Source organism: Pan paniscus, chromosome X (assembly GCF_029289425.2).
Source record: "Pan paniscus chromosome X, NHGRI_mPanPan1-v2.0_pri, whole genome shotgun sequence".
Classification (NCBI taxonomy): Eukaryota; Metazoa; Chordata; class Mammalia; order Primates; family Hominidae; genus Pan; species Pan paniscus.
In genome coordinates this window covers 149,165,389-149,307,664 of record NC_073272.2, presented here as the reverse complement: position 1 = coordinate 149,307,664, position 142,276 = coordinate 149,165,389, and the positions used below count along the sequence as shown (strand labels likewise).

The 142,276-nt window shown below is 49.6% G+C and overlaps 3 protein-coding genes and 1 pseudogene across 15 annotated transcripts; 3 read left to right on the top strand and 1 right to left on the bottom strand.

Annotated features, from left to right (window-relative positions):
* Positions 1 to 26,972: 26,972 nt before the first annotated feature.
* LOC129392977 (protein EOLA1) lies at positions 26,973 to 40,803 on the bottom strand. Of its 8 annotated transcripts, none has more exons than XM_055106156.2 (6): positions 40,457 to 40,801; positions 39,715 to 39,781; positions 36,301 to 36,433; positions 35,918 to 36,033; positions 34,885 to 35,063; positions 26,973 to 32,373 (listed from the first exon to the last, which is right to left on the bottom strand). In XM_055106156.2, the coding sequence occupies exons 1-6, from the start codon at positions 40,493 to 40,495 to the stop codon at positions 32,365 to 32,367; spliced, it is 543 nt and encodes a 180-aa protein (XP_054962131.1). In that variant the 5' UTR covers positions 40,496 to 40,801; the 3' UTR covers positions 26,973 to 32,364. The 8 variants fall into 8 exon arrangements, with proteins under 8 accessions (XP_054962131.1, XP_063457579.1, XP_054962129.1 ...); XM_055106154.2 differs by lacking the exon at positions 26,973 to 32,373 and adding an exon at positions 33,458 to 34,085 and having other exon boundaries at positions 40,457 to 40,803; XM_055106157.2 differs by lacking the exon at positions 26,973 to 32,373 and having other exon boundaries at positions 34,493 to 35,063; positions 35,918 to 36,199; positions 40,457 to 40,797.
* On the top strand, positions 31,542 to 33,577 carry LOC129395211 (heat shock transcription factor, X-linked member 3). The gene is made up of 2 exons (XM_055106148.2): positions 31,542 to 32,419; positions 32,879 to 33,577. Exons 1-2 carry the CDS (start codon positions 31,937 to 31,939, stop codon positions 33,395 to 33,397), a joined length of 1,002 nt encoding a protein of 333 aa, XP_054962123.1. The 5' UTR covers positions 31,542 to 31,936; the 3' UTR covers positions 33,398 to 33,577.
* Positions 40,804 to 40,964: 161 nt separating the features above from the next.
* On the top strand, positions 40,965 to 110,800 carry LOC129395212 (melanoma-associated antigen 9-like). Of its 6 annotated transcripts, XM_063601504.1 has the most exons (10): positions 40,965 to 41,105; positions 43,745 to 43,802; positions 45,621 to 45,732; positions 45,988 to 46,069; positions 46,260 to 46,542; positions 47,392 to 48,074; positions 101,043 to 105,091; positions 108,820 to 108,906; positions 109,065 to 109,133; positions 109,209 to 110,800. In XM_063601504.1, exon 10 carries the CDS (start codon positions 109,274 to 109,276, stop codon positions 110,219 to 110,221), a length of 948 nt encoding a protein of 315 aa, XP_063457574.1. In that variant the 5' UTR covers positions 40,965 to 41,105; positions 43,745 to 43,802; positions 45,621 to 45,732; positions 45,988 to 46,069; positions 46,260 to 46,542; positions 47,392 to 48,074; positions 101,043 to 105,091; positions 108,820 to 108,906; positions 109,065 to 109,133; positions 109,209 to 109,273; the 3' UTR covers positions 110,222 to 110,800. The 6 variants fall into 6 exon arrangements, with proteins under 6 accessions (XP_063457574.1, XP_054962124.1, XP_063457577.1 ...); XM_055106149.2 differs by lacking the exons at positions 46,260 to 46,542; positions 101,043 to 105,091 and having other exon boundaries at positions 47,904 to 48,074; XM_063601505.1 differs by lacking the exons at positions 40,965 to 41,105; positions 46,260 to 46,542; positions 101,043 to 105,091 and adding an exon at positions 41,338 to 41,427 and having other exon boundaries at positions 47,904 to 48,074.
* Positions 110,801 to 131,200: 20,400 nt separating this feature from the next.
* Positions 131,201 to 132,189, top strand: LOC129395306 (melanoma-associated antigen 8-like; annotated as a pseudogene).
* Positions 132,190 to 142,276: the final 10,087 nt, after the last annotated feature.

Here is a 142,276-nt window from a genome sequence, read left to right as displayed (position 1 = left end):
GAAGAAGAGCAGCCATCTCCTGAAGCTGAGTTCTTACAAATCCTGGGCTCCTCCTAGGACATAAGAAACTGTTCCTTGGTGAACATGCCAGCTGGAATTTGAAAAGAACCAGCCTTCCACTGCCTTCTGTCTGGCATCTGCCCCCAGGAACATACTGGCTTTCAGTGTGACTAGTGGCACCTATACAGGTGTTCAGACAAGAACAAATCATGTGGAGGGTAGCAGAAATGATGGGTAAGATTCTGCCCCTGCATCAGATGGAAGGAGGAAATCTTCAGCTTCCCGAGATGATAGATGGTGTTGCAAAGTGAAGTGCAGAAAATGCTATGGAGTGTAGAAGGTGAACTCTCCATGCTGACCTTACAGGATCCTCTTCAAATTTGATGGATTAATGCATTTGATAGCATCTGTCACATAGTAGGCACTTAAAAATTCAGACAATTTTAAGGCAAATCTGGTTTTCTCACAAGTTTCTCTAAAAATGGAGTGCTGTCATCATAAAAAAATAGTTTCCATATAGTGTCCTTTACTTCTAGCTGTGTTGAAAGCCATTACTTCTCCATCACGTTTTAAAAATTTTTCTCAGATTGACATCAGACATTTCAGCTTGTGTGATCTATTTAAAGAAATAATTTTTGGTTCCATCAACATCATTTACTGTTTTTTGGAAACTTCTGAAATTTCTATTTCATTAATTGTTCTCTCCTTATTTATATCATCCACATATTTTTGTTTGCCTTTGGCTTTCTTTTCTTTTTCTAATTATGTAAGATCAAAGTTTAGATTTTTTATTTTAGTCCTTTGTTACTTTCTAATATAAGCTTTTAATGACAATGTTTCTTCTAGCCACTCGCTTAGCTGAATTCCACAAAATTTAAAACATATTTCCATTTTCATTTATTTGAAAATATTTTCTAATTTTCTTCAAGAATTTTTTTAAAACATAGATCAGTAAATATATGTGGTTCATTTACATGGGGACTTTACAGATATCTCCTTTATTATATTTTATTTTTTATTCCATTCTAGATTTTTAAAATACACTTTGTACATTTTCAATTATTTTAAATTCGTTATGGGCTCATTTAGGGTCTACTTTGGTGAAAATTCCGCATACACTTGAAAACCTTGTATATCCTGCTGCTGTGCTGTGGAGTGTGCAATAAAAATCAATCAGCTCAAGTTGGTTCATTTTGTTCTTCCATTCCTTCTACAACTTTGCAGAATTTCTGTCTACTTCTTCCATCATTACTTAGAAAGGAGCATTGCCATCTCCAAATATAACTGCAGATTTAACTACTTATCCTTTAAGTTCTATTAGATGTTGTTTTGTGTATTTTGAAGCTCTGCTTTTAAGTAAATTAACAGGACTATTGTGTCTTCTTTGTTAATTGACTTTTTTATCATTGCATAATGTCTCTATCCATGGTAATTTTCCTTCTTATAAAGTCAAAAAAAAATTATATAATATAGTCACTGCAGCTTACTTTTTAATTTTTTTCTTTAAGTTATCAAACAGTAAATTTTTGGGTTTTTTTTTGGCTTTTGGTGTTCTGTTCTGTGGGCTTTAGCTCATATGTAGATTCATAAAACCACCACCATAATCACGATAGTAACACTTTCATCACCCTCCTCCCCCCAAAATCCCCTCCACCTACTAAAGCTTTATAGTTATACCCACCCCTTCACACCTAACCCTGGCAACCACTCATCTGTACTTTGTCATTTCATTTTTCTCTTTCAAGAATATAAGGTAAATAGAATAATAGAATATGTAACTTGTTGAGACTGGCTCCTTTCATAGAGCAAGACACCTTTGAGTTTGATATACTACACGTTGTTGTGTATCAATAGTTCATTTCTTTCTATTGCTGAGTGGTATTTCATAGTATGGATGCACCAAAATTTCATTTTCCATTTACCCATGGAAATATATTTGAGTAATTTCCAGATTTTGGCAAATATGACCAGAAATGTTATAAACGTTCATGTATGTAAGCTTTTGTGTGAACATAAGCTTTTCTTTTTTCCTTGGGTGGGATTGCTAAGTGTGTTGATATGACATTTGGAAATCATTTTTCATAGTGGTTGTATCATAATTCCCACTAGCAATGTATGAGATTTCAAGTTGTTCTTCATCCTTGTTAGCACTTAGCAATTTTTTTAAAAAAAGTTTCAGTCATTTTCAAATAAGTATTATGGTATTTCATCATGGTTAATTTGCATTTCCCTAACAGAGGTGATGTAGAATGATTTTTCATGTGCTTATTTGTCATGCATATGTTCACTTAAGTGAAGTGTCTATTGATATCTTTTGGCGCCCCCCCCCAAAAAAAAAAAAAATTGGTTGGTTGTGTTAAATGAATTCATGGGAGACAATTGTTTTGGACTAAGCTCCATTGATAGGCAACAGCAGAACAGACGAAACCAGAATGGAATCACTCATCCTAATTGCCATATAATCAAAATGAACTTTGAAATGGTTCAGTTTTCCAAAAATTAAAAAGAAACAGGAGAGTCACAGCATCCAATGACAAAGAGCCCAGTGTGCTCGAGCAGGCATGGAAAGAAAGTTTTCTCCACTTTTATCATATAAGGAAATCAACTTCAAAATGACCAGTCAACTTTTTGTCCCTTGTTTCTACTTTTCTTCAGCCCTTTCCTGCATATAAAGTCAACCTCTTCTGCTTAGCTCATCAGAACACCCACTCTATTTGATAGAATTAGCAGTTGCACATTCTAGAATCACAAATAAAAGCCAATTAGATAATTGAGCTAAATATAGTGTAATTTGTCTTGTGACACGTATTTTCTAATTTTTGAGGTATTAGGACTCTTTATATAATCTTCATAAAAGACCATATGATTTGCAAATATTTGTCCAATCTCTTGGTTGACTTTACATGCTCTCATCAGAGTTTTTCACAGCGCAAAAGTTTTAATTATGAGGAGGCCCAATTTATCATATTTTCCTTTATGAATTATGCTATTAGTGTCATGTTTAAGACCTCTTTGCCTAACTTCAGACCATTAATATTTCCTCCCATGTTTTCCTTAAAGGTTTTAAAGTATTTACACATAACATTTAGATTTATGATCAACTTTGAGTTAATTTTTGTATAATGTGTGAGGTTTTGGTGAAAGTTTTTTTTTTTTAAATAGTTGGATGTTCAATTGTTCCAATACAACTGATTGAAAATGCTAACTTTTTCTTTTTTGAGATGGAGCCTTGCTCTGTCGCTCAGGCTGGAGTTCAGTGGCTCAGTCTCAGCTCACTGTAACCTCCGCCTCCCGGGTTCAAGTAATTATCCTGCCTCAGCCTCCCAAGTAGCTGGGACTATAGGTGTGAGCCAACATGCCTGCATAATTTTTGTATATTTAGTAGAGACAGGGTTTCACCATATTGGCCAGGCTGGTCTCAAACTCCTGACTTCAAGTGATCCACCTGCCTCGGCCTCCCAAAGTGCTGGGATTACAGGCGTGAGCCACCGCACCCAGCCTGAAAACACTAACATTTTTCTAATGAATTGCCTTCACTCCTTTCTAAAAACTCTTTTGGCTAATTTGTGTGGGTCTATTGAAGGACTCTGCATTCTATTCCATATTTATATAAATGCGTCTGTGTGTATCCATTAGCCAATTCCATACTGTCTTGATTACCATAGGCTTACATCAGATTTTAAAATTGGGTAGTATGATTTCCCTATTATTCTGTGTTTTCAAAATTGTTTTACCTATTCCAGCTCCACTGCATTTCCACACACTTGTTAAATCAGCTTGTCTACATCTAGAAAAAAATCCTGCTGCTGCTTTGACCACAGTTTGTCTGAACCTATAGATCACTTTTGTATAGATGATACATCTTCACTGAGTCTTCTAGTCCATGAACACAGTATGTCCATTTATTATTTGGGCCTTCTTTGAAATTTTTTTCATCAGCATTTTGTAGTTTCAACGTCCCGATAATGTACATATTTTGTTAGATATGTAACAAAGCATTTCATTTTTTAATTCTCTTAAAACTGATATTTTTCTAAATGTTTTTTTCCATCTTTATTGTCCATTCTTGTTTTCAGTTGGGCATGTAAGGAGCTTGAAGTCTCTCTGTTATTGACACAAACAAGAGAAAAGCTGAATAAATTGAAAAACAACTTTTCTTTGATCCCTCAGAGAACTGAGACCATAGGGCAAACTGCTGCCCCAAAGTTCAAGAGACATACAGATACAGTCACAACCCTGGAGACCAGGAGCTAAATACCCAGGAACAAGTACTAGGATAGGCAAACCTCCTCTGCACAAGATGAATGGCTGGAGGCTCAGCATAGGTAAATTTGATAGCTAACAACTCCTGGGGGCGTAATCTTAATGGGGCTAACACATTTTTGGGAGTTTTATCTCCAGGAGCCCTATCGGGTTGTCCCAGTAAAGACCAGAGACAAATCCCTACCTACTTCCTGTAGGGGGAGTGGAAAGCAGTCATTTGCAAATATGCCCAGAGGGTTCTGTTCTTCTTAACTAGACCTGATCTCAAGAGAAACTCTTTTTCTACAGTTTAACCTATTGAGTTTTTTCAGACTCGAATCCACCCAGAGTAAGGGAAATATCCAATTACAACACTCTCCAGCCTTCTTGTATCTCTAAGGGGAAAAGAAAACAAAACTGAGAAGCACTAGTGAAAGCTACAGCTCAGGGCATACTGACTCAAGCCTTCTATCATAGAAGGATAGACAGTTTCTCCTCTCTCCACAGCTTACTACCACGTCAACTGGGGGAAAAAAACTGAAAGAACTGTGCATGCTAGACCATACTGAACAGGTTCCCAAAGAAAACCAAACACAACCAAGGAGGAAAAATGAAGGACATCACAGGGAGGTTTAGCCTCTGACACCTACAGCTACAGCAAACAGTAAACACAGCCAGATGAAGGTAAACCTCACACTAAAGGCCTATTTAACTCCATTCTTTTCACCCACTACATCATGTCAAGTTTGTAACAAAAAATTTCAAAGTATAATAATAGACCAAAAAAAAAAAAAAAAAAAAAACCACACACAACCATAGTGTGAAGATACAGAGCAGGCATCAGAAACAGGCTCAGATATGGTAAAGATTTTGGAATGATCTGACCAGGAATTTAAAACCATGAGGAATATGCTGTGTGCTCTAAGGAAACAGTGGATAATATGCAAGAACAAATAAGTAATATTAGCAGAAAGATGGAAACTCATTAAGAAAGAGTCAAAAGGAAATGCTAAAAATAAAAACAAGGTAACAGAAATGAAGAATACCTTTCATGGGTTCATCAGTAGACTGGACAGAGCCAAGGACACAATCAGTGAGCCTGAGGAAACGCAAGAGCAACTTTCCATTTTTAGTGCCATTATATCTATCTTGCGACCTTGCTTGCACTCACTTATTAGTTCTAGGAGTTCTTGTGCAGTTTCCTTGGGATTTTCTTCATAGACAGTCATGTCTTGTGAGGCTACAATGTTATATAATCCATTCCATTCTGAATGCCTCCTATTTTTCTTGATTTATTCCACTGATAAGAATCCCACTGCATTGCTGAATAGGTTCCTTTAAACTTCTAGCTTTCTCAGAGTTTTTATTACGATTATATTGTACTTCCTCAAATGCTGTTTTCTGCTTCAATTAAGATTATCATAAATTTTATAGTCTATTTATATGGTGGATGGCACTGATAAATTATCAAATATTGAACAAAACTTGCATTCCCCAGATAAAACTCACTGTTTAGATATGGCTGAATTCTACTTGCTAATATTTTCTTTGAGATTTTTGCATCGATGTTTATGAAGCATATTGGCCTCGAGTATGTTCATTTCTTTGTATTTCCTAGTTTGTTTGCTTATACTGTCAGCCTGGTGATATTACGATGATGTTAACCTGATGATTCTGGAAACATTCATTTTTCATCTATTTTATGAAAGAGGGTATAAAAATTAGTGTTGCTTTTTCTTTAAATATTTGTAAGAAATCTCCAGTGAACCTATCTGGATCTACAGATTTCTTTCTCAGAAAGATTTTTACTATGAAATCAATTACTTTAATAGCTAGGATACTATTCAGGTTATCCATTTCACCTAAGGTGAGTTCTGATATTTTGAGTTTGGGGGGAATTTCATTTCATCTTAAGTTTCATCTCAGTTCTTGAATTTTTCTGCATAGATTTGTTCTTAGTATTTAATTTTTATCCTCATGTCTGCAGTTTCTGTCATGATATTTCCTGTTTCCATCATAACCTTAATAACTTGTGTCTTCTCTCTTTGTCTGGCTGACTTGAGTTCCATCCATTGTCTTGGTCCTTTCAAAAAACCAGGTTCTGGTTTCCCAGATTTTTTCTATCTCTTTTCTGATTTCAGTGTCAATGATTTCTGTTTCCTGTTTTCTTTCTTTCTGCTTGCTTTGGATAAATCTGTTTACTTCTTTTTCTGTTAAGGTACAAGCCTGGATTATTTATTTGAGATCTTTGTTTATCTTAATATAAGTATTATGTGGTATAGTTTTCTCTTTAAAAACTGTTTTAGCTGCAACCAGCCATAAAAAAGGATGAGTTCATGTCCTTTGCAGGGACATGGATGAAGCTGGAAACCATCATTCTCAGCAAACTACCACAAGGACAGAAAACCAAACACTGCATGTTCTCACTCATAGGTGGGAATTGAACAATGAAATCACTTGGACACAGGGCGGGGAACATCACATACCGGGGCCTTTTGCGGGGTAGGGGGCTAGGGGAGGGATAGCATTAGGAGAAATACCTAATGTAAATGACAAGTTGATAGGTGCAGCAAACCAACATGGCACATGTATACCTATGTATCAAACCTACATGTTGTGCACATGTACCCTAGAACTTAAAGTATAATACAAGAAAAAAAAGTTAGATGTGGAAATGCATGTTTTTAAAAAAGCTACTTAGGCAGTTGTGGTACACAGGCACATGGAAAAGGTGACTCTGAAAATGCTCTGAGAAGCAAAAGAGCCAGTTCTGAGTGTGCTCTGAGGTCATCTATGGAGGGCTCAGGAGGTGTTTTGGTAGTTCTCAAATAATTTAAACATTTTGTTTATTTATACTTCATAAATTTAAATTGTAGTTTATGATTTTTTCAGTTTCTCTACATTTTTCATAAAAATTGCTTTCTTAAAAATGGTTCATGAATCATAAAGTCTATCTGATCATTTAATCTTGACTAATATTTAGTTAACCTGGGGCACTTTGGTCTTCATAAACATGTTTTTATTTTACATTACTATGGGTTTTTGTTTATAATTTATTGATTTCTATTATGTAATTTTATACCATCACCATAAATCAAAGGCTTAAAAAAACTGTTTTAGCTGCAACCTACAAGTTGTGATATGTTACTTTTCCATTTTAATTTAGTTCTATGGATTTTTTAATTTCCTTGAGACTATGTTTGACCCTTGGATTGTTGAAGATTTTGTTGTGTAATTATCCTGCAGTTTGAGAATTTTCTGTTGTACTTATGCTATTGGTTGTTTTCTAATTTGATGCCATAAAGTTCAAAGAATGTACTTTTGGTGATTTGAATTTTTAAAAAGTTGTTGTTTGTTCTATGACTGAGGAAATGATCTACCTTGGTGAGTTTTCCATGTGTGCTTTAAAAAATGCATATTCAGATGTTGTTGGTACCATGATATTTCTATCCATAGTGTTTGTGAGTCACCCTGGGCCAAGGCTGAGAGCTGAATGATGATCTATCCCTAAATCATTTCTCCAGTCCTTGGTAAATATAAAAATTTCTACATGGCACCTTAGGTTGAGACCGGGAAATTCTACTCAATTTAGTGTGTTCCTTTTCTTACATTTGCTATTCTTAGTGATCTCCTCCATGCTCACTTGGTCCCAGGTGACTCCCTCTGATCCTCTAGCTAAAACATGGATCTTTCATCTCCTCACACAGCTGTGCATTTCCCTTGAAAGGGTCTGGCTAGGTAGCCAAGTGGCAGGAGAATAGAGAGAGGAAAATAACAGAAGGGATTCCTCTCACACTAGTTTTTTTCTGACAGCTTCTTTCATGTTTTTTTCCTTTGGTTTTCTACAGTTGGAATATGATATGCATAGATATATACTTTCAGCATTTATCTTGCTTGATGTTTTGAGATTCCTGAATATGTGTTTTCATGTCTGTCATTTATTTGGGGGAAATTATACCCTTTACCACTGCAAGTATTTATTTCGTTCCTTTCTCCTTTTCTTGTTCTTCTGGTATTCCAATTATGCACAGTTACACCATGTGTAGTTGTCCCACATTTCTTGAATATTCTGTTCCATCTTTTTCCTTCCTTTTTTCACTTTGAATTCCAGTTTTGAAAGTTTCTGCTTTCATTTCTTCAGGCTTTTTCCTTGTTTCCTCAGCCATGTCCTATCTACTGAGGAGTTAAATAAGACATTCTTCATTTTTGTTACAATGAATTATTTTATTTTATTTTTCTAATAAAACATTTTTATTGTGGTAAAATACACACAAAATTTATCCTCCTAACAATTTTAAGTATACAGTTCAGTGGTAATAAGTACATTCATAATCACCACCATTCATCTCAGGAACTGTTTTCCTCCGGCAAAACTGAAACACTCTACCTGTTAAGTATTACTTCCCCATTCCCTCTTACCCACAACCTCTGGCAACTACCTTTCTACTTTCTGTCCTTATGAATTTGACCACTCTAAGTACCTCATGTAAGTGGAATCATACAGTACTTTTTTGTGACTGACTTTTTTCATTTAGCCTAATGTCCTCAAGGGTCATGCGTGTTGTATTCTATGCCACAGTTACCTACCCTTTTAAGGCGAAATAATATCACCGTGTGTGTGTGTGTGTGTGTGTATACATATATATACCCTGCAGTTTGAGAATTGTGCATATACATACATATATATCACATTTTTAAATTCATTTTTTAATCAATGGACACATGGGTTGCATCTACATTTTAGCTATTGTGAATATGGCTGCCATAAATATGGATATACAAATATCTCCTTCAGAGTGTTCTTTCAGTAATCCTGGGTATATACTCAGAAGTGAAATTGCTGACTCATATGGTAATTCTATTTTATATTTTGTAAGAAATCACATATTGTTTTTCACAACAGTTATATCATTTTACATTCCAACAACACAAAAGTTCCAGTATCTCTACATCCCTGCCAATACTTGTTATTTCCTGGCTTGTCATTGTTCAATAGTGGCCCCTTCTAGGCCCTAGGTCCTGGATGACATTTCTAGGCACAACCTGTGCCAGAAGGGAATCTGCTGCCTTGAAGGGAAGTATCCAGTTCAGGCAGAATCTATCAGCTGCTAACCAAAGATCCCTTTGGCTCTGAATAACCAGCAGTGATTCCCAGGTAGTATGCCATGGGCCTTACATGAGACTCTGAGACATGCTGGCTTCAGGTGACACCCAGAACATTGCCAACTGTGGGAGTTATGGTAAGAGACTCCTTATGCTTGAGGAAAGCAAAGGGAAAAGGGGACTTTCACTTGCACCTTAGGTACCAGCTCAGCCACAGTGGGGTAGAGTAGCAAGCATGCTCTTTGGGTCCCTAGTTCCAGGTCGTGGCACTTGGATGGCATTTTGGGGCCTGCCCTGGGCCAGAGGTGGAGCCACTGCCCTGAAGGGTACGTTCCAGACATGGCAGAATTCACCACAAGCTGACTAAAGAGCCACTGGGCCTAAGTGAACATCAATGGTAGCCTGTCAGTACTCCCATGGGCCTATAGAAGTGGTGGCCATGAGATGAGGCTCCTCTGCCTATGGAAAAGGGAGAGATCAGGTAGGACTGTATCTCATGGTTTGACGGCCAGTTCATCCACAGCAGAGGAGAATGCAAGGCAGACTTCTGAGGTTTTTTACTCTAGCCCCTAGGTCCTGGACGGCATTAATGGACCAGCCTGGGGCCTGGGGGAGCTCACTACCCTAATGGGAAGGATGCAAGCCTGGTCGGCTTCACCACCTGCTGATTGTAGAGCCCTGGGGCCTTGAGTGAACTTAGGTGGTAGCCAGGTAGTGATTACAGTGGGCCTTGAGCAAGACTCTGTGCTGTGCTAACTTCAGTTCCGGCCTAAAACAGCCACATGGGTGCTTGTGTCACCTCAACCCCAGCCCTAGGCAGCTCAGCAGATAGAGAGAGACTCTGTTTGTTTGACAGAAAGGAAGAGAACAAGTCTCTGCTTGGTAATCCAATGAATTCTTGCAGATCTTATCCAAAACCACCTAGGTGTGGTACCTCTATGAGTCTGCAAGAACCACAGCATTACTGTGCTTGGGGTGGCCCCTAATGCAGAAACAGCTTAGATTACAACACCCAAGTCATTCTAAATACCTGGAAAGCCTTCCCAAGAAGGAGGGGTATAAATAAGCCGAGACTGTGAAGAATACAATACCTAACTCTTCGATGTCTAAACACAGGCAAACATCAATGAGCATCAAGATCATCCAGGAAAATACGACCTCAGCTAATTACCTAAAATGTCTCCCAGTAAAAATAGCCCAGAACCCACTGGCTTCATTGCTGAATTCTACCAAACATTTAAAGGAGACCTAGCAGGAGTTTGAAACTCGCCTGGCCAACATGGCAAAACTCCATCTCTATTAAAATACAAAAATTAGCCAGGTGTGGTGGCGCAGGCCTGTAGTCCCAGCTCCTCAGGAGGCTAAGGCCGGAGAATCGCTTGAAACTGAGAGGCAGAGGTTGCAGTGAGCCAAGATCCCACGACTGCACTCCAGCCTCGGCAACAAAGGGCAAAACTCCGTCTCTAAATACATATATATACATAATATATATATTAATATATATATTAATATATAAATATGTTATAATTATAATATACAAATATATTTATAAATATATATCTATATATTATAAATATATATATTTATATCTATTTAAATATATATATTTATAAATATATATCTATATATAATGTATATTTATAAATATATATTATATATAAATATATATTTATATATTTATATATTTATTTATATATATTTTTATATATTTATATATTTATACATATTTATATATTTATAAATATAAAAATATATATATTATATATAAATATATATATTTATAAATATATATTATATATCATATATATTTATATATTTATAAATATATATTATATATCATATATATTTATATATTTATAAATATATATATAATATATATAAATATATATATATAAATATATATTATATATAATATATATATAAATATATATAAATATATATTTATATATATTATATATAAATGTATTTATATATAATATATATTTATAAATATATATATTTATAAATATGTATTATATATAAATATATTTATATATTTTTATATATTTATAAATATATATTTATATATAATATATATTTATAAATATATATTTAGATATATTATATATATTTATATATATTTATAAATACATATTTATATATTTATATATATATTTATATTTATATATATTTATATATTCATATATATTTATAAATATATATTTATATATATTTATATATTCATATATATTTATAAATATATATTTATATATATTTATATATTCATATATATTTATAAATATATATTTATATATTCATATATATTTATAAATATATATTTATATATTTATATGTTTATAAATATATATTTATGTATTTATATATATTTATAAATATACATTTCTATATTTATATATTTATAAATATATATTTCCATATTTATATATATTTATAAATATATATTTCTATATTTATATATATTTATAAATATATGTATATATTTATATATATTTATAAATATATGTATATATTTATATATATTTATAAATATATGTATATATTTATATATATTTATAAATATATATTTATATATTTATATATATTTATAAATATATATTTATATATTTATATATATTTATAAATATATATTTATATATTTATATATATTTATATATATAAATATATATTTATATATTTATATATATTTATATATTTATATATATTTATAAATATATATTGATATATTTATATATATTTATAAATATATATTGATATATTTATATATATTTATAAATATATATTGATATATTTATATATTTATATATTTATAAATATATATTGATATATTGATATATTTATATATATTTATAAATATATGTTTATATATTGATATATTTATATATATTTATAAATATATATTTATATATTGATATATTTATATATATTTATAAATATATATTTATATATTGATATATTTATATACATTTATAAATATATATTTATATATTGATATATTTATATACATTTATGAATATATATTTATATATTGATATATTTATATACATTTATAAATATATATTTATATATTGATATATTTATATACATTTATAAATATATATTTATATATTGATATATTTATGTATTTATAAATATATATTGATATATTTATGTATTTATAAATATATATTGATATATTTATGTATTTATAAATATATATTGATATATTTATGTATTTATAAATATATATTGATATATTTATATATATTTATAAATATATATTTATATATATTTATAAATATATATTTATATATATTTATAAATATATATTTATATATATTTATAAATATATATTTATATATTTATATATATTTATAAATATATATTTATATATTTATATATTTATATATATTTATATATTTATAAATATATATTTATATATTTATATATTTATAAATATATATTTATATATTTATATATTTATATATTTATATATTTATATATATTTATAAATATATATTTATATATTTATATATATTTATAAATATATATTTATACATTTATATTTATAAATATATATTTATATATTTATATATATTTATAAATATATATTTATATATATATATAAATATATAAATATATATATATAAATATATATTTATATATAAATAAATATTTATATATTTATAAAGGTATAAATATATATATTTATAAATATATATTTATGTATTTATATATATTTATATATATTTATAAATATATATATATTTATATATATTTATAAATATATATTTATATATTTATATATATTTATAAATATATATATATTTATAAATATATATTTATATATTTACATATATTTATAAATATATATTTATAGATTTATAAATATATATTTATAGATTTATATATATTTATAAATATATATTTATATATTTATATATTTATATATTTATATATTTATAAATATATATTTATAGATTTATAGATTTATAAATATATATTTATAGATTTATAGATTTATAGATTTATAAATATATATTTATATATTTATAGATTTATAGATTTATAAATATATATTTATAGATTTATAGATTTATAAATATATTTATAGATTTATAGATTTATAAATATATATTTATAGATTTATAAATATATTTATAGATTTATAAATATATATTTATAGATTTATAAATATATTTATAGATTTATAGATTTATAAATATATATTTATAGATTTATAAATTTGTATATTTAGAAATATATATTTATAGATTTATATATTTATAAATATATATTTATAAATATATATTTATATATTCATATATATTTATATAGAAATATATTAATATATATTTATATATTAATATATATTTATATATAAATATATTTATATATATTATATATATTTATATATAATATATTTATATATTATATATTATATATTATATATAAATATATTTACATATATTATATATATTATATATAATATATTTACATATATTATATATATTATATATAATATATTTACATATATTATATATATTATATATTATATATAAATATATTTACATATATTATATATATTATATATATTATATATAAATATATTTGTATATATTATATATATTATATATAAATATATTTGTATATATTATATATATTATATATATAAATATATTTGTATATATTATATATATTTATATATATTATATATATTTATATATATTTATATATTTATAAATATATATGTATATTTTATATATACTTTTATATATGTATATATATTTATAAATGTAAATATATGTATATTTATAACCATAAGTATATGTATATTTATAACCATAAATATACATATGTATATATTTATAACCATAAATATACATATGTATATATTTATAACCATAAATATACATATGTATATATTTATAACCATAAATATACATATTTACATATTTATAACCATAAATATATATATTTATATAATAAAGAAGACCTAGTACCAATCCTGGTCAAACCATTTCAAATCAAAAAGTAGGGGAGGAAGGAATACTTCCAAACTCATTCTACAGCCAGTATTACCCTGATACCCAAACCAAAGACACACCAAAGTAAGAAAACTACAGGCAAATCTCACTGAAGAATATAGATGCAAAAATCCTCAACAAAATATTAGTAAGCCAAATTCAACAACACATTAAAAAGGTCATTCATTATGACCAAGTGAGATTTATCCCAGGGGTGCAAGAAATAGTTTAGCATATACAAATAAATCAATGTAATGTATTATAGCAACAGAATGAAGGACAAAAACCACATAATCATTTCAACTGCTGCTGAAAAACCATTTCACAAAATTCAACATCCCGTCATGATTTAAAAAAACACCCCTCAAAAGGTGGAGGTTGCAGTGAGCCAAGATCGCACCACTGCACTCCAGCCTGGCGACAGAGCAAGACTCCGTCTCAAAAAACAAACAAACAAACTGAAAAATCTGGGTATTGAAGAAACACGCCTCAACACAATAAAAGCCACGTACGACAGACTCACAGCTGGTATCATACTAAATGGAGAAAAACTGAAAGCTTTTCCTCTAAGATCTGCAGTATGACAAGGATGCCCACTTTCACCAGTGTTATTCGGCATATCACTGGAAGTCCTAGCTAGAGCAATCAGACAAGAAGAAATAAAGGGCATCTAAGTTGTAAAAGAAGTCAAGTTATCCTTGTTTGCAGATGATACAAACTTATATTTGGAAAAATCGAAAGACTCCACCAAAAAACTATTAGAATTGATAAATTCAGTAAAGTTGCAGGATACTAAATCAACATACAAAACTTAGTAGCATTTTTATATGACAACAGTAAATAATCTGAAAAAGAAATCAAGAATGTAATCCTTGATTACAAGAGCTACAAATAAAATAAAATAACTAGAAATTCATTTAACCAAAGAAGTGAGATTTCTACAATGAAAACTATAAAACACTGATGTAAGGAATTGAAGAGGACACCAAAAAAATAGGAAGATATTCTATGTTTATGGATTGGAGGAATCAATATTGTTAAATGTCCATACTATTCAAAGCTATCTATAGATTAAATGCAATCTCAATCAACATACCAATAATATTCTTCACATAAATATAGAAAACAATCCTAAAATTTATATAGAATCACAAAAGACCCAGAATAGCCAAAGCTATCCTACTAATAAAGAACAAAACTGGATTAATCACATTACCCAATTTCAAATTATACTATAGAGCTACAGTAACCTAAATAGCATGGCACTGGCATAAAAACAGACACATAGATGAATGTAACAGAAAACAAAACCTAGAACTAAATCTATACATCTACAGTCAACTTATTTTTGACAAAGGTGGCAAGAAGATACGTTGGAGAAAACAGTCTTTTCAATAAATGTCTGCTGGGAAAACTGGATATCCATATGCAGAAAAATGAAACTAGACCTCTATTTCTTGCCATATATAAAAATCAAATCAAAATGAATTGAAAACTTAAATCTAAGACCTCAAACTATGAAAAGACTAAAAACATTGGGGGAAACTCTCCAGCACATCAATCTGGGCAAAGATTTCTTGAGTAATCTTTGCAAGCACAGGCATGGGCAACCTAAGAAAAAATGGATAAATGGGATCACATCAAGTAAAAAATGTTCTTCACAGCAAAGGAAAAAAATCAACAAAGTAAAGAGACAACCCACAGAATATATTTGTACACTATTCATCTCATAAGGGATTAATAACCAGAATATATATGGAGCTCAAACAATTCTATAGGAAAAAGTGTAATAATCCAATTCAAAATGAGTAAAAGATCTGAAGTTTGAATAGATATTTCTCAAAAGAAGACATACAAGTTGCTAATAGTATATGAAAAGGTGCCCAACATCACTGATATCAGAGAAATACAAATCAAAACTACAATGAGATATCATCTCATGCCAGTTAAAATGACATTTATCCAAATGCTGGTGAGGATGTGGAGAAAATGGAACACTGTTGGTGGGAATGTAAATTAGTACAACCACTATGGGAAGGTTTGGAGGTTCTGCAAAAAACTAAAAATAGAGCTATCATATGATCCAGCAATCTCATTGGTTGGTATATACCCAAAAGGAAGAAATCATTATATTGAAGAAGATATCTGCACTCCCATGTTTAGTGTAGCACTATTCACAATAGATAAGATTTGGAAGCAACCTAAATGTCCATCAATGATAGATTGGATTAAGAAAATGTGGTACATACACACTATGGAATACTATGCAGCCATAAAAAAGGGTGAGTTCATGTCCTTTGCAGGGACATGGATGAGGCTGGAAACCATCATTCTCAGCAAACTAACACAAGAACAGAAACCAAACACCACATGTTCTCACTCATAAGTGGGAGGTGAACGATGAGAACACATAGACACAGGGAGGGGAACATCACACACTGGGGCCCGTCAGGGGGTGGGGGGCTAGGGGAGGGATAGCATTAGGAGAAATTCCTAATGTAGATGACGGGTTGATGGGTGCAGCAAACCACCATGGCACGTGCATACCTATGTAACAAACCTGCACGTTCTGCACGTATACCCCAGAACTTAAAGTATAATAAAAAAAAAAAGAAAAGAAAATGTGGCACATATACACAGTGGAGTACTATGCAGCCCTAAAAACTAATGAGACCCTGTCATTTGCTACAACATGGATGGAACTGGAGGACATTATGTTTAGTGAAATAAGCCAGGTACAGAAAGACAGACTTTGCATGTTCTCACTTATTTGTGGGAGGTAAAAATACAAACAATTGAACTCATGGAGACAGAGAGTAGCAGGATGGTTACCAGAGGCTGGGAAGGGTAGCTGGGGGTGGAAGGGGGAAGTGAGCATGATTAATGGATACAAGAAATAGAAAGAATAAGATCTAGTATTTGATAGCACAACAGTGACTATAGTAAAACATGATTTAATTGTACATTTTAAAATAACTAAGAGTATAATTGGATTATTTATAACACAAATGGTAAATGCTTGAGGTGGTGAATATTCCATTTACCCTGATGTGATTATTACATGTTGCATGCCTGTATCAAAATATCTCATGTAATCCATAAATACATACACCTACTATGGGTACTATGTGTCCATAAAAAATAAAATAAATGAAAAATTGTCAATTTGAAACAACTGTGCATCTCAAACTTCATTTAAGAAGTCTCTAGGGAAACCCAAGATGACAGGGGCAGACCAAAAAAAAAGGAAACCAGAAGAAAGTTCAACCTCCAATGCCTCTAGCTTCACAAAACAGCTCTGCCATATGCTGAGTCTGTTTGTGATACTCATTCTTTCCAACCTATGTTATTTTTCTTTTACTATGCCTTGTAATTTTGTTGTTGTTGAAAACCAGACATCTGGAGGTCTCTCCATTCAAGATGCAGACTTCATCCAGTCCCCTGGGTCTGGTCTGGTACACCATGCCCCACTCTGTGCCTTGTGACTCTATATCCAGAGGCTCTCTTTTCAGTTTTTCTGAAGGATGCCGTCCTGCTTCTTGCTAATAGGACTGAAAATTGGGGGACTCTGTCCCTTACATAGACTCACATAACTCCCTTGTTTTCAGCCTGCACTTCTTGCTCACCTTCTGCAGTAGCTGGTGCCTTGGGTTCCTGAGCCTTTCTTCAGACACTTGGTTTGACTTTTCCTGCCACTGTCCTCTGCTTGTACAACAGAGTTCTGAGTTACAAATGTCTTCTGGTGTTGTCCAAAATTGAGTTGTGATTCTGGTTCTCATTGTCTTGTGGTTTGGGGGTGAATTCAGTAGAAGAAGGCAGAAACGTCTTGCCTTCATAAATCTGGAAGTTTTCTTGAAGTGCCTAGCTGCCTGGAAGATAGTCTCCATGGAGTGATTTTGCAATGAGACTGAATTATATAAAAATACCTTCATAATTTTAAAATTACAGTACCATTATTTTAAATGTATGACTATCTAAACCTATGAAGAGAATGGTTTGGTTTTATAAACACTGACAAAATGTGGGCTTTCTTAAAAAAGTTTTTTGTTTTAGTATGTTATTATCAAAGCTAGGTGATTTTACCTTTGGATTGAGGAAGATCACTTTTGAGACCCCATCCTAAGAAAAATAATTCAAGACGAGCACTAAATGAAATTGATCACTACAATGTTAAATATAATTGTGAAAAATGGGATGATCTAAATGTCTAATGAGAAGAAAACTGATATGTGAATATACTGGAATGGTCTATTCAATATGGAAAATACATCATTGTACTAAGTGAAAGAAGCTTAATGCAAAGTTGACTTCATGCTCTGGTTATAAGTGTGTACTATACCCATTATTATCTTTGTCTTGCAAATTCTTCATCCGTAAAATGAGATAGTAAAATAACTATCTTACATAATCGTCATGGGAATTAAAGGAAGCAATGCTCCTAAAGTTTTTAGCTTGTGCCTTGCACACAGTAAATGTACAATCAATGCTAGCTACTACTGCTACTGCTGTTACACAATGCAATGGTATATGTGTAAAGGTTGTGGGACTATGTGTGTTCCATTACCATTTTTTTAATATTACTTGTTCAATAAAAAAAAAATCAACACACAAAACATTACCTCCATAAAGAAACATTTCTATTATTTTTAAAAAACATATAATGTACTGGGTAAATGGAATTGAGGAAAATAGGCCTTTACAGTGATAGTTTATTTTTATTTGACTAAGAGTTAGACTGTGTTTACTGTTTTGTGGAGCTAGAGGCATCAGAGGTTGAACTTTCTTCTGGTTTCCATTTTTTTTGGTCTGCCCCTGTCATCTTGGGTTTCCCCAGAGACTTTTTAAGTGAAGTTTGAGATGCACAGTTGTTTCAGTGCCATTCTCCTGCTATTACACAGGAGCCCTCCTGATGTAGTGGTAAGGCGTGGAGGAGAGGAAGTGTTCTACACACCTATGAGTAGGCCTCAGTCTTTTTGTTAGCCTGTGCCCCTTGCTGTGACCTGCACAAGTGCTTTTCATTTCCTCCTTGCAATCCTTCCAGGGTTTTTGGATGAAATTTCTTATCAGAGAGTAGGAATCACTGCCTGGAGTGTTTATGTGCCTGCCCAGCTGTGGTTGATGCTGCCGCCACAGGTTACAGATTCAGGACAGAGGCTGGCCTGGAGGCAGAGCAAGCAAGATAAAAAGGTTCTGTCCCTCATTATCTGTATGCTGTAAAGGCCTGTCTTCCTAGCTCTTGGTCAGTAAACAAAATCTTTCTCATAGATGTCTTCCTGTCCACACCTCTTGTGCAGTTCTCATATTTGGGCTGACTGTGACTCCAGGCTTAGAGATACAACAGGAGAACATGGTACAGGAATTTTCACTGCCATATTGATCTTACTTCAAGTCTGGTTTCTTTCCCCAATGCTCTTGTTACTATTTACTTTTTAGAAACCTAACCATTTTGTTTTAGAACAGAGTTGGATTTACAGAAAAGCTGCATAGATAGGACTCGGAGTTTCCTTCACAAAATGGGTGGAACAATAGAATCTATGGATGTTTGCAAAGCATTGAGAACAGTCCTTGAGACCTAAGAAGCACTTAAGCAAGCTTGGCCATTATGATTCTTCTCAGCAGCGTCCTAATCTGAAATTCCCTGGAGTGGGAGACGAAAGGGATGGATAGGTGTGTCAGGGTCCCCAAAATGAAATGGGGGAACCCAGACCACTGAATCAGGTCTAGTAGCTCACTAGGAGAACTCATGGGACTCATGATATAGTCCTACCCACGACGACAACTTACTATAGTGAAAGGATACCAAGCACAATCAGCAAAGGGAAAGGGTGCACAGGGAGAAGTGCAGGAGACCAGACACAAGTTTCCAGAGTCATCTCATCTCCCAGTAGGGTCACATAGAACGCACTTAATTCCCTCACAACAAGGTGTGACCACACATGTAAAATGCTGCCAACCAGTGGAGCTCAGTAAAACCTCATCATCCATGAGTTGAACTTGGCACTGGTCACATAAGCAGTTCTGCCTGGCATGAACCAAAATTCCAGACTCCCAGGAGGAAAGCAGTGTGCAGCTTTTTGTTTGCATAAGCAGCTTGGGTATAGTGAACCACCCTGATCAGTTCTGAGAAAGGTGGAATCCCTCCCAAATCCAAGTCCTGAGAATCCAGCCAATGGATAACATTGAAAGCAGCAGGCTTTGCCAAAGATAGCAGTGAGGCCTGCTGTGTGAACTCTTTTCTTCACAGTGCACCCCACTGGCCAAGGCATATTACAGGAAAATTATCACAGGACCTGACACAACAGGGTGGAAACCAAGCTGCATATAGGTGTCACTTGTGCCTGTTAGGGGTCCTGTACTGAACCAGTTAACACAAACCCCATTAACCAAAGAGATGTATCTTAGACAGTCACGTGGCTTCCCTCTTAAATTTCAGTACTTTTTCTTTATACTTGGCCAATTCAATCAATTGGGGCATCAATTCAGGTAAAACACAGCTCTGCACAGGAAGTTCGAGCTGACCTGGAAGCCATCCAGGGCTGAGGCAGTGTGATGACAGGCAGGGCACATAAGCTGTACAATACCCGAGCATACACATGGTCTCCCTGCAAACTTAGAGTGTACCATAGTTTGGGCAACACAAGAGGGTGTACCTAAGTCAGGCAGCACAGGTTAACAGTGCCACACTGTGGCCTCCCACTTTAGCACCTCCTGCCAGTCACAGGTTTTCCAGTACAGGCTACATAATCCAGTTCCATCCTTGGTTTCCCTTGCAGACAGTTTGGCTTGTGCATGACAGATCCAGAGGACACCTGGAGGTGCTCTAAGGGGAACATGGAGAAGCTGGGGCCACCTCCTCTGTCCCCTAGTCGGTGGGGTCAGGTGTGGTCTCAGGCATGGCCATCATTTTGGATACACAAAACTTGCAGAAGCTTTCAAAGGCAGCATGGGGTGTTTTCCTTCAGCAAGAGGCGAAAGCTTTCAGGAATAGTTCTGAAACACCAAGATCACAATGCCTTCTCCCACACCTCTACAGATGTCTCATTCTCTTTTTCCTCCATCCTTATAAAATCAGCATGGCCCACTCAACAATAAAAGCTTTACATTGCTTCAGTCATCTCTTACCCTCCCCCTGGCCTTCTTGCCTGGCAGGGCTATATGAAAGAGAGATGACACTGTTTTTACAGAAAAACACTGTCATACAGCATCATGAGAACAGAAAGGCCCATCATGTTTAGGAAGCAGTCAGGAAGAAATCCCGCATTTCCAAAAGATTCCAAAGTGGGTTTACTCTTTTCATCCTGCTCATTCATGCAGTGAGCAGTGTAGAACAACAATTTAAAAAATAATAATCCCTCCCTGGGCACAGCTGCATTTGATAATCCTACTGCCTGACTTGTAGGCCAGAAGCAAGGAAAGAAAGTAGCCAGGCTGTCTGTCCACTTTCCCAAACTGAAACTAATGTGGATCGCTGGACACAAGTCACCAGCAGTGGACATCACAGAGAGAAGGTCTAAGACTGATCTGTCACAATTGGGCAGAGGGATCACAATTCCTGTTGGGTGCCCTCCCTCAATGTGCAGCTTTTGACAGCATTACCAGTAAAAAATGCAACCTGTCTACATCAAAAATACAGTGTTCATGAACAGCTCCACTCTCGCTGGCCCCACCAGAGAACAATCCCCTCATCATGGGCATCTGCAAGGGAGGCAGACAGTCCAGGACAGCATCTAGGTTGTGACAGTTTCAAACTCCAGAGAGGGGTGTTCAAAACCTACCAGGATCACAGGGTCAAAGACCCCTCCAGTGCATCGAGCTATGCCTGCTTTCTGTTCAGCACAGCTTGACATGAGTCTGAAACAGCCCAGAGTGGACATTTTTGGGTTTTAGCTTAGAGTCGAGACAAGCCTATTGTAATTTGTGACTTCTGGGTTCCAAAACAGTCAGAGAGTTTTCTACTGCAGCAGGAAAGCTGAGATGCTTCAAGACCAGACAACAGCAGCATTCCATGTCCCAGTGAGAAGGCTGCCTGGTGTGCTTTTCTAAGGCCTTCTGGCCTTATCAGTGTAACAGTCCAAACAGACCCCCTAAAATCACACACCTCAGCTCAGATAATCATCACCCTCTAAGTGCGAGACTCCAAGTTCAGCAGAGTTCATTGCACACTGTGCAGGATTAGGGGGTTGATCAAGAAAAATGCTATGACCAACCAGGGGCAGTACCACACAAACAACTTTATTGGGTGGTGCTTGGATAGGGTAGCAGAAGCGGGGACATCCTCAGAGTAAAAGACTGTCCAGAGTTTATGGGTGTGGGATCACCATCAAATGGGGAGGAAGGCAAGAGAACTGCTGGGGGAGATGGAAATTGGAGAAGGAGCTTATGGGTCTGAGTGATGTTTCTCAGCAGCTAGACAGTGTCTTGGGGGTCTTCTAACCACAAGGCTCCATCTTATCTATGGTTAGCACATGTGGGGTGAGGTTTACCAGGGTATGAAAGCCAGGAAGGCCTCCAATGCCTAACAATCTTCCTGGTTGAGCTATGTTGAAAACAATTTAGAAGTATGAAAATCTGGGTTTTATGCTGGTGGACTTCTGAGCCAATAGGTCTCAGTGTGGAGGAGAAAAACAATAGAGAAATGTCAGTGGTGTTGCAGGAGAGCTGAAATGCTGCAATGAAACCAGCAAAAACCAGCAAGGTAAAAAGAAAAAGAAAAACCAGCAAGGCTTTCCTCCAACCTAGGGGCTATACACACAAGTCACCTTTGGTGCTTTTATAGAACACAAGCTGAAAACTTCCTTTAAAATCCCTGAAGATGTATCTCTACCTGGAGACTGCCTCTCTTTTCCATATGGACTTCCTTTTTCCAGGGAACCCAAGAGGCAAGAATTATCACCTACAGAGGCTCCATGTGCTATACTTGAGTTTAACACACACACACAGACACACACACACAGTGTGTGTTCAAGCATTAGATATTAATTCAGAATAATTTTAACACAATTGCTCACAAACATTGTTACAAAAGGCTTTTAAGATACTGTAGAAAAGAAAACCAGCATATTTTACTCTGAGCAGGGCAACAGGATAAACTAATTAATTTTTACAAACATCCATGGCCAGGCGTGGTGGCTCACGTCTGTAATCCCAGCATTTTAGGAGGCTGAGGCGGGTGGACCATGAGGTCAAGGGATCGAGACCATTCTGCCCAACATGGTGAAACCCCATCTCTACTAAAACTACAAAAATTAGCTGGGCATGCTGGCACATAATCCCAGCATGTAATCCCAGTTACTCGGGAGGCTAAGGCAGGAGAATCACTTGAACCTGGAAGGCGGAGGTTGCAGTGTGCCAAGATCACACCACTGCATTCCAGCCTGGCTACAGAGCGAGACTCTGTCTCAAAAAAAAAAAAAAAAAAAAAAAAAAGCAAATTATGAGCATCCAGGTGTCCCTGTCTACAGCAAGAGTGGAAAGATGGCTGATAAGCAAACCAAGCAAAGCTCATTAACTCAGGGGCCTGTGTGAAACAAACTTCAGGGGATGCCACTGCTGTGGACTAGCCTCCTTCCCTAAGCCCTGGCTGACCAGACCCAACCAGAATGGGGTCACTTGTGCCGAATGCCACATAATTATACTGAACTTTCAAAGGGGCCAATTAAAAAAAAATACAAAAATACTCAGAAGATTCAGTCAACCTGAGTCAGTGTTATAAGCGTGTCCCCTCATCTTTAACTCTAGAAGGAAAGTAACTTTGAAATAACTGTGTTGGTCACTTTTGCACTGTTATAAAAGAATACCTGAGGCTGGGTAATTTGTCAAGAAAAGAGGTTCATTTTGACTCGCATTTCTGCAGGCTGTACAGGAAGCATGGCGTCATCATAGCCTTCTTGTGAGGGCTCAGGAAGCTTCCATTCATGGCAGAAGGCAAAAGAGGAGCTGGCATATCACATGGCGAGTGAGAGAGCAAGCAAGAAAAGGAGAAGCTGCCAGGCTCTTTTAAATAACCAGATCTCATGTGAACTCACAGACAGAGAGAACTCACTCATTATTGTGAGGACAGCAGCAAGTTATTCATAAAGGACCCACCCCCATGACCCAAACACCTCTCCCACTAGGCCCACCTCCAACATTGGAGTTCACATTTCAACATGATATTTGAAGGGCACAAAATACCCAAGCTGTTTCATTCTGCCCATGACCCCCCAACAAATCTCACATCCTTTTTGCACTGCAGAATACAAGCATCCCTTCCCAATAGTTCCCCAAAAGTCTCAACTCATTTCAGCATCAACTCAAAATTCCAAAATCTGAGACTCAAGGCACGTTTCTTCCAACTATGAGCCTGTAAGATAAAAAAACAAGTTATTTACTTCCAAGATACAATGGTGATCCAGGCATTGGGTAAATATTCCAATTCCAAAAGAGATAAATCAGCCAAAAGAAAGGGGCAACAGGCACCACACAAGTCTGACACCCAGCAGGGCTGTCATTAAATCTTAGAGCTCCAAAATAATCTCCTTTGTCTCCATATTCTGCATCCAGGCACAGTGATGGAAGGGGTGGGATGCCAAGGCCTTGTGCATACCCATCCCTGTGGCTCTGCGGGTGCAGCTCCCATGGCTACTCTCACTGGTTGGAGTTGAGTGCCGGTTGCTTTTCCAGGTTCAGAGTACAAGCTGCTGGTGGCTCTACCATTCTCAGCCACCTTCCCACAATCCCACTCAGCAGTACCATGATGAGGACTCTGTGTAGGGGCTCCAACCCCACATTTTCCATGAGCACTGTTCTAGTAGAGTCTCTCTGTAGGAGCTCGACCCTTGTGGCAGGCTTTTCCCTGGGCACTCAGGCTTTTCAACACATACATCCTCTGAAACCTAGGTGGAAGCTGTCAAGCCTTTTTCACTCTTGCATTCTGTTCTCCTGCAGACATAACACCATGGGGAAGCCACCAAGTCTTATAGCTTGTGTCCTCCAAGACAGTGGCCTGAACTGTATCTGGGGCACTTTGAGCCATGGGTGCAGCTGGATCAGCCAGATGCAGGTAGCAGTGTCCAAAGGCTACAGAGAGCAGCAGGGCCCTGGGCTTGGCCCCCAAAACCATTCTTACCCACTAGGCTTCTGGGCCTGGGATGGGAGGGGCCTAGATTTCTGAAATGCCTTCAAGGGCTTTTTCCCATTGTTTTGGATAGTAGCACTTGGCTCCCTTTTAGTCGTGCAAATCTCTCCAGCAAGTGGTTCCTCAGCATCCTGCTTGGTTTCTTCTCCGAAAATGCTCTTTCTTTCCCTACATGGTCAGGCTGCAAATTTTCCAAACTTTTATGCTCTGCTTCTCTTTTAATTATAAATTCCAACTTTAAGTCTTTCCTTTTCTCCTACATCTGAGACAGGTTGTTAGAAGCAGCCAAGGAACATCTTGAATACTTTGCTGCTTAGAAATCCCTTTGGCCAGATACACTAATTTATCACCCTTAAGTTCAAACTTCCACAGATCTCTAGAGCATGGACCCAGTGCAGCCAAGTTCTTTGCTAAGATATAACAAGGGTGACCTTTGCCAGTAAATTCCTCATTTCCATCTGAGACCTCATCAGCCTGGCCTTCATTGTCCATATTTCTGTCAGCAATTTGGTCAAAACCACTTAACAAATCTCCAATAAGTTTGAAACATTCCTGCATCTTCCTGTCTTCTTCTGATATCTTCTGATATCTCTGCCCATTACCCAGATCCAAAGCTGCTTTCACATCTTCAGATATCTGTATAGCATCACCCAACTCCTGTACCAATTTTATATGTTAGTCAGTTTTGCATTGCTATAAAGGAATACCTGAGGCTAGGTAATTTATAAAGAAAAATGTTTATTTTGGCTCATGGTTCTGCAGGGCATACAGGAGGCATGGCACTGGCATCTGCTTCTGGGAAGGGCTCAGGAAGCTTGCAGTCAATGGCAGAAGGCAAAAGGGTAATCAGCATATCACATGGCGAGAGAGAACAAAGAGCTGCCAGGCTTTTTAAAGCAACCAGATCTCATGTGAACTTAAGAGAGTGAGAATGTAAGGTTAGCCGAGAGAAAGGACGAGAGAGAGAGAGAGCCCCAAGTTCAGGCAAGCCTTTATTAACCTGTCGGCTGCCCCCTTAACAGTCAAGGAAAGCAGCCCCAAGCTTACAGAATAGGGGGTTTACATTGGGGCAGGGAGTTTGAGGGAGTCCTTTGGTATGGCTGCATCCCAGGGTTGTTTGCTGGTTAATTCTGCCACATATCACCTTGTGATGTTTACGGTACTGGAGGGTGTAGGTAAAGTTTGTTTATGCTTCCCACAACCTCCCCCTGTTCGGTCCGGACGGTTTGTAATTGGGGTTTGCTTTATCGCAGCAAGGCCTGATAGGTAAAGTCTTCTATCAGGCTGGCTTCACTGCGGTGCCTAGATAAGGGCTTGGAAATGTAAAAAGGTTTGGGGGAAGGGTGGGCAGCACGGGGAGGTTTGCGGGGAGTGTTGGCAGTACCAAGAAGCTCTTTGGGGTGGTTTGTACCTAACAGAGAACTCACTCATTACCACAAGGACAGCACCAAACCATTTATGAGAGATCCACCTCTATGACCCAAACACCTCCCAGTAAACCCACCTCCAACGCTGAAGGTCACATTTCAAGATGAGATTTAGAGGGACAAAACAGCCAAACCACATCAATGACTAATCTGCTCTGTCTTCTGTTTTTGCTTTCTTCAGCCATTTTCTGCTTACAAAGACAACTTCTTCTGCTCAGATCATTGGAACACTCATTGTACTTGAGTAAGGTTGTAAGTCTGAGAGTCTGACCATGTGGGCCTATTCTGGCCCTGTTGCTTCCTCACTGCAGAACCTGCACCATGGCTCAACCCCTCCATGGCCTAGCTTGGCTCACTGGAGAAATGGGCTCATTCCTAATATCCACCCAAGAGATGGGTGTGCACAGTAAATGACACAGACTAGCAGAGCACTTAGCACAGCAGATTGACTATGAGTTGTCCAGGTCATTGGCGTTTTGAACAAAGAATTGAACAAAATGCATAAAGTAGCAGAGGAATGAAATGCAGGAACAAAGCAGTGAAAGCAGGAATTTATTAAAGTGAGAAAGCCCTCTGCAAGGTGAGAGTGGGTCTGAGCAAGTGGCTCAAGGGCCCAGTTACAAAGTTTTCTGGGCTTTAAGTGCCCTATTTGAGGTTCTTAATGACTACCCCTTATCTGGATGAAGGATTTGGTCTGTGGCTAATTAAAGGCTGAGGTGAACTGGCACCCTATGCAGATGAAGGGATGGTCCCTGCTTGGCCCACGGTCAACAAGGCACCCTCCCCTCCCTTTCCATCTGAGATGTGGTGGAAGAGGGATGGTTGTAGGGAGAGTAGCCTCTGATCCTTTGTTACTCAGCATGGAGAGATGGGGTTTTTGTCTTTTGGTTTAGCTTTAGGAAGTTTGTGTTAATCAGCCTTAGGTTTCCTGCCCCCAGACCCCGGTGTTTTCCTTTTGATCCAGCTTTGGGAAGTCAGAGTGAATTGGCCTTAGATTTCCTGCCTCCAGACCCTGGTGTTTTCTCTTTTAGGAAGTTAGCACAGAGTGGCCTTAAGTTCCCTGTTTCTAGACCCTATTTTCCTGTCTCAATAGGAGCTCACAAGAATTGTTCTGTTATCACTGTTCTAATGTGGAGCCATGTCCAAGGATGCTAAACCCCACTGAGCTCCTGGTGACATAGAACTTTCCTCATCCAACATGTATTGAGGGCCACATTTGCACTGTGGTCTCCGCCATCCTCATGGGCCTCTTAGTCCAGAGGGGAGACGGCTCATCAACATGCCCAACCTCATAGGAGTTCGGGATCCACCCAACCAATGGTGGAGAGCTGTGCTAGGCCAGCCCCTGGGAATAAGCCTTGCCAGCTGACCTCATGGAGTGACCTGGACCCTGAGAAGCTGAGTGACTTCTGGGTTGAAAAGGGCATTCCCATAGGGGAGGCAGCACAAGCACCCTTACCAGCAAGGAAGTTCACAGTGTGCTCAGAAAACAGCACCAGAGGGAACCAGAGGTTGATGTAGGGAGACCCCCTGAAACTACTGCTATGGAATAAAAGATGAAATGCTCCTGATTATTGTAAATACATAATTGCATGCAGGATTGTGTAAAGACAATGCCAGGTTGGACTGCCAGAATGAGCCAACAGCACGTGATGTGCTTTCCCCTGCAGAGAGCCTATGAATGGACGTGCAGTCAGGGAGGTTTCACATCACCAAGATTCCTAGCCTAGAAAAGCAGATGTTCATAGCTCTGGGAATGGAATGCGATCCTTGTGGGGAGCCTATAAACGGATGCATGAGGAGCACCTGTCCATATGGATAAGCTAGGGCTACAAACTCCCTCACGTTGCCACGGCTCTTCTAGGCCTCTTCAGGGTGAAGGCATACTCCCTTCTGAGAATTTCTGGTCTAACCGGTTGTCTAGCTTCACGTCCTGTTTCTATGGATTGTTTGTAACCAGCTTTTGCTGCAACTGTTACTGCTGATTAGTATCTTGCTAATCATAGGTCATGGAAAGACTGTGTTTCTGTTTTAAGGCTCTGTTAGAAACTACTGATGCACACACTATATCATAAATTCTTATCCCTGTATACTGTACTTCTGCATACAGATGTTATGTTAAAGAATTACTTCATCCCCATGTGACCATCTCACCTCATAATCAAATGACCCTAAATCCCTCACTAACCTTCCCCTGCCCTCTCACTAAACTTAATAATAAATGCCGGTATATCCAGTGCGTTGTTGGCACCGTGGGAGCAGAAGGCGGTGACCCCCCTGGACCCAGATTTTGCTATCTTGCGTGTGTCTATTATTTCTCGACCTGCCGATCTGCCTGGGAACAAAGAGAGAGCACCGTTGCATTGCAGACTGCTGGCCAGATCCCGCAATAGGTTGAGAGTTGTCTTACCCAGGACCCAGCATCAAGCAAATGCTGAGTGAAGGAGGGTTAAGGGCAGGTGGCATGGCGGATACCTGAGTGTGTGAGAAAGAGCAGCCCAGTGGCTAACGAGGCTGGGAAAGGAAGGCCTTGGAGGTGTGAGGAGTTGGTGCCTAAGCAACTGACAAGTTCCGAGCCACAGTTTAGAAAGACTCCTCTGGGGTGGGATGAACCAACTGCAGGGACACATCCTGGAGCCTGGGAGAAATCAGCAGGGAAGAAGATCCTGAGAGGCCACGGGGAGGATGAAGAGGGCCTGGGGGATCGTGCGACAGGCAAGGCCTACACAGCAAGTCTTGGCCTGTGGCTGGCCTCATACCTTGGGGCCCCACCATCAAGAGCTCAGCACTATTCTTGATTGCTGCATAGCTACAAAGAAGCTGCAGCGAGTCAGCACTGAGACCGCTTTCCACAGGGCCACTGGTCCTCATACCATAGTCAGCTGTGCTCTGCTTGGGTCGCCTGACCATGATGATTTTATTCATAATGCAGCAACGCAGAGGGGCCATCTCAGGGGCTTTTGGAGCATGGAAGAGAAGACCAACCATTTTCCTCAAAGTGGCTTGCAGGTGGCAGGTGACTCATAAAGAATGTCTGAATGGTTGCGGAAGGTTGCAGAGCTCATCTTTGGGGACTGAGGAGGCTTAGCCGGAGGAGGCTGGATTTCCCACCATGACTCTTCTGGACTAGACTTAAGTCAGTGCCCTGAATATTCCCTCCAGGGGACAAGAGGAGCTTGATGTCTTAGACTCGAAATCCCAGTGTACATTCTGTGACTTAAAACAAAGGACAATGGTCGCTAATGGTCCTATAGAAGCCACATGACATAGTGTGACTAAATCAAATCAATACCAGCTCTTGGCTGAATGCCACCGTGTAGTTTCCCTAGTAATTTTCTTCATGATCGTTCCCCTCCCACCCAGTGGCCAAAAGCCTTTATATAAGTAATCAGCAGAGTTTATAAGTTCGCAAAAGCCACAACAAAATGTCATTCTCAGTCTTAAGAATTCCCCTATGAAAAAGCACTTCGGTATGTAAGTGAAAGATACCAGCTGTCTAATTGCATACTCAAGGATCCTCATTTAGAGATGTCACCAATGGCCTCTATTTTAATATTTAGCCTCAGAGTGTGTGTGCCTACAGGTTACACTGAGTCCTTGAACAAAACCTTTGTAAACCTGTTTAAAAAGCTTGGTGACCATGAACCAAGCCTGCATTCAGGCACTGGGGGCACCATGAAGGACTAGAGAGCCCTGAGATTGAAAAGCACCTTGGAAGAGCCTCTTCCAACCCTCTTCGCACTCAGGGCCGACCCTGAGTGGGCAAAGGGTGCTACTCAGTGGGACAAGGACCCAGGGTCCTTTCAGTCTGGGGCCTTTCCACTGTATCACTCTGTCTCCCTATACAGAGTGAATATTAAGAACAAAGTTGTCTTTAATGGCTAGAGAAAATGTATCACCAAAAAGACTGTCGTATCCTCTCATCTGGGGTTGAACATGGCTTTCATTTGGGTTTTCTCCCTCCTCCTGCCCACCCCAACACACACTCATACGCTCATCTGTTTTCAAATACATAATGATGGCACTTTTGTGATGGATTACTTTAATCAGGTCTAACTAGACAAGCAGAAACTTTTCTTAGGCTAGTCTGTGTAAAGCAGGCCTCAGAAATGAACATGTCTTGGGCAATGAAAACAGTATTTATGGGCAAAAATGAAACTAAAGGTAATCTCCTGTTGTGATCTGCAAGAGGGTGAGATGCAGGGGCAAGCAGAGCTCCACAGGAGACTCCAAAGCACAGCTGAGGATGTGGCCATCCAACCACAAATGGTGCTCTGGGTAACACAGTGGTAGAGGAGTGAGGGGAGTGCTCCCACCATGCTCAGGCACAGCACCACTCTGGGGACAACTTGACCAAGGGGAATAAGAAACACTTTATCTGGGCCCACTGGAGCACATCCAACCAATCATTAGGAGTACCTGGAAGAGACCAAAGCAGGAAGGAGATGGGGGGGGGATTGGAAAAGAGGGGTGCTACCACACAGATCAGGCCAAACAGCCTGGTAGGGACCACCATCTCCTAGAAGGCAGTCACCCATGAGGGGTCCATCTGAGTCAGGCAGTCTTGGTGAAACCCAAGCTAGGGATAACTAGGGGCTGGCTCTTGAGCAAATTAGAGGCCAGCAAATGGCCTCCCCTGTCTTCAGGGTTGGGAGTGGCCATAGAGCCATGGTTTCTCAGCTCATCTGGGGCCTGGCCCTATGACACAATGTGACTGTCAGAAGATGGGAGACTTTTCTGGGACCTTGAACCATGCCTGTTTATACTTTTAGAAGAGGGAGAAGCTGAAGGCCATGCCACCTGTCTACTCCCCCAACACCTGGCCAGGGCCCCCTCTCCAGATTGGCTGAGAGCCACCTTTGTGACATCATGTGACAAATACAGCAGATGATGAGTTAAGCCACTGGTTGCCCTGATACCGAGACTCTAGAATTTTGTGGACAGTATTTATTGGGCACGCCTACTCTGACTGAAGGCATTTTGGACTTGCTAGGACAGTGATAAGGGCCTTGGGTACAAAATGCTCCTGATTCTGGTGTAGCTCCATGGCGAGTCAGAACACTGAACAGGAATATGAAGCCAAGCTGGCCCCATCTGTTGGTGGAGAGCCAACAAGCGGGGGCCCATCTGGTTCTTCACCTGATCCAAATCCAGATTCCAGCGAGGTTTTGGACAGGCACGAGGACCAAGCCATGAGCCAAGATCCAGGCTCCCAAGATAACTCACCACCAGAAGACCGAAACCAACGCGTGGTCAACGTGGAAGACAACCACAACCTTTTTAGGCTCTTCTTCCCAAGAAAGCTTTGGACGATTGTGGAGGAAGACACATTCAAGTCTGTGAGCTGGAACGATGATGGAGACGCCGTGATCATCGACAAGGATCTCTTCCAGAGGGAGGTTCTTCAACGGAGAGGTGCAGAGAGGATCTTCAAAACAGACAGCTTGACGAGTTTCATTCGCCAGCTGAACCTCTATGGATTCTGCAAAACACGCCCAAGCAACTCTCCAGGAAACAAGAAAATGATGGTAAAGTAGAAAGCATTTCTGTAATCCCTTTTCTCTCTTTCTCAAACATATCTTCATAGGACACCAATTTAAATAATATACTGTAAGAGCTTAAGTGTCAAAGATAGCATTTGAAAATGTGAAATATTGTTTATTGAAAGATGAAAAGTATAGAACTTAAAAAGTATGGATTTTGATATTAAACTACAACCCCCTTAGAGATAATGTAAGCATCATCTTTTGCAGACCTGCATATTACCTCTACGGGGTTGCAGTTTAATATCAAAATCCATGCTATTTATATATTACTGCCTTGATCTATGAATTGTTTATCTTTAGTCAGGTCATGCTGTAGAGCATAACCACACTTGCTGCCACTTAAAGCATTCTTTTCTCCATTGCAAAACAAAATCATAATTTTGAGAGGTGGGAAAGGAATAATTTATCCCAGAACAACTAACATGTTTCATTTTGTTTCAGATCTACTGCAACTCCAATTTTCAGAGAGACAAGCCCAGGCTCCTGGAGAATATCCAGAGAAAGGATGCCCGCAGAAACACCGCTCAGCAAGCGACCCGTGTCCCAACTACAAAGAGAAAGAATCTGGTAGCTACAAGACGCTCCCTACGTATCTATCACATCAATGCCAGGAAAGCAGCAATCAAAATGTGTCAGCAGGGAGCCCCCAGTGTTCAGGGGTCCAGTGGCACCCAGTCCTTCAGGCGCTCTGGCATGTGGTCCAAGAAGAGTGCCACTAGGCATCCCCTGGGAAATGGGCCCCCTCAGGAACCAAATGGCCCAAGTTGGGAGGGCACCTCTGGGAATGTCACATTTACATCTTCGGCTACTACCTGGATGGAAGGCACAGGGATTCCTAGTAGTCTGGTTTACTCAGATAATGGTAGTGAAATGTCTTTGTACAATATCTGTTACTACGCTCTGTTGGCCTCCCTCTCAGTCATGTCTCCAAATGAGCCCTCTGACGATGAGGAGGAGTAGGAAGGCTCCTCAGATTACAAGCGTAGACTCTGTGAACAGTTCAGAAACACTGCAAATTCGTGAACTCACAGGCCACTAATGGCCCATAAAAGTTGCCATTTTTTAATGAGAAACACATTTTTGGTCTTAATAAAGAAAAACAAAATTCCATGGAAATAAATAATAAACAATTTAAATGAGAACTGTTGTCTGTGTTTTTTTTAACCTTCTATATTATATACATCTCATTGGCAGAAACCAGGGGAGGCTGGAAATCCTGTCCAAGACAGGCTTTGGTCCCCATTGTCCTTGTTTATTTGGAGAAGCAGCATTTTCACACACTCAGCAAAGGATGTTGCTAGGAAGTGTCGAGGCCAAGCCCAGGAAGACCTGGTCCCCTGAGATTGGCCTGCTGGTCAGGAGAAAGAATAGACGCCTGATTCCGGCAATATCTTCCTGTATCTTCAAACAGGAGATTGTTTCCTCATGGGTCCCTCCCAATGTTGCCAGGAAGTGTCTGGTCAGCAGCTCAGCATCCCTAGCCTAGCATCCAGGGGCCTCCAAAGAGGCCCACTTGAAAGTCAGGCCACCCCATCTGCCATGGGATGTACAACCACCATAACATCCTGGCTCAGAAGAGAAGGGCCACTGCAGTCAATTCCTGGGGGGAAATGCCCATCATCCTCATGGATAACAACTAGAAACTTTGCTAAATCACCAAAAAAAAAAAAAAAAAAAAAAAAAAAATTACTACAAAATAAGACAACACTACTGATCACATTTCCAAGTTAACCTCTCTCTACTAGAGCTGTATTTTGGATGTATTGCTAGGATAGGAAGTAGCTGTGTGATGCAGGTAACACACATGCTTCAGAAACTGACAGACACTTTCAGAAGAGTGAGAGTAACCTGAAAGGACAGACAGCTGCTCTAAGTCTGACGTCCTCTTCATCCTGGATGAGTCGGTTGATTAACGGCTAGTCACTACCAGGCAAACATTCAGTGCCAGGTCCCAGACTTTCTGTAATGTCGCCTGGATGCTAGTTACACATTTGATGAGTTTTGACCAGAACAAATCAGGGGAAAACATAGAACGAAGCCTCAAACACTAACCAGTCATCTACAACACATTTATTTGTACAATCCAGAAACTAGCAGGACCAAAATTAGCAGCAATGCTGAGACATTTACTGGCAGCTTTGCCTTCTACCCTAAGGTCAAAGTACTTGAGACATTGCCTGTGTGCCTAAAGAGGCATCACACAAGGAAAGCCCCACCCCCTACTTCCTTCATCTGAGCAAAGGAACCTGTTTACATGCACAGTGCTTAGTGGGTGGGCCTCTCCAAAGCAGTGGAAATTCATCTTTAACCTAATGTATACAGGTCTGCATCACGATGGCAAATTGAAGGTGTCATGATTTAGCTGGTTTCTCTGGAACATTCCTTTCAGGAGCCCACACTTGTCACACTTCATGCCCCAAAGGGATCAGGTGCTCTGGGATGTCTACCTGGAATACATCCTTGCCTCCTTTCCTAGGTATGGGCTCCAGTAACCACCTGGGGTTTGAAATCACAGTCAGGTACTTCTGCTTCAGGTTGGTCAGTACAGCTTGATTTTCTAGTTCCACAACCTCATCGGGAGTTAAGTCTTCGGGGCATTGCAAAGTTTCCCCAATGTCAACGAGTCCTGTACACAAAGAGAGATACACATGAATGCCTTTCACTTCCATAGCCCAAGGCCTGCCCATGTGACAACACAGTTACTCAAAGTCACAATCAATAGAGAGTAAGACGGCATCAGCAAAATGACAAGAAGGGAGTCAAGTCCTTCTTCCGTAGCTTTGATAACGAACCAAACCCGATTCAGAAAATGCTGGGAGAGGCAGAGGGAGGGCTCCAGAAAGGCAGAGGAGAGGGCCTTGTCCTCACGAAGCCACACAAGTAAGAGGCAGGTCCAAGCCAGACTTCTGAGGGCAGCGGTTGCAGATTGGAAGGGCACCAGCCACTGCCTGCGAAGCTACAGGTGATGCCTGAGCAGGTCACCAGGGGACAGGTGCTGATGTCAGGCCTCAGTCACCTAGAGGTTAGGGGACTTTCCCAGGGTGCTGTGAGTGGTGGGGCTGGGGCAGGTTCATGAAGCCAGGCAGGCAGCCCAATTCTAGAGGCCACCTGACCCATTCGGCGGGCTGGGCTGCTTTTCATGGTCTCTGCCACACATGTGCACTCACGCATGTATGCGCAAACACACACAGCCAAACACCACAAACACCACGTGCACATGGCCCTGACCAGGCTTCTCACTGAGCTCAGAAACAGAACTGCGGCCCAGAGTGGAGAAATGATTTACCAGAGCTTGCGGAAGCCAGCCATACCAACCCCCAGCCCAAGGTCCTTGCCGCCCCTTTGAAGGTGTGGTGCCAAAGGAAACTGTGTTATACACGCCAATCAGTTCAGATGACAAGAGAAGCCCCCAAATTCCCAAGCAAGATCTTGGGCGGCAGCCCTAGGCGTTGTCTGCGCATTTGGTACATTGTCACTTACCCGCTATCACTCCTCGACCAAACTTTTCCCCTTCCCTGAGTAAGGCCTGAATCTGAGCAGGAGTCATCCCGAGTCTCTCCACCAGCAGCTCCTGCCAGGCATCGCCTTCCCAGTTCCTGTGAGCAATGTGGACAGCGATGGTACAGTTCCGCTGGCTGCTCAGCAGAGGACGCCAGCGCGTCTCCACAGTCTTGATTCCATTTAAGACAAAGCCAGCATAAGGCTGCCGGAAGGAGAGGCAGCCAAACTTCATCTTCGCAAGCGCCCCGGGCCTCCCGTGGCCTGCGGAAGCACAGAAGCGCATCACACGCCAGCCCTTCAAGCTCATGGGCAGTGGCCTGACCTTCCCCCCGTGTCTCTCAGGTGGCCTAAATCGCACTGACCTTGATGGTCTGCTGCTTCCGTCTGTCACTGATGTCGAGCACCACAGCAGGCCCAAGGGAAGGGGCTGGGATTCGGCTGACTCAGGTCCATCCCATGGAGTCTTTGGGGCTGTCCGGAGTAGGGTGGGGACAGCTAGAGGAAGGCACAGGCAGGATAGCATGTGGTCAGTGCTATGACAGAGGTCACCGAGCCCTAGGGCAACACAGAGGACAGAGGGCCCCCTCGGCCTAGCCAGAGTGGAGAGTCGGGGCTGGTGTTAGCCCTCTTCCAGCACAGAGGGATAGTCCCACGCTCTGCTTCTCTTCCCTTTCCCCTGCTGTGCCCTGCCAATACTCTCAGTGCCCTGGCCCTGCCGCCACCAAGGCACTGACCTTCCCAGCTCCTACTCCAGGGCTGCTGAGCCCACATCGTTGATATCCAATCTCAGCTCTGTCCTCAGGATGCACCGTGACCTCAGATGGCCCTCAGTCAGACATCTCCTCTCCACCCCTCTGGGTGCCACCTTCCTCAAGCCCCTTCCCCCACCACTGCTCTCCACTGTCAGCAGACGCCCCTGTCCCAATCTGAGCTGAGAAAAGAAGAATGATAATCAGAACAACTGGCAACCCCCCACACATGCCTTCCACGTGCCAGCCTCTGGGATGGCATGATCCTCGGATCATCAAATTGAATCTTCAAGTAACCCAGCAGGGTCAGTGGTACTGTGAGGCCCACTCTATGGCTGAGGAGAATGAGGCACCAGCCCACAGTCACACGGGCTCTGACTTCCCACAACTCTTGCCCAGCCTCCTGCGTGTGTGGCTTGGGAGAGGGTCCCCTCCTCTTGCACGGAGGACAGCCCTGTGCCTTGGAAGGAACCCTGGGCTTGAAACCAGAACTTCAGCCCAGTCACAGACTCTTGAGATGCCTCAGTTTCCACATGGCTGTGAGGATGGGAGATAAGGCACCAAGAGCACCCAGCCCAGTACGTGGCACCTAACAGAACAGTCAGAAATAGTGGCTGCCCTCACCCCTCAGGCCCGTGGCCCCGCCCCCTGGCCCTGAACTCCACCCTTGAGCTGCCCCTACTCCTCTCTCTGTCCTTCCTTTCAACACATAAACGCAACCTCTAGTACGCTCTATGATTTTAAGAAAATATACCCACCCTCATGAGACAAAGCCCTGATAGGGCCAAAGCTGCCTGGTATTCACTCCTTTCCCAATCTGCACTGCAGCCTTCTGAGCTCCAGATCTCCTGCTTTTCTCCCGCCTCTGGGGTGAGCTGCCTCAGCCGAGCCGGTTGCCTGCTGTGCTCTGGACCCTGCTCCTCTGGCTCACTCCGGGCCCTGGGTGCCACCAGCCACCATCTATGCTCGCTCGGCATCCCTACTCTGAGCACACGCGCGCCTCCCGCTCTGCCTTCCTTCTCTTCAAGCCTGAACAGCCGAGACCTCAGAAGAGCTGTCTACATGCGCAGTCTCTACTTCCTCTCTGAACCTTCTGCCCCCACCCCCACCTTTCTCCCTTTATTCCCCACCCCCCCACCACCCACTCCACTGACTGACCTATCCCCACAAGCACCCATGGCCGGCCTCATGCCAGTCCTGTCTTCATCTTAGTCCATGCTCAGCAGCCCCAGCATGGCTGGGCACACTCCTTCCCTCCTTCTGGGACCCCCACGTTGCTCACCGTCCTGCTCTGAATCCCGTGGTGCAGGCCACCCCCCTTCAGACAGCCTTAGGTGGACAGGCCCGTACATACTCAGGACCCCAACCATCACCACCAAGTCCACCTCCCTTCCACCTCTGTGAGTGGCATCACCAGCTACAGTGTTCCTGCCCCAGACCTAGCTGCTCTCTGCCCTGCCTTTCTTTCCCACATCTGCGGCCCACATCCCGTGGCACTGTGTCCAAAACCGACACTGAATCTGATCCCTTTCCATAATCTCTATGGCCACAATCCCAATCCAATCCCCTAAAACCCCCTGCCTTCTGAAGAAGTCTCCTGATAGCACCCCCACCCCCGCCTCAGCACTTGTCCTCTGCACTCTTGTGACCACACTGCCATCGGAATGATCTTGGTACAGGGACAATGAGATTATGTCACTCCTCCACTGAAACCTTTCAAGGGCTCCCTGCCCCAACTAGCACAGAATCCACACTTCCTCTCAGGGCACTCAAGGTCCCTCCTGATCTGGTTTCCCACCCCAGCCACGTCCTCTCCTCTCCCCTTTATTCACCACCCTGAAGCCACACAGGCCTTCCATCCCCTGAGGGAACATGCCAAGCTTGTTTCTACCTCAGAGCCTTTGTCAGTTGTGATGGGTTGCATTGTGTCCTCTTAAAATGCGTATGTTGAAGTCCTAAACCCCAGCACCTCAAAATGTGGCCTTATATATAAAAACAGAGTCATTACAGAGGCAATCAAGTGAGACTGAAGCCATCAGGGCGGACCCGCATCCAATGTGGCTGGCGTCCTTATGAAAAGGGGGATTTGAGAGACAGTCACGCACACAGGGAGAACACCATGAGAAGATAAACGCAGAGATAAGGGAGATGCTTCTACAAGCTAATGAGTGCCAAAGATTGCCGGCCAGCCGCCTGCAGCTAAGAGAAAGGGACAGACCAGATTGTCTTTCACAGCCCACAGAACAAACGAACCTGGCCACCACTTTGATTTCAGACTTCCATCCTCCAGAACTGCGAGACAATGATTGTCTGTTCTTTAAGCCAGCCCCTTTATGGTCCTTTGTTTCAGCCATCTTGGCAAACTGCTGTTCCCAACACATCTGCACAGGCTAGGGCACGAGTTTGCCATTTGACAGCACATCAAGCCCATTCTTTCCACCTGACAATCTTCATCTACCTTGTTTTTCACTGCCTGGGTGATATCCCATTGTTGGTCGTCTCATAATTTGCCTGACCATTCCTCCACTGATGGAGAGTTACAAGTTGCTTCCCACTTTTGCCACTAGAAATGACATTACCTCTAACACTCGCTGTGTGAAGACATGCTGAAGGAAATGCCTCGGCCGCCTGGCACGCCCATCTAAGATGCTGATATCTGCCAGCAAATGACTTTCCACAAAGACTCACCCGTGTACCCTCCACCAACCCATCCATGGTGCCATTTCCTCACACACTTGTGGCCCCTGAGCATGATTATTCTTCTGATGAGTGACCAAAGATAACCAGGTTCCTTGGTTCTGGATTACTTCTGACGGAGGCTGAATGTCCCCCACAGGGCCTGGCCACTTCCATCGGGATAAATGGCTACAGTGAATGTTTGCCTCTTTTCTGCCGCCCAGTTTCTTAGCCAACCCTTTTCTCGTCATCACCACAAAATCACAACAAACGCCAACTGTGTGTGTGTGGAATCCCTAGTAGGAACTGATGTAACTGAAAAGGCAAGAAGGGGACTGAGTCCCCTCCTACCTGGTGCTGCAGAGAGTACCTGCTTTACGGCCAGAGGAGGAAACACTCTTCCACTTAGCTTCTTTACCTGCACAACAAGGAAGATAAAGAGGAAAGGTCATTAAGTACAAGACAGCAAAGCTGGTTAATGGCCCTAAGAAGGTCATGTACTTAGCAGGCATTGGAAACCAAGAAGAGCTGGGAGGCCTGGTCTTATCAGTAACACACAGGTGCACATCACAGTTTGGTTCTGCTAATCACAGCAGTGGGACCCTCCGCACCTGTCTGGGTCAAGGACCACAGGGTGCACCAGCCCGCAGGGCAGAAAATCATTTCACCATGTTGAGCAGCATTCTTGCAGCCAAGCATGCTCCATTCGAAGGGAGAAAAATGACACTTCCCCTCCCATTGTCACGGGGCGAGTGTTTGTGACTCTAAATCCCATTGTCCTCAGCTTAATTCTGGGTAGGTCACGCTGAGCACGGCGCCACAGGCCACAGAGCTGTGCACCGCCCGGCCTCAGGTCCAGGCGAGCTCACAGCAGAAGGGCCAACGGGAGGCAGGGAAGACCGGACTGAGGTGGGGCCGCTGTGTGTGGAGCAGCACACGGGCTTTCCACTCGCAGACGCACGTCGCGGGTACACGCGCTTAGAAGGAGCGGAGCCGAGACCCTGCCGACAGCAGGGGACAGGAAAAGGCGCCTCGGTCGCGGCCCGCACGGGTTCCCAGCCCCACATCCAGGGAAACCCCAGCCCTCAGGTACCGTCCGCAAGAAGGCTGAGCACACAGGCTCCCGCACCATGGGCCCTGGCACCTGTCAGCCCCGGCAGGTCTCACGGCCTCCGGAACCACGGACCCTGCGAGTCGTGGGTGTCTAGGGCCGACTCCGGCTTTTCGCCACAGGAAAGAACAGTCCTCTGCCTCCCCGAGACCCAGCGAGGCCACCGGAGCCAGGACGATGGGCTCCCAAGCAAGGAGACGTGGGCCGCTGTGAGAAGAGGGAGCGCCTGGCTAGTGTCCAGGCTGCAAGGTCGTTGCCGCTAACTCCGGGAAACCAGTGGCCAGTGACAGGTGTTAGCGGTCTATAACTCTTCCGCTTTCATACAGCTCCCGTCATCCCTTTCACGAAGAACGTACGTGGGCGCGCAATCACGCATGTATGCACACCACGCACGTACGCGGGAGGCACGTACTCAGCCAGGCATATAGACAGCAAACATTATGAATCTCGCATTCTCGAAGACACGCACTGACGACATCACGCACGTACGCACGCCCTGGCTGCTAGGAGACGCTATTCTCTTTACCTGGCCCTGATGCGCGCCAGCCAACCAGGCCAAGGCCAGGGGACCTCGAGACCGGCAGCCTCGACGAAGAACCGGAAGGAGGAAGAGGAACGGGAAGGAGGAAGAGTAAGTGGAAGGGTGGGACGAGGACACCAGGCAGGAGTTTTGGGCCCAGAGCTGCTATACCAGCAGGGAGGAGCTGGGAGAAACCGCTGGGGAGGGGGTGGAGGCGGGGCTGAGAGGAGGAGGGCGGAGCTGGGGGAGGGGCCTAGCGGGACTGACAGAAACAATTTGGAGCTGGGTTGAGGGCGGGGCTGGGATAAGAGGCGGGGTGTGGGGCAGGGCCGGGCGGGGCTGAGAGAAACCATTGTGGGCAGGGCCGTGGGAGAGCTGAGCGAGGAGAAGCTGCAGGAAGAGCTCGCGGACTCTTGAGAATCAGCAGGGGGAGGCAGGTGTCCGCTGAGAGAAGGAGGGAGGGGGAGAAAGAAATCACTGGGAGGGGCTGGGGGCGGGGTTTTAAACGCAGCTGCGTGAGAAGTAGGGCTGGGCTGGGAGAGGCGGGGCTCTGGGGGGGGCTGAGAGTGCTGGGGAAGGTTTGGGGGCGGGGCTTTGGAGGCAGCCACAGGAGAAGCAGGTCGGGGCTGCGGGCGGGGCTCGGGGTGGGGCGGGGCTGAGAGAAACTGCTGGGGAGGGGCCGAGGGCGGGGCTTTGGGAGCAGCCGCGGGAGAAGCAGGGCGGGGCAGGGCAGGGAGGGGAGGGGCGGGGCAGGGAGGGGAGGGGCGGGGCAGGGAGGGGAGGGGCGGGGCAGGGAGGGGAGGGGCGGGGCAGGGAGGGGAGGGGCGGGGCAGGGAGGGGCGGGGCTGAGAGAAACTGCTGGCTGAGGTCGGGGCTTTGGAAGCAGCCCCGCGAAGAGCAGGGCGGGGCAATGGGAGAACTGAGCGAGGAGCAGCTGCCGGAGGACCCCTCGGACTCCTGAGAACCAGCTTAGGGGAGCGGGGGCTTGGGGAGGTGTAGGGTGGAATCACGAGAAAGCTCTGTGGGAGGGCCTGGTGCACAGCTCAGCTGCAGCGTGGAGCTGAGGGAAAGCCGGGCGTTCCTGGAGGAGGAGCAGGGCGGGGCTGTGGCAAAGAGCTGTGGGAGCAGATGGGGCGGGGCTGCGGGAAATTGCTGGAGAAGGGGGAGCCAAGCTGCACCAAGGCTGGCGGGTGAGAATGGCGGGGGAGGAGTTAGTGCAGAGCTGGAGGAAAGAGCTGAAAGGTGCTGGGGTGGGCAGAGGGGTAGGAGAAGCGGGACGGGGCTAGAGGAGGCGGAGCTGGGACTGGAGATGCAGGGTGAGCAGGGTGGGGCTGTGGGAAACGAAGCTGGGGGTGGAGCTGCAGCAGGAACTGGGTTAGAGCTTCTGGAGGAGCCGCCTGCAAGAGGAGGGCGTAGTTGTGGGAAAGAGCTGTGGGTGGAACTGGTTAAGTGCTGGGAGGAGGAAGAGCTGGGGGCGGAACATCTGGGGCGGAGCTGCTGGAGGAGGAGCTGGGGGTGGAGATGCTGGTGAAATGAAGCAGAGCCGAACTGGGGGTGGAGCTGTGGGTGGAGCTGGGGGAGGGAGCTGAGGCCCTTCTGTGATGCACCCTTAGGCAAGAGTCAAAACTTGCCCGCCGCGACCTAACTGCACCTCCAGTGTCTACCCCCATAGGGCACGGAAGCAGCAAGAAGGGCGGGAACACTTGACTGGGGTCCATGCAGCTCTAGGCTGTGTCTTGCAGGGCTGAGCCCCCCAGGCCTGCTCTCATGTGTCCTAGCCGCTCTGTCAGTGCCTGCCAGTGGGGTCCAGAGGAACCGTCTCTTTAACGTCTCTTTTGCAGGTGATGAGAAACATCCCCACTCTTAATGTCTTGCCTCCTCCGACCTAAGTCGCCCAGCACACAGCCCAACTTCCCTGGCAAACTTGCTTTTCAAACTCTCTTCTCTATCTCAGTCACGGGCTCAGGTTCTGTAGGGCTGCCATGCTTTACTCCTCTGTCCCTCCCCTTATCTAGTCTCCCGCATTGACTTCATAACCAAGTTCTGGGTCCCTGCCTCTGGAGTGCCTGATGAGACAAAACGGCTCCTCGTCCTGCATCCCCGCTGCTACTTCCAGAATTCAGGCCTCGTGGTCTGGAGCCTGCACTGTTCCATGAGCCCCCTGACCAACCTGGAGGCCTCTGTCTTTCTTCCCTCGGGTCTGTCGTCCACATTCCATCGGCTCAGTTTCTAAGTCACAAATCTGTCCCCAGCAATCCTCTAGTGAAAACGCTGCTGGGCCTTCTCAGGTTTAAGTCCTAGCAGTTCAGGGAGTCGGCTCAGCTCTCCCCACCCTTAAGCCGAACACTCTTTGGGTTCACGCTGTGCTGTTTAGTCACTGGTCCCCACCAGCCTGCTGTTCCAGGTCTCCCTGCTTTGCACCGGCGGTTCCCATGGCCTTGTCCTGGTGCGCTCCTGGCCTCCTTCAAGTCACAACTTTAACGTCACCTTCACAGCCCCACCCCGAGTATTAGAGACTTTCGTCTCCAGCTCTGATAGCATTTTGTACCTCCCCCGTCCCCACCCCACGTTAGGCTCTTGCAACCCAGGGTGGTAATTGCTCTGTAAGAGTCTGTGGCTGCCGCAGGGTCTCTTGAGTTCCTTGAAGGCAAGGCCGGTGTTTTACTCATTTCTGAAACTGGGTGCCCAGGGCACAGTATCTGCTTAGTAAGTGTTGAATGAGCAAAGGGCTGCTTTCTTGTTTTTTCTAGTGAGATGCGCCTACTTCTCCCTGGAGAAGCTCGAGGAAGCAGGAATGCTGGAGATGAGGTGAGGAGGAGAGGGTCCCTCTTTATGGGATGTAGGCCGTAGGGCTGCAGGGGACCTTCAGATCACCAGTTCCAATTCCTATGCATGCTAGCATCCCCTCCTGGGTTCCTTCCCCCCAAGAATGGTTGCCAGCTTCTGCCGAACACCCCAGAACCTGCTTAGAGTGGTTTCAAATCATGAATGAGGATCCCCGGGATGGTGGGTGGCCGTTGCTCCTCCCGTGGCCTCTTGTTTGAAGAACTAGAACTCGCATAATGAGCTGGATAGTCACCATGTGGCTGCTAGCAGGGAAGCCCTTGGTGGCCACATAAGGGCTCCCTTTTCCAACTCTCTCAGCTGCTCCTCACTCTCACTCCTGGGTGTGCTGGGCAGTGGGGTGCAATGCGCACGTAGGTGCACACGCTCCCTGGGCGGCAGCGAGCAGCAGAGGTCTGATCTGTGGTCGGATGAGGAGAGGAAGTGCAAGTAAAGCAGCTGCAGCGGTGAGTGGGCCTAGGAAGAATGGCATCAACAGGCCAGGCAGGGATGTGGGTGGTGTTCGGCTAACCCTGAGAAAGGGACCAGAATGCACCTGAGTCTTGATTTTCATTCCCAATAGCAGGTCAGCACCAAACCCAAAAACGCTCTGATTTCTGCCTTCCATGCCACACTCTCTTCACCTGCTGCCTTCTCACTCCTCTCATTAACAATGTCCTGGCAGGAACAAGACTTTCCCCTCCCTCTCTTCTCGTCTCTTAGCAGGTCAGGTCGGCCTTCACCTCCCTAGACCCGTCCTGCTCCTGCCTTCCCCTGTGGGGCCCTCCGTGGATGCTCTGGAGTCCCGGGCAGTAGTCAGCCAACTGCAGGCATGCGGGGCCCTCTCGGGTTCCTTGCTGTGCTCCCTTGAAACCACTGTGCCTGGCTGCACCCCAGTAGCACACACTCAACTGACCCCCACTCCTGGGGCCAGCGGTGTGTTTCCTCAAGTTCTGCTTGCTTCTTCAGGCCTTGCTTGCATGCCTATCATGCCACACATCATATCTCTTTTAGGAAGTCCTTGCCTTTTCCAAAGATCCTGCTTTGCAGCTGACTGTACCCTCTGCCTGCCTCCCCCAGGATACTGCCTCCTTCCTGAAACCACAGCCCCCGCTCAGGTCTTCCTTCCTTCCTCATCACCAGGGAGCCCCCTGCAGAGCTCCCTGTCCATCCCGGTGGCCTTCTGAGCCTCGCCTCCCCTTCCTTCCCCTCCCATCCCTTCCCCTCCCCTCCCCTTCCCTCTCCCCCCTTCCCTCTCCCCCCTTCCCTACCCTACCCTACCCTGCCCCCCCACCCCCTGCCCCCAACCCTGCCCTCTCCTGCTCTGTCCTCTCCCTCCATGGCAGGCTAGCCTCCCTGGCTAGAGCTGTCCCTTGCGAATTTGCCATCACCTTGCCTCTCTGTGCTCAGCATCCCCGGCTGTGCAGTCCTTCTCTTCTGCCCACGTGCTCCCCTAGAGAAGCATTCTTTTTGCTCAGCCTAATTTCCGTGCAACTCCTCCTGTTTTCTGAGCCTGTCACCCCCTTCCTCTTCCCTTGCCTCCCCACTGACACTTTGCAGAGTGCAGCCACCTCCCCTCACTGTGCTTCTTTGTCTCTGAGGCCCAGGAGGAAGTTGCCCTCCTCTGGAGAGGGTTCACGTTTGATTCTGCCTAGTGTTCCGGGGCACAGCCAGTCTGGGACCGCTTTGACCCTGATTCATGGTTTCCCTTCAGATGCTTCTTGGTCAGCCTGCTTTCCTCGTCTAGGAAATGGCTTTTGCCCATTTTTCTTTTTCTTTCTTTCTTTTTCATTTTTTTTTTAGACGGAGTTTTGCTCTCGTTGCCCAGGCTGGTGCAATCTCGGCTCACCACAACCTCTGCCTTCTGGGCTCAAGCGATTCTCCTTCCTCAGTCTCCTGAGTGCTGGGATTACAGGTATGCGCCACCATGCCTGGCTAAGTTTGTATTTTTAGTAGAGATGGGGTTTCTCCTTGTTGATTGGACTGGTCTCGAACTTCGACCTCAGGTGATCCACCCGCCTCGGCCTCCCAAAGTGCTGGGGTTACAGGCGTAAGCCACCGTGCCTGGCTTGCCCATTTTTCTATTGAGTCATTTGCCTTGTTGGTATGGAGTGGTAGGAGCTCTTTCTGAATTCTGCCTCTAACCCCATGTTGGCTTTTTGTATTTCAGAGACCTCGTCTGCTCAGGGGCTTGTTCTTACATCTTTTGCAGGGCTGTTTTGAACTCAGTATTCGCTTAAGCACTCCAAATTGTAAGTAACCCCAGAGGTCATGGAGTGTCCCACTGCCCCTCCATCTGGAGGCAGTGACCCCTCTCCCACAGAGGAGGTGCTCGCATGCGTCCAGTGCCCTGCCCATTAGATTAGGGAGGGTTCCCTTTTTTGCTCTCTTGCACTCATTTGTCCGCCTTTTAGCTTTCCTTTTCTGCCCTGACTCTCACAGGGTCGTGTGAACGTGTGGTGTAGCAGGAGGAGAGAGGTAAAGTGGAGGAATAGGAGCTGGAGGGGAGGAGGAGGGAAGAAAAAAGGAGGGGGAGGGGGAGGAGAGGGAGTGGGTTGGAGGAGGGAAGGAGGAGGAGAAGGAGAGGAGGAGGAGATGAGACCAAGGAGAAGAGGTGAAGGAAGAGAGGAGGACACAGAAAAGAGAAGAAAGAGGAGAGGAGGAGACGGAGAAGAGGAGGAGGAGCAGCAAAGGAGGAAGAAGAGGAAGAGGAGTAGAAGAGCAAGTGAGGAGGAGGAGGGGGGAGTAGGAGGAGAGGAGAAGGAGAGCAGGAGAAGGAGAGGCAGATGTGGAGGAGAGGAGGTGGAGGACAGGAGGGGATGAGAAAGAGGAGGAGAAAAGGAGAGGGATGGGGGGAGGAGGAAGAGAAAAGAACAGGAGAAGGAGAAGAGGAGGAGTGAGAGAAAAGAGGAGGAGAGGAGGGGGAGGACGGGGAGGAAGGGAGAAGGAGAGAAATAGGAGGGAGGAAAGGAGGAGAGGTGTAGGAGGAAGAGGAGAGGACGAGAGGAGGAGCAGAGGAGGAGGAGAAGGAGAGGAAGGGGAGGAGATTTGGAGGAAGAGGAGAGGTGGAGGAAGAAAGGAGGAGGCGGAGAAGAGGAGAAAGCAGAGAGGAGGAGGCTGGAGAAAGGAGCAGGAGGAGAGGAGGAGGAGGAAAGGAGGAAGAGGAAGAGTGGAATAAGAGGAGCAGAGGAAAAGGAGGAGGGGGTGGGGAGGAGTGGAGAGGAGAGGAGGAGGAACAGAGTTGCAGGAGGTGGAAGAGAGAAGAGGAGAAGGAGGAGAGGAAGAGAGAAGGAAATGAGAAGGAGAAAAGTAGGAAGAAGAGAGAAGAGAGAGAGAGGAGAGGATGAGGAGGAGGAGAGGAGAAGGAGAGCAGGAGAAAAGTAGGAAGAAGAAGAGAGAGAGAGAGGAGAGGATGAGGAGGAGGAGAGGAGAAGGAGAGCAGGAGGTGGGAGGAGGAGGAGAGTAAGAGGAGGAAATGAGGAAGAAAGAAGGACAGAAGGTGGAGAGGAGGAAGAGGGGAGGAGAGGAGGAGAAGGAAACGAGGAGGAGGACGAGGCTGCACCACCCTTATCAGGTTCCAGTTCTCGGTGCGCCCCGTTCTGCAAGACACTCTCCTGTGGTCAGCCCTGGCCTGCAGAGGATTCCCGCGCTGGATCTCTGAGGGATGCTGGCGCCCTCTCTGCAGCACATTCCTGATGCCCTTGCTGACACGTGTCCTCTGGGTCCTCTCCTGAAACCTGATCCTCCGGGGTGTCTTCTGGCCTCACCTCTTCTGTCCAGTTCCAGCAAGCTCACTTTGCTTAGCCTTTGAATCCCTTCCTTCACTGTCTGCCGTGACAATTCGGGCCTTTCACCGTCACTCAGGCCTGGACCATCACTGTTGCCCATCCCATGCCATCAACGGGTTTGCCCCATCCCTTCGGCTCCCTACCAGGGCATTCAGTTGTGTTGAGCAGCAGAGTGTCTCCAAGTCCCCACTGGTTGAGCTGCATCCGGGTCCCATCCCACAGGGACCCCCCCTGGCCGCTGCAGGTGCATGCTGATCCTGCAGCTCCTCAAGGGTGTCATCGCTTTCCCCCTTCCCAGACCCAGCACACCCTGCCTGCATGGCGCTGTGCTGCACCTTCACTCTGGTCACGGGTCTGGCAGTCGGCTCACCAATTCCTCCTGCTTCCCTGGGACTCGCCGGCTTTTAGCACTGCAATTCACTCAGCAAACTGGGACTGTTGGTCACCCTACCTGGCAGCCAGTGATAAGGTGAGGGCCACTCCTGGGAGGGAGGACACCTGTGGGGAAAATTCTTGTGTTATTTATTTCTCCTTCGGGATAGGGTGCCTGCAGCGCTTCATGGGAGGGGGTGGGCTGATGCTGCGGACTCAGAAGTTTCAAGGGCATCTGGGGAGACCAGATATTCAGAGACCTTCTCCTAGATGTGCCTGTTCCATGTATCAGGGACGCAGGTTTTCCCAACAGGGCTGGTGTCATTGGCATGACAGACCTGCCTTGGCTGAGCGTTCACCCGTCTTTGGAGTTCAGCCACCTTAGCAAGTCCTGGGTTTGTTCTTCAGACTTCGCTGCTCGCCCATTGCCTGGATCGGGCTGGAAGGGTGGTCCAGGGGTTAGCAGGTGACGACGTGGCCGGAAGGGTGTTCCAGTGTTTAGCCGGAGATGATGGGGCCGGAAGGGTGGTCCAGGGTTTAGCAGGTGACGACGTGGCCGGAAGGGTGTTCCAGGGGTTAGCCGGAGATGACGGGGCCGGAAGGGCGGTCCAGGGGTTAGCAGGTGACGAGGGGGCCGGAAGCGTGGTCCAGGGGTTAGCCGGAGAGGACGGGGCCAGAAGGGTGGTCCAGGGTTTAGCAGGTGACGACGGGGCCGGAAGGGTGGTCCACGGGTAAGCAGGAGACGACGGGGCCGGAAGGGTGGTCCAGGGGTTAGCAGGAGACGAGGGGCCCGGAAGGGTGGTCCAGGGGTTTGCAGGAGACGACGGGGCCGGAAGGGTGGTCCAGGGGTTAGCAGGAGACGACGGGGCCAGAAGGGTGGTCCATGGGTTGGCAGGAGACAACGGGGCCAGAAAGGAGGTCCAGGGGTTAGCCGGAGATGACGGGGCCAGAAGGGTGGCCCAGGGTTTAGGCGGAGATGACGGGGCCAGAAGGGAGGTCCAGGGTTTAGCAGGGGACGACGGGGCCGGAAGGGTGGTCCAGGGGTTAGCAGGAGACTTCGGGGCCGGAAGGGTGGTCCAGGGGTTAGCCGGAGACGACATGGCCGGAAGGGTGGTCCAGGGGTTACCAGGTGACGACGGGGCCGGAAGGGTGGTCCAGGGGTTAGCCAGAGACGACGGGGCCGGAAGGGTGGTCCAGGGTTTAGCAGGTGATGACGGGAACGGAAGGGTGGTCCAGGGGTTAGCCGGAGACGACATGGCCGGAAGGGTGGTCCAGGTATTAGCCGGAGAAGACGGGGCCGGAAGGGTGGTCCAGCGTTTAGCAGGTGACGACGGTGCCGGAAGGGTGGTCCAGGGGTTAGCAGGAGACGACGGGGCCGGAAGGGTGGTCCAGGGGTTAGCACGTGACGACGGGGCCGGAAGCGTGGTCCAGGGGTTACCAGGAGATGACTTGTCCGGAAGGGTGTTCCAGGGGTTAGCAGCTGTCGACGGGGCCGGAAGGGTGTTCCAGGGTTTAGCAGGTGACGACGGGGCCGGACGGGTGGTCGAGGGGTTAGCAGGAGACGACGGGGCCAGAAGGGTGGTCCAGGGGTTAGCCGGAGACGACGGGGCCGGAAAGGTGTTCCAGGGGTTAGCAGGAGACGACAGGGCCCAAGGGTGGTGCAGGGGTTAGCAGGAGATGACTTGTCCGGAAGGGTGTTCCACGGGTTAGCAGCTGTCGACGGGGCCGGAAGGGTGTTCCAGGGTTTAGCAGGTGGCGACGGGGCCGGACGGGTGGTCGAGGGGTTAGCAGGAGACGACGGGGCCAGAAGGGTGGTCCAGGGGTTAGCCGGAGACGACGGGGCCGGAAAGGTGTTCCAGGGGTTAGCAGGAGACGACAGGGCCCAAGGGTGGTGCAGGGGTTAGCAGGAGATGACTTGTCCGGAAGGGTGTTCCACGGGTTAGCAGGTGACGACGGGGCCGGAAGGGTGTTCCAGGGTTTAGCAGGAGACGACGGGGACGCAAGGGTAGTCCAGGGGTTAGCAGGAGACGACGGGGCCTGAAGGGTGGTCCAGGGGTTAGCCGGAGACAACGGGGCCGGAAGCATGGTCCAGGGGTTATCCGGAGACGACTGGGCCGGAAGGGTGGTCCAGGGCTTAGCCGCAGATGACGGGGCCGGAAGGGTGGTCCAGGGTTTAGCAGGTGACAACGGGGCCGGAAGGGTGGTCCACGGTTTAGCCGGAGAAGACGTGGCCGGAAGGGTGGTCCAGGGTTTTGCAGGTGACGACGGGGCCGGAAGGGTGGTCCAGGCGTTAGCAGGAGATGACGGGGCCGGAAGGGTGGTCCAGGGGTTAGCAGGAGACGACGGGGCGGAAGGGTGGCCAGGGTTTAGAAGGAGACGACGGGGCTGGAAGGGTGGTCCAGGGGTTAGCAGGAGATGACTTGGCCGGAAGGGTGGTCCATGGGTTAGCAGGTGACGACGGGGCCGGAAGGGTGTTTCAGGGTTTAGCCAGAGATGACGGGGCCGGAAGGGTGGTCCAGGGGTTAGCAGCAGACCACGGGCCCGGAAGGGTGGTCCAGGGGTTAGCCGGAGACGACGGGGCCGGAAGGGTGGTCCAGGGGTTAGCAGGAGACGACGGGGCCGGAAGGGTGGTCCAGGGGTTAGCAGCTGACGTCGGGGCCGCAAGGGTGGTCCAGGGGTTAGCAGGTGACGGCGGGGTCGGAAGGGTGGTCCAGGGTTTAGCAGGTGACGACGGGGACGGAAGGGTGGTCCAGGGATTAGCAGGGGACGACGGGGCCGGAAGTGTGGTTCAGGGGTTAGCAGGAGACTACGGGGCCGGAAAGGTGGTCCAGGGGTTAGCCGGAGAAGATGTGGCCGGAACGGTGGTCCAGGGCTTAGCCGGAGATGACGGGGCCAAAAGGATGGTCCAGGGTTTAGAAGGTGACGACGGGGCCGGAAGAGTGGTCGAGGGGTTAACAGGAGACGACGGGGCCGGAAGGGTGTTCCAGGGAATAGCAGGAGATGACGGGGCCGGAAGGGTGGTCCGGGGTTAGCAGGTGATGACGGTACCGGAAGGGTGGGCCAGGGCTTAGCCGGAGATGACGGGGCCGGAAGGGTGGTCCGGGGTTAGCAGGAGACGACGGGGCCGGTAGTGTGGTCCAGGGGTTAGCTGGAGACGACATGGCCGGAAGGGTTGTCCAGGGCTTAGCCGGAGAGGACAGGGCCGGAAGGGTGGTCCAGGGTTTAGCCGGAGATGACGGGGCCGGAAGGCTGTACCAGGGTTTAGCAGGTGGCGACGGGGCCGGATGGGTGGTCGAGGGGTTAGCAGGAGACGATGGGGCCAGAAGTGTGGTCCAGGGTATAGCAGGAGACGACGGGTCCGGAAGGGTGGTCCAGGGTTTAGCAGGTGACGACGGGGCCGGAAGGGTGGTCCAGGGCTAAGCCGGAGATGACGGGGCCTGAAGGGTGGTCCAGGGTTTAGCAGGTGACGACGGGGCCGGAAGGCTGGTCAAGGGGTTAGCAGGAGACTACGGGGCCGGAAGGCTGGTCCAGGGGTTAGCCGGAGAAGACGTGGCCGGAAGGGTGGTCCAGGGCTTATCCGGAGATGAGGGGGCCGGAAGGGTGGTCCACGGTTTAGCAGGTGACAACGGGGCCGGAAGGGTGGTCGAGGGGTTAGCAGGAGGCGACGGGGCCGGAAGGGTGGTCCAGGGGTTAGCAGGAGACGACAGGGCCGGAAGGGTGGTCCAGGGGTTAGCAGCTGACGTCGGGGTCGGAAGGGTGGCCCAGGGTTTAGCAGGTGACGACGGGGACGGAAGGGTGGTACAGGGATTAGCAGGGGACGACGGGGCCGGAAGGGTGGTTCAGGGTTTAGCAGGAGACTACGGGGCCGGAAGGGTGGTCCAGGGGTTCGCCGGAGAAGACGTGGCCGGAAGGGTGGTCCAGGGCTTAGCCGGAGATGACGGGGCCAGAAGGATGGTCCAGGGTTTAGAAGGTGACGACGGGGCCGGAAGAGTGGTCGAGGGGTTAACAGGAGACGACGGGGCCGGAAGGGTGTTCCAGGGAATAGCAGGAGACGACGGGGCCGGAAGGGTGGTCCAAGGTTTAGCAGGAGACGACAGGGCCGGAAGGGTGGTCCAAGGGTTAGCAGGAGATGACTTGTCCGGAAGGGTGTTCCAGGGGTTAGCAGGTGACGGGGCCGGAAGGGTGTTCCAGGGTTTAGCCGGAGACGATGGGGCTGGAAGGGTGGTCCAGGGATTAGCAGGTGACGACGGGGCCGGAAGCGTGGTCCAGGGGTTACCAGGAGATGACTTGTCCGGAAGGGTGTTCCAGGGGTTAGCAGGTGATGACGGGGCTGGAAGTGTGTTCCAGGGTTTAGCCGGAGACGACGGGGCCGGAAGGGTGGTCCAGGGTTTAGCACGTGACGACGGGGCCGGAAGGGTGGTCCAGGGGTTAGCAGGAGACGATGGGGCCGGAAGGCTGGTCCAGGGGTTAGCCGGAGAAGACGTGGCCGGAAGGGTGGTCCAGGGCTTATCCGGAGATGAGGGGGCCGGAGGGGTGGTCCAGGGTTTAGCAGGTGACGACGGGGCCGGCAGGGTGGTCCAGGGTTTAGCAGGTGACGACGGGGCCGGAATGGTGGTCCAGGGTTTAGCCGGAGATGACGGGGCCGGAAGGGTGGTCCAGGGTTTAGCAGGTTGCGACAGGGCCGGACGGGTGGTCGAGGGGTTAGCAGGAGACGACGGGGCCGGAAGGGTGGTCCAGGGGTTAGCCGGAGACGACATGGCCGGAAGGGTGGTCCAGGGTTTAGCCGGAGAGGACGGGGCCGGAAGGGTGGTCCAGGGTTTAGCAGGTGACGACGGGGCCGGAAGGGTGTTCCACGGGTTAGCAGGAGACGACGGGGCCTGAAGGATGGTCCAGGGTTTAGCAGGTGACGACGGGGTCGGAAGGGTGGTCCAGGCTTTAGCAGGAGACGATGGGGTCGGAAGGGTGGTCCAGGGTTTAGCAGGTGACGACGTGGCCGGAAGGGTGGTCCAGGGCTTAGCCGGAGATGACGGGGCCGGAAGGGTGGTCCAGGGTTTAGCAGGTGACGACGGGGCCGGAAGGGTGGTCCAGGGGTTAGCAGGAGACGACGGGGCCGGAAGGGTGGTCCAGGGCTTAGCCGGAGAGGACGGGGCCGGAAGCGTGGTCCAGGGTTTAGCCGGAGATGACGGGGCCGGAAGAGTGGTCCAGGGTTTAGCAGGTTGCGACGGGGCCAGACAGCTGGTCGAGGGGTTAGCAGGAGACGACGGGGCCGGAAGGGTGGTCCAGGGGTTAGCCGGAGACGACATGGCCGGAAGGGTGGTCCAGGGTTTAGACGGAGAGGACGGGTCCGGAAGGGTGGTCCAGGATTTAGCAGGTGACGACGGGGCCGGAAGGGTGGTCCAGGGGTTAGAAGGAGACGACGGTGCTGGAAGGGTGTTCCAGGGGTTAGCAGGAGACGACGGGGCCGGAAGGGTGGTCCACGGGTTAGCAGCAGACGACGGGGCCTGAAGGGTGGTCCAGGGTTTAGCAGGTGACGACGGGGTCAGAAGTGTGTTCCAGGGGTTAGGAGGAGACGACGCGGCCGGAAGGGTGTTCCAGGGGTTAGCAGGAGACGACGGGGCCGGAAGGGAGGTCCAGGGTTTAGCCGCAGATGACTGGGACGGAAGGGTGGTCCAGGGATTAGCAGGTGACGATGGGGCCAGAAGGGTGGTCCAGGGCTGAGCCGGAGATGACGGGGCCTGAAGGGTGGTCCACGGGTTGGCAGGAGACTACGGGGCCAGAAGGCTGCTCCAGGGGTTAGCCGGAGATGACTTGGCCGGAAGGGTGGTCCAGGGTTTAGCAGGAGACGACGGGGCCGGAAGGGTGGTCCAGGGTTTAGCAGGTGACGACGGGGCCGGAAGGGTGGTCCACGGGTTAGCAGGTTGCGACGGGGCCGGACGGGTGGTCGAGGGGTTAGCAGGAGACGACGGGGCCGGAAGGGTGGTCCAGGGGTTAGCCGGAGACGACATGGCCGGAAGGGTGGTCCAGGGCTTAGCCGGAGAGGACGGGGACGGAAGCGTGGTCCAGGGTTTAGCAGGTGATGACGCGGCCGTGAGGGTGGTCCAGGGGTTACCAGGAGACGACGGGGCCGGAAGGGTGGTCCAGGGTTTAGCAGGTGACGAAGGGGTCGGAAGGGTGGTCCAGGGTTTAGCCGGAGACGATGGGGTCAGAAGGGTGGTCCAGGGGTTAGCAGGTGACGACGGGGCCGGAAGGGTGGTCCACGGGTTAGCAGGAGACGACGGGGCTGGAAAGGTGGTCCAGGGATTAGCAGGTGACGACGGGGCCGGAAGGGTGGTCCAGGGTTTAGCAGGTGATGACGGGGCCGGGAGGGTGGTCCAGGGGATAGCAGGGGACGACGGGGCCGGAAGCGTGGTCCAGGGGTTCGCAGGAGACGACGGGGCCGGAAGGGTGGTACAGGGGTTAGCAGGTGACGACGGGGCCAGAAGCGTGGTCCCGGGGTTAGCCGGAGAGGACGGGGCCGGAAGGGTGGTCCAGGGTTTAGCAAGTGACGACGTGGCCGGAAGGGTGGTCCACGGCTGAGCCGGAGATGACGGGCCAGAAGGGTGGTCCAGGGTTTAGCAGGTGACGACGTGGCCGGAAGGGTGGTCCAGGGCTGAGCCGGAGACGATGGGGCCGGAATGGAGGTCCAGGGTTAGCCGGAGACAACGGGGCCGGAAGCGTGGTCCAGGGGTTAGCCGGAGACGACATGGCCGGAAGCGTGGTCCAGGGGTTAGCCGGAGATGACTTGTCCGAAAGGGTGTTCCACGGGTTAGCAGGTGACGACGGGGCCGGAAGGGTGTTCCAGGGTTCAGCAGGAGACGACGGGGACGGAAGGGTCGTCCAGGGGTTAGCAGGAGACGACGGGGCAGGAATGGAAGTCCAGGGGTTAGCCGGAGACAACGGGGCCGGAAGCATGGTCCAGGGGTTATCCGGAGACGACGGGGCCGGAAGGGTGGTCCAGGGCTTAGCCGGAGATGACGGGGCCGGAAGGGTGGTCCAGGGTTTAGCAGGTGACGACGGGGTAGGAAGGGTGGTCCAGGGGTTAGCAGGAGACGACGGGGCCGGAAGGGTGGTCCAGGGTTTAGCAGGAGACGACGGGGCCTGAAGGGTGGTCCAGGGTGTAGCAGGTGACGACGGGGTCAGAAGTGTGTTCCAGGGGTTAGCAGGATACGACGCGGCCGGAAGGGTGGTCGAGGGGTTAGCAGGAGTCGACGGGGCCGGAAGGGAGGTCCAGGGTTTAGCCGCAGATGACTGGGCCGGAAGGGTGTTCCAGGGATTAGCAGGTGACAACGGGGCTGGAAGGGTGGTCCAGGGGTTAGCCGGAGACGACGGGGCCAGAAGGGTGGTCCAGGGGTTAGCCGGAGACGACATGGCCGGAAGGGTGGTCCAGGGCTTAGCCGGAGACGACGGGCCCGGAAGGGTGGTCCAGGGTTTAGCAGGTGACGACGGGTCCGGAAGGGTGGTCCAGGGGTTAGCAGGAGACTACGGGGCCGGAAGTCTCGTCCATGGGTTAGCAGGAAAAGATGTGGCCGGAAGGGTGGTCCAGGGCTTAGCCAGAGATGACGGGGCCGGAAGGGTGGTCCAGGGTTTAGCAGGTGACGACGGGGCCGGAAGGGTGGTCGAGGGGTTAGCAGGAGACGACGGGGCCGGAAGGGTGGTCCAGGGAATAGCAGGAGACGACGGGGCCGGAAGTGTGGTCCAGGGGTTAGCTGGAGACGACAGGGCCGGAAGGGTGATCCAGGGTTTAGCCAGAGATGACGGGGCCGGAAGGCTGTTCCAGGGTTTAGCAGGTGGCGACGGGGCCGGACGGGTGGTCGAGGGTTAGCAGGAGACGATGGGGCCAGAAGTGTGGTCCAGAGTATAGCAGGAGACGACGGGGCCGGAAGGGTGGTCCAGGGGTTAGCAGGAGATGACTTGTCCGGAAGGGTGTTCCAGGGGTTAGCAGGTGACGACGGGGCCGGAAGCGTGGTCCAGGGGTTACCAGGAGATGACTTGTCCGGAAGGGTGTTCCAGGGGTCAGCAGGTGACGACGGGGCCGGAAGGGTGTTCCAGGGTTTAGCCAGAGATGACGGGGCCGGAAGGGTGGTCCAGGGTTTAGCAGGTGACGACGTGGCCGGAAGGGTGGTCCAGGGCTGAGCCGGAGATGACGGGGCCTGAAGGGTGGTCCAGGGTTTAGCAGGTGACGACGGGGCCGGTAGGCTGGTCAAGGGGTTAGCAGGAGACTACGGGGCCGGAAGGCTGGTCCAGGGGTTAGCCGGAGAAGACGTGGCCGGAAGGGTGGTCCAGGGCTTATCCAGAGATGAGGGGGCCGGAAGGGTGGTCCACGGTTTAGCAGGTGACAACGGGGCCGGAAGGGTGGTCGAGGGGTTAGCAGGAGGCGACGGGGCCGGAAGGGTGGTCCAGGGGTTAGCAGGAGACGACAGGGCCGGAAGGGTGGTCCAGGGGTTAGCAGCTGACGTCGGGGTCGGAAGGGTGGCCCAGGGTTTAGCAGGTGACGACGGGGACGGAAGGGTGGTACAGGGATTAGCAGGGGACGACGGGGCCGGAAGGGTGGTTCAGGGGTTAGCAGGAGACTACGGGGCCGGAAGGGTGGTCCAGGGGTTCGCCGGAGAAGACGTGGCCGGAAGGGTGGTCCAGGGCTTAGCCGGAGATGACGGGGCCAGAAGGATGGTCCAGGGTTTAGAAGGTGACGACGGGGCCGTAAGAGTGGTCGAGGGGTTAACAGGAGACGACGGGGCCGGAAGGGTGTTCCAGGGAATAGCAGGAGACGACGGGGCCGGAAGGGTGGTCCAAGGTTTAGCAGGAGACGACAGGGCCGGAAGGGTGGTCCAAGGGTTAGCAGGAGATGACTTGTCCAGAAGGGTGTTCCAGGGGTTAGCAGGTGACGACGGGGCCGGAAGGGTGTTCCAGGGTTTAGCCGGAGACGACGGGGCTGGAAGGGTGGTCCAGGGATTAGCAGGTGACGACGGGGCCGGAAGCGTGGTCCAGGGGTTACCAGGAGATGACTTGTCCGGAAGGGTGTTCCAGGGGTTAGCAGGTGATGACGGGGCCTGAAGGATGGTCTAGGGTTTAGCAGGTGACGACGGGGTCGGAAGGGTGGTCCAGGCTTTAGCAGGAGACGATGGGGTCGGAAGGGTGGTCCAGGGTTTAGCAGGTGACGACGTGGCCGGAAGGGTGGTCCAGGGCTTAGCCGGAGATGACGGGGCCGGAAGGGTGGTCCAGGGTTTAGCAGGTGACAACGGGGCTGGAAGGGTGGTCCAGGGGTTAGCCGGAGACGACGGGGCCAGAAGGGTAGTCCAGGGGTTAGCCGGAGACGACATGGCCGGAAGGGTGGTCCAGGGCTTAGCCGGAGACGACGGGGCCGGAAGGGTGGTCCAGGGTTTAGCAGGTGACGACGGGTCCGGAAGGGTGGTCCAGGGGTTAGCAGGAGACTACGGGGCCGGAAGTGTCGTCCAGGGGTTAGCAGGAAAAGACGTGGCCGGAAGGGTGGTCCAGGGCTTAGCCAGAGATGACGGGGCCGGAAGGGTGGTCCAGGGTTTAGCAGGTGACGACGGGGCCGGAAGGGTGGTCGAGGGGTTAGCAGGAGACGACGGGGCCGGAAGGGTGGTCCAGGGAATAGCAGGAGACGACGGGGCCGGAAGTGTGATCCAGGGGTTAGCTGGAGACGACAGGGCCGGAATGGAGGTCCAGGGTTTAGCCGCAGATGACTGGGCCGGAAGGGTGGTCCAGGGATTAGCAGGTGATGACGGGGCTGGAAGGGTGGTCCAGGGGTTAGCCGGAGACGACGGGGCCAGAAGGGTGTTCCAGGGGTTAGCCGGAGACGACATGGCCGGAAGGGTGGTCCAGGGCTTAGCCGGAGACGACGGGGCCGGAAGGGTGGTCCAGGGTTTAGCAGGTGACGACGGGTCCGGAAGGGTGGTCCAGGGGTTAGCAGGAGACTACGGGGCCGGAAGTGTCGTCCAGGGGTTAGCCGGAAAAGACGTGGCCGGAAGGGTGGTCCAGGGCTTAGCCGGAGATGACGGGGCCGGAAGGGTGGTCCAGGGTTTAGCAGGTGACGACGGGGCCGGAAGGGTGGTCGAGGGGTTAGCAGGAGACGACGGGGCCGGAAGGGTGGTCCAGGGAATAGCAGGAGACGACGGGGCCGGAAGGGTGGTCCAGGGGTTAGCAGGAGACGACGGGGCCGGAAGGGTGGTCCAGGGGTTTGCAGGAGTCGACGGGGCCGGAAGGGTGATCCAGGGGTTAGCAGGAGACGATGGGGCCGGAAGCGTGCTCCAGGGTTTAGCAGGTGACGGCGGGGCCGTAAGGGTGGTCCAGGGGTTAGCAGGGGACGACGGGGCCGGAAGGGTGGTCCAGGGGTTAGCAGGAGACGACGGGGCCGGAAGGCTGGTCCAGGGGTTAGCAGGAGATGACTTGGCCGGAAGGGTGGTCCAGGGGTTAGCAGGTGACGACAGGGCCCCAGGGCGTTCCAGGGTTTAGCCAGAGATGACGGGGCGGAAGTGTGGTCCCGGGTTTAGCAGGTGACGACGTGGCCGGAAAGGTGGTCCAGGGTTTAGCAGGTGACGACGGGGCCGTAAGGGTGGTCCAGGGATTTGCAGGTGACGACGGGGCCGGAAGGGTGGTCCAGGGGTCAGCAGGTGACGACGGGGCCGGAAGGGTGGTCCAGGGGTTAGCAGGAGACGACGGGGCCGGAAGGGTGGTCCAGGGGTTAGCAGGAGACGACGGGGCAGGAATGGAGGTCCAGGGGTTAGCCGGAGACAACGGGGCCGGAAGCATGGTCCAGGGGTTATCCGGAGACGACGGGGCCGGAAGGGTGGTCCAGGGCTTAGCCGGAGATGACGGGGCCGGAAGGGTGGTCCAGGGGTTAGCAGGAGACGACGGGGCCGGAAGGGTGGTCCAGGGGTTAGCAGGAGATGACTTGGCCGGAAGGGTGGTCCATGGGTTAGCAGGTGACGACGGGGCCGGAAGGGCGTTTCAGGGTTTAGCCAGAGATGACGGGGCCGGAAGGGTTGTCCAGGGTTTAGCAGGTGACGTCGTGGCCGGAAGGGTGGTCCAGGGCTTAGCCGGAGATGACGGGGCCGGAAGGGTGGTCCAGGCCCCTGGCCGGAAGCGTGGTCCAGGGGTTACCAGGAGATGACTTGTCCGGAAGGGTGTTCCAGGGGTTAGCAGCTGTCGACGGGGCCGGAAGGGTGGTCCAGGGTTTAGCCGGAGAGGACGGGGCCGGAAGGGTGGTCCAGGGTTTAGCAGGTGACGACGGGGCCGGAAGGCTGGTCCAGGGGTTGGCAGGAGTCTACGGGGCCTGAAGGCTGGTCCAGGGGTTAGCCGGAGATGACTAACCCCTGGAAGGGTTAAACACAAAGGGTTTAACTTTGTGGAGGTAGGGCCTGCAAATTATTGTCTGAGAGCTAGGGCCCCCGTGGGGGCCTCGTGACTCTCATAAGTTCCCTATCCTGCTGTGACTGTGCTGGTAACTTATTTGCAAGACAAAGTCCTCCCCACTCTTTCGTCTCCTTCCCTCAAGGTAAAAGAAAGGGGTCTCTTTTGGATTCGCAGACTGTGCATCCTGAGAGTCGTGATGCCAGTACTCCCTTGGCTGCCCCAGCTGGCTAGTGTCTCAGCATGTCCTATGCCCACTCAGTCCCCTGTCTCTGGGCCTAGTTTAGCACTAGGAATAGCCTAAGAATTGCAGTCCTTATGGGCTAGACTGCCTTTCAAGTTTAATTGAAGACACATGTTGATGTAGCCCTCGGTGTCAAGGTTTGCAGACACTCGAGTTTAGACTTGATTTAGAAAAAGTTTATCAAAAAATGCAGAGACTCATGATCACCTAGCTAAAGACTGCTGTTATGCCTGGAGAAGAGGAGTTAATGGGCCAGAGAAAATTACACAAGGGTCTCCACTGAATCAATAACATTTTATTTCTAAATAGTAAAACAAGATCAAATAAAAATTTTAGTCAATTATGGCTAAATGACAATATATATCAAAAGTGTGGGAGGAGTATGAATGTTCATTAAAATATTATCTCTGTCCCCTGTAAGTCTCAAATCATTTATTACTATGGAAACTAATTTTTTTAATATAAAAAGTCTACATTATCATTTTAATTAAAAAAATTAAACATTATTGACTGTGCTATGGACTGAATTGTGTCTACCTGCTCAAATTCACATGTTGAGGCTTTAGCCTCCCCCTCCATTCCACCCATGAAACTATATTGGAGGTAGGGCCTTTAAGGATGTTAAAGGAAGTTTTAAGGGTAGAGCACAAATCCAGTGGAACCGGTGCCCTTATGAAAAGAGGAAGACACACCAGAGATCTCTCTCCATTATATGAAGACACAGCAAGAAGGTAGTAAGTCAGGAAGAGGATCCTCACCCAAACCCAACATTGCTAATACCCTGCTTTGGGACTTCCAGCCTCCAGAACTGCTCCAGAACTGTGAGGAATCAATTTTTGTTGCTTAAAACATCTGGTATGTGATACTTTGTTATGGCAGCCTGAGCCAACTAAAGCAGACTGTATGGCCACTATATATATATGCATGGCACAGGTATAGATATTTGTGTTGATATGCTTGAACACATACAGGTACTTCTGCATGCTTTTCTGCATCTGTATATGTGTGCATGTGCGTACACACATGTTCAACTGTAGTACTATATAAAAATACTGTACACACACACATGCACAGAGATATTGGTTAAATCTGATATAAGAAATTTTCTGAAGTAGAATGTATTAATATTTCCTTACACCATCATGATTATTTCACATTCTCTCCAGTGAATGCATATTGGTTTTATAAATCAGAATAACTTTTTAAAAATTATCAATTTACTGATATGGATATTTTGCTTATACTAACTAAAGATTCACATAGCAATGGCAAATAAGAAACTGAGCTCACCTAGTTACTGAAGTGACAAAAATTATAAAAGATCAACTGGATGTTAAGTAGCTATGGATTCAGTTTGTGGATAATGATTATACTTGTGAACCTTAGTAAGGAGTGAAAATGAGATTATTTTTTTCTCCCTAAGGAAAGAGAGGATAGATTATTATTTGCATGAAAAAAATCCTCTGAAACTTTTTGCATTAAATCATGAAAGCATTATTTCCGGGATTTAGCACGCAAATTAGAAAGCCTATTACATAAATGCCTTTCTCTGATAAGGCAAATATAATAATCTTCTTTATGAGAATGGCTCATCCTGAGCTTGATTTCCAAAGACAATATCAGAAAGAATTCCCAAGGGCTAGACGCTTTTTATTTTGTAGGTTGACCTTCCTACCTACTCGTGTGGGCTCTGGAATCTCTGCTAAAGTAAGCATCTCTATTAATAAACTTAATTTCCGATTAATATAGCCGACTGAGCTGATGGGGAAAATGATCCTCACCCTACTACTGAAAGGACAGAAAAATGCAGAATAAATTATTATATTAAATAGTAATCAGCAGATCCTGAAAGCAAAGGACATATCTGTGTGCCAGGAGAAAGGAAAAAAAAAATTAAAGCCAAAGTGTTGATTCCAAAGTGGTGAACCGTAGCTAAGAATGGAAAGTCTGCATCAGATTAGAATGATGTTTTTCAGTACAGGTTTGAGGTTGTGACTCCCCTGTCATGACCAAGGTAGGGAATGCTGTGGAGGCTGTAGGTCCAGGTTGCGGAGATCTGGAATTGTGCTCTTTGCATAAAACCTTGAGCTAGGCAGGGCTGCCCTGTGAAATGTAAAACAAAACCTTAACCAGATGGCCTTTGGATACAGGAAAGCGACTGATTGCCCTTAGTCACTTATGTGGAAAGGGTAATTTATTAGTAGTCAAAATCACAAACCTCTCCCATACACAGGCAATGAGGTCCAAATACTCACTACCCACGAAGTGTGAGAACTCAAAGACTATAAGGTTAAAACCAGTCCATAATAAGTGAAATCTGTTCAGGCCCAGAGAAGCAAATATGGAACTGTCTCATACAGTTGCCTCCCTAGCTAGGGCAGGAAATATTCCAATCGAAAACAACTCCCACTGAAATACAACTCAGAATTTTAAAAATGCAAAGGAAAGCTGGGCATGGTGGCTGGTGCCTGTAATCTCAGTTACTCTGGAGGCTGAGGTGGGAGGTTCCCTTGAGTTCAGGAGTTCCAGACCAGCCTGAGCGACCTAGTAAAACCCCATCTCTCTCAAAAAAAAAAAAATTAAATTTAAATTTAAAAAATACAAAGGGAAAAAAATCGCCATTAGATTTAGTGGAGAATCCCCACAGGAGAGTTCACATGGTGGGAAACAGACGTTAGTGTTCCATGAAAGATACTAAAACACTCAAAGAGATAAATAAAAAAAGATTTAGTTTAATTGACTAAAGATTTTTTAATATGAAACACTCTATTAACGCTTGTGTCTGCACCAGGTGATATAAAAGGTTTTGTCTTTTTTATTTTTATTTTTAACCTGAGATATAGTCACAGACAATAAGACACTTAAAATTTACTGAAGGAAAAAATAGCTCATATATTTGAAATGTATTAAAGTTTTCTCTATATATCTTATGTAACTATTCACAACATATGTACAAATATGTGTAAGTAAAAATGTATGCGTGTATAGTGTGAAATTATATGTAATTATATCTGTCTATTTCTATCTATCTTTATTAACCTCTATGTATCTTTGTGTCTACCTATGAATCTCTTGATCTCTCTGTCTGGGGGATATAGTTATACTGGGGAAGAGAGAGTGTGAGACAGAGAAATAGGAAGACAAAAAGGAGATAGAGATGAGATGCAAAAAAAAAAACAGGAATAAAAATACAGAGAAAGTAAGACATAAGTGTGAAAGGAGGGAGGGAAAGTAAAATATTTAATTTTGCCTAATTAAATCAAGAACAAAATCACAAATCATGAAAGTGTGCAATATTACTCAGCTAGTCTACTCATATGGAAAATAAGAAGCCATTTTCTTTAGATTAGGCAATACACTATGTTTGGCGTAAATAAATAGAACTTCATACACAAGAAATATGTGACGTTACCAGCAGTATTCATTCAGCATACCATCTTTCTTCTTTCTCTCATTCAAGATTACTGTCATATCAGATGGACTTCCACCAATGAAATATCAATTTCTCTTTCCCCCTTTTGTATTTCTTGCTCCAGTTCTTGAATTGTAGTTGACAGAATCAGGTCTCCGAGCAATATAGAAAAATTACAATGGAATAAAAATCACATTACATGCTGATAAGACGTTTATACTAATTTTTAAAAAAGAATTCTAAAGCATTTAGAAATGATCACTATTTGTATTTTTTTTTTTACTAACAGAATGGTTAACTTTGCTTAGACATTTTGCACTTGCATAGTTGCATGTCTATCAACATAAAGGAATACATTTTAAAAGAAGTTGATAACATTAAACAGTAAATTTTGTTATTTAAAAGCAACTGCAAGTTGGGTGTGGTGCTCATACCTGTAATGCCAGCACTTTGGAAGGCTGAGATGAGAGGATTGCTTGAGGCCAGGAGTTAGAGACCAGCTTGGGCAACATAGCAAGCCTATGTCTACACAAAATTAAAATTATTAATTGGACATGTTGACTTGAACCTGTAGTCCAGGTGCTAGGGAGGCTAAGAAGGGAGGATCACTCAAGACCAGGAGTTCAAGGCTGCTGTGAGCTATGATCAGGCCGCTTCACTTCAATCTGGGTGACAGAGCAAGACTCCGTCTCAAAAAAAAGCAATTTCAAAATGAGACTGTGAGTGATTGATTATATTTTGATAGATTTCCAAATTAAAACATAAGTATCCTATTTTTAAAATAGCACACTACTAGTGTTGGCATCTAAACAAGATAGTAGTTTTATGATACAATTTTTAATTTTTTATAAATTAGTAGATTAATAAATATGTCCAGTAATTATAAAAGATGTAACTAGAAACCATGGTTCAGTAAGCCATCTGGTTAAAAATATTTTGTCATCTTTATTACAATTTTGAATATACCCTATCGTTTTCTGGAAATGGGAAAATGCAATTTCTAGAAAAGGACCACCTATAAAATTAAGTACCATAACTTCCTCTTTTCTCAATGTCTGTTTTCTTAATTCAAGGGCAAAAAGAAATTTTATAAGCAATATGTTTCACCATCCACTTTCAGCCATTTCATTTAAGCTATGAGCTTCTGATTTTTATTCATTAAAGAAAAAGGATATGTCCAGAGGAATACAGCCAAAAAAAAAAATCGGAACTTAATTGTCTATGTTTCCTTTTAAAGCATTGTTTTATCTTTTAAAGTGAAAAGGTGTTTTATATAAGGAATACTCCAGATGTGAGACAAAGAGCAGAGTAAATATCAGGAGAGGAATATACTAATATAGATTTCGCATTTAGGATTGTTTGAAACCCATTCTACAGGCAGAAGGAAAGGCCACTCAGGTACAAGATGCTCCAGCATATTAGGTGTGTACCTTTATAGAATTGGAAGAATATGATGAAGAGTGTGGAATCATTCAGGCAACTTCTCTGTACCCTTAGTTCAAGATTGAGCGTAGAGAAGCAGCTATGTGAGTGGAGAAAACCTGGCCTGCCAATGAGTAAATATTCAATAACTCTTCCCAACTTCACCTTAATCAGGTGCAATGTAGTATTTCATAAAAGTCTCTTTCTACACAGTTTCTGTACAGATAAACTTTCCAAGCAAACAAAAGAAGGAGGAATAGAAGAAGGCAGAAATATGCTCAAAAAATACCACCCTGGATTTCTTTTTAAAAAATGTGTGTGTGTGTGTGTGTGTGTGTATTATATTACAGCCTTCCAGTTTTTAGGAAGAAATCCAGGATGGTATCCCAGGGCTAAGAATATCTATATATATCTATCTGTGTGTGTGTGTGTGTTTTCCTTGGCTTAATATTATGGCACAAAGATTACTCTTGGCTTAATGTACCAGGTCCATATATTATATATAATATATATGTGTATGTATATATATATGTATATATGTACATATATACATATATGTATATATGTATATATGTATATATATATATACATATATATGTGTGTGTGTGTGTATGTATGTATGTGTGGGTGTATATATATGTGTGTGTGTATATATATGTGTATATATATATGTGTATGTGTGTGTGTATATATATATATATATATATATATATATATATCAGGTCCATGTATATGGACCCAAGATATATTCCCAAGAAAAGATGGGGTATATTCAAAATGTAATAAAGATGACAAAACATATTTTTTAAGAAGACAGCTTACTGAAACTTTTATATTATGTGTTATATATATATGGACCTAGTACTATATATGTATATATATATATATTCTATATTATACTTATTTAGGATCATCCCAATAAAGTCTACAAGGACGAGGTCAGATAAGGAGACATATTATCAGGTTAGGTTACACACACACACACACACACACATACATGCAAAGAAAGTGAGTCAATGCTTTGAGATAACATAAAATAACTCAGCACTATTCAATATTTTATCGTCTCTGCTCTTTCCCCCAGTATTTCAGTCCTTGTGACAGAGTACTTGCTTGGTGGGCAGGGGAAAAAGAGGCAATATCTTATTTCTGCCATCTGGTGATTAAGCTATTAAGAAAATTATTCAATTAATAGATTGAACATTAATTATATGTGAATCTTGCAGATTCATTGGTTAGTTCTGTTTTACCAAGCATGTACAAAACAGGAAAACAAAGAACAATAAAGCATCAAGGTAGCCAGTTAATCACTTTGCTTATCCATTCAGAAACTATTGAGAATTTCAACTGTGGTGTTCAAAACATGGTCCTAGGATCTTTGTGGTTGTAAATGGAAAACACTGATAATGTAAGCAGGATATAATGTGTCACGTGTATGTAGGATCATTCTGTGTGCTCTGTGGTGGATGGGTTGATGAGTACCAATGTGTGTGACAGAGAAAGAATGGATGTAGGAAACTGATTAAGAGGCAGTCATACTTGTGAAAATAAGAAATAACCCTAACTTGTATTAGAATAGCTTTTCTAACATAAACACTATTGACATATTGAGCCAGGTAATTCTTTGCTGTGGGAAGTTATACTGTCCATTGCAGGATGTTTAGTAGCAACCCTGGCCTTCATTAAAGGGCATTACTTGCCAATAACACCCTCTCCACCTGTGACAACCAAACAATGTTTCCAGGTTTTGTTAAATGTTCTCTGAATGGGGGCAAAAACATGTCTTAGGTGACAGCCACTGGATGAAAATAATGACAGTGGGATGGCATTAAAGTGAATGGATTCTGCATGAGATTTGATGATAGAACCGATAGGATTTTCTAATGAATTATATGTAAGAGTAAGGAAAATAAAGAAATTAAATTTAAGACAACTCGGGTTTTTGGCCTGGGCAACTGGACAAAGGAATCTTCTATTTAATAAGAGGAAAAAGTGGGGAAATGGTAGACAAGGTTTAGCACTTACCAAGTTATACTGAAATGATATGTCTGCACTTCTCAATGGACTGAGTTTCCTGAGAGAATTTTTATATAGCATTCTAATGATCAAAACAGACCTAGTGTCAGCATGACTGCCAGATGTATTACACATGGTAAAAAAAAGAAAGATTATTCAATTTTTAACTTGGGATATTGAGTGATGGTTATGTTTCCTAAGATGGAGCCAACTAGAAGTAAACCATATTTGGGACTACGGATTGATGAGTTCAGTATTACACATGTTGATTTGGAGGTTCCTCTTTTTCATATATTGAAAATGTTTCATATGCAAATAGATGTGTTTGAAGTTCAGAAAAAAAGACGTCAGCTAAGAATAGATCTGAGAGTCATCGGCAATTAAATTCTAATTAAATCTATTTGGATAACTGAGATACCCCTGAGAGAGTATAGAGAAGAGAGTAAAAAAAGTAGTCCTAGAGAATACAGACATTTAAAGGATGCACAAATGTTGTCCTTAGAAGGAAGCTAAGAAGAGACAGAGAAGAATAAATGCATATGTGAATGTGTGCATGCATGCATACACACACACTGTAATGAGATACAGTAGAATAATATTATTATCATGTAAAACATTCATTGAGTACATGTTGTATGTCAAGAGGGCTCCTTATATGCATTACCTCATTAAATCTTTCCTGATAACCCTAAGAGTTGGATAGGTACTATTTTCTCCATTTAACAGGTAAGGACAATGAAATGCAAAAAGGTTAATTAATTTGCCCGAGGTTATCTTAAGTGAAAGCCTGAATTCAAATGGAGTAACTTAGAAGCCTATTCTCTTAACCACGTGCTCTAGACAAGTTAAAAGAAAAGAGTGTCTTGGAGGAGGAAGTGTTGAATAGTGTTTAGTGCTAAGAGTGTAAGTTACATGAGAACTAAAAAGTGCTCACAAGACTTAGCGAAAGGAGCTCTGTAGTGAGACTGCTGTTGGACTTACAGAGGTGCTATATAAACAGAGTGAGCTTGGAGTTCATTCAGGTTAAATGAAAGATGAGGAACTTGAGTTAGTGACTGAGGAAAAGTTCTTCAATAGGCTTTACTGAGAAGGTAAGAGAAGAGAAATGGGGTGGGAGACAGATTCCTCAAGATGGAAGGGAATTAAGCATGTTTACTTGTCAATGAGAAAAGTGTCAGGAAAAAGGTAAGAAGTCGAGGAAAAAAAAGTAAATGAAAGATTCAGAAAGTCCTCCAAGAGTGAATTTAATCTTCTGTTGCCGGAAGTCAGGGACCCCAAATGGAGGGACCGGCTGAAGCCATGGCAGAAGAACATAAATTATGAAGATTTCATGGACATTTATTAGTTCCCCAAATTAATACTTTTATAATTTCTTACGCCTGTCTTTACTGCAATCTCTGAACATAAGTTGTGAAGATTTCATGGACATTTATCACTTCCCCAATCAACACTCTTGTGATTTCCTATGCTTGTCTTTACTTTAATCTCTTAATCCCATTGTCTTCGTAAACTGAGCGTGTATGTCACCTCAGGACCCTGTGATGATTGCATTAACTGCACAAATTGTTTAAACAATATGAAATCTGGGCACCTTGAAAAAAGAACAAGATAACAGCAATGTTCAGGGAACAAGGGAGATAACCATTAGGTATGGCTGCCTGAGAGCTGGGCAGAAAGAGCCATATTTCTCTTCTTTCAAAAGCAAATAGGAGAAATATCACTGAATTCTTTTTCTCAGCAAGGAACATCCCTGAGAAACAGAATGTGTTCCTAGGGGTAGGCCTCTAAAATGGCCACTCTGAGGATGTCTGTCTTTTATGGTTGTCAATAAGGGATGAAATAAGCCCTGGTCTCCTGTAGTGCTCCCAGGTTTATTAGGACGAGGAAATTCCCACCCAATAAATTTTGGTCAGACTGGTTTTCTGCTCTCAAACTCTGTCTCCTGATAAGATGTTATCAATGACAATGCATGCCCCAAACTCATTAGCAATTTTAATTTTGCCCCGGTCCTGTGACCATTTGCCTTGTGATATTTTATTACCTTGTGAAGCATGTGATCTCTGTGACCCACATCCTATTCGTACACTCCCTCCGCTTTTGAAAATCACTAATAAAAACTTGCTGGTTTTGCGGCTTGGGGGGCATCATGGAACCTGCAGACATGTGACGTCTGCCCCGGACACCCAGCTTTACAATTTCTCTCTTTTGTACTCTTTCCCTTTATTTCTCAGACCAGCCAACACTTAGGAAAATAGAAAAGAACTCACGTTGAATCATTGGGGGTGGGTTCCCCCAATAATCTTCAACAGGAGGAACTTTTTCTTATGTTTCTTTGAAAGTGTCAGGTTGATGTTTTTCCTAAACACCACTGCCCTTTTCTAAATCTTTGGTCTTCAGTCTCACCTCCATTTGCCAGACAGAGAGAGACAGAAGGACACATATGTATCCTCTCTCCTACCCACACAAAATCTCTGTTGGAAGATAAAGTATTTCTTTTTTCATCTGGGCACATGGAGGTGGAGATGAATAAACATTTGGGTCTCTAACTCTCTGCTCAACTAAGCATTAAATAATGAGGTGTTGCTACTCTTAAGGGTTGTTATAATCATGGCCTTCACTTCTTTCAGAGGCTCTTAGAAACTTTCAGCTAGTATGTGTTTGCAGTGGGCAAGCAATCCCATTTTTTAGGAAGAACAATAAACAAAGTCATCATTTTCCTGATCATTTTTTCACAAAATATAGTATGAGATAAACTCAGAATGAAATGTGGCATTTATTTAGTAACCAGTGGGATGAGTTTCACCTTTTGTATAATCCTTGAATAGAGGAAGGGGCAACAGTAGCTACACAGTCCATCAAAGATTCATGATAGTTAGATGTCAAACCTGCTTAGGGGAAGCCATGGAACAACATTGCTGTGGGTCACTAGAACAATGCAGTATCTATCTCAAAAGATAAGCTTTTTCTTTATCATAAAGAGATAGATTTATTTTCATAGAGCATAGGAGAATTTAGATCTCAAAGCAATCCATAGCCATAGTAGAGAGACTGAAACTTCCAAGTTTAATAGCTGAAGGTCATAAGCTTCAGTCGTGAAAGAAAATGGCCAGGCGTTTCTTGCTAAGTGCTCAAAGAAATTATAGCCTCAATCCTGCATGAAAATGGTGAAAAGAATCTAGCAAATTCAATAATTTACATTATCTATTGCTTAGGTCACTTGCGGACATCTTATAATAAAGGCACATTAGCTGAACTGAAGAATACTGAGACATGAAAAAGCATTCCAAAGATCAACAAATCCAGGAGCTGGTTTTCTGAAAAAAAATTAATAAAGAGATAGACTCCTAGCTAGAATAAAAAAGAAGAGAGAAGATTCAAATAAACACAATTAGAAATGACAAGGTAGATATTACCACTGACCCACGGAAATACAAACAACTATCAGAGAATATTATGAACACCTCTATGCCCATACTAGAAAATCTATGGCCGGACGCGGTGGCTCACACCTGTAATCCCAGCACTTTGGGAGGCCAAGGTGGGCAGATCATGAGGTCAGGAGATCAAGACCATCCTGGCTAACACAGTGAAACCCCGTCTCTACTAAAAAAAATGCAAAAAAAATTAGCCGGGCACAGTGGCAGGTGCCTGTAGTCCCAGCTGCTCAGGAGACTGAGGCAGGAGAATGGCGTGAACCTGGGAGGCGGAGCTTGCAGTGAGCCGAGATAGCACCGCTGCAGTCTGGCCTGGGCGAAAGGGTGAGACTCCATCTCAAAAAAAAAAAAAAAAAAAGAAAATCTATTAGAAATACATAAATTCCTGAACACATACACTCGTGCAAGACTGAGCCAGGAAAAAATTGAAGCCCAAAACAAACCAACAATGAGCTCTGAAATTGAGTCAGTAATAAATAGCTGATATGAGTTCACCAAAATCTCATGTCAAATTGTAATTTCCAGTGCTGGAGGAGGTACCTAGTGGGAGGTGATTGTATCATGGGGGTGGACTTCTCCCTTGCTGTTCTCGTGATAGAGTTCTCATAAGATCTGGTTGTTTGAAAGTGTGCAGTTCCTTTGTGTTCTCTCTCTCTCTCTCTCTCTCTCTCTCTCTCGGCAGATCCACTGACAGCTTGCACTGTGGATCTAGAAAAGCCACAGGCACTAAACAGCAGCCCATGAAAGCATGCAGAGCCACAGGGGCAGAGCTTCCCAAGGCCTTGGGAGCTGACCACTTCGATCAGTGTGCCCTGGATGCCAGACAAGGATTCAAAGGAGATAATTTTGGGCCTTTCAAATATAATGACTGCCGTGCTGGGCTCCAGACTTGCATGAGGCCTGTAGCTCCTTTGTTTTGGCCAATTTATTCCTTTCGGAATGGGAGGATTTACCTAATCCCTGAACCCTCATTGTATCTTGGAAGTACCTACCTTGGTTTTATTTTATAGGCTCATAGGCAGAAGGTACTTGCATTGTCTCAGATGAGACTTTGGACTTGGAATTTTGAGTTAATGTTGGAATGAGTTAAGACTTTGGGGGACTCTTTGGAAGGCATAATTTTGATTTAAAATGTGAGAAGGACGTGAGACTTGAGAGGGCCCAGGGGAAAAATGATATGTTTTGGTTCCGTGTCCCCATCCAAATCTCATGTCGAATTGTAATTCCCAGTGTTGCAAGAGGGTCTGGTGGGAGATCGTTCTATCATAGGATAGAGTTCACCCAGGCAAAAATCTGTTTGTTTGAAAATGTAGAACCTCTGGCTTCTCTCTCTTCTGCTGGCCATGTGCAGACATGCTTGCTTCCCCTTCACCTGCCACCATGATTGTAAGTTTTCTGAGGCCTCCCCAGAAGCAGAAGCCTATACATTTACAGAATTGTGGGCAAATTAAACCCACAAACTTTTTTAATGTTAGGCATTAACTTTTTTAATGTTAGGCATTCTCATAAATGTATCCTGGTTTCACATTATGATTTTAATTGATATTTCCATAATGACTAGTAAAGTTAAACCCAGGAGGCGACGGGGCCGGAAGGGTGGTCCAGGGAATAGCAGGAGCCGACGGGGCCGGAAGGGTGGTCCAGGGTTTAGCAGGTGACGACGGGGCCGGAAGGGTGGTCCAGGGGTTAGCAGGAGACGACGGGGCCGAAAGGGTGGTCCAGGGGTTAGTCGGAGACGACATGCCGGAAGGGTGGTCCAGGGCTTAGCCGGAGAGGACGGGGCCGGAAGCGTGGTCCAGGGTTTAGCCGGAGATGACGGGGCCGGGAGGGTGGTCCAGGGTTTAGCAGGTGATGACGGGGCCGGAAGAGTGGTCGAGGGGTTAACAGGAGACGACGGGGCCGGAAGGGTGGTCCAGGGAAAAGCAGGAAACGACGGGGCCTGAAGGGTGGTCCAGGGTTTAGCAGGTGACGACGGGGCAGGAAGGGTGGTCGAGGCGTTAGCAGGAGACGACGGGGCCGCAAGGGTGGTCCAGGGGTTAGCAGGAGACGACGGGGCCGGAAGGGTGGTCCAGGGGTTAGCAGGTGACAACGGGGCCGGAATGGTGGTCCACGGGTTAGCAGGAGACGACGGGGCATAAAGGATGGTCCAGGGTTTAGCAGGTGACGACGGGGCCGGAAGGGTGTTCCATGGGTTAGCAGGAGACGACGGGGCCTGAAGGATGGTCCAGGGTTTAGCAGGTGACGACGGGGTCGGAAGGCTGGTCCAGGGTTTAGCAGGAGACGATGGGGTCGGAAGGGTGGTCCAGGGGTTAGCAGGTGACGACGGGGCCGGAAGGGTGGTCCACAGGTTAGCAGGAGAAGACGGGGCTGGAAGGGTGGTCCAGGGATTAGCAGGTGACGACGTGGCCGGAAGGGTGGTCCAGGGCTTAGCCGGAGATGACGGGGCCTGAAGGGTGGTCCAGGGTTTAGCAGGTGATGACGGGGCCGGAAGGGTGGTCCAGGGTTTAGCAGGTGACGACGGGGCCGGATGGGTGGTCCAGGGGTTAGCAGGAGACGACGGGGCCGGAAGGGTGGTCCAGGGGTTAGCAGGAGACGACGGGGCCGGATGGGTGGTCCAGGGTTTAGCCGGAGATGACGGGGCCGGAAGGGTGGTCCAGGGTCTAGCAGGTGACGACGGGGCTGGAAGGGTGGTCCAGGGTTTAGCAGGTGACGACGGGGCCGGAAGGGTGGTCCAGGGTTTAGCAGGTGACGACGGGGCCGGATGGGTGGTCCAGGGGTTAGCAGGAGACGACGGGGCCGGAAGGGTGGTCCAGGGGTTAGCAGGAGACGACGGGGCCGGAAGGGTGGTCCAAGGTTTAGCAGGAGACGACAGGGCCGGAAGGGTGGTCCAACGGTTAGCAGGAGATGACTTGTCCGGAAGGGTGTTCCAGGGGTTAGCAGGTGACGACGGGGCCGGAAGGGTTTTCCAGGGTTTAGCCGGAGACGACGGGGCTGGAAGGGTGGTCCAGGGATTAGCAGGTGACGACGGGGTCAGAAGTGTATTCCAGGGGTTAGCAGGAGACGACGCGGCCGGAAGGGTGTTTCAGGGGTTAGCAGGAGACGACGGGGCCGGAAGGCAGGTCCAGGGTTTAGCCGCAGATGACTGGGCCAGAAGGGTGGTCCAGGGATTAGCAGGTGACGACGGGGCCTTAAGGGTGGTCCAGGGTTTAGCCGGAGACGACGGGGCTGGAAGGGTGGTCCAGGGGTTAGCAGGAGACGACGGGGCCGGAAGGGTGGTCCAGGGGTTAGCAGGTGACGACGTGGCCAGAAGGGTGGTCCAGGGCTGAGCCGGAGACGATGGGGCCGGAATGGAGGTCCACGGGTTAGCCGGAGACAACGGGGCCGGAAGCGTGGTCCAGGGGTTAGCCGGAGACGACATGGCCGGAAGGGTGGTCCAGGGCTTAGCCGGAGAGGACGGGGCCGGAAGGGTGGTCCAGGGTTTAGCAGGTGACGACGGGGCCGGAAGGGTGGTCCAGGGCTTAGCCGGAGATGACGGGCCCGGAAGGGTGGTCCAGGGTTTAGCAGGTGACGACGGGGCCGGAAGGGTGGTCTAAGGGGTTGGCAGGAGACAACGGGGCTGGAAGGGTGGTCCAGGGCTTACCCGGAGAAGACGGGCCCGGAAGGGTGGTCCAGGGTTTAGCAGGTGACGACGGGGCCGGAAGGGTGGTCCAGGAGTTAGCAGGAGACGACGGGGCCGGAAGGGTGGTCCAGGGGTTAGCCGGAGACGACGGGGCCGGAAAGGTGTTCCAGGGGTTAGCAGGAGAGGATGGGGCCCAAGGGTGGTCCAGGGGTTAGCAGGAGATGACTTGTCCGGAAGGGTGCTCCACGGGTTAGCAGGTGACGACGGGGCCGGAAGGGTGTTCCAGGGTTCAGCAGGAGACGACGGGGACGCAAGGGTCGTCCAGGGGTTAGCAGGAGACGACGGGGCCTGAAGGGTGGTCCAGGGGTTAGCAGGAGACGACGGGGCAGGAATGGAGGTCCAGGGGTTAGCCGGAGACAACGGGGCCGGAAGCATGGTCCAGGGGTTATCCGGAGACGATGGGGCCGGAAGGGTGGTCCAGGGCTTAGCCGGAGAGGACAGGGCCGGAAGGTTTGTCCAGGGTTTAGCAGGTGACGACGGGGCCGGAAGGGTGGTCCACGGTTTAGCCGGAGATGACGGGGCCGGAAGGGTGGTCCAGGGGTTAGCAGCAGACGACGGGCCCGGAAGGGTGGTCCAAGGGTTAGCCGGAGAAGACAGGGCCGGAAGGGTGGTCCAGGGGTTAGCAGGTGACGACGTGGCCGGAAGGGTGGTCCAGGGCTGAGCCGGAGATGACGGGGCCTGAAAGGTGGTTCAGGGTTTAGCAGGAGGCGACGGGGCCGGAAGGGTGGTCCAGGGGTTAGCAGGAGACGACAGGGCCGGAAGGGTGGTCCAGGGTTTAGCAGGTGACGACGGGGCCGGAAGGGTGGTCCACGGGTTAGCAGGTTGCGACGGGGCCGGACGGGTGGTCGAGGGGTTAGCAGGAGACGACGGGGCCGGAAGGGTGGTCCAGGGGTTAGCCGGAGACGACATGGCCGGAAGGGTGGTCCAGGGCTTAGCCCGAGAGGACGGGGACGGAAGCGTGGTCCAGGGTTTAGCAGGTGATGACGTGGCCGTGAGGGTGGTCCAGGGGTTACCAGGAGACGACGGGGCCGGAAGGGTGGTCCAGGGTTTAGCAGGTGACGAAGGGGTCGGAAGGGTGGTCCAGGGTTTAGCAGGAGACGATGGGGTCGGAAGGGTGGTCCAGGGGTTAGCAGGTGACGACGGGGCCGGAAGGGTGGTCCACGGGTTAGCAGGAGACGACGGGGCTGGAAAGGTGGTCCAGGGATTAGCAGGTGACGACCGGGCCGGAAGGGTGGTCCACAGTTTAGCAGGTGATGACGGGGCCGGGAGGGTGGTCCAGGGGATAGCAGGGGACGACGGGGCCGGAAGGGTGGTCCAGGGGTTCGCAGGAGACGACGGGGCCGGAAGGGTGATACAGGGGTTAGCAGGTGACGACGGGGCCAGAAGCGTGGTCCCGGGGTTAGCCGGAGAGGACGGGGCCGGAAGGGTGGTCCAGGGTTTAGCAGGTGACGACGTGGCCGGAAGGGTGGTCCACGGCTGAGCCGGAGATGACGGGCCAGAAGGGTGGTCCAGGGGTTAGCAGGAGACGACGGGGCCTGAAGGGTGGTCCAGGGGTTAGCAGGAGACGACGGGGCAGGAATGGAGGTCCAGGGGTTAGCCGGAGACAACGGGGCCGGAAGCATGGTCCAGGGGTTATCCGGAGACGATGGGGCCGGAAGGGTGGTCCAGGGCTTAGCCGGAGAGGACAGGGCCGGAAGGTTTGTCCAGGGTTTAGCAGGTGACGACGGGGCCGGAAGGGTGGTCCACGGTTTAGCCGGAGATGACGGGGCCGGAAGGGTGGTCCAGGGGTTAGCAGCAGACGACGGGCCCGGAAGGGTGGTCCACGGGTTAGCCGGAGACGACAGGGCCGGAAGGGTGGTCCAGGGGTTAGCAGGTGACGACGTGGCCGGAAGGGTGGTCCAGGGCTGAGCCGGAGATGACGGGGCCTGAAAGGTGGTTCAGGGTTTAGCAGGAGGCGACGGGGCCGGAAGGGTGGTCCAGGGGTTAGCAGCAGACGACAGGGCCGGAAGGGTGGTCCAGGGTTTAGCAGGTGACGACGGGGCCGGAAGGGTGGTCCACGGGTTAGCAGGTTGCGACGGGGCCGGACGGGTGGTCGAGGGGTTAGCAGGAGACGACGGGGCCGGAAGGGTGGTCCAGGGGTTAGCCGGAGACGACATGGCCGGAAGGGTGGTCCAGGGCTTAGCCCGAGAGGACGGGGACGGAAGCGTGGTCCAGGGTTTAGCAGGTGATGACGTGGCCGTGAGGGTGGTCCAGGGGTTACCAGGAGACGACGGGGCCGGAAGGGTGGTCCAGGGTTTAGCAGGTGACGAAGGGGTCGGAAGGGTGGTCCAGGGTTTAGCAGGAGACGATGGGGTCGGAAGGGTGGTCCAGGGGTTAGCAGGTGACGACGGGGCCGGAAGGGTGGTCCACGGGTTAGCAGGAGACGACGGGGCTGGAAAGGTGGTCCAGGGATTAGCAGGTGACGACCGGGCCGGAAGGGTGGTCCACGGTTTAGCAGGGGACGACGGGGCCGGAAGGGTGGTCCAGGGGTTCGCAGGAGACGACGGGGCCGGAAGGGTGATACAGGGGTTAGCAGGTGACGACGGGGCCAGAAGCGTGGTCCCGGGGTTAGCCGGAGAGGACGGGGCCGGAAGGGTGGTCCAGGGTTTAGCAGGTGACGACGTGGCCGGAAGGGTGGTCCACGGCTGAGCCGGAGATGACGGGCCAGAAGGGTGGTCCAGGGTTTAGCAGGTGATGACGTGGCCGGAAGGGTGGTCCAGGGCTGAGCCAGAGATGACGGGGCCGGAAGGGTGGTCCAGGGTTTACCAGGTGACGACGGGGCCGGAAGGGTGGTCGAGGGGTTAGCAGGAGATGACGGGGCCGGAAGGGTGGTCCAGGGAATAGCAGGAGACGACGGGGCCGGAAGTGTGGTCCAGGGGTTAGCTGGAGACGACAGGGCCGGAAGGGTGATCCAGGGTTTAGCCAGAGATGACGGGGCCGGAAGGCTGTTCCAGGGTTTAGCAGGTGGCGACGGGGCCGGACGGGTGGTCGAGGGGTTAGCAGGAGACGATGGGGCCAGAAGTGTGGTCCAGGGTATAGCAGGAGACGACGGGGCCGGAAGGGTGGTCCAGGGGTTAGCAGGAGATGACTTGTCCGGAAGGGTGTTCCAGGGGTTAGCAGGTGACGACGGGGCCGGAAGCGTGGTCCAGGGGTTACCAGGAGATGACTTGTCCGGAAGGGTGTTCCAGGGGTCAGCAGGTGACGACGGGGCCGGAAGGGTGTTCCAGGGTTTAGCCAGAGATGACGGGGCCGGAAGGGTGGTCCAGGGTTTAGCAGGTGACGACGTGGCCGGAAGGGTGGTCCAGGGCTGAGCCGGAGATGACGGGGCCTGAAGGGTGGTCCAGGGTTTAGCAGGTGACGACGGGGCCGGTAGGCTGGTCAAGGGGTTAGCAGGAGACTACGGGGCCGGAAGGCTGGTCCAGGGGTTAGCCGGAGAAGACGTGGCCGGAAGGGTGGTCCAGGGCTTATCCGGAGATGAGGGGGCCGGAAGGGTGGTCCACGGTTTAGCAGGTGACAACGGGGCCGGAAGGGTGGTCGAGGGGTTAGCAGGAGGCGACGGGGCCGGAAGGGTGGTCCAGGGGTTAGCAGGAGACGACAGGGCCGGAAGGGTGGTCCAGGGGTTAGCAGCTGACGTCGGGGTCGGAAGGGTGGCCCAGGGTTTAGCAGGTGACGACGGGGACGGAAGGGTGGTACAGGGATTAGCAGGGGCGACGGGGCCGGAAGGGTGGTTCAGGGGTTAGCAGGAGACTACGGGGCCGGAAGGGTGGTCCAGGGGTTCGCCGGAGAAGACGTGGCCGGAAGGGTGGTCCAGGGCTTAGCCGGAGATGACGGGGCCAGAAGGATGATCCAGGGTTTAGAAGGTGACGACGGGGCCGGAAGAGTGGTCGAGGGGTTAACAGGAGACGACGGGGCCGGAAGGGTGTTCCAGGGAATAGCAGGAGACGACGGGGCCGGAAGGGTGGTCCAAGGTTTAGCAGGAGACGACAGGGCCGGAAGGGTGGTCCAAGGGTTAGCAGGAGATGACTTGTCCGGAAGGGTGTTCCAGGGGTTAGCAGGTGACGACGGAGCCGGAAGGGTGTTCCAGGGTTTAGCCGGAGACGACGGGGCTGGAAGGGTGGTCCAGGGATTAGCAGGTGACGACGGGGCCGGAAGCGTGGTCCAGGGGTTACCAGGAGATGACTTGTCCGGAAGGGTGTTCCAGGAGTTAGCAGGTGACGACGGGGCCGGAAGCGTGGTCCAGGGGTTACCAGGAGATGACTTGTCCGGAAGGGTGTTCCAGGGGTCAGCAGGTGACGACGGGGCCGGAAGGGTGTTCCAGGGTTTAGCCAGAGATGACGGGGCCGGAAGGGTGGTCCAGGGTTTAGCAGGTGACGACGGGGCCGGAAGGGTGGTCCAGGGCTGAGCCGGAGATGACGGGGCCTGAAGGGTGGTCCAGGGTTTAGCAGGTGACGACGGGGCCGGGAGGCTAGTCAAGGGATTAGCAGGAGACTACGGAGCCGGAAGGCTGGTCCAGGGGTTAGCCAGAGAAGACGTGGCCGGAAGGGTGGTCCAGGGCTTATCCGGAGATGAGGGGGCCGGAAGCGTGGTCCAGGGTTTAGCCGGAGAGGACGGGGCCGGAAGGGTGGTCCAGGGTTTAGCAGGTGACGACGGGTCCGGAAGGGTGGTCCAGGGGTTAGCAGGAGGCTACGGGGCCGGAAGTGTCGTCCAGGGGTTAGCTGGAAAGGACGTGGCCGGAAGGGTGGTCCAGGGCTTAGCCGGAGATGATGGGGCCGGAAGGGTGGTCCAGGGTTTAGCAGGTGACGACGGGGCCGGAAGGGTGGTCGAGGGGTTAGCAGGAGACGACGGGGCCGGAAGGGTGGTCCAGGGAATAGCAGGAGACGACGGGGCCGGAAGTGTGGTCCAGGGGTTAGCTGGAGACGACAGGGCCGGAAGGGTGGTCCAGGGTTTAGCCGGAGATGACGGGGCCGGAAGGCTGTTCCAGGGTTTAGCAGGTGGCGACGGGGCCGGACGGGTGGTCGAGGGGTTAGCAGGAGACGATGGGGCCAGAAGTGTGGTCCAGGGTATAGCAGGAGACGACGGGTCCGGAAGGGTGGTCCAGGGGTTAGCAGGAGATGACTTGTCCGGAAGGGTGTTCCAGGGGTTAGCAGGTGACGACGGGGCCGGAAGGGTGTTCCAGGGTTTAGCCAGAGATGACGGGGCCGGAAGGGTGGTCCAGGGTTTAGCAGGTGACGACGTGGCCGGAAGGGTGGTCCAGGGCTGAGCCGGAGATGACGGGGCCTGAAGGGTGGTCCAGGGTTTAGCAGGTGACGATGGGGCCGGAAGGCTGGTCAAGGGGTTAGCAGGAGACTACGGGGCCGGAAGGCTGGTCCAGGGGTTAGCCGGAGAAGACGTGGCCGGAAGGGTGGTCCACGGTTTAGCAGGTGACAACGGGGCCGGAAGGGTGGTCGAGGGGTTAGCAGGAGGCGACGGGGCCGGAAGGGTGGTCCAGGGGTTAGCAGGAGACGACAGGGCCGGAAGGGTGGTCCAGGGGTTAGCAGCTGACGTCGGGGTCGGAAGGGTTGTCCAGGGTTTAGCAGGTGACGACGGGGCCACAAGGGTGTTCCACGGGTTAGCAGGAGACGACGGGGCCTGAAGGATGGTCCAGGGTTTAGCAGGAGACGATGGGGTCGGAAGGGTGGTCCAGGGGTTAGCAGGTGACGACGGGGCCGGAAGGGTGTTCCAGGGTTTAGCCGGAGATGACGCGGCCGGAAGGGTGGTCCAGGGTTTAGCAGGTGACGACGTGGCCGGAAGGGTGGTCCAGGGCTTAGCCAGAGATGACGGGGCCTGAAGGGTGGTCCAGGGTTTAGCAGGTGACGACGGGGCCGGAAGGGTGGTCCAGGGGTTAGCAGGAGATGACGGGGCCGGAAGGGTGGTCCAGGGCTTAGCCAGAGATGACGGGGCCTGAAGGGTGGTCCAGGGTTTAGCAGGTGACGACGGGGCCGGAAGGGTGGTCCTGGGGTTAGCAGGAGATGACGGGGCCGGAAGGGTGGTCCAGGGGTTAGCCGGAGACGACATGGCCGGAAGGGTGGTCCAGGGCTTAGCCGGAAAGGACGGGGCCGGAAGCGTGGTCCAGGGTTTAGCCGGAGATGACGGGGCCGGAAGGGTGGTCCAGGGTTTAGCAGGTTGCGACGGGGCCAGACGGGTGGTTGAGGGGTTAGCAGGAGACGACGGGGCCGGAAGGGTGGTCCAGGGGTTAGTCGGAGACAACATGGCAGGAAGGGTGGTCCAGGGTTTAGCCGGAGAGGATGGGGCCGGAAGGGTGGTGCAGGGTTTAGCAGGTGACGACGGGGCCAGAAGGGTGGTCCAGGGGTTAGAAGGAGACGACGGTGCTGGAAGTGTGTTCCAGGGGTTAGCAGGAGACGACGGGGCCGGAAGGGTGGTCCACGGGTTAGCAGGAGACGACGGGGCCTGAAGGGTGGTCCAGGGTTTAGCAGGTGACGACGGGGTCAGAAGTGTGTTCCAGGGGTTAGGAGGAGACGACGCGGCCGGAAGGGTGTTCCAGGGGTTAGCAGGAGACGACGGGGCCGGAAGGGAGGTCCAGGGTTTAGCCGCAGATGACTGGGACGGAAGGGTGGTCCAGGGATTAGCAGGTGACGACGGGGCCGGAAGGGTGGTCCAGGGCTGAGCCGGAGATGACGGGGCCTGAAGGGTGGTCCAGGGGTTGGCAGGAGACTACGGGGCCAGAAGGCTGCTCCAGGGGTTAGCCGGAGATGACTTGGCCGGAAGGGTGGTCTAGGGTTTAGCAGGTGACGACGGGGCCGGAAGGGTGGTCGAGGGGTTAGAAGGAGACGACGGGTCTGGAAGGGTGTTCCAGGGGTTAGCAGGAGACGACGGGGCCGGAAGGGTGGTCCACAGGTTAGCAGGAGATGACGGGGCCTGAAGGGTGGTCCAGGGTGTAGCAGGTGACGACGGGGTCAGAAGTGTGTTCCAGGGGTTAGCAGGATACGACGCGGCCGGAAGGGTGGTCGAGGGGTTAGCAGGAGACGACGGGGCCGGAATGGAGGTCCAGGGTTTAGCCGCAGATGACTGGGCCGGAAGGGTGGTCCAGGGATTAGCAGGTGATGACGGGGCTGGAAGGGTGGTCCAGGGGTTAGCCGGAGACGACGGGGCCAGAAGTGTGTTCCAGGGGTTAGCCGGAAAAGACGTGGCCGGAAGGGTGGTCCAGGGCTTAGCCGGAGATGACGGGGCCGGAAGGGTGGTCCAGGGTTTAGCAGGTGACGACGGGGCCGGAAGGGTGGTCGAGGGGTTAGCAGGAGACGACGGGGCCGGAAGGGTGGTCCAGGGAATAGCAGGAGACGACGGGGCCGGAAGGGTGGTCCAGGGGTTAGCAGGTGACGACGGGGACGGAATGGTGGTCCAGGGGTTAGCAGGAGACGACGGGGCCGGAAGGGAGGTCCAGGGGTTAGCAGGAGTCGACGGGGCCGGAAGGGTGATCCAGGGGTTAGCAGGAGACGACGGGGCCGGAAGCGTGCTCCAGGGTTTAGCAGGTGACGGCGGGGCCGTAAGGGTGGTCCAGGGGTTAGCAGGGGACGACGGGGCCGGAAGGGTGGTCCAGGGGTTAGCAGGAGACGACGGGGCCGGAAGGCTGGTCCAGGGGTTAGCAGGAGATGACTTGGCCGGAAGGGTGGTCCAGGGGTTAGCAGGTGACGACGTGGCCGGAAGGGTGGTCCAGGGCTGAGCCGGAGATGACGGGGCCTGAAAGGTGGTTCAGGGTTTAGCAGGAGGCGACGGGGCCGGAAGGGTGGTCCAGGGATTACCAGGAGACGACAGGGCCGGAAGGGTGTTCCAGGGTTTAGCAGGTGACGACGGGGCCGGAAGGGTGGTCCACGGTTCAGCAGGTGACGACGGGGCCGGAAGGGTGGTCCAGGGTTTAGCCGGAGATGACGGGGCCGGAAGGGTGGTCCAGGGTTTAGCAGGTGATGACGGGGCTGGAAGGGTGGTCCAGGGGTTAGCAGGAGACGACGGAGCTGGAACGGTGGTCCAGGGGTTAGCCGGAGACGACATGGCCGGAAGGGTGGTCCAGGGCTTAGCTGGAGAGGATGGGGCCGGAAGCGTGGTCCAGAGTTTAGCCGGAGATGACGGGGCCGGACGGGTGGTCGAGGGGTTAGCAGGAGACGACGGGGCCAAAAGGGTGGTCCAGGGGTTAGCCGGAGACGACATGGCCGGAAGGGTGGTCCAGGGTTTAGCCGGAGAGGACGGGGCCGGAAGGGTGGTCCAGGGTTTAGCAGGTGACGAAGGGGTCGGAAGGGTGGTCCGGGGTTTAGCAGGAGACGATGGGGTCGGAAGGGTGGTGCAGGGGTTAGCAGGTGACGACGGGGCCGGAAGGGTGGTCCACGGGTTAGCAGGAGACGACGGGGCTGGAAAGGTGGTCCAGGGCTTAGCTGGAGAGGACGGGGCCGGAAGCGTGGTCCAGGGTTTAGCCAGAGATGACGGGGTCGGAAGGGTGGTCCAGGGTTTAGCAGGAGACGATGGGGTCGGAAGGGTGGTCCAGGGTTTAGCCGGAGAGGACGGGGCTGGAAGGGTGGTCCAGGGTTTAGGAGGTGACGACGTGGCCGGAAGGGTGGTCCAGGTCTGAGCCGGAGACGATGGGGCCGGAAGGGTGGTCCAGGGTTTAGCAGGTGACGACGGGGCCGGAAGGGTGGTCGACGGGTTAGCCAGAGACGACGGGGCCGGAAGGGTGGTCCAGGGTTTAGCAGGTGATGACGCGGCCGGGAGGGTGGTCCAGGGGTTAGCAGGGGACGACGGGGCCGGAAGGGTGGTCCAGGGGTTCGCAGGAGACGACGGGGCCGGAAGGGTGGTCCAGGGGTTAGCAGGTGACGACGGGGCCAGAATGGTGGTCCCCGGGTTAGCCGGAGACGACATGGCCGCCAGGGTGGTCCAGGGTTTAGCCGGAGAGGACTGGGCCGGAAGGGTGGTCCAGGGTTTAGCAGGTGACGACGGGGCCGGAAGGCTGGTCCAGGGGTTGGCAGGAGACTACGGGGCCGGAAGGCTGGTCCAGGGGTTAGCCGGAGATGACTTGGCCGGAAGGGTGGTCCAGGGTTTAGCAGGTGACGACGGGGTAGGAAGGGTGTTCCAGGGGTTAGCAGGTGACGACGGGGCCGGAAGGGTGTTCCAAGGTTTAGCCGGAGATGACGGGGCCGGAAGGGTGGTCCACGGTTTAGCAGGTGACGACGTGGCCGGAAGGGTGGTCCAGGGCTTAGCCGCAGATGACGGGGCCGGAAGGGTGGTCCAGGGTTTAGCAGGTGACGACGGGGCCGGAAGGGTGGTCCACGGTTTAGCCAGAGAAGACGTGGCCGGAAGGGTGGTCCAGGGTTTCGCAGGTGACGACGGGGCCGGAAGGGTGGTCCAGGCGTTAGCAGGAGATGACGGGGCCGGAAGGGTGGTCCAGGGGTTAGCAGGAGACGACGGGGCGGAAGGAAGGTCCAGGGTTTAGCAGGAGATGACTTGGCCTGAAGGGTGGTCCATGGGTTAGCAGGTGACAACGGGGCCGGAAGGGTGTTTCAGGGTTTAGCCAGAGATGACGGGGCCGGAAGGGTGGTCCAGGGGTTAGCAGCAGACGACGGGCCCGGAAGGGTGGTCCAGGGGTTAGCCGGAGACGACGGGGCCGGAAGGGTGGTCCAGGGGTTAGCAGGAGACGACGGGGCCGGAAGGGTGGTCCAGGGGTTAGCAGGTGACGACGGGGCCGGAAGGGTGTTGCAGCGGTTAACTGGAGACGACGGGGCCAGAAGGGTGGTGCAGGGTTTAGCAGGTGACGACGGGGCCGGAAGGCTGGTCAAGGGGTTAGCCGGAGATGACTTGGCCGGAAGGGTGCTCCAGGGTTTAGCAGGTGACGGCGGGGTTGGAAGGGTGGTCCAGGGTTTAGCAGGTGATGACGGGGACGGAAGGGTGGTCCAGGGATTAGCAGGGGACGACGGGGCCGGAAGGGTGGTTCAGGGGTTAGCAGGAGACTACGGGGCCGGAAGGCTGGTCAAGGGGTTAGCAGGAGACGACAGGGCTGGAAGGGTGGTCCAGGGTTTAGCAGGTGACGACGTGGCCGGAAGGGTGGTCCAGGGCTGAGCCGGAGATGACGGGGCCTGAAAGGTGGTTCAGGGTTTAGCAGGAGGCGACGGGGCCGGAAGGGTGGTCCAGGGGTTAGCAGGAGACGACAGGGCCGGAAGGGTGTTCCAGGGTTTAGCAGGTGACGACGGGGCCGGAAGGGTGGTCCACGGTTCAGCAGGTGACGACGGGGCCGGAAGGGTGGTCCAGGGTTTAGCCGGAGATGACGGGGCCGGAAGGGTGGTCCAGGGTTTAGCAGGTGACGACGGGGCCGGAGGGGTGGTCCAGGGTTTAGCCGGAGATGACGGGACCGGAAGGGTGGTCCAGGGTTTAGCAGGTGACGACGGGGCTGGAAGGGTGGTCCAGGGGTTAGCAGGAGACGACGGAGCTGGAACGGTGGTCCAGGGGTTAGCCGGAGACGACATGGCCGGAAGGGTGGTCCAGGGCTTAGCAGGAGAGGATGGGGCCGGAAGCGTGGTCCAGGGTTTAGCCGGAGATGACGGGGCCGGAAGGGTGGTCCAGGGTTTAGCAGGTTGCGACGGGGCCGGACGGGTGGTCGAGGGGTTAGCAGGAGACGACGGGGCCAAAAGGGTGGTCCAGGGGTTAGCCGGAGACGACATGGCCGGAAGGGTGGTCCAGGGTTTAGCCGGAGAGGATGGGGCCGGAAGGGTGGTCCAGGGTTTAGCAGCTGACGACGGGGCCGGAAGGCTGGTCCAGGGGTTGGCAGGAGACGACAGGGCCTGAAGGGTGGTCCAGGGTTTAGGAGGTGACGACGTGGCCGGAAGGGTGGTCCAGGGCTGAGCCGGAGACGATGGGGCCGGAAGGGTGTTCCATGGTTTACCAGGTGACGACGGGGCCGGAAGGGTGGTCCACGGGTTAGCCAGAGACGACGGGGCCGGAAGGGTGGTCCAGGGTTTAGCAGGTGATGACGCGGACGGGAGGGTGGTCCAGGGGTTACCAGGAGACGACGGGGCCGGAAGGGTGGTCCAGGGTTTAGCAGGTGACGAAGGGGTCGGAAGGGTGGTCCAGGGTTTAGCAGGAGACGATGGGGTCGGAAGGGTGGTCCAGGGGTTAGCAGGTGACGACGGGGCCGGAAGGGTGTTCCACGGGTTAGCAGGAGACGACGGGGCTGGAAAGGTGGTCCAGGGATTAGCAGGTGACGACGGGGCCGGAAGGGTGGTCCAGGGGTTAGCAGGAGACGACGGGGCTGGAAGGGTGGTCCAGCGGTTAGCCGGAGACAACATGGCCGGAAGGGTGGTCCAGGGCTTAGCTGGAGAGGACGGGGCCGGAAGCGTGGTCCAGGGTTTAGCCGGAGATGACGGGGTCGGAAGGGTGGTCCGGGTTTTAGCAGGTTGCGACGGGGCCAGACGGGTGGTCGGGGGTTAGCAAGAGACGACGGGGTCGGAAGGGTGGTCCAGGGGTTAGCCGGAGACGACATGGCCGGAAGGGTGGTCCAGGGTTTAGCCGGAGAGGACGGGGCCGGAAGGGTGGTCCAGGGTTTAGCAGGTGACGACGGGGCCGGACGGGTGGTCGAGGGGTTAGCAGGAGACGACGGGGCCAGAAGGGTGGTCCAGGGGTCAGCAGGTGACGACGAGGCCAGAATGGTGGTCCCCGGGTTAGCCGGAGACGACATGGCCGCCAGGGTGGTACAGGGTTTAGCAGGTGACGACGGGGCCGGAAGGCTGGTCCAGGGGTTGGCAGGAGACTACGGGGCCGGAAGGCTGGTCCAGGGGTTAGCCGGAGATGACTTGGCCGGAAGGGTGGTCCAGGGTTTAGCAGGTGACGACGGGCCAGGAAGGGTGGTCCAGGGGTTAGCAGGAGACGACGGAGCCGGAAGGGTTGTCCTGGGGTTAGCAGGTGACGACGGGGTCGGAAGCGTGGTCTAGGAGTTACCAGGAGATGACTTTTCCGGAAGGGTGTTCCAGGGTTTAGCAGGTGACGACGGGGCCGGAAGGGTGGTCCAGGGTTTAGCCGGAGAGGACGGGGCCGGAAGGGTGGTCCAGGGTTTAGCAGGTGACGACGGGGCCGGACGGGTGGTCGAGGGGTTAGCAGGAGACGACGGGGCCAGAAGGGTTGTCCAGGTGTTAGCCGGAGACGACATGGCCGGAAGGGTGGTCCAGGGCTTAGCCGGAGAGAACGGGGCCGGAAGCGTGGTCCAGGGTTTAGCCGGAGATGACGGGGCCGGAAGGGTGGTCCAGGGTTTAGCAGGTTGCTACGGGGCCGGACGGGTGGTCGAGGGGTTAGCAGGAGACGACGGTGCCAGAAGGGTGGTCCAGGGGTTAGCCGGAGACGACATGGCCTGAAGGGTGGTCCAGGGTTTAGCCGGAGAGGACGGGGCCGGAAGGGTGGTCCACGGGTTAGCAGGAGACGACGGGGCTGGAAAGGTGGTTCAGGGGTTGGCAGGAGACGACAGGGCCTGAATGGTGGTCCAGGGTTTAGCAGGTGACGAAGGGGTCGGAAGGGTGGTCCAGGGTTTAGCAGGAGACGATGGGGTCGGAAGGGTGGTCCAGGTGTTAGCAGGTGACGACGGGGCTGGAAAGGTGGTCCAGGGATTAGCAGGTGACGAAGGGGCCGGAAGGGTGGTCCAGGGGTTACCAGGAGACGACGGGGCTGGAAGGGTCGTCCAGCGGTTAGCCGGAGACGACATGGCCGGCAGGGTGGTCCAGGGCTTAGCTGGAGAGGACGGGGCCCGAAGCGTGGTCCAGGGTTTAGCCGGAGATGACGGGGTCGGAAGGGTGGTCCGGGTTTTAGTAGGTTGCGACGGGGCCAGACGGGTGGTCGAGGGGTTAGCAGGAGATGACGGGGCCGGAAGGGTGGTCCAGGGGTTAGCCGGAGACGACATGGCCGGAAGGGTGGTCCAGGGTTTAGACGGAGAGGACGGGGCCGGAAGGGTGGTCCAGGGTTTAGCAGGTGACGACGTGGCCGGAAGGGTGGTCCAGGGCTGAGCCGGAGACGATGGGGCCGGAAGGGTGGTCCAGGGTTTAGCAGGTGATGACGCGGACGGGAGGGTGGTCCAGGGGTTACCAGGAGACGACGGGGCCGGAAGGGTGGTCCAGGGTTTAGCAGGTGACGAAGGGGTCGGAAGGGTGGTCCAGGGTTTAGCAGGAGACGATGGGGTCGGAAGGGTGGTCCAGGGGTTAGCAGGTGACGATGGGGCCGGAAGGGTGTTCCACGGGTTAGCAGGAGACGACGGGGCTGGAAAGGTGGTCCAGGGATTAGCAGGTGACGACGGGGCCGGAAGGGTGGTCCAGGGGTTACCAGGAGACGACGGGGCTGGAAGGGTGGTCCAGCGGTTAGCCGGAGACAACATGGCCGGAAGGGTGGTCCAGGGCTTAGCTGGAGAGGACGGGGCCGGAAGCGTGGTCCAGGGTTTAGCCCGAGATGACGGGGTCGGAAGGGTGGTCCGGGTTTTAGCAGGTTGCGACGGGGCCAGACGGGTGGTCGGGGGTTAGCAGGAGACGACGGGGTCGGAAGGGTGGTCCAGGGGTTAGCCGGAGACGACATGGCCGGAAGGGTGGTCCAGGGTTTAGCCGGAGAGGACGGGGACGGAAGGGTGGTCCAGGGTTTAGCAGGTGACGACGGGGCCGGACGGGTGGTCGAGGGGTTAGCAGGAGACGACGGGGCCAGAAGGGTGGTCCAGGGGTCAGCAGGTGACGACGAGGCCAGAATGGTGGTCCCCGGGTTAGCCGGAGACGACATGGCCGCCAGGGTGGTACAGGGTTTAGCAGGTGACGACGGGGCCGGAAGGCTGGTCCAGGGGTTGGCAGGAGACTACGGGGCCGGAAGGCTGGTCCAGGGGTTAGCCGGAGATGACTTGGCCGGAAGGGTGGTCCAGAGTTTAGCAGGTGACGACGGGCCAGGAAGGGTGGTCCAGGGGTTAGCAGGAGACGACGGAGCCGGAAGGGTTGTCCTGGGGTTAGCAGGTGACGACGGGGTCGGAAGCGTGGTCTAGGAGTTACCAGGAGATGACTTGTCCGGAAGGGTGTTCCAGGGTTTAGCAGGTGACGACGGGGCCGGAAGGGTGGTCCAGGGTTTAGCCGGAGAGGACGGGGCCGGAAGGGTGGTCCAGGGTTTAGCAGGTGACGACGGGGCCGGACGGGTGGTCGAGGGGTTAGCAGGAGACGACGGGGCCAGAAGGGTTGTCCAGGTGTTAGCCGGAGACGACATGGCCGGAAGGGTGGTCCAGGGCTTAGCCGGAGAGGACGGGGCCGGAAGCGTGGTCCATGGTTTAGCCGGAGATGACAGGGCCGGAAGGGTGGTCCAGGGTTTAGCAGGTTGCTACGGGGCCGGACGGGTGGTCGAGGGGTTAGCAGGAGACGACGGTGCCAGAAGGGTGGTCCAGGGGTTAGCCGGAGACGACATGGCCGGAAAGGTGGTCCAGGGTTTAGCCGGAGAGGACGGGGCCGGAAGGGTGGTCCAGGGTTTAGCAGGTGACGACGGGGCCGGAAGGGTGGTCCACGGGTTAGCAGGAGACGACGGGGCTGGAAAGGTGGTCCAGGGGTTGGCAGGAGACGACAGGGCCTGAATGGTGGTCCAGGGTTCAGCAGGTGACGAAGGGGTCGGAAGGGTGGTCCAGGGTTTAGCAGGAGACGATGGGGTCGGAAGGGTGGTCCAGGGGTTAGCAGGTGACGACGGGGCCGGAAGGGTGGTCCACGGGTTAGCAGGAGACGACGGGGCTGGAAAGGTGGTCCAGGGATTAGCAGGTGACGAAGGGGCCGGAAGGGTGGTCCAGGGGTTACCAGGAGACGACGGGGCTGGAAGGGTGGTCCAGCGGTTAGCCGGAGACGACATGGCCGGCAGGGTGGTCCAGGGCTTAGCTGGAGAGGACGGGGCCCGAAGCGTGGTCCAGGGTTTAGCCGGAGATGACGGGGTCGGAAGCGTGGTCCGGGTTTTAGTAGGTTGCGACGGGGCCAGACGGGTGGTCGAGGGGTTAGCAGGAGATGACGGGGCCGGAAGGGTGGTCCAGGGGTTAGCCGGAGACGACATGGCCGGAAGGGTGGTCCAGGGTTTAGCCGGAGAGGACGGGGCCGGAAGGGTGGTCCAGGGTTTAGCAGGTGACGACGTGGCCGGAAGGGTGGTCCAGGGCTGAGCCGGAGACGATGGGGCCGGAAGGGTGGTCCAGGGTTTAGCAGGTGACGACGGGGCCGGAAGGGTGGTCCACGGGTTAGCCAGAGACGACGGGGCCGGAAGGGTGGTCCAGGGTTTAGCAGGTGATGACGGGGCCGGGAGGGTGGTCCAGGGTTTAGCAGGTGACGACGGGGCCGGAAGGCTGGTCCAGGGTTTGGCTGGAGACTACGGGGCCGGAAGGCTGGTCCAGGGGTTAGCCGGAGATGACTTGGCCGGAAGGGTGGTCCAGGGTTTAGCAGGTGACGACGGGGCAGGAAGGGTGGTCCAGGGGTTAGCAGGAGACGACGGAGCCGGAAGGGTTGTCCAGGGGATAGCAGGTGACGACGGGGTCGGAAGCGTGGTCTAGGGGTTACCAGGAGATGACTTGTCCGGAAGGGTGTTCCAGGGGTTAGCAGGTGACGACGGGGCCGGAAGAGTGTTCCAGGGTTTAGCCGGAGATGACAGGGCCGGAAGGGTGGTCCAGGCTTTAGCAGGTGACGACGTGGCCGGAAGGGTGGTCCAGGGCTTAGACGCAGATGACGGGGCCGGAAGGGTGGTCCAGGGTTTAGCAGGTGACGACGGGGCCGGAAGGGTGGTCCACGGTTTAGCCGCAGAAGACGTGGCCGGAAGGGTGGTCCAGGGTTTTGCAGGTGACGACGGGGCCGGAAGGGTGGTCCAGGGGTTAGCAGGAGACAACGGGGAGGAAGGGTGGTCCAGGGTTTAGCAGGAGACGACGGGGCTGGAAGTGTGGTCTAGGGGTTAGCAGGAGATGACTTGGCCGGAAGGGTGGTCCATGGGTTAGTAGGTGACGACGGGGCAGGAAGGGTGTTTCAGGGTTTAGCCAGAGATGACGGGGCCGGAAGGGTTGTCCAGGGTTTAGCAGGTGACGTCGTCGCCGGAAGGGTGGTCTAGGGCTTAGCCGGAGATGACGGGGCCGGAAGGCTGCTCCAGGTGTTAGCAGCAGGCGACGGGCCCGGAAGGGTGGTCCAGGGGTTAGCCGGAGACGACGGGGCCGGAAGGGTGGTTCAGGGGTTAGCAGGAGACGACAGGGCCGCAAGGGTGGTCCAGGGGTTAGCAGGTGATGGCGGGGTCGGAAGGGTGGTCCAGGGTTTAGCAGGTGACGACGGGGACGGAAGGGTGGTCCAGGGGTTGGCAGGAGACTACGGGGCCGGAAGGCTGGTCCAGGGGTTAGCCGGAGATGACTTGGCCGGAAGGGTGGTCCAGGGTTTAGCAGGTGACGACGGGCCAGGAAGGGTGGTCCAGGGGTTAGCAGGAGACGACGGAGCCGGAAGGGTTGTCCAGGGGTTAGCAGGTGACGACGGGGTCGGAAGCGTGGTCTAGGAGTTACCAGGAGATGACTTGTCCGGAAGGGTGTTCCAGGGGTTAGCAGGTGACGACGGGGCCGGAAGGGTGGTCCAGGGTTTAGCCGGAGAGGACGGGGCCGGAAGGGTGGTCCAGGGTTTAGCAGGTGACGACGGGGCCGGAAGGGTGGTCCAGGGGTTAGCAGGGGACGACGGGGCTGGAAGGGTGGTCCAGGGGTTAGCCGGAGACGACATGGCCGGAAGGGTGGTCCAGGGCTTAGCCGGAGAGAACGGGGCTGGAAGCGTGGTCCAGGGTTTAGCCGGAGATGACAGGGCCGGAAGGGTGGTCCAGGGTTTAGCAGGTTGCTACGGGTCCGGACGGGTGGTCGAGGGGTTAGCAGGAGACGACGGGGCCAGAAGGGTGGTCCAGGGGTTAGCCGGAGACGACATGGCCGGAAGGGTGGTCCAGGGTTTAGCCGGAGAGGACGGGGCCGGAAGGGTGGTCCAGGGTTTAGCAGGTGACGACGGGGCCGGAAGGGTGGTCCACGGGTTAGCAGGAGACGACGGGGCTGGAAAGGTGGTCCAGGGGTTGGCAGGAGACGACAGGGCCTGAAGGGTGGTCCAGGGTTTAGCAGGTGACGAAGGGGTCGGAAGGGTGGTCCAGGGTTTAGCAGGAGACGATGGGGTCGGAAGGGTGGTCCAGGGGTTAGCAGGTGACGACGGGGCCGGAAGGGTGGTCCACGGGTTAGTAGGAGACGACGGGACTGGAAAGGTGGTCCAGGGAATAGCAGGTGACGACGGGGCCGGAAGGGTGGTCCAGGGGTTACCAGGAGGCGACGGGGCTGGAAGGGTGGTCCAGCGGTTAGCCGGAGACGACATGGCCGGAAGGGTGGTCCAGGGCTTAGCTGGAGAGGACGGGGCCCGAAGCGTGGTCCAGGGTTTAGCCGGAGATGACTGGGTCGGAAGGGTGGTCCGGGTTTTAGTAGGTTGCGACGGGGCCAGACGGGTGGTCGAGGGGTTAGCAGGAGATGACAGGGCCGGAAGGGTGGTCCAGGGGTTAGCCGGAGACGACATGGCCGGAAGGGTGGTCCAGGGTTTAGCCGGAGAGGACGGGGCCGGAAGGGTGGTCCAGGGTTTAGCAGGTGACGACGTGGCCGGAAGGGTGGTCCAGGGCTGAGCCGGAGACGATGGGGCCGGAAGGGTGGTCCAGGGTTTAGCAGGTGACGACGGGGCCGGAAGGGTGGTCCACGGGTTAGCCAGAGAAGACGGGGCCGGAAGGGTGGTCCAGGGTTTAGCAGGTGATGACGGGGCCGGGAGGGTGGTCCAGGGGTTAGCAGGGGACGACGGGGCCGGAAGGGTGGTCCAGGGTTTAGCCGGAGAGGACGGGGCCGGAAGGGTGGTCCAGGGTTTAGCAGGTGACGACGGGGCGGGAAGGCTGGTCCAGGGGTTGGCAGGAGACTACGGGGCCGGAAGGCTGGTCCAGGGGTTAGCCGGAGATGACTTGGCCGGAAGAGTGGTCCAGGGTTTAGCAGGTGACAACGGGGCCGGAAGGGTGTTCCAGGGCTTAGACGCAGATGACGGGGCCGGAAGGGTGGTCCAGGGTTTAGCAGGTGACGACGGGGCCGGAAGGGTGGTCCAGGGATTAGCAGGAGATGACTTGGCCGGAAGGGTGGTCCATGGGTTAGTAGGTGACGACGGGGCCGGAAGGGTGTTTCAGGGTTTAGCCAGAGATGACGGGGCCGGAAGGGTTGTCCAGGGTTTAGCAGGTGACGTCGTCGCCGGAAGGGTGGTCCAGGGCTTACCCAGAGATGACGGGGCCGGAAGGCTGCTCCAGGTGTTAGCAGCAGGCGACGGGCCCGGAAGGGTGGTCCAGGGGTTAGCCGGAGACGACGGGGCCGGAAGGGTGGTTCAGGGGTTAGCAGGAGATGACAGGGCCGCAAGGGTGGTCCAGGGGTTCGCAGGTGACGGCGGGGTTGGAAGGGTGGTCCAGGGTTTAGCAGGTGATGACGGGGACGGAAGGGTGGTCCAGGGATTAGCAGGGGACGACGGGGCCGGAAGGGTGGTTCAGGGGTTAGCAGGAGACTACGGGGCCGGAAGGCTGGTCAAGGGGTTAGCAGGAGACGACAGGGCCGGAAGGGTGGTCCAGGGTTTAGCAGGTGACGACGTGGCCGGAAGGGTGGTCCAGGGCTGAGCCGGAGATGACGGGGCCTGAAAGGTGGTTCAGGGTTTAGCAGGAGGCGACGGGGCCGGAAGGGTGGTCCAGGGGTTAGCAGGAGACGACAGGGCCGGAAGGGTGTTCCAGGGTTTAGCAGGTGACGACGGGGCCGGAAGGGTGGTCCACGGTTCAGCAGGTGACGACGGGGCCGGAAGGGTGGTCCAGGGTTTAGCCGTAGATGACGGGGCCGGAAGGGTGGTCCAGGGTTTAGCAGGTGACGACGGGGCCGGAGGGGTGGTCCAGGGTTTAGCCGGAGATGACGGGGCTGGAAGGGTGGTCCAGGGTTTAGCAGGTGACGACGGGGCTGGAAGGGTGGTCCAGGGGTTAGCCGGAGACGACATGGCCGGAAGGGTGGTCCAGGGCTTAGCCGGAGAGGATGGGGTCGGAAGCGTGGTCCAGGGTTTAGCCAGAGATGACGGGGCCGGAAGGGTGGTCCAGGGTTTAGCAGGTTGCGACGGGGCCGGACGGGTGGTCGAGGGGTTAGCAGGAGACGACGGGGCCAAAAGGGTGGTCCAGGGGTTAGCCGGAGACGACATGGCTGGAAGGGTGGTCCAGGGTTTAGCCGGAGAGGACGGGGCCGGAAGGGTGGTCCAGGGTTTAGCAGCTGACGACGGGGCCGGAAGGCTGGTCCAGGGGTTGGCAGGAGACGACAGGGCCTGAAGGGTGGTCCAGGATTTAGGAGGTGACGACGGGGCCGGAAGTGTGTTCCAGGGTTTATCCGGAGATGACGGGGCCGGAAGGGTGTTCCAGGTTTTAGCAGGTGACGACGGGGTCGGAAGGTTGGTCCAGGGTTTAGCACGAGACGATGGGGTCGGAAGGGTGGTCCAGGGGTTAGCAGGTGACGACGGGGCCGGAAGGCTGGTCCACGGGTTAGCAGGAGACGACGGTGCTGGAAGGGTTGTCCAGGGATTAGCAGGTGACGACGGGGCCGGAAGCATGGTCCAGGTGTTGCCAGGAGATGACTTGTCCGGAAGGGTGTTCCAGGGGTTAGCAGGTGACGACAGGGCCGGAAGGGTGTTGCAGGGTTTACCCGGAGATGACGGGGCCGGAAGGGTGGTCCAGGGTTTAGCAGGTGACGACGTGGCCGGAAGGGTGGTCCAGGGGTTAGCAGGTGACGACGGGGCCGGAAGGCTGGTCAAGGGGTTAGCAGGATACTACGGGGCCGGAAGGCTGGTCCAGGGGTTAGCCGGAGAAGACGTGGCCGGAAGGGTGGTCCAGGGCTTATCCGGAGATGAGGGGGCCGGAAGGGTGGTCCAGGGTTTAGCAGGTGACAACGGGGCCGGAAGGGTGGTCGAGGGTTTAGCAGGAGGCGACGGGGCCGGAAAGGTGGTCCAGGGTTTAGCAGGTGACGACGGGGCCGGAAGGCTGGTCGAGGGGTTAGCAGGATACTACGGGGCCGGAAGGCTGGTCCAGGGGTTAGCCGGAGAAGACGTGGCCGGAAGGGTGGTCCAGGGCTTATCCGGAGATGAGGGGGCCGGAAGGGTGGTCCAGGGTTTAGCAGGTGACAACGGGGCCGGAAGGGTGGTCGAGGGGTTAGCAGGAGGCGACGGGGCCGTAAGGGTGGTCCAGTGTTTAGCCGGAGATGACGGGGCCGGAAGGGTGGTCCAGGGTTTAGCAGGTGACGACGGGGCCGGAAGGGTGGTCCAGGGTTTAGCAGGTGACGACGGGGCCGGAAGGGTGGTCCAGGGTTTAGCAGGTGACGACGGGGCCGGAAGGGTGGTCCAGGGTTTAGCAGGTGATGACGGGGCCGGGAGGGTGGTCCAGGGGTTAGCAGGGGACGACGGGGCCGGAAGGGTGGTCCAGGGGTTAGCCGGAGATGACTTGGCCGGAAGGGTGGTCCAGGGTTTAGCAGGTGACGACGGGGCAGGAAGGGTGGTCCAGGGGTTAGCAGGAGACGACGGGGCCGGAAGGGTTGTCCAGGGGTTAGCAGGTGACGACGGGGTCGGAAGCGTGGTCTAGGGGTTACCAGGAGATGACTTGTCCGGAAGGGTGTTCCAGGGGTTAGCAGGTGACGACGGGGCCGGAAGGGTGTTCCAGGGTTTAGCCGGAGATGACAGGGCCGGAAGGGTGGTCCAGGCTTTAGCAGGTGACGACGTGGCCGGAAGGGTGGTCCAGGGCTTAGACGCAGATGACAGGGCTGGAAGGGTGGTCCAGGGTTTAGCAGGTGACGACGGGGCCGGAAGGGTGGTCCACGGTTTAGCCGCAGAAGTCGTGGCCGGAAGGGTGGTCCAGGGTTTTGCAGGTGACGACGGGGCCGGAAGGGTGGTCCAGGGGTTAGCAGGAGACAACGGGGCGGAAGGGTGGTCCAGGGTTTAGCAGGAGACGACGGGGCTGGAAGTGTGGTCCAGGGGTTAGCAGGAGATGACTTGGCCGGAAGGGTGGTCCATGGGTTAGTAGGTGACGACGGGGCCGGAAGGGTGTTTCAGGGTTTAGCCAGAGATGACGGGGCCGGAAGGGTTGTCCAGGGTTTAGCAGGTGACGTCGTCGCCAGAAGGGTGGTCCAGGGCTTAGCCGGAGATGACGGGGCCGGAAGGCTGCTCCAGGTGTTAGCAGCAGGCGACGGGCCCGGAAGGGTGGTCCAGGGGTTAGCCGGAGACGACGGGGCCGGAAGGGTGGTTCAGGGGTTAGCAGGAGACTACGGGGCCGGAAGGGTGGTCCAGGGGTTAGCCGGAGAACACGTGGCCGGAAGGGTGGTCCAGGTCTTAGCCGGAGATGACGGGGCCAGAAGGATGGTCCAGGGTTTAGAAGGTGACGATGGGGCCGGAAGAGTGGTCGAGGGGTTAACAGGAGACGACGGGGCCGGAAGGGTGGTCCAGGGGTTAGCAGGTGACAACGGGGCCGGAATGGTGGTCCACGGGTTAGCAGGAGACGACGGGGCCTGAAGGATGGTCCAGGGTTTAGCAGGTGACGACGGGGCCGGTAGGGTGTTCCAGGGGTTAGCAGGAGACGACGGGGCCAGACGGGTGGTCCAGGGTTTAGCAGGTGACGACGGGGCCGGAAGGGTGTTCCAGGGTTTAGCCGGAGACGACGGGGCTGGAAGGGTGGTCCAGGGATTAGGAGGTGACGACGGGGCCGGAAGCGTGGTCCAGGGGTTACCAGGAGATGACTTGTCCGGAAGGGTGTTCCAGGGGTTAGCAGGTGACGACGCGGCCGGAAGTGTGTTCCAGGGTTTATCCGGAGATGACGGGGCCGGAAGGGTGGTCCAGGGTTTAGCAGGTGACGACGGGGTCGGAAGGTTGGTCCAGGGTTTAGCACGAGACGATGGGGTCGGAAGGGTGGTCCAGGGGTTAGCAGGTGACGACGGGGCCGGAAGGGTTGTCCAGGGATTAGCAGGTGATGACGTGGCAGGAAGGGTGGTCCAGGGGTTAGCAGGTGACGACGGGGCCGGAAGGCTGGTCAAGGGGTTAGCAGGATACTACGGGGCCGGAAGGCTGGTCCAGGGGTTAGCCGGAGAAGACGTGGCCGGAAGGGTGGTCCAGGGCTTATCCGGAGATGAGGGGGCCGGAAGGGTGGTCCAGGGTTTAGCAGGTGACAACGGGGCCGGAAGGGTGGTCGAGGGGTTAGCAGGAGGCGACAGGGCCGTAAGGGTGGTCCAGTGTTTAGCCGGAGATGACGGGGCCGGAAGGGTGGTCCAGGGTTTAGCAGGTGGCGACGGGGCCGGAAGGGTGGTCCAGGGTTTAGCAGGTGACGACGGGGCCGGAAGGGTGGTCCAGGGTTTAGCCGGAGATGACGGGGCCGTAAGGGTGATCCAGGGTTTAGCAGGTGACGATGGGGCCGGAAGGGTGTTCCAGGGTTTAGCAGGAGATGATGGGGTCGGAAGGGTGGTCCAGGGGTTAGCAGCTGACGACGGGGCCGGAAGTGTGGTCCAGGGCTTAGCAGGAGACGACGGGGCTGGAAGGGTGGTCCAGGGATTAGCAGGTGACGACGGGGCCGGAAGCGTGGTCCAGGGGTTACCTGGAGATGACTTGTCCGGAAGGGTGTTCCAGGGGTTAGCAGCTGTCAACGGGGCCGGAAGGGTGTTCCAGGGTTTAGCCGGAGATGACGGGGCCGGAAGGGTGGTCCAGGGTTTAGCAGGTGACGACGTGGCCGGAAGGGTGGTCCAGGGCTTAGCCGGAGATGACGGGGCCTGAAGGGTGGTCCAGGGTTTAGCAGGTGACGACGGGGCCGGAAGGGTGGTGCAGGGGTTAGCAGGAGACGACGGGGTCAGAAGGGTGGTCCAGGGTTTAGCAGGTGTCGACGGGGCCGGAAGGGTGGTCCAGGGGTTAGCAGGAGACGACGGGGCCGGAAGGGTGGTCCAGGGGTTAGCCGGAGACGACATGGCCGGAAGGGTGGTCCAGGGCTTAGCCGGAGAGGACGGGGCCGGAAGCGTGGTCCAGGGTTTAGCCGGAGATGATGGGGCTGGAAGGGTGGTCCAGGGTTTAGCAGGTTGCGACGGGGCCGGAAGGGTGGTCCAGGGGTTAGCCGGAGACGATATGGCCGGAAGGGTGGTCCAGGGTTTAGTCAGAGAGGACGGGGCCGGAAGGGTTGTCCAGGGTTTAGCAGGTGACGACAGGGCTGGAAGGCTGGTTCAGGGGTTGGCAGGAGACTTCGGGGCCGGAAGGCTGGTCCAGGGTTTAGCCGGAGATGACTTGGCCGGAAGGGTGGTCCAGGGTTTAGCAGGTGACGACGGGGCCGGAAGGGTGGTCCAGGGTTTAGAAGGAGATGACGGGGCTGGAAGGGTGTTCCAGGGGTTAGCAGGAGACGACGGGTCCGGAAGGGTGGTCCACGGGTTAGCAGGAGACGACGAGGCTTGAAGGGTGGTCCAGGGTTTAGCCGGTGATGACGGGGTCAGAAGTGTGTTCCAGGGGTTTGCAGGAGACGACGCGGCTGGAAGGGTGTTCCAGGGGTCAGCAGGAGACGACGGGGCCGGAAGGGAGGTCCAGGGTTTAGCCGCAGATGACTGGGCAGGAAGGGTGGTCCAGGGATTAGCAGGTGACGACGGGGCCGGAAGTGTGGTCCAGGGGTTAGCCGGAGACGATGGGGCCAGAAGGGTGGTCCAGGGGTTAGCCGCAGACGACGTGTCCGGAAGGCTGGTCCAGGGCTTAGCCGGAGACGACGGGGCCGGAAGGGTGGTCCTGGTTTTAGCAGTTGACGACGGGTCCGGAAGGGTGGTCCAGGGGTTAGCAGGAGACTACGGGGCCGGAAGGGTCGTCCAGGGGTTAGCCAGAAAAGACGTGGCCGGAAGGGTCGTCCAGGGCTTAGCCGGAGATGACGGGGCCGGAAGGGTGGTCCAGGGTTTAGCAGGTGACGACGGGGCCGGAAGGGTGGTCGAGGGGTTAGCAGGAGACGACGGGGCCGGAAGGGTGGTCCAGGGAATAGCAGGAGACAACGGGGCCGGAAGGGTGGTCCAGGGGTTAGCAGGTGACGACGGGGACGGAAGGGTGGTCCAGGGGTTAGCAGGAGACGACGGGGCCGGAAGGGTGGTCCAGGGGTTAGCAGGAGACGACGGGGCCGGAAGGGTAGTCCAGGGGTTAGCAGGAGTCGACGGGGCCGGAAGGGTGATCCAGGGGTTAGCAAGAGACGACGGGGCCGGAAGGGTGATCCAGGGGTTAGCAAGAGACGACGGGGCCGGAAGGGTGCTCCAGGGTTTAGCAGGTGACGGCGGGGCCGTAAGGGTGGTCCAGGGGTTAGCAGCGGACGACGGGGCCGGAAGGGTGGTCCAGGGGTTAGCAGGAGACGACGGGGCCGAAAGGCTGGTGCAGGGGTTAGCAGGAGATGACTTGGCCGGAAGGGTGGTCCAGGGGTTAGCAGGTGACGACAGGGCCCCAGGGCGTTCCAGGGTTTAGCCGGAGATGACGGGGCGGAAGGGTGGTCCCGGGTTTAGCAGGTGACGACGTGGCCGGAAAGGTGGTCCAGGGTTTAGCAGGTGACGACAGGGCCGTAAGGGTGGTTCTGCGTTTTGAAGGTGACGACGGGGTCGGAAGGGTGTTGAGGGGTTAGCAGGAGACGACGGGGCCGGAAGGGTGGTCCAGGGGTTAGCCGGAGACGACGGGGCCGGAAAGGTGTTCCAGGGGTTAGCAGGAGACGACGGGGCCAGAAGGGTGGTCCAGGGGTTAGCAGGAGATGACTTGTCTGGAAGGATGTTCCACAGGTTAGCAGGTGACGACGGGGCCGGAAGGGTGTTCCAGGGTTCAGCAGGAGACGACGGGGACGCAAGGGTGGTCCAGGGGTTAGCAGGAGACGATGGGGCCGGAAGGGTGGTCCAGGGTTTAGCAGGTGACGACGGGGACGGAAGGGTGGTCCAGGGATTAGCAGGGGACGACGGGGCTGGAAGAGTGGTTCAGGGGTTAGCAGGAGACTACGGGGTCGGAAGGGTGGTCCAGGGGTTAGCCAGAGAAGACGTGGCCGGAAGGGTGGTCCAGGGCTTAGCCGGAGATGATGGGGCCGGAAGGGTGGTCCAGGGTTTAGCAGGTGACGACGGGGCCGGAAGGGTGGTCCAGGGGTTAGCAGGAAACGACGGGGCCGGCAGGGTGGTCCAGGGGTTAGCAGGAGACGACGGGGCCGGAAGGGTGGTCCACGGGTTAGCAGGAGACGACGGCGCCAGAAGGGTGGTCCAGGGGTTAGCAGGAGATGACGGGGCCGAAAGGGTGGTCCAGGGTTTAGCAGGTGACGACGGGGCCGGAAGGGTGGTCCAGGGGTTAGCCGCAGATGACGGGGCCGGAAAGGTTGTCCAGGGGTTAGCAGGAGATGATGGGGCCGGAAGGGTGGTCCAGGGGTTAGCCGGAGATGACGGGGCCGGAAGGGTGGTCCACGGGTTAGCAGGTGACTACGGGGACAGAAGGGTGGTCCAGGGGTTAGCAGGAGACGACGGGGCTAAAACGGTGGTCCAGGGGTTAGCAGGAGGTGACGGGGCCGGAAGGGTGGTCCAGGGGTTAGCAGGTGGTGACGGGGCCAGAACAGGGTTGCAGGGAGGCGGGATGTGGTCCAGGGCGGCCTCCTGGGAAGGTATCATTTGAGCAAAACTTGACAGGCGTGAGGGGAAAGGCTCGCGGTGTCTGGGGAACTGGTGCACTGGGTACAGCTGGTGTGGAGCTCGGAGCGGAGACTGTGCTGGGGATGGGGTGGCCCAGCCGGGAGGTCTGTTGGCCTCGAGTCAGAAAGGTGACAGGCATGGATTAGCAGGGCCTGTGGGCACCAGGAGGATTTGTCCTGCAGGAGGTGGGAGCCACTAAGGGGTCCAGGGCAGAGGAGGAATGGGACCTGACGTCCAACTGTCTTTAAAACCTAAGTCAGGCCAGGCGCAGCAGCTCAGGTTTGTAATCCCAGCACTTTGCGGGGCTGAGGCAGGAGGATTGCCTGAGTCCAGGAGGTCAAGACCAGCCTGGGCAACATGGTGAAACCCCTTCTCTACTAAAAATATAAAAATTCGCCCGGCGCAGTGGTACACGCCCGTGATCCCAGCACTTTGGGAGACCAAGGTGGGCGGATCACTTGAGGACCGGAGTTAAGACCAGCCTGGCCAACATGGTGAAATCCCATCTCTCCTAAAAATACAAAAATTAGCCAGGTGTGGTGGTGGGCGCCTGTGATCCCAGCTACTCGGGAGGCCGAGGCAGGAGAATGGCTTGAACCCGCGGGATGGATGTTGCAGTGAGCCCTGACTGTGCCACTGCACTCCAGCCCCGGCGCCAAAGTGAGACTCTGTCTCAAAAAATAGGCCAGGATTGGGAGGCAGAGGCGGGCGGATCACGAGGTCAAGAGATCGAGACCATCCTGGCCAACATGGTGAAACCCCATCTCTACTAAAAATACAAAAATTAGCTGGGCGTGGTGGCGGGTGCCTGTAATCCCAGCTACTCGGGAGGCTGAGGCAGGAGAATCGCTTGAACCTGGGAGGCAGAGGCTGCAGTGAGCCGAGATCGTGCTACTGCACTCCAGCCTGGGGGACACAAGGAGATACTGTCTGAAAAAAAAAAAAATAGCCCAGGGCTGCTTCCCCTGGGAAACACTAAACGGCGGATGACGCCGGTGCAGTGGGGCGGCCCTGGGATGGGGAACGGCGCTGGCTTCCCCCGAGGCTTCGGCACTGGCTTCCGGGCTGGGGCCGCGGAGCTCACAGAGGCAAGACAGAGGATAAGGAGTAGACGCCTGTCACCAAGCTGGGCCGCCTGGTCCAGGACATAAAGATCATGTCCCTGGAGGAGGTCTGTCTCTTCTCCCTGCCCATCAAGGAATCTGAGATCATTGACCTTTTCCTGAGGGCCTCTCTCTGAAGGACGAGGTTTTGGAGATTATGCCGGTGCAGAATTGCCCTTGATAGTTGTGGAGGTGACACATACTACCAAGGAGTCCTACGGGTTTGCAGTTTAGAGGGTGCTCATTAGTGTCTGGTGGACAGGATTTACGTTTGGCTTTTATGTCTGTACTGGATCCGGTGGGGTTTTTTACTTCCTTCCTTGATTCCCCCACTATGCCCCCACTTTTTCTTTCTTGTTTTCCTTCCTTCCTACTTTCCTTTCCTCTCCTTTTTTCTTTCTCTCTTTCTCTCTCTCTTTGCTTCCTTCTTTCCTTCCTTCCTTCCTTCCATCTCTCTCTCTCTCTCTGCTTCCTTATTTCCTTCCTTCCTTCCTTCCTTCCGTCTCTCTCTCTCTCTCTCTTTCCCTCCCTTCCTTCCTTCTCCTTTCTTTTGGAGTCAAAAATTAATTTAAAAGATGTCATGTCATGTTTTAACTTAGGAAGCAGCCTTTTCTGGTCACTTGGGGTGTTCATCTTAGAACACATGCTATCATCGACGAACTTCTTTGACTGATCAGAGGAAATAGATTCAGGTTCTTACCGTAGACACAACTGGGCACAGACATCAAAAGAGCTCTGAAATCAGGGCGTGCAGAGAGCCCCAACACCCACACACCAGAACCCAGAGGTATCCCTGCCTGTGATTTTTAATTTGACAGTAGCTGGCAGAGTCCTGGGAGACGTGGGAAGAGGCCATAAGAGAATGCAGACATGGGAATGGATTAATCCAGAGTCCAGCCATGGTCTGCAGGTGGATCTCCCTGTCTCGGCCTGCTCACTTACAAATGGGTGCTCATTTACAAATCGGTGTGAATCACATTTCATCATTTGTGAGCTCCTTAGTTTCCAAGAAGTACAATTTTCTCATGTGTTTCTTGGACTTTATGCATATGCCTCCAGAGTTTGAATCATGCAGAGATGCTGCCACTTAAAAACCTCTTTCCTACAAACTTACACCCCTCCGATCGTGGTTTTCCTGTGAATCTCAGCCGGGCACGATGGCTGACGCCTGTCATCCCAGCACTTTGGGAGACTGAGGCAGGTGGATCACGAGGTCAGGAGTTCAAGACCAGCCTGGCCAAGATGGTGAAATCCTGTCTCTACTAAAAATACAAAAAATAGCCGGGCACGTTGGCAGGCACCTGTAATCCCAGCTACTTGGGAGGCTGAGGCAGGAGAATCGCTTGAACTCAGGGGGCAGAGGTTGCACTGAGTCGAGATCACGCCACTGCACTCCAGGCTGGGTGACAGAGTGAGACTCCATCTCCAAAAAAAAAAAAAAAAAAATACTGTTAGAAGAATGGAAAAAACTATATAGATGGAGAGAAAATATTAGTAATCTGATATCTGATAAAGAACTCATATGCTGAATAAATACCAAACATTTAACATTCAACCTTTGAAAACAAAGAAGCCAGCTAAAGATGTAAATGATTTGAAGACATTCACCAGTGAAGACACGCAGAAATACACATACATTCACCAATGAAGATACACACATGAAAAGATGATCACCATAATTATTCACTAATAATGCAAATGTCAACAGCACTAAGATTCCTCTACCCACCTATTACAATGGATAGAATTCAAATACCTGAGAATATCAAATTCTGGAGAGGATGTGGGATTCTCATTCATAGCTGGTAGACAAGAAAAATGTTTCATTCACTCTAGAAGGCCTTTTGGCCCTTTCTTATGTAGTAAAACATAGACTTACCCTTAGATCCATCAGTCGTACTACTAGGTTTTACCTAAGTGAATTGGAAACTGGTTCTCACATGGAAAATCGTGTACACGAATGTATATAGTAGTTTATTCATAATCACCAACCAAGATGTCCTTGAAGAGGTGAATGGATAAAACCAATGGTACTTCCACAAACTGAAAGTGTATTCAAAGTTCAATCTACCCTCAAATATTCCAGGACAGGAAATTTTGGAAGCCAGTTCAGCCAAGTGGCAAGGGAAAATGAATCACCATCTTATCTCAACTCTTCCAATGCATCCAAAATGGGCAATTGTTTAACTCATTCTCCCAGGCTCGCTCTCCTAGATTCATAAACAGATGAAGGCACCCGAGCACTCATGAAAAGAATTTGTGAGGCAAGTGTTCACACACATCGCAGCAAATGTCATAAACAGATAATCACATATCCAACACAACAGTGGATTAAACGAACAAGCTGCCTGTATGCATGGAATAAAAATAGGATTAAATGTTAGAAAAAAATTCAATTCTAATTCCCTGCATACCAGATAGACTAGAAAAAAACATTCAGTCATGACAATGGGTACAGGAAAAGGCTCTGAAATGAATCTATGTAAGTACAAATTAACAATGTTTAGCAAACTAACATTAAAAGGAACTTCCATTTCCTAAAATCGGCAGCAAGCATACATAAATGTGAAATGTCAGAAGCTCTGCCATTCACGGCAGTGACAAGTCGTTGACATATGCTGTCACCACTACCACCTACATCTGCAGTGAATATCAAAATGAAAAAGAGCCAGAGCTATGGATGTCAAGATGAAAATGAGATATGAAGACTGCAAAGAAATATGGTATTTGTTAACTATATGATTATCTACATAGAAAATTCAAAGGAATAGACACATTGAATATTCAAATGAATAAAAGACTTCAGAAAACATCATACAGAAGGTCATTGAAGCAAAATCAAGAGCCTTGCCACACAAAAGCAACTTAGTGCATAAAATAGAAAATAGAAAATACACCATTCACAGAAGCATTAAAATCCAAAATGTAAATAAGAAGAGCCTGACAAGACCTTTATGGAAGCAACTGTGCAAAGTTGCTGATAGACTCAGGAAATAATCTCAAGTAAATGGATCTGTATACCATATTCCTTGATGGGGAACAGAATATGGCAAAGATGTAAATGCTACTTAAATTAAATACAGAGTGAGTGCCTTAACTGTCATTGCCAAAGTGACAACCAAGCTCAGGTTGCTGTGCTCTGCTCCCCAAATCAACCCCGGAAAAAATATAGGAGGGAAAAGATTTAAAAAAAAAAAAACCATCAAAACAGAGAAAGCCCTGGGGATGACTGAAGACTGTGCTAAACTGGTACTTGTGTTTTGGGTCCAGGGAGCAGCAGGGAAATCGAGGAGGTCTGTACCCTGCATAGATGGCAGATTACGGGATGGATGGGAGAAAGTGTTTAACATTCCACCCCACATCATCGCGCAATCTGAGGCAGCACCACAAAATCTGATGCCAGTAGCCCTGGAGTAATATCAGGACACCAGGAAATTTGAGTTGATTGAGACACTATGGCTCCAGAGTTCTGCTAACAACCACCTGAAACAAACTTAGTAGGAGAAGATCAGCCTTCCAAAAAATTATTATTTTAATGGAATATAAACAATGAACTAGGAATAGAATAGTAAGTATGTGTGAAGGCCACATACTATGGGTAGATATTAATAAAATATGTGTGCATATATATAGTATAAAGTCTAGAAATACAAGCGAATATGTAGCTAAAGATATATACATGTAAGTATATATAAGATATAAAGATATATATGCGTGTATGTATACATATAAGCATAGATGTATATAATGTCTAAAACAGGTATGTATATAAACGTAGATATAAACAAAATGTACAATACCATATATAACGTACACATACAATGTAAAATTTATTACCATGTGAATGAGAATTAAAATATGAAAATCGCTAATCTGGACTCTGCTGTGTTCGATACCTTCAAAACACATGGCTTCTCCAAATCTCTTGCTGCTGCTCAGCCTCTTCCGTGTAAAAATAAATCTTTTAGGACAAAAGGTTTGCAAAGTCTAGCTCTGGCTGGGGAGGAGCCCCCATGGGAAGGTGTGCATCTTCTCTCACAGGTCCTACAATCACAGGTGCTGCAGCCCCCCAGGGAGCATCTAGCCTTGGACCCGCAGCCATTGTCTGCAACGCGTGCAGCTGGGCAAATGCTCAAAGGTGACATAAACAGATCATCTCCCACACATCACTTCATCAAAGAGCCAGGAGCCAGGAGGAGAACCCTCCTGAGAGGGGACTGAAGGTCCACCCTCCCCACATAGAGGGGCCACAGAATCCAGCTCAGCCCTTCCTGTCAGCCCTGGGAGACCCTGGCAATGTTGTCACCCTGACCGCACCCCTCCCCTCACTGCCACCTCATGTGACTGGGAGTCAGAGACTTGGTCCGAGAGGAGCAGACCCAATGGGCAGAGGATGGGGATCGAGACCCAGGCATCAAGGTCGGGACCCCCTGAGGGATGACTGAGGGCCCCTATCCCCATCCCCACCCCTACTCCGCCAGAACCCGGTTCAGCCCCTACTGGCAACCCAGGGAAGCCCCAGGCTTGGGGGCCGGATGTGACGTCACTGACGCGCGCACTGGGGTCAGAGAGAAGGGAGAGGCCTCCTTCTGAGGGGCGGCTTGACGCCGGTGGAGGGAAGCGGGCCGAGGCTCTGTGAGGAGTCAAGGTGAGGTGCTGAGGGAAGACTGAGGATGCCCCCACCCCAGATAGAGGACCCGAAAGAACCAAGTGCCGTCTCTGCTCCCAGCCCTGGACCACCCGGGGGCCGATCTGGGGCTGACTTGTGAGGCTGGGCCGACCCCCTCCCTCCGCCGCTCAAGCTGCTGGGCACTCTGGAGTGAGAGCTTGGTGTGACCAGGGCAGGGCTGGTTAGGAGAGGGCAGGGCCCAGGCTCTGCCGGGCATCACGGTCAGGACCCTGAGGGAGGGCTGGGCCCCCCCAACCCAACCATGACCTACAGCCCCAGGTTCCCCAGCCCCATCCGCAGCTCCACTCTACACCCCACCCCACCCCACCCCACCCCAAACTCCACCCCACCTCCCAACTCTCCCGCGGCAGAATCTGGTTCCGCCCCTGTTGTCAACCCAGGGAAGCCCCAGGTGCCCGGATGTACGGCCAGTGACTCCCACACTGGGGCTCAGAGAGTAGCTGGGGCCTCGCTGTGAGGGGCGGGTCGATATCGGCGGAGGGAAGCGGGCCCAGGCTCTGTGAGGAGGCAAGGTGAGACCCTGAGGGAGGACTCAAGACTCCCCCGCCCCAGATAGAGGACCCCAAATAATACAGCAGCACCCCTGTGCCAGCCCTGGACCACCCCGCGGGGTCGGGCTTATCAGGCTGGGCCCAGGCTCTGACTGGCATCAAGGTCAGAACCCTGAGGGAGGGCTGAACGCCTCCACACCCCTAACCCAGCCACCACCACCATGACCTACAGCCTCAGGTTCCCCACCTCCATCCTCACCCCCCCCCCCCCACTCCACCCCACCCCCAAGTCTCCCGTGGCAGAATCCGGTTCGGCTCCTGCTGTCAACCCAGGGAAGCTCCGGGTGCCCGGATGTAAGGCCTCTGACTTGGGCACTGGGGGTCAGAGAGTAGCAAGGGCTTGGTCCTGAGTGGTGGCTGAAGATCGGCAGAGGGAAGCGGGCCCAGGCTCTGTGAGGAGGCAAGATGAGACGCTGAGGGAGGACTGAGGACGCCCCCACCCCAGATAGAGGGCCCCAAATAATCCAGCAGCACCCCTGCTGCCAGCCCTGAACCACCCCGGGGGCGGACTTCTCAGGCTGTGGGCCACCCTTCGCCACCCCACCGCTTAAGCCCCAGGGGACTCTGGGTCAGAGCTTGGTGTGACCAGGGCAGGACTGGTTAAGAGAGGGCAGGGGCCAGGCTCTGCCAGGCATCAGGGCCAGGACCCTGAGGGACGGCTGAGGCCCCATAGAGGGAGTCACTGCCCCTGCAGTGGACCCTGGGAAGTTCCGGGCATGGCGGTCAGGCAAGCGGATCCTGATATCTGCATCCTGGGCTGACCGAGGGAAGGGGCTTGGTATCGTTAGCGTGGCCGCGGGAGAACAGAGGGAGGGCCCAGGTCCTGCTGGGAGACAAGGGAGGCCTGAGGGGACCCAATACCCCAGGACAAGGGGCCCACCCCGCCCCTATCTGAGACCGAGGCCCCTCCTCATTCAGCCTCGGGAATCCGACAGATAGAGACTCAGGTCCGCAGAGGGGTGGGGCCCAGCCCTCTAGGAGACCAGGGAAGGAACAAGACGGAGGACAGAGGGGACCCCGGAGTCCAGCTCAGTGGGGATCTTGGCCTGGGCGATCCCGGGCACGGTGGCCGCATGTGGTGCATTGTGGCTGGTGGGATCGGGTGTCAATGGGAACAGGGCTGTGGTATGAGGAGTGGGGCCTCAGGTGAGCAGAAGGAGGAGTCCCAGAGGCCTGAGGAAGGATTCACCAGACCTCTCATCCCAGACCTAGGAAACCTGCCCCTGCCGTCAGTCTTGGGAGGCCCCAGGCAGGACGGTGAGGAAGGGAAGTGCCCCCTCCACCCCCAACACACACTTTCTCAAAGAGGGTCTAAGGGAGAAATTGGCCTTGGTCTGCAAGACTCATCTCTGGTTCAGCAAAATGGAAGGGGCCAGATTCTGTCAGAAGCAAATATGAATACCTAGAGGACACCCAGACCGACGAGGCCCCCTGGAACCTGCTCCTTTGGTCAGCCTTGGGTATCTCATGCATGAGTGACCATGAGGTGGCCCCTCACTTCTGCCTCCCGGGTCTCAGGGAGGTGGGGGCCTGGGTCCGAGGGGTTTCCTCAGCTCGGCAGAGGGAGCCACACCTGGTCAGCACAGGGTGGAATCCAGGGTCTTCCAGGAGTGACGGGGAGGAAGTTTGGTGAGGATTGAAGGTAAGAAGGTACCTCCACGCTCTCAAAAAAGAAAGGACCTCACAGACACTGGTGTCACCTGTTCTCAGCCCCAGGTGGCCCCAGGCAGGAATGGCATGAGGCATGCTCTCATTTCTCCCACGTGACTGGGGGTGAGAGGTCTCAGGGAGGTGAGTACCTTGATCCCGGGGGCACTGAGAGATTCAACAGAGGGCTCCACACCTGGTCAGTAGAAGGAGGACTCCCAGGATCAGCAGGACCCAAGGTGTGCCCCCTTCATGAGGAATGGAGGTACCCCCAACGCAGAAAGAAGCCACCCCACAGAGTCTAGGTGAACTCTGTTCTTAAATCTGGGGGCGGGGGCGGGGGGCCTGATCAAGGATGGTGCTAAGTGGCAAGCTCATTTGTACCACGGCAGGAAGTTGAGGAACCCTCAGGGGGATGAGGCGTTGGTGTAAAGGGAGATGTCTGCTCATCTCAAGGGTTTGAGGGTCGAGGAAGTAGAAGCCCCAGCAGGAGTAAAGATGAATAACCCACAGGAGGACTTTGGAACACCCACCTCATACCTGAAGGGTTCAGCTGGTGGGGTCAGCCCCGGACACCCCACGCAGGGGTGACATATGTGGGGCCTCCTCACCTCTGTTTCTGGATCTCAGGGAGGTGAGGACTTTGTTCTCAAGAGGGTGTGTGGACAAAACAGGGAGGCCCTGTGTTCGACAGACACAGTGGTCCCAGGATTGGAGAGCAGTCCAGGTGAGGAACCTAAGGGAGGATCGAGGGTACCTCCAGGCCAGAGAAACTCTCAGATCAAGAGAGTTTGCCCTGCCCCTACTGTCACCCTAGAGAGCCCGGGCAGGGCTGTCTGCTGAGGTCCCTCCTTTATCCTGGGATCACTGGTGTCAGGGAGGGCTGGCCTTGGTCTGAGGGGGCTGCACTCACGTCAGCAGAGGGAGGGTCCCAGGCCCTGCCAGGAGTCCAGGTGCAGACTGAGGGAACCCCACTCACCAAACACAGAGGACCTAGCCCCACCCTGCCCCTTGTGTCAGCTGAGGGAAGCCGCTGGGTGGATGGACTCCCCTCACTTCCTCTTCAGGTGTCTCCTGGAGATAGGGCCTCAGGTCAACAGAGGGAGGGTTCCAGACCCTGCAGGCATCAAGATGAGGACCAGGCAGTATCCTCACCCCAGGACACATGGACCCCATTGAATTTAGACATCTCTTACTGTACTTCCGAGGAAACCCTGGGCAGGTGTGGGCAGATGTTGGTTGGGGCATGTCCTTCTGTTCCATATCAGGGATGTGAGCTCTTGATCTGAGAGACTCTCAGGCAAGTAGAGGAGTAGAGTCCAGTCCCTGCCAGGAGAAAGGTCAGGGCCCTGAGTGAGCGCAGAGGGGACCATCCACCCCAAAAGTGTGTGGAACTCAAGAGTGTCCAGCCCGCCCTCTTGACAGCACTGAGGGACCGGGGCTCTGCCTGCAGTCTGCAGCCTAAGGGCCCCTCGATTCCTCTTCCAGGAGCTCCAGGAAGCCGGCAGGCCTTGGTCTGAGACAGTGTCCTCAGGTCGCAGAGCAGAGGAGACCCAGGCAGTGTCAGCAGTGAAGGTGAAGTGTTCACCCTGAATGTGCACCAAGGGCCCCACCTGCCCCAGCACACATGGGACCCCATAGCACCTGGCCCCATTCGCCCTACTGTCACTCATAGAGCCTTGATCTCTGCAGGCTAGCTGCACGCTGAGTAGCCCTCTCACTTCCTCCTTCAGGTTCTCGGGACAGGCTAACCAGGAGGACAGGAGCCCCAAGAGGCCCCAGAGCAGCACTGACGAAGACCTGTAAGTCAGCCTTTGTTAGAACCTCCAAGGTTCGGTTCTCAGCTGAAGTCTCTCACACACTCCCTCTCTCCCCAGGCCTGTGGGTCTCCATCGCCCAGCTCCTGCCCACGCTCCTGACTGCTGCCCTGACCAGAGTCATCATGTCTCTCGCGCAGAGGAGTCCGCACCGCAAGCCTGATGAAGACCTTGAAGCCCAAGGAGAGGACTTGGGCCTGATGGGTGCACAGGAACCCACAGGCGAGGAGCAGGAGACTACCTCCTCCTCTGACAGCGAGGAGGAGGAGGTGTCTGCTTCTGGGTCATCAAGTCCTCCCCAGAGTCCTCAGGGAGGCGCTTCCTCCTCCTTTTCCGTCTACTACACTTTATGGAGCCAATTCGATGAGGGCTCCAGCAGTCAAGAAGAGGAAGAGCCAAGCCCCTCGGTCGACCCAGCTCAGCTGGAGTTCATGTTCCAAGAAGCACTGAAATTGAAGGTGGCTGAGTTGGTTCATTTCCTGCTCCACAAATATCGAGTCAAGGAGCCGGTCACAAAGGCGGAAATGCTGGAGAGCGTCATCAAAAATTACAAGCGCTACTTTCCTGTGATCTTCGGCAAAGCCTCCGAATTCATGCAGGTGATCTTTGGCACTGATGTGAAGGAGGTGGACCCCGCCGGCCACTCCTACATCCTTGTCACTGCTCTTGGCCTCTCGTGCGATAGCATGCTGGGTGATGGTCATAGCATGCCCAAGGCCGCCCTCCTGATCATTATCCTGGGTGTGATCCTAACCAAAGACAACTGCGCCCCTGAAGAGGTTATCTGGGAAGCGTTGAGTGTGATGGGGGTGTATGTTGGGAAGGAGCACATTTTCTATGGGGAGCCCAGGAAGCTGCTCACCCAAGATTGGGTGCAGGAAAACTACCTGGAGTGCCGGCAGGTGCCCGGCAGTGATCCTGCGCACTACGAGTTCCTGTGGGGTTCCAAGGCCCACGCTGAAACCAGCTATGAGAAGGTCATAAATTATTTGGTCATGCTCAATGCAAGAGAGCCCATTTGCTACCCATCCCTTTATGAAGAGGTTTTGGGAGAGGAGCAAGAGGGAGTCTGAGCACCAGCCGCAGCCGGTGCCAAAGTTTGTGGGGTCAGGGCCCCATCCAGCAGCTGCCCTGCCCCATGTGACATGAGGCCCGTTCTTCACTCTGTGTTTGAAGAGAGCAATCAGTGTTCTCAGTGGCAGTGGGTGGAAGTGAGCACACTGTATGTCATCTCTGGGTTCCTTGTCTATTGGGTGATTTGGAGATTTATCCTTGCTCCCTTTTGGAATTGTTCAAATGTTCTTTTAATGGTCAGTTTAATGAACTTCACCATCGAAGTTAATGAATGACAGTAGTCACACATATTGCTGTTTATGTTATTTAGGAGTAAGATTCTTGCTTTTGAGTCACATGGGGAAATCCCTGTTATTTTGTGAATTGGGACAAGATAACATAGCAGAGGAATTAATAATTTTTTTGAAACTTGAACTTAGCAGCAACATAGAGCTCATAAAGAAATAGTGAAATGAAAATGTAGTTAATTCTTGCCTTATACCTCTTTCTCTCTCCTGTAAAATTAAAATATATACATGTATACCTGGATTTGCTTGGCTTCTTTGAGCATGTAAGAGAAATAAAAATTGAAAGAATAATTTTTCCTGTTCACTGGCTCATTTTTTCTTCAAACATGCACTGAACATCTGTTATTCGGAACACCCTGGGTTAGTAGTAGAGATGCTCGGTAAGCCAGACCCACCCCTTTGCCATAGGGTGGTGAAGTCTAGGGGCTACAATCCTAAAATTAAGGTGGTGCCATGTCCTCTAAGAACTAGAGGAAAATAAAACATGGGTGAGGGTTTGGGGCTCTAGATGACAGCAGTCGAGTGTATATGCCCTGAGCCAGGGCCCTTTGGGCTTTGGGAAACTGCAGTTCCTTCTGGGGGAGGTAATTCTATTGAAGCTGGGTGGTGCCAGAGCCAGATTCTCAGAGGATGAGAGAAAGGCCTGGAATGGACGACTGCTCAGCAGTTCCTTTTGGATAGTGGATGAACAGAGAAGAGTCTCCACCTGGGGCAGGAATAGAAGGAAATCGTCCCGCGCTCTTGTCTCGGTGCGCTTGAACACAGTGCAGGGGCTAGGTGATGGATACCTATCATCTGCAAGGGTTTCCTGCAAGATGAGGGTGAATCTCCCAGAAGGGAAGCCCAGAAGTCATTGGCCAGGTGCTTTTCTGCCTGTCTGGGAGAGCCAGAGTTGATCGTATTTAAAAGGCATTCTAATCAAGTTATCTCAGGTGGGATTTGACCAATTGTGAGCAAAGGCTAGATTTCGAGTGTTAACAAAATAAGTGAAAACACAGTCTTGGATCCAAAAGCAGGTGGGAGAGAGGAAAGGAGTTGATCCTCGATTCAAATTCTAGGAGCTTTGAGCTGCATTCAGCTGCGCAAGACTCCAGCACACCCAAATTTTGAAGCACATTCGCTAAGAGGAAATACTTAATTTTATTGACGAAACTTCCTGTTGGGGCTGATTATCCCATGTCCTACTGAGCTGTATATTCTCTGGTAAGTCTTGGAGAACAACAACATTTACGAAATCCCAGAGTGCTAGGGTCTAGGGTCAAATAGTATTAGATATGACAGCCATCCGCCATTCCTTAAACTTCTAACTTAATGCCAGGCCCTGAGCCAGATGCTTCACTTACATTGCACACACTCTAACCGTCCTAGTGGAAGGGCCTCATCATACCTGCTTCACAGATGAAGAACCAGAGGCTCACAGAACTTGGGTATTTCCCAGGATCAGGTGGCTAGTAAGGAACAGAGCTGGAACCGGATCCCTGATCTGAATTCCTCTAGAGCCCGTGCTGTTCCCACTGCCCTGAGCCGGAGGCAGACCTCCTCACTGGCACTTCATTTCTCTTCTCAGCAATGCATCATGTCTCTCAAGCAACAAAAAGAAGGACCCTGAGGCCAAGGTACTAAATGCAGGCCTAAAGAAGGTGACAATGAGCATCAAATACAATTTGGGGATGGCATGCCGGGGGTCCCCTGGGAACTGTCTGCTGGGTGCTGCCTGTTGAGCACCTACTATGCAACAGGTTGTAGGAGCGCCTACAAATGCTCATCCACATCTTTGATCTTCTCTTTCCTGGGCACAAGGGACGAATACATAATCAGCACTTCTGTCTGGCATCAGCACGTTCCCGTGTCACAGTGCCCTTCCCCGGTCACTATCATGTTTCCTCCCTTCTGAATCTGCGACCTGACCTACTGCTTGCTCTTCACTGTTGCCTCCCCATGGAGGCTGGGCAGACCCCCCTGCCCTTCCTGCAACATGGAGCATTCCTAGCCCTCGAAGTAGTCCCCTGGTTCGCGCACGGCTCGCCCTTAGTCCAGTCCCACAGCCGCAACCATTCTGGACGGTGACTTTAGACACTTGGTCCTCCCTCCCCGGGAGAATTCTACTCTGTGTATTCCCAGTGGGCTGTGAGAAGAGTCCAATTTGACCCATAAGCTCCTGGTTGGGTTACAGCCCCCAGGATTGAGAGAGTATTTTCGCAGTCAGTTGCATATTTGTAGTAGGATTTTATTGAGTTTGTTATCTGAAGCTGGGGACAGAACACGCAAACAGACGGATGGTGCTCAGAAATTCCCCTCCTAAGAGGTAGAAGAGGAGCAGCCATTTCATGAAGCTGAATTCTTACAAACCCTGGGCTCCTCCCAGGAGGGGAAAAATGGTCCCATGGCGAACATGCCAGCTGGAGTTTCAAAAGAATATTTAACCAGCCTTTCACTGCTTCCTGTCTGGCATCTGTCCCCAGGAACATGCCGGCTTTCAGCGTGACTAGTGGCACCTACACAGGTGTTCAGGTAAGAACAGTCATATGGAGGGTAGCAGAGATGATGGGTAAGATTCTGCCCCTGCATCAGATGGAAGGAGGAAATCCTCAGCTTCCTGAGCTGATAGATGGTGTGGCAAAGGGAAGTGCAGAAAATGCTATGGAGTGTAGAAGGTGAACTCTCCATGCTAACCTTACAGGATCCTCTTCAAATTAGATGGGTTAATGCAGTGATCCCCACCCTTCCTGGCACCAGGGACCGGTTTCTGGAAGACAATTTTTCCATGAGCACGGGGTGGGGGTGGGGCATTGTTTCAAGATGATTCAAGCACATTACATTTATTGCGCACTTTATTTCTATTATTATTGCATACTCACCATCATGCAGAATCAGTGGGAGCCCTGAGCTTGTTTTCCTGCAAATAGATGGTCCCATCTGGGGGTGATGGGAGACAGTAACAGATCATCAAGCGTTAGATTCTCATCAGGAACGCAAAACCTAGACCCCTCACGTGTGCAGTTCACAATAGGGTTCCCGCTCCTATGAGAATCTAATGTCGCCACTGACGTGACAGGAGGTGGAGTTCAGCTTCACCTGCTTGCCCAACCACTCACTTCCTGCTGTGCAGCCCAGTTCCTATCCATGGCCGGGGGTGTTGGGGACCCCTGGGTTAATACGTTTGAAAGCATCTGTAACATAGCAGACACGTTGAGCATTTCAAGGCAAATCTGGTCTTCTCAGAAACTTCTCTAAGAAACATTGTTGTTGTCACAACAGTTAATAGTTTCTGTAAAGTGCCCTCTACTTCTAGCTGTGTTCAAAGCTGTTGCTTCTCCAAAACCACGTTTTCTGGGGTTTGGCTTTGTTTTGTGAGACAGAGACTCACTCTGTTGCCCAAGCTGGAGTGCAGTGGCAAGATCACAGCTCACTGCAATCCCTGCCTCCCAGGCTCAAGCCATTTTCGTACCTCAGTCTCCCGAATAGCTGGTATTAGAGGCATGCACCGCACGCCTGGCTAATTTTTGTATTTTTAGTAGAGACAGGGTTTCACCATCTTGGCCAGGCTGGTCTTGAACTCCTGGCCTCAACAGATCTGCCTGCTTCTGCCTCAAAAAGTACTGGGATTACAGGCTTGAACCACCGCACCTGGCCCAAACCCATGTGTTTTAAATTTCTCAGATTGACTTCGGGCCTTTCGGCTTGTCTGATCTACTTAAAGATCTAACTTTTGATTCCATCAGTATTATTTACTGTTTTTCTAAAATTTCTGAAATCTCAATTTCATTAATTTTTCTCTTCTTGTCTATATTATCCCCATCGTTTTGCTCACCTTAGGTTTAATTTCCTTTTTCTTTTCTAGCTATTTGAGATCAAAATATACATATTTGAGTCTTTTATTACTTTCTAATATAAACATTTCAGTACATAAAATGTCCCCTAGGCACATTTTAGCTAAATTGCAGATATTTTAAAACATCACATTTCCATTTTTATTTATTTGAAAATATTTTCTAACTTTCCTCAAGAATTTTTTTAAACATGGATTAGTAAAAATGTGTTGTTTATTTTAAAAATACTTAAGGACTTTACAGATATTTCCTTTGTTATATTTTGAATCACATTCCATTATAGATTTTAAAAAGATACTTTGTACAATTCCAATTATTTTAAATTTTTTATGGGTTGTTTTCTGGTCTCTTTTGGTAAAAATTCCACACACACTTGAAAATACCACATAATCTACCGTCGTTCTGAGGAGTGTTCACTAAAATCTAATCAGCTCACATTTGTTCTTTGTTGTTCAGCTCCTCCTACACCCTTGCAGAATTTCTGTCTACTTCAATCATTTACTTGGAGAGGACTGTTGCCATCTCCAAATATCATTGTAGATTTGACGATTTATCCTTGCAGTTCTATCAGATGTAGTTTCTTGCATTTTGAAGCTCTGCTTTTAGGTGAATTAATAGTTAAGATTATTACGTCTTCTCCCCAAAAGAAACCTCCTCCATGTGCAATTCATTTATAGCTGTACCCACCACTGCGCGCCGAAGCCTGACAGCCACTCATCTGTACTCCATCGTTTCAGTTTTCTCTTTCAAGAATGCCAGGTAAACAGAATAATAGAATATGTAACTGGTTGAGACTGGCTCCTTTCACACAGCAAAACACCTTCGAGTTTGAAACACATTGTTGTGTGTATCAGCAGTTCATTCTTTTTCATTGCTGAGAAGTATTTCATAGTAAGTAAGGATGCCCCAAAATTTCATTTCCCATTTACCCATGGAAATACATTTGTATAATTTCCAGGTTTTGGCAAATATGACTGGAGCTGCTATAAACATTCACGTACATAGGCTTTTGTGTGAACATAAATTTTTCTTTTTCCCTTAGATGAAATCGCTGAGTCACATGGCATGTGTTCATAAGTAATTACCAAACCATTTTCTGCAGTTGTCCCGTTTCATAACTGCCACTAGCAATGTATGAAATTTCAAGTTGTTCTTCATCCTTGTTAGCATTTACAAGTATCTCGTTAAAAATTTCAGTCATTTTCAAATACGTGTTATGGCATCTGATCATGGTTTAATTTGCATTTCTCTAATAGCTGTGATGTAGAATAGTTTTTCATGGGCTTATTTGTCATGCGTATGTCCTTTTGGGTGAAATGTCTATTGATATGTTTTGCCTTTCTAAAAAATGTGGTTGTTTGTGTTAAATGAACTCATGGGAGGCCATTGTTTTGCCCTAATCTCTGGCCCCAGACCCCAGCAGAACAGACAAAATCAGAATAGTGTCCCTTGTACTAATTGCCATTCATCAAAGTGAACATTGAAACGGGCCAGTTCTCAAAAAACTAAAAACAGAATAGTCACAGCAACCAATAACGAGGAGCCCACCGTACCTGAGCAGGCACGATAAGAAAGTTTTCTCTGCTTTAATCCTACAAGGAAATCAACTTTGAAATCACCAAACCACCTTTTGTTCCCTGTTTCTACTTTTTTCGTCCTCTTCTGCCTATAAGCCAACGTCTTTTGCTCAGCACATAGGGACACTCATTTAAGTTGACGGAGAGAAAAAATGCCCATTCAAGAATCAAAAAGAAAAGCCAGTTAGATCTTTGAACAAAATTTGGTGAAACTTTGTGTTTTGACATGTGTTCTAAGTTTTGAGATTTTGGGAATCTTTATACAATTTTCATAAAAGGCCTTTGGTGTATATATGATTTGCAAATACTTGTGAATACTTCGTTTGGCTTTTTAGTGTCTCCTCAGTGTCTTTCTCAGAGCAAAAGTTTTAACTTTGAGGAAGTTTAATTTATTGTTTCTTTTCTTTATGAATCACACTGCTGGTGTCATGTTTAAGAGCTCTTTGCCTCACATCAGGCTACTAATATTTCACCCTGTGTTTTCTTTAAAAGTTTTTTCTTGCTGTTGTTGTTTGTTTGTTTGTTTGTTTTTTGAGACGGAGTCTCACTCTATTGCCCAGGCTGGAGTGCAATGGCAGGATCTCGGCTCACTGCAACCTCCGCCTCCCGGGTTCAAGCGATTCTCCTGCTTCAGCCTCCCGAGTAGCTGGGATTGCAGGTGCGCACCACCACGCCCAGCTAATTTTTATACTTTTACTAGAGATGGGGTTTCACCATGTTGGCCAGGCTGGTCTTGAACTCCTGACCTCGTGATCTGCCCACCTCGGCCTCCCAAAGTGCTGGGATTACAGGCGTGAGCCACTGCACCCGGCCTTCTTTAAAAGTTTTATAGTATTTCATGTAACATTTGGATCTGTAATCCACTTTGAGTTAATTTTTGTATAACGTGAGGTTTTGGTCAAGTCTTTTTTATAACACATGGATGTTCAGTTGTTCCAATACCACTAATTGAAAAGACTAATATTTTTCCAATAAATTGTCTTTACCCCTTTCTAAAACCTCCGTTGCTATATTCGTGTGGATCTATTTATGGATTCTCTGTTTTAATCCATTAATCTATACGTGTATCCCTTAGAAAATTCCATAATGACTTGATTGTTTTAGGCTTATGCTAAATCTTAAAATTGAGTGGTACGATTTGTGCAATTATTCTGTGTTTTGAAAATTGTTTTAATTATTTCAAAACCTTTACCTTTCCGTATGCTTTTTGAATCAGCTTGTGTACAAGTACAAAAAAGCTTGCTGGTGTTTTACTGGAGTTACACTGGATCTATGGATCGCTTTGTTACAGATCACATATCTTCACTGAGTCTTCCAGTGAATGTACATGCTATGTCTATTTAGTTGGGCCTTCTTTGAATTTTTCATCAGCATTTTGTAGTTTTCACCATCCTGATATGTACATGTTTTCTTAGATATATACCAAAGCATTTCATTTTTAATTTTATTAAAACGGCTATTTTGTTTTTGTTTTTGTTTTTTGGGTTTTTTTTTTGGTAAAAAAAAAATCAAGAATTTATAGTATAGAATCTACAGTGTAGCTGGAGTCAACAAAGCCTTTGAGGATAATATGCTGTATCAGCTGGGCCTCAAATGATTATTTGGAAAGGAGAAAAGGGCACACAAGAAGTGATACTAAAAGAGCAAAGTGATTGAGATGGGAATTTTTTTCCAGAGAATCTCTTTTAATTTTAAATTATTATTATTACATTTTAAGTTCTGGGGTATATGTGCAGAACCTGCAGGTTTGTTACATAGTGCGGAACATGCAGGTTTGTTACATAGGTATACACGTGCCATGCGGCACTATTCACAATAGCAAAGACTTGGTACCAACCCAAATGTCCAACAATGATAGACTGGATAAAGAAAATGTGGCACATATACACCATGGAATACTACGCAGCCATAAAAAAGGATGAGTTCATGTCCTTTGTAGGGACATGGATGAAGCTGGAAACCATCATTCTCAGCAAACTAACACAAGAACAGAAATCCGAACACCGTATGTTCTCACTCATAAGTGGGAGTTAAACCATGAGAACACATGGACACAGGGAGGGGAGCATCATACACTGGGGCCTGTCAGGGGGTGGGGGGCTAGAGGAGGGATAGCATTAGGAGAAATACCTAATGTAGATGACAGGTTGATGGGTGCAGCAAACCACCATGCCACATGTATACCTATGTAAAACTGCTATGTTTAAAAAAGTTTTCCAATTTTCTTAAATTCTTATGTTCACTCGGGTATGTAAGGAGCTAGATGGCTCTCTGCCTCTGACACAAACAAGATAAGTAGCTGAACAAATTGGAAAACAACAACTTTTCTCTGATCCCTCAGAGAGCTGAGGCCATAGGGCTGATTGCTGACCCAAAACAGAAGAGACAGTAGATACAGTCAGCCACAAGTTTGGAGAGCAGAAGCTCAGGAGCTGAATGCCCAGAAACAAGGACCAGGATACGAAAACCTCATCTTTATAAGACGAATGGTGGAGGGCTCACTATGGACAAATTTGAGAACTAAAAACTCCTGGGGGCACCATCTAGAAGGCTACCACTACCACAGTTTCCAGAGTTTCACCTCTGGGAGCCCTATCAGGTTCCCCCAGTGAGGACCAGAGGGAGAAAGGAGTCATTCGAAAATATGCCCAGAGTATTCTGTTCTTCAAACGAGGGCCTGCCCTCAAGAGAAACTGTTTTACCAGAGTCTGTCCTACTTGGTTTTTTCTAGACTCTCATCAACATTGGGTAAGGAAAACACCCAACTACAACATTCTGGCCCCTTAATGTCTGTCCAAGGAGAAAACAAAACAAAACTGAGAAGCACTAGTGAAAGCCACAGCCCGGTGTACACTGACTCGAGCCTGCCATGTAGTCATAGGAGGATAGAAGTCTTCCCCTCCCTCTGCAGCTCACTGCCACATCAACTGGGGAATAAAAATGAAAGAACTGTGAGTGCCAGACCATAGTGAACAGGTCTCCAAGGAAAACCAAACACAGCCAAGGAGGAAAAGTGAAGGACACCACAGGGAGGTTTAGCCTCTGACACCTACAGCTACAGCAAACAGTAAACACAGCCAGATGAAGGTAAACCTCACACTAAAGGCCTATTTAACTTCATTCTTTTCATCTGACGCATTGTGGCAAGTTTGCAAAAGGAAATTTCAAAGCATACTAATAGATAAAAAAAAAAACCACAGTGTGAAGACAAAGAGCAGGTATCAGAAACAGACTCAGATATGATAGAGATGTTGGAATGATCTGACTGGGAATTTAAGACAAGTATGAGTAACATGCTGTGGGCCATAATGGAAAAAGTGGATAATATCCAAGAATAGGTAAGTACTATAAGTCAAAATATGGAAACTCTTCAAGAACAACTGAAAAGGGGCCTGTAATCCCAGGGCTTTGGGAAGCCGAGGTGGATGGATCACTTGACGTCAGGAGTTTGAGACCAGCCTGGTCAACGTGGTGAAACCCCATCTCTACTTAAAAAATAAATAAATAAATGAGTACAATACAAAAATTAGCCAGGTGTGGTGGCAGGCGCCTGTAATCCCAGCTTCTCGGGAGGCTGAGGCACAAGGATCGCTTGAGCCTGGGAGGCAGATGTTGCAGTGAACCAAGATCGTGCCACTGCACTCCAGCCTGGGCAACAGAGCGAGACTCCTTCTCAAAAAAAAAAATGAATGAATGAAAAGGAAATGCTAAAAATTAAAAAAAGAATGAATGAATACATGAAAAGGAAATGCTAAAAATTAAAAAAATATATAGACCATAAGGGAAATGAAGAATGCCTTTGTTGGGCTCATCAGGGGACTGGACAGGGTGAAAGGTACAATCAGAGAGCCTAAGGAAATGCAACAGCAACTTCCCATTTTTATTGCCATTATATGAAATACGATAATACGATTATCGTGTGTTGCGCTTCTACCTTGCGACCTGCCTGCACTCACTTATTTGAGGAGTTTTTGTGCAGTTTCCTTGGTACTTTCTGCATAGGCAGTTGTGTCTTCTGAGGTTGGAAACAACATTATATATTCTGTCCCATTCAAGATGTCTCTTATTTATATTTCTTGATTGATTTCACTGGTAAGAATCCCACTACCTTTCTGAATAGGAGTGGTGAGAGGGGACATCCTTTTCTTGTTTCTCTTTTTAGGGGTAGGCACTCAGTCTTTCACTATCCAGTTTGATATTTGCTCTTGGTTTTCTGTACATGTACTCTGTCAGGTTAAGTTCCTTTCTATTTCTAGTTTCGTGAGACTTTTCACTGTGATTATGTTGTACATTCTCAAGTGCTTTTGTCTGCTTTAGTTGAGGTCATCATACATTTCTGGATATAGTGGACAGCATTGATCAACTATCAACTATTCAACCAGCCTTGCATTCTCCAGATAAATCCCACTTTTAAGATATTGCTGGATTCTATTTGCTAATTTCTTGGAGATTTTGCATCTATGTTTATGAAGCATATTGACCTCTAGAATTTTTATTGGTTTGTGTTTCCTTGTTTGTTTGTACTGTTAGCCTGGTAATACCGTGGTAATGTTAACCAGGTAAAATGATTTGGGAAACATCCCCTTCTCTTCTATTTTCTCTGAGAGACTGTGCAAATTCATGTTACTTCTTTAAATGGTTGTACGAAATCTCCAGTGAACCTATCTGGGTCTACAGATTTCTTTCTCAGAAAGAGTTTTACTATGAAATCAGTTATTTTGGTAGCTAAAGTACTCTTCAAGTTATCCATTTTGTCTAAGGTGAGTTCCGCTAGTTTCTGATTTTGGTAGAATTTCATTTCATTTTATCATGAATTCCATTTCAGTTATTGAATTTTTCTGCACAGATTTCTTCTTAGCATTTCATGGCTATCTTCAGGTCTACAGGTTCTCTAATGATATTTCCTGTTTCACTTTTGATCTTAATAATTTGTATCTTCTCTCTTACTTTCCATGACTGACTAGAGTTCCATCCATTTTCTTGATCCTTTCAAAGAACAGCTTTTGGTTTCCATGATTTTTCTTTCTTTCCTTTTTTTTTTTCGGATTTCATTGTGAACTATTTCTGTTGTGTTTTTTTCTTTTTTTTCTGCTTGCTTTGAATTAATTGGTTTCCCTCTTTTTCTGGTTAGTTAAGGTAGAGGCTCACATTATTTATGTGAGATCTTTCTTTTATCTTAATCTAAGTAATGTTATAATTTTCTCTCTAAACACTGTTTTAGCTGCATCCCACAAGTTGTGATATGTTGCTTTTCCAATTAAATTCAGTTCTATGGACTTTTTAATTTCCTTGAGGCTACCTTTTTGATCCTTGAATTGTTGAAGATGGTGTCGTTTAATTCCACAAGGTATGATAATTTCCTATTGTACTTATGTTATTGTTTGATTTCTAATATGGTGCCATAGAGGTCGAAGAACATAAGCTTGATGATGTGGATTTTTAAAAATCTGTTGTTTGAAAAATGAAAGAAAGAAAGAAAGAGAGACTGGCAAGGTGGCTCACACCTGTAATCCCAGCACTTTGGGAGACCAAGGCAGAGAGATCACTTGAGGTCAAGAGTTCCAGAACAGCCTGACCAACATGGTGAAACCCTGTCTCTACTAAAAATAAAACAATTAGCCGGCCAGGCGTGGTGGCTCACACCTGTAATCCCAGCATTTTGGGAGGCCGAGACAGGCAGATCACGAGGTCAGGAGATCAAGACCATCCTGGCCAACATGGTGAAACCCCATCTCTACTAAAAATACAAAAAAAAAAAAAAAATTAGCTGGGCGTGGTGATGTGCGCCTGTAGTCCCAGCTACTTCGGAGGCTGAGGCAGGAGAATCACTTGAACCTGGGAGGCGGAGGTTGCAGTGAGCCGAGATCACGCCAGTGCACTCCAGCCTGGTGACAGAGCGAGATTCTGTCTAAAAAAAAAAAATTAGCCAAGCATGGTGGTGTGTGTCTGTAATCCCAGCTACTCGGGTGGCTGAGGCAGGAAAATCCCTTGAACCTGGGAGGCAGAGGCTGTAGTAAGCTGAGATCTCACTACTGTACTCCAGCCTGGGCAATGGAGCAAGACTCTGTCTTAGGAAAAAAAAAAATATTTATTTTATGACCCAAGAGATAATCTAGCTTGGTGTGTTTTCCATGTGTGCTTGAAAAAAGGCATATTCTTATGTTGGTGGTGCTGTGATATTTGCATCCATAGCATTTCTGAGTCCTCCTGAATAATGGCTGACTACTGGGTGATGGTCTACCACTAGTTCAGTCCTCCAGTCCTCGGTAACTATGAAGATTTCTGCGTGAGCACCTTAGGTTGAGCCCAGGAATTTCTGCTCAATTTAATGTGTTCTCTTGCTTACATTCGCTACTCTCAGTGGTTTTTCCCAAGCTCACTGGGTCCCTGGGGACTTTCTCTGATCCTCTAGCTAGAAGGTAAGTCTTTTGTGTCCTCACATTGCTGTGCATTTCCCTTTCAGGGGTCAGGCTAGGCGGCCAAGTGTTGAGAGGATAGACAGAGAAAGGATTTCTCTCACACTTGTTTTTCCTCCAGCTTCTTTCAAGATTTTTTTTCTCTTTGATTTTCTGCAGTTTGAATATGTACATAGATGTATACTTCTTAGTATTTATCCTGTTTCCTGTTCTATGAGCTTCCTGAATCTGCAGTTTCATGTCTGTCATTAATTCGGGGAATTCTCAGCCATTACCACTTCAAATATTTCCTTTGTTTCTTTCTCACCTTCTGAACATGGTGTTTCAGTTATGCACAGTGGTGGTGCCTTTTGTAACTGTCTCACGCTTCTTGAATTTTCTGTTACTTTTCTTCCTTTTTTCTCTCTTTGCATTTCAGGTTTGGATTTTTGATTGACGTTTCTTCAGGCTTGCTGCTTGTTACCTCAGCCATGTCCTGCCTATTGATGAATTAATCAAAGATATCCTTCATTTCTGTTACAGTGGGGGTTGTTTTATTTTTCCTAATAAATTATTTTTATCATGATAAAACACCTATCACATAAACCCTCCTAACCATGGTAAGTGCACAGTTCAGGGCTCTTAAATACATCCATACTCTTATTCAACCATCACCATGGCTCATCTGAAGAACTCTTTTCCTCTGACAAAAATGAAAACACTATACCCGTTCAACAATAACTCCCCATTTTTCCTCCCTCTCATCTGGTAACTAGCTTTCTATTTCCTGTCTCTATGAATTTGACGACTCTATGTACCGTGTGTAAATGATATCCTACAGTATTTGTCTTTTCATGCCTGACTTATTTCACTTAGCATAATGTCCTCAGGTTCAGTCACGCTGTACCTTATGCCAGAATTTCCTTCCTTTTGAATGCTGAATAATTTCCCATTGTATGTATATTGCATTTTCCTAATCCAATTATGTGTCAAGGGACACTTAGGCTGGTTTCACAGTTTAGCTATGGTGAACATTGCTGCTATATATATGGGTCTACAAATATCTCTTTGAGACTCTGCTTTTAATTATTCTGGGTATACATTCGGAAGGGGAATTGCTAGATAATATGGTAACCCTATTTGGAATTTTGTGAGGAATCACATACTGTTACCCACGGCAATTTTGTCACATTTTATATTCCAACCTACACAGAGATTCCATTAACACCACATCCTTGCCAACTTGTTATTTCCTGGTTGGTTGTTGCTTTATTTGTTTTAACAGTAGCCATCCTAGTGAGTGGCAGGAGGTGCCTCATCGTGCCTTTGATTCCTATTTCCCTAATGATTAGTGATGTTGAGTATCTTTTCTCATGCGCATCAGTCACTTGTGTACATTTTTAGGAGAAATGTCTATTCAAATATTTTCCCCATTTTTGATTTTGCTGTCGTTGTTGTTTTTGTCATGTTTCAGGAGTTCTCTATATATCCTGGATATATATCCCTTAACAGATATGTGATTTACAAATATTTTCTCCCAGTCTTTTGGTTGCATTTTGATTCTGTTCATTGTGTTTTTGATGCACAAAAGTTCTTAATTTTCATGAAGTCTAATTTGCCTGTGTTCTTTTATTGCCTATTTAGAGTGTTTTAGATTTTTAGTGTTTTCTTGTGATTCTTCTTAAAGAGTTTCCATCTCCCTGCTATTATTACCCACCTGTTCTTGCATGTTGTTCACTTTTTCCACTAGCGCCCTTAGCCTATTCATCATAGTTGTATTAATTCTCAAGCTGGTAATTCCAACATCTCCGCTAAACCTGCATATGTACCTGATATTTACTCTTCAACCTGTGATTTTGTTTTCCCCCTTCACTATGCCTTGTAACATTTTTGGTGAAAGCCAGTAGTAATGTCCTGAGTAAATGGAATGGAAGAGAATGGGCCTTTCAGCTGAGAGTTTATTTTTATCTGACTATGCGGTAGACTGTGTTTACTGTTTGCTGGAGCTATAGGTGTCAGAGGTTAAACTTTACTCAGGTGTCCTTGTTTTGTTCTTCCCTCCTGTCTTGGATTTCCCTAGAGACTTTTTCTTCTTCTATTTGGTTTGTTTCTTTTAGACACAGTGTCGCTCTATGTTGCCTTGGCTGGTCTCAAACTCCTGGCCTCAAGTCACCCTCCCGCCTTGTCAACCGAAAATGCTGTGATTACAGGTGGGAGCCATTGTGCCTGGCATGGGACTCTTCTTAAATGAAGTTTGCGATGTGCACTTGTTTCAGTGCTGCTCCCCTGCTATTACACAGGAGCCTACTGACATCGTGGTAAGGTGTGGGGGAGGGGAACTGTTCTACACACCTATGAGCAGGGCTCAGTCTTTTTATTGGCCTCTGCCACTGTGCTATGACCTGCACGAGTGCTTTTCATTTCCTACCCCCAAACTCTCCCCCTACTTTTTGGTTGAAATTTCTTGTCAGAGAGCAGGAATCACCTATTCGAGGGTTTTAGGTGCCTGCCTGCCCAGCTGTGGTTGATGCTGCAACCGCAGGTTATAGATGCAGGACTGGGGCTGGTGTGGAGGCAGGTCCAGCAGGATCGAAAGGTTTTTTTCCCTCATTACCCATGTCCTCTATGGGCCTGCCTTCCTAGCTTTTGGACCATAAAGAGAGACCTTCATACATACAGCTTTTCCTATCCTTGTGCAATTCTCAAATGTAGGCTGCCTTTGAGTCCACGCTTGGAGATACAAGAGGGACAAATAGCACAGGAATTTCTCCACCATATTGACCTTACTTCAACTTCTGGTTTCTTTGCCCAGTGCTCCTTTTCTGAACCACGCACCCTTTTGGACAAGGTGTCCTTACAGGAAATTATCAGTAGGACCTGACACAGCAGGGCGAAACCGAGCTGCATATAGATGTCACATACGCCGTTAGGGGTCCTGGACTGAACCAGTTAACACGAACCCCATTAACCACAGAGGTGCATCTTAGACAGCCACGTGGCTTCCCTCTTAAATTTCCGTATTAACTTTTTCTTTATACTTGGCCAATTGAATCAATTGGGGCATCAATTCAGGCAGGACACAGCTCTGGACCGTTGTGACCTGACCTGAAAGCCATCCTGGACTGAGGCCATGTCACAAAGGCAGGGCACACATGGGACTTACAACCCCGAGGGCACATGTGGTCCCCCTGCAAAGACACACGGTACCATAATTTGGGCACCCCAAGGTGGCCGAACTGAGTCAGGAAGCACAGAATATCAAGGCCTCACTGTGATATATCACCATGGCACCTCCTGCCAGCTACAAGGGTATCCAGTACAGGACACATAATCCAGTTCAGTCCCTGGTTTCACTTGCAGACAATTTGGCTTCTCCATGACTGGTAGGGAGGGCATCTGAAGGTACTCCGTGGGGAACACAGTGGAGCCGGGGTCTCTCCCTCTGTCCCCTAGTCAGCGAGGTCAGATGTTGTCATGGGTGCAGCCATCAGTTTGGGGTCACGGAAATTGCAGCTGCTTGCAAAGGCAGCATGGGGAGTTTTCTTTCAGCAAGAGAAGAAAGCTTCCAGGAACAGTTCTGCAACACCAGGATCACAATGCCCTCCTCACACCTCCCCAGATGTTGTGTTTTTCCTCCGTCCTTACTAAATCAGCATGGCCCACTCAATAATAAAAGCTTTACATTGTTTCAATCATCCCCTTATGCCTGAGGCCTTCTCACCTGGCAGGGCTGTGTGTCATGGGGACAAAACCATTTTCACAGTAAAACACTGTCATAAAACAAGATGTGAACAGAAAGACCCATCATGTTTAGGAAGCAGCCAGGAAAAAATCCTATGTTTCTAAAAGATTCCAAAATGAGTTTGCATACCCCTTTTCATCCTGCTCATTTATGCAGTAAACAGTATAGAACAATAATGATAAAAAGAAAACAAAATCCATCCCTTCCTGGGCTCAGCTGCATTTGATAATCCTACTGCCTGGCGTGTGGACCAGGAGGAAGGAGAGGAAGCAGAGTTAGGCTGTCTGTCCACTGTCAAAAACTGCAACTGAAGTGGGTCCTGGGACACAAATAGTGGACACGCTAGAGAGAAGATCTGAGACTGATCTGTCACGAGTGGGTGGAGAAATCACAGTCGATGGGGGGTGCCATCCCACAACATGCAGCTTTCAGCAGACATCGCACAAGTTAGAAGTGCAACCTGTCTGCATCAGAAATACAGTGCCCATGAGCAGCTTCACTCCAGTTGGCCCCACCGGAGAACAAGCCCTTCATCATGGGCATCTGCAAGAGATGTGGGAGGTCTGTGCTGCATCTGTGCTGTGTGGTGACGGTTTCGAACCCCACTAACAGGTGTTTAAAACCTGCCAGGGTTCCAGAGTCAAAGATGCCTTTGTTGCATTGAGCTATGCCTGCTTTCTGCTTGGCACAGCTTGTGGTGAGTCCGAAACAGCTCAGAGCAGATACTTTGGTTTCAGTTTAGAGTCAAGGCCAGCCTACTGAGATTTGTGAGTTTGCAATTCCAAAACAGTCGGGGGTGGGAGGAAGGGGTTCTGTAGCAGCAGGATAGCCAGCATGCTGCAAGGCCAGAAAACAGTGAGGCAGGGAGACGCCTGCCTGGCATGCTTTCCTATGGCCTTTAGGCCTTGCCAGTCTTACAGTCCAAACATGCACCTCAAATCACGCACCTTAGCTCCGACAGTCATCAGCTTATACGTGGCTGACATCCCAGTTCAGAAGAGCTCATTTCACACTGTTTGGGACTGGGGGTTGATCATGGAAAATGAGAGGATCACCAGAGGCTGTACCATACAAGCAGCTTTATTGGGTGGTGCTTGGACAGGGAATGCAGGGAGGGGGCAGACTGTCCAGAGTCTATGTTTCCAGGGTCACCATCAGAACGGAAGGAAGGCAGGAGAACTGATGGTGCAGATGGGAATTGGAGAAGGACCTTATGAGTATAGGTGATGTTGCTCAGCAGCTGGGCCAAGTGGCTTGGGAGTCTCGTAACCATAAGGTTCTATCTTATCTATGGTTAGCAGATGTTAGGTGAGGACTAGCAGGGTATGCAAGCGAGGAAGGCTCTGAATGCCTAAAAACGTGCTTAGCTGTGCCACGTTTCAAACCATCAACTGTATGAAACATTCAGTTTTGTGCTGATGGGCTTCTGAGCCAACAGGTCTCAGTCTTGTGAAGAAAAACAGTAGAGAAACATCAGCAGTGCTGCACGACAGCTGAGATGCTACTGCAAGGCCCTTTGCCAGCCACATCCCACGTCTAAACAATAAGCAAGGCCTTCCTCCAGCCTAGGGGCTACACACACAGGTCATCTTTGGTTCATTTATAGAACACAAGCTGAAAACTGTTTTTAAAATCTCTGAAGATGTATCTCCACCTGGAGACCGTCTCTCTTTTTCCATGTGGACTTCCTTTCTCCAGGGATCCCAGGAGGCAAGAATTATCACCTTCAGAAACACTTTCTGTTTCCCATACTTGAAAAGCTTAACGCGAACACACATGCAGAGTTAGAGAGAAAGAGCGTGAAAGCCAATCCAAGCACTAGATATACACTGATTGAGAATAGTGTTAATACTGTAATTCCTCACAGACAAAGTTTCCTACAGAAGGCTTTTAAGATTCTGTAGAAAAGAAAACCAGTGGAAATCACGAGCATCCAAGTATCCCTGTCTACAGCAAGGGAGGAAAGCTCGGTGTTAAGCAAAGCTAGCACTGTTTCCTTTAGAAAGGCTCATTAACTCGGGGGCCTGTGTGAAACAACATTCAGGGGAGGCCACTGCTGTGGACTAGCCTCCTGCCCTAAGCCCCAGCTGACCACACCTGACCAGAATGGGGTCACTTGTGCTGAGCGCCTTGGGGATCACAGAGAAGTGAGGGCCTGGTTCTGATGAGATTGTTGGAGGGAAGCGGGCCCAGCTTCCGTGAGGAGGCAAGGTGAGGCCCTGAGGGAGGACTGAGGACGCCCCCGCCCCAGAGTGAAGACCCCAAATAATCCAGCACCACCCCTGCTGCCAGCCCTGGACCACCCGGGGGCGGACTTCTCAGGCTGTGGGCCACCCTTCGCCACCCCACCGCTTAAGCCTCAGGGGACTCTGGAGTCAGAGCTTGGTATGACCAGGGCAGGGCTGGTTAGGAGAGGGCAGGGGCCAGGCTCTCCCAGGCATCAAGGTCAGGATTCTGAGGGAGGGCTGAGGCCCCATAGAAGGAAGCTCTGTCTTTGCTGTCAGTGCTGGGAAATGCCGGGAATGGGGACCAGGCACGTTGATGCTGCTGTCCACATCCTGGGCTGATGGAGGGAAGGGGCTTGACACCATGAGCATCACCTCAGAGGAGTAGACGGAGGGCCCAGGTCCTGCCGGGAGAGCACGGAGGCCTTAAAGGACAATCACTACAGGACAGGGGACCCGCCCCGCCCCCATCTCAGGCTAAGGCACCTCCTCATTTCGCCTCAGGAATCCGACAGATAGACTCAGGTCCGCAGAGGGGAGCTCTGACGCAGCCCTGCCAGGATCAAGGGGAGGAAAAAGAGGGAGGACTCAGGACACCTTGGACTCCAGATCACTGGGGACCTCCGCCCTTGGAGGTCCCACGCACGATGGCTGCATGTGGTGCATCCCTGCCTATGCCTTGGAGACGACAAAGAGGAGAGGGCTTTGGTATGAGGAGTGGAGGCTCAGGTTAGCAGAGGGAGGAGTCTCAGGACCCTGAGGGAAGACTCAGCAGAGCTTCTTTCCCAGAGGTAGGACACCTGCCCTTCCTGTCAGTCCTGGGGGGCCTCGGGCAGGACTGTGGGGAACGGACCTGGCCCCCACTTCCTCGTTAGAGATCCCAGGGAGATGGTGGCCTTGACCTGGAAGACCGTCCAAAGTTCAGCAGGAGGGAAAGGGCCAGGCCCTGTCGGAAGTAAATCTGAATATCTATAGGACACCCAGACACAGGAGGCACTCCTGAAATATGCACTTTTTGTCAGTCTTGGGAATCCCATTGAGGGGTGTCAGTGTAGAGTCCCTTCACTTCTGCCTCCCAGGCCCCAGAGAGGTGGGGGCCTCCGTCTGAGGGGTGTCCTCAGCTCAGCAGAGATAGCCACACCTGGTCAGCACAGGTTGGGTCCAGTCTGCCAGGAGTCAAGAGGAGGAAGGTTGGTGAGGACTGAAGGTAAGAAGGTACCTCCACACCTCCAAGAAGAAGGGAACTCGCAGAACCTGGCTTCCACTGTTCTCAGCCCCGGGTGGCCCCAGGCATAGGTACCATGTGGCATGCTCTCCTTTCTGCCATATGGCGGGAGGTGGGAGGTCTCAGGGAGGTGAACACCTTGGTATTAGTGGTACTTACGGTTCAACAGAGGAAGCCACATCTGGCCAGCAGAGGGAGGGGTCCCAGGATCAGCAGGACCCAAGGAGTGCCCCCTTCATGAGGACTGACGGTACCCCTGGCCCAGAAGGAAAGGACTCCACAGATTATGGCTGTCACTTGTTCTTAGCTCTGGGACAACCAGATCAGGAATGTCCCTAATTGGCAATCTCACTTGTACCACAGATAGGAAGTTGGGGAACCCTCGGGGACATGGGGTGTTGGTGTAAAGGCGAGATGGCTGCTCCTCTCAGGAGTTTGGGGGTTGAGGAAGGGCAGGCGCCAGGAGGAGTAAAGATGAATAACCCACCGGAAGACATTGGAAGCCTCACCCCAGAACCAAAGGGGCCAGCTCCTGGAGTGAGCCCTGGACACCCCACCCAATGGTGATGGGATGTGGCGCCTCCTCACTTCTGTTTCTAGATCTTAGGGAGGTGAGGACCTTGCTTTCAGAGGGTGACTCAGGTCAACACAGGGACCCCAGTCTGATCGACTGACACACTGGTCCCAGGATCTGCCAGGTGTCCAGGTGAGGAACCTGAGGGAGGACTGAGGGTACCCCCAGGCAAGAACGCAAACGGGGGCTCCACAGAAATCTTCCCTGCCCCTGATGTCACCCCAGAAAGCATAGGCAGGGCTGTCAGCTGAGGTCTCTCTCTTATCCTGGGATCATCAGTGTCAGGGAGGGGGATGCCTTGGTCTTAGGGGGCTGCACTCAGGTCAGTAGAGGGAGAGCCCCAGATTCTGCCAGGAGTCAACATGAGGACCCAGCAGGCTCCTCGCCCAGGACACATGGTGTCCAGTGAATTTGGATATCTCTTGCTGTCTCTCCCAGTGGACCTAGGCACATGTGGCCAGATGTGGGTCCCCTCATACCCTTCTGTTCCATATCAGGGTTGTGAACTCTTTATCTGAGTTTCTCGAGCCAGCAAAAGGGCAGGATGAGGCCCCTCCAGGAGAAAGGTGAGTGAGCACAGAGGGGACCATGCACCCCATGAGAGTAGGGACCTCACAGAGCCTGGTCAACCCTTCTGACAGCACTGGAAAGCCGGGGCTGTGCTTGCAGTCTGCACCCTGAGGGCCCCTCGATTCCTCTTTTAGGAGCTCCAGCAACCAGGCAGTTAGGCCTTGGTCTGAGGCACTGTGCTCAGGTCACAGAGCAGAGGAGTCGCAGGCAGTGTTAGCAGTCAAGGCGAGGTTCTGATCTGAATGGACAACAAGGGCCCCACACTCCCCAGAACACAAGGGACTCCAGAGAGCCCAGCCTCACCTTCCCTACTGTCAGTCCTGCAGCCTCAGCCTCTGCTGGCCGGCTATACCCTGAGGTGCCCTCTCACTTCCTCCTTCAGGTTCTCAGCGGACAGGCCGACCAGGAGGTCAGAAGCCCCAGGAGGCCCCAGAGGAGCACCAAAGGAGAAGATCTGTAAGTAGGCCTTTGTTAGGGCCTCCAGGGCGTGGTTCGCAAATGAGGCCCCTCACAAGCTCCTTCTCTCCCCAGATCTGTGGGTTCCTCCCCATCGCCCAGCTGCTGCCCGCACTCCAGCCTGCTGCCCTGACCAGAGTCATCATGCCTTCTGAGCAGAGGAGTCAGCACTGCAAGCCTGAGGATGGCCTTGAGGCCCAAGGACAGGAGGCTCTGGGCCTGGTGGGTGCGCAGGCCCCCGCCACCGAGGAGCACGAGGCTGCCTCCTCCTTCACTCTGATTGAAGGCACCCTGGAGGAGGTGCCTGCTGCTGGGTCCCCCAGTCCTCCCCTGAGTCTCAGGGTTCCTCCTTTTCCCTGACCATCAGCAACAACACTCTATGGAGCCCATCCAGTGAGGGCACCAGCAGCCGGGAAGAGGAGGGGCCAACCACCTAGACACACCCCACTCACCTGGCGTCCTTGTTCCAACGGGAAGGTGGCTGAGTTGGTTCGCTTCCTGCTGCACAAGTATCGAGTCAAGGAGCTGGTCACAAAGGCAGAAATGCTGGACAGTGTCATCAAAAATTACAAGCACTAGTTTCCTGTGATCTATGGCAAAGCCTCAGAGTGCATGCAGCTGATGTTTGGCATTGACGTGAAGGAAGTGGACCCCGCGGCCACTCCTACGTCCTTGTCACCTGCTTGGGCCTCTCCTACAATGGCCTGCTGGGTGATGATCAGAGCATGCCCGAGACCGGCCTTCTGATTATGGTCTTGACCATGATCTTAATGGAGGGCCACTGTGCCCCTGAGGAGGCAATCTGGGAAGCGTTGAGTGTAATGGTGTATGATGGGATGGAGCAGTTTCTTTGGGCAGCTGAGGAAGCTGCTCACCCAAGATTGGGTGCAGGAAAACTACCTGCAATACCGCCAGGTGCCCAGCAGTGATCCCCCGTGCTACCAGTTCCTGTGGGGTCCAAGGGCCCTCATTGAAACCAGCTATGTGAAAGTCCTGGAGTATGCAGCCAGGGTCAGTACTAAAGAGAGCATTTCCTACCCATCCCTGCATGAAGAGGCTTTGGGAGAGGAGGAAGAGGGAGTCTGAGCAGAAGTTGCAGCCAGGGCCAGTGGGGCAGGTTGGGGGAGGGCCTGGGCCAGTGCACATTCCACACATCCACCACCTTCCCTGTCCTGTTACATGAGGCCCATTCTTCACTCTGTGTTTGAAGAGAGCAGTCAATGTTCTCAGTAGTGGGGAGTGTGTTGGGTGTGAGGGAGTACAAGGTGGACCATCTCTCAGTTCCTGTTCTCTTGGGCGATTTGGAGGTTTATCTTTGTTTCCTTTTGCAGTCGTTCAAATGTTCCTTTTAATGGATGGTGTAATGAACTTCAACATTCATTTCATGTATGACAGTAGGCAGACTTACTGTTTTTTATATAGTTAAAAGTAAGTGCATTGTTTTTTATTTATGTAAGAAAATCTATGTTATTTCTTGAATTGGGACAACATAACATAGCAGAGGATTAAGTACCTTTTATAATGTGAAAGAACAAAGCGGTAACATGGGTGAGATAAAGAAATAAAGAAATCAAATTGGCTGGGCACGGTGGCTCATGCCTGTAATCCCAGCACTTTGGGAGGCCGAGGCACGGGGATCACGAGGTCAGGAGATCGAGACCATTCTGGCTAACACAGTGAAACACCATCTCTACTAAAAATACAAAACTTAGCCGGGCGTGGTGGCGGGTGCCTGTAGTCCCAGCTACTGGGGAGGCTGCGGCAGGAGAATGGTGTGAACCCTGGAGGCGGAGCTCGCAGTGAGCCGAGATCGCGCCACTGCACTCCATCCAGCCTGGGCGACAGAGCGAGACTCCGTCTCAAAAAAAAAAAAAAAAAAATTAGCTGGGTGAGGCGGTGGGTGCCTGTAGTCCCAGCTACTCAGGAGGCTGAGAAGGAGAATGGTGTGAACCCAGGAGACAGAGCATGCAGTGAGCCGAGATCGCACTGCTGTAGCCTGGACGACAGAGCAAGACTCTATCTCAAAAAAAAAAAAAATTAAATTATAGTTAATTCTTGTCTTTCTTGTATTCTGTGTAGTTAAGAAATACATATTTGCTTGGCTAATATATATTGGATTAGCTTGGCTTCTTTGAGAATGTAATTGAATTAAATATGAATAAATGCATTCCCCTGCTCACTGACTCATTTCGTCCTGAAACATTCATTGAGCTTCTGCTATTTGTAAGTCCCTGGGTTAGTATTGGAGATGCTAAGGTAAGCCAGGCCCACCCCTAACCTTACGGTGGGTGAGTCTAGGATCTGCAGTCATATAACTAAGGTGGACAGATGTCCTCCAACATCTAGAGGAAAAATAAGAGAGGGGTGAGGGTGTGGGGCAACAGGTGAGAGTGGTGGAGTGTACATGCCCTGAGCCAAGGCCTTTTGGGCTTTGGGAAACTGCAGTACCTTTTGGGAGAGCTGATTCTAGTGAAATGGGGTAGGACCAGAGCCAGATTCTCAGAGGATGAGAGAAAAGCTTGGAAGGGAAACCTGCTCAGCAGTTCCTTTTGGATGGTGGATGAAACAGAGAGGCATCTCCTCCTGGGGCAGGAATGGGAGGTGTCCTGCACTCTTGTCTCAGTGCGGTTGAACACGGCACACGAAGTTGATGATGGATACCCATTATCCGGAAGGGTTTCCTTAGAGAGAAGCGTGAATCTCCTGGGATGTGAGGCTCAGATGCCACTGGCCAGGTGTTTTTCTTCCTGGTTGTGAGAGCCAGAGCTGACTCTATTAAAGAGACATTCTAACTAGCTTATCTGAAGTACAATTTGGCCAATTATAACAACGGAAAGATTTTGGGTCGTGACATAATCAATGAAAAAAGTGGTTTGGATGTAAAAGAAGCTGAGAGAGAGGGAAGGACTTTATTCTTGACTCATATTCTAAGAGCTTTGAGTTGCATTCCAGTTGGGGGAGAGTTCTGCACACTGAAATTTTGAAGTATGCCCCGTGAGAGGGTAAACTAACTGAAATTCATTGACAAAACTTCCTTTTTTTTGGCCGAGTAATTGTTCCATGTCCTATTCGCCTGCATAGTTTCTGATAAGTCCTGGAGAACCACAACAACAATAAGAAAATCCCAGAATACTAGGATCTGGGGTCAAATACTAGAAATAAAAGCCATCTGCCATTCCGTAAACTTCTTATTTGTGTCAGGACTTGAGCCAGGTGCATCACTTACATTCCATACACTCCGACAGCCCTATTGGTCAAGGCTTATTACCCATGCTTCACGGACGAAGAATCTGAGGCTCACAGGGCTTGAGAATGTCCCAGGATCACGAGGGTAGTAAGTAACAGGGCCGGAACCAGATCTCTAGTCTGATTCCACTGGAGCCCAAGCTGTTCCCACTCCTCCCAGCCTGAGGCCCACTTCCTGAGCAGTAGTTCATTTCTCACCACTGCATCATGTCTCTCAGGTGACAAAAGGAAGGACCCTGGGGACAAAGTACTAAAAGCAGGCCAAAAGAAGGTGACAATGAGAATCAAACAGAATTTGGGTGGCATGTGTTGGGGCCCCTGGGAGCTGACTGCTGGGTGCTTTCTGTTGAGCACCTACTATGAAAGATGTTATGGGAGAGCCTACAAATGCTCATCCACATCTTGGCTCCTCCGTCAAAGGCACAAGGGACAAGTACACTCCCAGCCAGCATGTCTGTCTGGCCCCAACACTTTCCCGAGTTACAACACCCTTCCCTTGGTCGCCCTCACGTGCCCTCCATTCCAACTCAGAGGCCCAGCCTGGTGCTTGCTCTTCCTTGCTGCCTCAGGAGGCTGCACAGAATCCCCTGCTTTCCCCAGAACATGGAGCATCCCTATCCCCTGCAGAACCCCCCTAGCTTTCCCACGGCTCACCTTCGGTCCTGTCCCACAGCCACAGCCACCTGGTCCTCCCTCCCTGGGAGTTCTATACACATTATTTTCCCAATGGGCTGTGAATAGACTATACTTTGCCCATAATCTCCTGACTCTTGGGAAACAGCCCTGAAGGTGGAGAGTAGATTTTTAAGCCACTCACATATTTGCAGTAGGATTTTAATGGGCTTCTTATCTGAAGCTGGGAACTGAACAGGCAAACAAATAGATAGTGCTCAGAAATTCCATTCCCTCATAAGAGGTAGAAGAGGAGCACCCATCCTCTAAAGCTGAATTCTTACAAACACTGGGCTCCTCCCGGGGTATGAGAAATGCGTCCTTGATGGACATGCCACCTGGAATTTGAAAAGAGTGATGAATCACTCTTCCACTGCCTCCTGTCTGGCATCTGCACCCAGGGACATACTGGCTTTCAGTGTGACTAGTGGCACCTGCACAGGTGTTTAGGCAAGAACAGTTATGTGGAGAGAAGCAGATATGTCAGGTAAGATTCTGCCCCTGCATCAGGTGGAAGGAGGAAATCCGCAGCCTCCTGAGATGATAGATGGCATTGCAAAGGGAAGTGCGGTAAATGCTATGGAGTATGGAAGGTGAAATCTCCCTGCTAACTTTTGCAGGATCTTCTTCAATTTGACGGGTTAATGCATTTGAAAGCATCTGCTACGTGGTAGACACTTGCAAATTCAGAGAATTTCAAGGCAAAACTGGTCTTCTCAGAACCGTCTATAAGAAATGAAGAGTGTAGTTATCATAACAAATTAGAGTTTGTATGTAGCTTCTTCTACTTCTGGCTGCGTTCATAGCCGTTGTTTCTCCACAACTATATTGTTCAAATTTCTCATACTGCCATGGGACATTTTAGCTAGTCTGATCTATTGAAAAAAATAACACTTGGTTTCATCAATTGCATTTATTGTTTCCAGAAGTTTCTGAAGTTTCAATTTCATTAATTTTTCTCTTCCTGTCTATATCATCCCAATCCTTTTGTTTTCCTCAGGTTTAATTTACTTTTATTTTTCTAATTATTTAACATCAATGATTAGATGTTTTATTTGAGCCATTTGTTACTTTCTTACATAAGCACTCAAGGAGATAAAAATTCCTCTAGGCACTACGTTAGCTGATTTCCACATATTTTAAAACATCATATTACCATTTTTATTTATCAGAATATATTTTCTCATTTTCCTTAATAATTTTTTAAACAAAGAAGAGTAAAAATGTGTTGTTTATTTAAAATTACATGGAGACTTTACAAATATGTCCTTTGTTATATTTTTATTTTATTTTATTCTGGATCTTTAAAATTTCCACTTTGTACAATTTCAATTATTAAATTGAAATGTATAATTTGAAATGCATACTTTTTCGTATTAAAACGTATATTTTGTACAACTTCAATTATTTTAAATTTGTTAAGGGTTGTTTTATGGTCTATCTTGGTAAAAATTCCACATACACTTGAAAACAATATTTATTCTGCTGTTGTTCTGTGACGTGTTCAGTAAAAGCCAGTCAGCTCAAGTTGGTTCTTTGTGTTATTCGGGTTGGTCTATAACCTTGCAGAGTTTCTGTGTACTTCAATCATTTACTCAGAGAGGAGTTTTGCAATCTCCAAATGCAAGTGTAGATTTGACTATTTATTCTTTCAATTCTATCAGATGTTTCATGTATTTTAAAACAATGCTTTTAGGTGAACTAACAGGATTATGATGTATTTTTTGTTAATTGACTCTTTTATCATTGCATAATGTCCCTATTTATCCAGGGTAATTTTCCTTCCCATAAAGTTTTTAGAAGTTTACTTTTCTGTTTTTCCAGCTTTCTTTTTAATTTTCAATTTTATTATTTAAATGGACAAACAGTGTTTTTTTCCTTTTCTGTCCAATTCTGTGGGTTTTGCTCATGTGTAGATTCATGGAACCACCATCACAATCTTCATACAAACAATTCCGTCACCCTCCTCTCCTAAAGAAACCCCTTTTACTTGCTATACACTTACAGTTATACCCACATGTCTACAACTAACAGTGGGAACCTCTCATCTGTACTCACTATTTCAGTTTTCTCTTTCAAGAATGTCACATGAATAGAAAAAATAGAATATGTACCTGGTTGAGACTGGCTCTTTCCACACAGCAAGACACCTTTGAGTTTGATACACCTTGTTGTGCATACCAGTAGTTCATGCCTTTTATTGCAGAGTAGTTATTTCATAGTATGGATACACAAAAACTTCATTGTCCATTTATCCACAAAAATATATTTGTGTAATTTTCAGGTTTTCTCAAATATGACTAGAGCTGCTGTAAACATTCATGTAGTAATGTCTTTTAAAATTTTTTTTAGTTATTTTCAAATATATGTTACTGTAGCTCATTATGCCTTAATATGCATTTCTCTAATAGCTGTGATGTAGAATAATTTCTCATGTGCTTCTTTGTCATGCATGTGTCCACACTGGACAATGCCCTCAACATACTGGGCACTGCAGGAACACACCTCAAAATAATATAGCCATCTATGTACAAACCCACAGCCAACATCATATGGAATGGACAAAAGATGGAAGTGATCTCCATGAGAACCAGAACAAAACAAGGATGCATACTCTCACCATTCCTATTCAACATATTATGGAAGTCCTAGCCAGAGCAATCAGGCAAGGCAAAGATATAAAAGGCATCCAAATAGGAAGAGAGGAAGTCAAATTATCTCTCCTTGCAGATGATATGATTTTACACCAAGAAAGCCCCGATAGTCTCTGCCCAGAAGCTCCTAGATCTGATAAATAACTTCAGCAAAGTTTCAAGATACGAAATCAAGGTACAAAAATCAGCAACAATTCTATACACCAACAACATCCAAGTGGAGAGCCAAATCAAAAACATAATCGCATTCATGATACAAAAGTATAAAATGCCTAGGAATGCAGCGAATCAGAGAGGTGAAACGCCTTTAAAGTGGCAGTTACAAATACTGCTGAAAAAAATCAGAGATGACACAGGCAAATGGGAAAACATTACATGCTCATGCTTAGGAAAAATCAATAATATTTAAATGGCCATAATGCCTAAAGCAATTTACCGATTTAACGCTATTCCTAACAAACTACCAATGACATTTTTCACAGATTAGAAAAAAACTATTCTAAATTCCATGTGGGACCAGAAATAAACCTGAATAGTCAAAAGCAATCATAAGCAAAAAGAGCATAGCCAGAGGCATCACAGGACCTGACTCTAAACTATACTATAATGCTACAGTAACCAAAACATGATAGTCTTCTCTAACACAGGTCATAAGCAAAAAGAGCATAGCCAGAGGCATCACAGGACCTGACTCTAAACTATACTATAATGCTACAGTAACCAAAACATGATAGTCTTCTCTAACACGGGTTAGAGAACCCAGAAATAAAGCCACACAGCTATAACCATCTGATCTTCAACAAAATTGACAAAAACAAGCAATGAGGAAATGAGTTCCTATCAATAAATGGTGCTGGCATAACTGGCTAGCCATACGCAGAAGATTGAAACTGAGCCCCTTCCAGTTTCAACTCAAGATGAATTCATCTTTAATCCATCAACTCAAGATGGATTAAAGACATAAATGAAAAACCTAAAACGATAAAAGTCCTAGAAGAAAACCTAGGAAATACCATTCTGGATGTGGGCCTTGACAAAGATTTCATGATGAGGATTCCAAAAGCTATTGTAAAAACCCCCAAATTGAGAATAAGACCTAAGTAAACTAAAGAACTTCTTCACGTGAAAAGAAACTATCAACCCAGCAAACAGAAAGGCTACAGAATGGGAGAAAGATTTGCAGACTACGCATCCAACAGAGGTCTAATATCCAGAATCTATAAGGAACTTTAACAAATTAACAAGGAAAAAACAACCCCATTAAAAAATGGGCCAAGAACATGAGCAGACACTTCTCAAAAGATGACATACACACAGCCAACAAGCATAGGAAAAAGTGTCCAATGTCACTAACATAGAAATGCAAATTAAAATTACAATGAGATACCATCTCACAACAGTCAGAATGGCTATTAATAAAAAGTCAAAAAAGAAACTGATGCTGCTGAGGTCATGAGGAAACTGATACACTACTGGTGGGAATGTACATTCCTTCAGCTATCGTGAAAAGTAGTTTGTAAATTTCTCCAAGAAATTAAATCAGAATTACCAATCGACCCAGCAATCCCATTACTGGATATGTACCCAAGGGAATATAAATTGTTCTACCATAAAGACACATGCACACATATGTTCATCACAGCACTATTCACAGTAGCAAAGACATAGAATTAACTGAGATGCTCATCAATGGTGGACTGGATAAAGAAAATGTGGTATATATGGACCATGAAATACTATGCAGCCATTAAAAATAACAAAATCATGACCTTTGCAGCAACATGGATGGAGCTGGAGCTATTATTCTAAGCAAATTAATGCAGGAACAGAAAACCAAATACCACATGTTCTCACTTATAAGTAGGAGCTACACATTGAGCATATGTGGACACAAAGGAGGGAACAATAGGCACTGGAAACTATTTTACCAATGTGGAGAGTGGAGCCTAGGGGTAGGGTGACAATTTGAAAACCACCTATCTGATACTATGATGACTACCTGAGTGATAAGTCGTCAGTACACCAAACCTCTGAGACACGCAATATACCCATGCAACAAGTCTGCACAGGTACCCCCTGAAACAAAAATAAAAGTTGGGAAGAACCAAAGAACCAAAACATAATTAAATTTTTTTAAAAAATAAATGCAGTAAAGATTGTAAAGTCAGAAAAAAAATTTCCAAATCATTTTCCACAGTGGTTGTACTATTTCATAATTCCCACTGGCAACACATCAGATTTTAAATTGGTCTTCATCCTTGCTAGCACTTAGTAATATCTTTTTTGAGAAATTTTCAGTCATTTTAAACTATGTGTTATGCTATCTCTTTATGGTTTAATTCTCACTTCTCTAATAGATATGATGAACAATGATTTTTCATGTCTTTATTTGTCATGCATATGTCCACTTAGGGGAAGTGTCTATTGATATCTTTTCCCCATTTACGAAATTTAGTTATTTGTGATAAGTGAACTCATGTTAGGTGATTGTTTTGGACTAAGGTCTGTCTCCAGGCCCTAGCAGAACAGACCTATACAGAATGGAGACACTGGTGCTAATTGTCACTTAATCAAAGCAAATGTTGGCTCATCCTGTATTCTCTTGTTCCCTGGACTGTCTCCTCTGCTTTCCTTTTGCTCTGCTATGCCCTGCTCTGAAAAGACACCTGCCATTTCTCCCCCAGCAAGCAGGCCTGACCTGCCAGGAGGGCAGCATGTAGCTGTGCTTTGCCTGCTCTCCAAGCATGCTATGGCCCTGAACCAGGGGTCTTGGCTGACCGCAGACTATAACCTGTATAGCGCCTACGATTATACAATACCATCTACGGAGTAAGCGCTTGTGAAAACTGCTCTTCCTGCTGGCTGCAATGGATGAGTGGCTCAGTGGTCTGGCCTGGCTGCAAAACACTTTATAGATACAGGAGCTGGTGTCACAGACGAAGGTTATAGAGGAAATGGTGGGGCTGTAGTGCTTAATTTGGGTAAAGAAAGGTTTGAAGTCAAAAAAAGTGATCAAATTGCACAAGTTTTCTGTGAATGGATTTTTTATCCGTAAACAGAAGTTCAAGCTCTGGATGAAGCTGAAAGGCCTTCAGAAGGTTTAGGTTCCACTGGAAAGAATTAAAATCTATGCCAAAATAGAAAATGTGAAATCATACTGTTTTCTGAAAAATGAAGAGTTTTGCTTAAAGTGATTTGTTGTTTGGTACTTCTCTAAATTTAATAACTATAACCTTCTAAAAAGACTGCATTTTCATATGATCAAGGAAAGAGTACATCTGTACAGATCACATAATATACTTTCTTATGTTTTTTTTCCAATAAACAGTTGTATGTAAATCTGTCTTGTGGTGACCTTATTCAAATGGTGTCTTTTAAAAAATTAAATGTATATCAATTACTAATACAGAAAAACTTGTATTGCTTAACTCAACCAATGATACCCCATTAGCAATTTATTTTGCTTTAATGGCTTTAAATCATTAATACTTTTTTTTGAATAAACTTAAATTCTTTCATGGATACAAAATCTTGCATAAGCTAAACCAAAATAAATAAAAAATGAAAGGGAGAGATTAAAGTTGTTCCTTGTTCTTCCCTTCTCTTCACTAGTCTAATTTTTTTTAATCTTAAAATTATTTGTGAGGGTGAGAAAAGAGTCCTCAGTTTATTTTTTTATTATTACATTTCTTTTGGTAGATCTCCTGTTGACTAGGAGAGGTATGCTCTTGAAAAGACATGTGTCTTGGGAATTTCTTACATTTAGTTTGTTTCCCTGAATTTCATCTGAAAACTAAAAAGTATCTGAGATAGGTGTCAATCAATTTGGAAGTTTATTTTGCCAATCTTAAGGGCATGCCCAGGAGGTAGGTCTGTGCCTTTCTCCAGAGATGATTTTGAGGGCTTCAATATTTAAAGGGGAAAAGCAAGCTGGAGGACATTGAGGGAGGGCATGGTCACATTACTGAATGCACATGTTGCAAGAGGAATAGGAGCAGGTAGGGGCATAACCAGTTATGTATTCCTCTCTCCCTCATTAAACTGGCACTTTACGTAAGATAAAGTGAACGTAGAGTAGCTACCTGTGGATATATTTAACCTTTTATCTGTAGCTATCTGCTTAGGAACAAAAGGAAAGGCAGCTTCTTACATGACTCACCTTTCAGATTCATTTTCTTCTTTTGGCATAGTGAACTAGGGTCCCACATTTTTATGTTTCTTTCACATTTCTCCCTCTTTTCTTCTGAAAATCTTTCAGACAAAGCATTTGTATTAGTCACCTTCACACTGCTATAACAAACTACCTGAGCCTGAGCAATATATAAACAAAAGAGGTTTAGTTGACTCACAGTTCCGCATGACTGCGGAGTCCTCAGGAAACACAATCATGGCAGAAAGTGAAGGGGAAGCAAGGCACCTCTCACATGGTAGCAGGAGAGAAAGAGCACAAGGGGGGACCTGCCAAACACTTTTAAACCATCAGATCTCATGAGAACTCACTCACTATCATGAGAACAGCATGGGGGAAACTGCCCCCATGGTCCAATCATTTCCTACCAGGTCCCTCCCTTGTCATGTGGGGATTATAATTCAAGATGAGA

Bases quoted from the DNA above. Each gene is read 5' to 3' on its own strand.
- LOC129395211 (XM_055106148.2), top strand. From the start codon at position 31,937: ATGGCGAGTCAGAACACTGAACAGGAATATGAAGCCAAGCTGGCCCCA. The intron at 32,420-32,878 runs GTAAAGTAGAAA...ATTTTGTTTCAG, and splicing joins CAGGAAACAAGAAAATGATG to ATCTACTGCAACTCCAATTT.
- LOC129392977 (XM_055106153.2), bottom strand. From the start codon at position 40,495: ATGGTGCGGGAGCCTGTGTGCTCAGCCTTCTTGCGGACG. The intron at 39,782-40,456 runs GTACCTGAGGGC...CTTGTTGTGCAG, and splicing joins GCTCAGCCTTCTTGCGGACG to GTAAAGAAGCTAAGTGGAAG. The intron at 36,434-39,714 runs GTAGGAGGGGAC...GCCTTCCTCTAG, and splicing joins GGTACTCTCTGCAGCACCAG to CTGTCCCCACCCTACTCCGG.
- LOC129395212 (XM_055106149.2), top strand. From the start codon at position 109,274: ATGTCTCTCGCGCAGAGGAGTCCGCACCGCAAGCCTGATGAAGACCTT.